The sequence below is a fragment of the Aquarana catesbeiana genome, linkage group LG02 (genome assembly GCF_042186555.1).
Source record: "Aquarana catesbeiana isolate 2022-GZ linkage group LG02, ASM4218655v1, whole genome shotgun sequence".
NCBI lineage: Eukaryota > Metazoa > Chordata > Amphibia > Anura > Ranidae > Aquarana > Aquarana catesbeiana.
The window spans coordinates 800,115,691-800,259,869 of NC_133325.1; the positions used below are offsets into that span (position 1 = coordinate 800,115,691).

Below are 144,179 nucleotides of genomic sequence, written 5' to 3' on the forward strand. Positions count from 1 at the left end.
ACAAAGTAGCAATTACAAAATACAGTTTAAATGTTCCTAAAATCATAGAATAGGATATATATAACATATACAGTTGCTTATTTGTTGGATCACATATGGACTCCAGAAGAGGGGTCCTGCAGATGATATGATCACCAAAAAATCCCAACATGTTTCGGAAAAGCGGGGGGGATAGGGATAAACGTATTCATTTCCTTCCTAAGGGGTTAAATGGAAGCAAACTGTTATATGTGTAATAAGGAAAAAGGGTTGTATTTCAGTATAATGAAACATACAATAAAGGGTATATATATATATATATATATATTTACTTAACATAGTGAATTATGTGTGAACATAGCAGAGCATATCAGAACATGGGATAGAAATGATACACAGAATTTTAATATCCATTATGGAATAATATACAAGCCACATTGAAGAGCGACGGAGCCTCAGGTCTCAAAGAATGTTTGAATAGCAGTATTGTGCCAGAGACATGGAGTTCAGCCAGTTACATGGCTGGGACATGGTTAAATACTGAATGACAGCCCTAGGCTGGGACGTTCCCAGACTACGCTTCGGAGTATGCCGTGGTGTATATGGCCTCCACCATCAAGCAGCAAATCAAATCTCACAAGGAACAGCCATGAAGTCGGGGGACCACCAATCTAGCATAAAACAATGATAAACTAAAAATGGTATCAATAAATGTATGTTCCTTCTAAAACTGGTGATGAGTCCTTCATGTATATCAGTTGCAGTCAAAATTAGAAAAAAATTAGAAAAAAAAACAAAAATATATATAGTAATACCCATATATACTCGAGTGTAAGCCGACCCGAATATAAGCCGAGGCACCTAATTTTACCACAAAAAACTGGGAAAACTTATTGACTCGAGTATAAGCCTAGGGTGAGAAATGCACAGCTACTGTAAGTGGAAAAGAGGGTCAACAATGCCCATTTGCAGCCTCACTGTGCCCATTTGCAGCCATAGGTCCCCCGAACTTCAAACTCGGTAGTTAAGGGTTCCTAGATGCCCCCTAGCTACAGCCAAAATTTGGGGTCTCTGGACCCAAAGAGTCCCGAAATGACATTGCTGCAGATGCTCACAGTTGACCGAATTTGGGGCCCCGTATCTTGGGGCCACTTGGTGCTAGGAACCCCAATTTGATGTGAAAACCCAGTGGAACTAGCACTACAACATATCCAAAGCTGGTGTTCCTAGCACCAAGTGACCCCGAGATACAGGGCCCCAAAGTCAGCTCAGAAAATGTCAAGCACTTTTCTGCAGCAGAGAATGACATTTTCCGAACCGACTTTGGGGCCCCGTATCTCGGGACCACTTGGTGCTAGGAACTCATGAAGGATTAAGCTTTGGATATGTTGTAGTGCTAGTTCCACTGGGTTTTCACATCAAATTGGGGTTCCTTGCACCAAGTGGCCCCGAGATACTGGGCCCCAAAGTCGACTCAGAAAATGTCAAGCACTTTTCTGCAGCAGAGAATGACATTTTCCGAACCAACTTTGGGGCCCTGTATCTCGGGAACACTTGGTGCTAGGAACCCATGAAGGATTAAGCTTTGGATATGTTGTAGTTCTAGTTCCATTGGGTTTACACACCAAATTTGGGGTTCCTAGCACCAAGTGGCCCCGAGATACGGGGCCCCAAATTCGGTTCGGAAAATGTCATTCTCTGCTGCAGAAAAGTGATTGACTCGAGTATAAGCCGAGGGGGCATTTTCAGCACAAACAAAATGTGCTGAAAAACCCGTCTTATACTCGAATATATACGGTATATCAATAAATCCCAAATTTGGCCGAATTGCAGCAAAGGGAATCGACTATAGAAAAGGTGGAGTGTATATTAAAGCTTAAGTAGAAGAATAAGAAGGTGTAAAGAAATAAAAACACTTTCCATGCAAAAGATATACATAATAAGACTCAAGTGCAACTTTTTAAACACTGAAAAAAAGTGATCACCTTGTTTAACAAGCTAAATGTGTGACTGAATCCTGGCTGTGCAGCAGAAAACTGTTGCATAAGGGGAGCATTTAAAGTGGAGGGCCACCCTGAAAAAAAAAAAAATTCACCAAAAATCCTAAAAAAAAATAAAAAAAAACATTTGAAAAAAAATTTTTAAACTTACCTAAACCCTTGTTGCTAGGCAGTCTTCCTAATCTGCCTCTTCCTATTTCGCAGCGTGTTCTGCTCTTCGGTGAGCGGCCCCGTTGCCTTCTGGGAACTGTGTGTGTTCCCAGAACACCACGGGGCCGTTCACAGAGCGCCGCGCCGTTCGCGCGTGCGCAGTAGGAAACTGGCAGTGAAGCCGTAAGGCTCCACTGCCTGTTTCCCTTACCTAGGATGGCGGTGCCGGGACCCGAGAGCCGAAGGACGGTTCGGCCTCGGGCGGCCAACATCGTGGGCACCCAGGACAGGTAAGTCTACTTATTTAAAGTCAGCAGCTACAGTGTTTGTTAGTCTTATAATTTTTTTTTTTTTTATGGCCGGAATCCCGCTTTAAGCCAGGATGGGTCAATAAAGATCCATTAATTAGTTTATTAGAGTAAGCTGGGGCCAGGTTGTTGTGGATTCATGAAGAAATCCATTTTATGTTTACTGGCAGAAATATGAGAGTTGCTTTGGCCTCAAAAAGTAGATGAACCATGATTATTGCAATTATTGGACTGTTGCCCTTTTGGAGACCTTTAGAACAAAACTGATGTTCTCATGTTTTTCCAAGGTGTTCTACTACATCAACTATTGAAGACTTTTACAAGCATGTAGTGTGAGAAAGACTCGCTGGAACAATGGTCGCTCTCGTCACAAAACAAGGAGATATTTACATGGCTTTAGTGGGTAAACAAAAGCGTCACATACTGTACAGCCATAGGAAAGGTTATACAGACTGTTATCACCTAGAATACACTTGTGTCCAACAAAACCTATTGTGTTCGAGTGAGGAACTGTTTAAATAGCTAACAAAACTCATTGTGTAGATTTTAGGAATTATGGACACAGCTAAACAATCTAAACATCCATTGAAACTAAGTCCATTCCAACACCTGGTGTTATAAACATGTGAATGGTTATGCAAGTCAGAAATATTTTAAAATACCTACATGTTATTATAAGACACAGTGGCGGCTGGTGAAGTTGTAGGATGGGGGGGCGCCAGGCCCCGCCCTTCCTTTTTGACCCCTCCCACTTGGTGAAAATGGGCATGGTTTCAGCGAAATAGTGGGTGTGGCTCTAAGGTGGTGTGGTTCGTGTCTGAGTTGAACGAGGGATGGAGGGAGAGGGAGAGAGGGATGGAGGGACAGCAGGCCCAGATCCTACACAACAATAGAAATATGTGTATTCTAGAAAGTTTAACAATCAGCAGATAAAGATACTCCAAACACCTGGTGTTAGCACTTCAATCATCCCGCCACCATGGTTGTTATGGTGTCAGGATGATTGAAGCGCATTATTTCTATTATTACATTGTAATATAAAATGAAATCATTCAACTCACCATAATGCAGAATCAGTGGGAGCCCAGAGCGTGTCACCTGCCACGTCGCCTGCCACCAGATGCCATCAGGTGTCCCCAGCGGAGTCCCTCCTTACATCAGCTGTCCCCAGCGGAGTCACTCCTTACATCAGGTGTCCCCAGCAGAGTCCCTCCTTACATCAGCTGTCCCCAGCGGAGTCACTCCTTACATCAGGTGTCCCCAGCAGAGTCCCTCCTTACATCAGGTGTCCCCAGCAGAGTCCCTCCTTACATCAGGTGTCCCCAGTGGAGTCCCTCCTTACATGCAGCCTGTGTCACATAAAATGCAGCCTGTGTCACCACCAAATTGCAGCAGCATGTGTCACCACAAAATTACAGCAGCACGTGTCACCACCAAATTGCAGCAGCATGTGTCACCAAATTGCAGCAGCATATGTCACCAAATTGCAGCAGTATGTGTCACCAAATTGCAGTAGTGTCACCAAATTGCAGTAGTATGTGTCCCCAAATTGCAGCAGTGTCACCAAATTGCAGCAGTATGTGTCCCCAAATTGCAGCAGTGTCACCAAATTGCAGCAGTATGTGTCCCCAAATTGCAGCAGTGTCACCAAATTGCAGCGGTGTGTGTCACCGCCAAACCCCCCTTCCCCCAATACTTACCTTGCTATGTGTCCTGTGGAGAGCTCCGTTCTTCTCATACTTCCTGTTTCCTCTCTCTCTCTCTCTCTCTCTCAAGAGAGAGAGAGAGAAACAGGAAGTGACATCATACTCAGATGTCAATCAAACCGCCCGGCGATAGTAATAGATACTAGCACCGGGCGGAAGCTACTCGGCGCTTCACAAAGCGCCGCAAGGCGGGCTAGACGCCTGCAAATGCAGCGCCACGTCTTCAATCTCCTGATTGCATAGACGTGGCGCTTCCCATAAGTTCACTGTGTCCCGCGTCTCACTGTGTCCCGCGTCCGAACACAGTGCACTTAAGGACCGTTTTTTGTACCTTTTTTTTTAAAGGGCCAGGGACAATTAAATTCATTAGTGTTCAAAGCTATCAGACAATCATCAAGGAGTTGCTGTGGGCCATCCCAGACGACGAAGATGTCATCTATGTACCTGTGCCACATAACAACGTGGCACAGGTACATAGAGAGACCCTCATCACTGAAGATGGCCCTTTCCCATTCCCCCAGGTACAAGTTGGCGTAGCCAGGGGCACAGCAAGTGCCCCTGGCTACGGCCTGCACCTGGAGGAAAATTTGACCGTCGAAGGAAAAAACGTTGTGTTTAAGTATGTTCTCCAGGGACAGGACGATGAAATCATTGAAAGATTCTTTGTGATGGTTCTTTTGGGATAACACTCTACGGACACAAGAAAGCCCTCTAGAATGTGGGATTGAACAGTAGAGGGCCTCTACATCTATTGTTGCGAGGATGCAATTTTCTGGCAGTTGTACACCCTCTCAATGACCTGCAGAAGATGTATGGTATCACGGACATAGGAGAGCAATGTTAAAACAAATGGTCTTATGTGCTCATCTATGAGTTTAGAAAGATTTTCAGTAATAGAACCGTTCCCAGAGAGTATAGGTCTCCCTGGAGGATTGGTGGCATTCTTATGAATAGTTGGTAAAGAGTAGAACGTTGCTACTCTAGGATATGGGGTGGAATGAAGTTCCATGTCTGTTTCGAAATGACCTTATTGTGAAAGGCATCATCGACAAACTAGTACAATTTTTTTTTTAAAACCTCAACAATTCCAGACTCACTGGATGATACCAGTCACGATTACTTAAAATCTTGGAGCACATCAGACTATATTGGTCGTTGTCTATAAGGGCAACGTTGCCTCCCTTGTCCGAAGGTTTTATGGTGATATCATAGTTATTTGATAAGTTTTTCAATGCCGTCTTTTCATTTTTGGTAAGATTCCCTGAGCTGCAAGGCCAGGAATCCAAAGACTTTATTTCTTGACCTGTCATTTTAAGAAATGTGGCTATACCATGGTTGGTACTAGGAGCAGGATATAAAGATGAGGATTTTTTCAGTGAGGATTTGGAAATGGTACCAGTGATGTTAGTGGATGTATCATCTCCTTGTTTTAGAAGGGAGTCTAAATCGATAAAATCGATCAGGTCTTTCTACTCATTCTCATCCAACAAGGAGTTTGGATTATCCAAAGCTTGTCTCTCACTAAATGTGCGACAGTCCTCATATTCAGGTTTATCTTTTTCAAACATGTTCGGAAGTAATAATTTTCGAGTGAATAAGTGAAGATCTTTAATTGCCACGAATTTGTCCAACCCGTTGGTTGGACAAAACGAGAGTCCTTTCGAAAGGACCGAAATTTTATCTTGGGTGAGAGGGTGAGAAGAAAGGTTAATGATGTTTAATCCAGAAGACAAAATTGGTGATTTTAGGGTGGTGTTGGAACCAGGGGAACAGGAAAGTTCCCCTGGTTTTTTGGGAAAAATATTGTGGGGATTTTGGGGGTGACAAAAACAGGAGTGTTTTCTGCGGTGGCTGCTGGGGCAGAATCCATTGGTGTTGGAGCTTCTGCCCCTAGACCCACCGCAGAGGAAGTGCGAGAATTCTGTTTAGGTGCACGCTTATTAGTAGAAGATATGGGAGGGTTGTCGCCATCTCGGCGTCTTTTAGGCCGTCTAGTATGTTTGGAATGTTTGGAGGATGGGTGTGATGTAATGGATGATGCAGAAGAGGTATCTGACATCTCCATTTGTGCATAGTTTGATACAAGATTATGTTGAAAGCTTCTATTGTGACTTTTTTAAATCCATTTATATGCCCTCCCCTCAGATAAGGCCTATCTCTCAAAAATGTATTCTCTTTCTTGGCAAGGATATATTTATTATAGAGTTCTATATGAATTCTTAATTTCTCATTCAATCCCTGAAAGGATGAATGGCTTTGTAAAGGTTTAATTTGAGAAAATATTTTATCTATATTGGTATCTATATCAACTAGGCGTTTTTGAATTTGAAGCCTCTTCATACCTGTAGAGCAAGATTTGAAATTCTTTTCCCAGGCCATTTTGAATGCAGGATCAATAAGAGGGAAAAATGTGGACACGGAGCCCTAAAGGATTTAGATCATCTTTGATATATTCTTGGAATGTTTTGAAATGCCAATGTAAACGTGACTTCTTCTCAAGCCATTTGGTCAAACCCGAGAACGAGAAACTCAGTTCTGATTCACGGGATTCATTTTAGCCAAATTCTTTTTGACGTTTGGATATATATGCATCCCAAGCAGGGGCGGACTGACCAGTCGGGCACTCGGGAACCGCCCAAGGGCCCGAGGCCATTAGGGGCCCGGACTCAGCCACTTGAAGCGGCTGCAATAATGCAGATAATGACACTGCTAACGGCGTGCTGCTCCCGCCGGCCCCTCCTTCCCGTCAGTCCCAGGTGCTTGTACTGTATGCATCGTGACATCACCTGGGAGGGACATATAGAGAGAAGGGGCCGGCGTTAGCAGTATTATTATCGGCATCGGGTGACTCGGTGAGTGAAGCTGAGACACCAGGGCAGTCATCGGGGGGCCCCCAACATGACCACAGAAAGGCCCATGATACTCTCCTGGTCCCCCCCACCCCCACAGTGTCTCCCTGTGTGTGTGTGCTCTCCCTCCAGTGTCCCCCTGTGTGTGTGTGCACTCCCTCCAGTGTCCCCCTGTGTGTGCGCTCTCCCTCCAGTGTCCCCCTGTGTGTGCTCTTCCTCCAGTGTCCCCCTGTATGTGTGTGCTCTCCCTCCAGTGTCCCCCTGTGTGTGCTCTACCTCCAGTGTCCCCCTGTGTGTGTGCTCTCCCTCCAGTGTCCCCCTGTGTGTGTGCTCTCCCTCCAGTGTCCCCCTGTGTGTGTGCTCTCCCTCCAGTGTCCCCCTGTATGTGTGTGCTCTCCCTCCAGTGTCCCCCTGTGTGTGCTCTACCTCCAGTGTCCCCCTGTGTGTGTGCTCTCCCTCCAGTGTCCCCCTGTGTGTGTGCTCTCCCTCCAGTGTCCCCCTGTATGTGTGTGCTCTCCCTCCAGTGTCCCCCTGTATGTGTGTGCTCTCCCTCCAGTGTCCCCCTGTATGTGTGTGCTCTCCCTCCAGTGTCCCCCTGTATGTGTGTGCTCTCCCTCCAGTGTCCCCCTGTGTGTGTGTGCTCTCCCTCCAGTGTCCCCCTGTGTGTGCTCTACCTCCAGTGTCCCCCTGTGTGTGTGCTCTCCCTCCAGTGTCCCCCTGTGTGTGTGCTCTCCCTCCAGTGTCCCCCTGTGTGTGTGCTCTCCCTCCAGTGTCCCCCTGTGTGTGTGTGCTCTCCCTCCAGTGTCCCCCTGTATGTGTGTGCTCTCCCTCCAGTGTCCCCCTGTATGTGTGTGCTCTCCCTCCAGTGTCCCCCTGTATGTGTGTGCTCTCCCTCCAGTGTCCCCCTGTGTGTGTGCTCTCCCTCCAGTGTCCCCCTGTGTGTGTGCTCTCCCTCCAGTGTCCCCCTGTATGTGTGTGCTCTCCCTCCAGTGTCCCCCTGTATGTGTGTGCTCTACCTCCAGTGTCCCCCTGTGTGTGTGCTCTCCCTCCAGTGTCCCCCTGTGTGTGTGCTCTCCCTCCAGTGTCCCCCTGTGTGTGTGCTCTCCCTCCAATTCCCCCTGTGTGAGTGCTCTCCCTCCAGTGTCCCCCTGTGTGTGTGCTCTCCCTCCAGTGTCCCCCTGTGTGTGTGCTCTCCCTCCAGTGTCCCCCTGTGTGTGTGCTCTCCCTCCAGTGTCCCCCTGTATGTGTGTGCTCTCCCTCCAGTGTCCCCCTGTGTGTGCTCTCCCTCCAGTGTCCCCCTGTGTGTGTGCTCTCCCTCCAGTGTCCCCCTGTGTGTGTGCTCTCCCTCCAGTGTCCCCCTGTGTGTGCTCTCCCTCCAGTGTCCCCCTGTGTGTGTGCTCTCCCTCCAGTGTCCCCCTGTGTGTGTGCTCTCCCTCCAGTGTCCCCCTGTATGTGTGTGCTCTCCCTCCAGTGTCCCCCTGTGTGTGCTCTCCCTCCAGTGTCCCCCTGTGTGTGCGCTCTCCCTCCAGTGTCCCCCTGTATGTGTGTGCTCTCCCTCCAGTGTCCCCCTGTGTGTGCTCTCCCTCCAGTGTCCCCCTGTGTGTGTGCTCTCCCTCCAGTGTCCCCCTGTGTGTGTGTGCTCTCCCTCCAGTGTCCCCCTGTATGTGTGTGCTCTCCCTCCAGTGTCCCCCTGTATGTGTGTGCTCTACCTCCAGTGTCCCCCTGTGTGTGTGTGCTCTCCCTCCAGTGTCCCCCTGTATGTGTGTGCTCTCCCTCCAGTGTCCCCCTGTATGTGTGTGCTCTCCCTCCAGTGTCCCCCTGTGTGTGCTCTCCCTCCAGTGTCCCCCTGTGTGTGCTCTCCCTCCAGTGTCCCCCTGTATGTGTGTGCTCTCCCTCCAGTGTCCCCCTGTATATGTGTGCTCTACCTCCAGTGTCCCCCTGTGTGTGCTCTCCCTCCAGTGTCCCCCTGTGTGTGCTCTCCCTCCAATGTCCCCCTGTGTGTGCTCTCCCTCCAGTGTCCCCCTGTGTTTGCTCTCCCTCCAGTGTCCCCCTGTGTGTGCTATCCCTCCAATGTCCCCCTGTGTGCTCTCCCTCCAGTGTCCCCCTGTGTGTGTGCTCTCCCTCCAGTGTCCCCCTATGTGTGTGCTCTCCCTCCAGTGTCCCCCTGTGTGTGCTATCCCTCCAATGTCCCCCTGTGTGCTCTCCCTCCAGTGTCCCCCTGTGTGTGTGCTCTCCCTCCAGTGTTCCCCTGTGTGTGTGCTCTCCCTCCAGTGTCCCCCTGTGTGTGCTCTCCCTCCAGTGTCCCCCTGTGTGTGCTCTCCCTCCAGTGTCCCCCTGTGTGTTCTCTCCCTCCAGTGTCCCCCTGTGTGTGCTCTCCCTCCAGTGTTCCCCTGTGTCTGTGCTCTCCCTCCAGTGTCCCCCTATGTGTGTGTGCTTCCCCCCCAGTGTCCCCCATTGTGCTCTCCCCCCTCCATTGTCCCCCATTTTGCTCTCCCCCCTCCAGTATCCCCCATTGTGTTTTCCCCCCTCCAGTGTTCCCCATTGTGCTCTCCCTCCCCAGTGTCCCCCTGTGTGCTTCCCCCCCCTCCAGTGTCCCCTATTGTGCTCTCCCTCCCCCTGTGTCTCCCTGTGCAGGTGTGGCTTGAGTGTGGGGACACAGGGGGCCCCATGATCTTCTATTGCCCGGGGGCCCCCATGAGTTGTCAGTCCGCCCCTGATCCCAAGACTGACTTAGGAGTTCTGCCATGTTTTAAACAACACAAGGAGGTGAGGGACAACAGGGAGTACCTGATCCCCCACCCCAGATTTCACCTGTCAGATCCAGGAGGTACAGGACAACAGAGGATACCTGATCCCCCAGATTTCACTTTTATAAAGGCATCAGGCTGCCTCAGGGAACTATGACGCCTTTATTTACAGCTTCTACCCTTCCTGTAGCATTGTCAGTTTTAAGGATAAAGATGTGCTGCCTGATTTTTATGCAGAGCTAAAGTTCTATTTAACTGTTCCATGCAGCGAGAAAAAAAATAGACAGCTAAATGTTGTTCTACTGACAACATTTTGTGATGTCTCCCAATAAGACAGAATAACCATACAGGATAAGGTAATAAGGGACTAAAGAAATCTAAACCCTCCAAGCCAGTTGGGGTGTAGCCAGCAAAGCCTTTCTAAAACAAAAGGTTTTCACGTGTCTCATCCAAACACATATCCCAATTTAAGAGGATTACTCCTCATTTCAGGACAGTTGTCCAGAGGTTGGTAGGGGTTCCTTGAGCAATGAGTAATTTCTGCCCCACAGATAAGTAACCACTTACACCAATGATCTTCCCATTCTTCCAATAACATCCTTCAGTCTGACCACCAATGTAAGGAACATTCTTCCCACTGACCACCAATGTAAGGAACATTCTTCCCACTGATCACCAATGTAAGGGACATTCTTCCCACTGATCACCAATGTAAGGAACATTCTTCCCACTGATCACCAATGTAAGGAACATTCTTTCCACTGATCACCAATGTAAGGAACATTCTTCCCACTGATCACCAATGTAAGGAACATTCTTCTCACTGATCACCAATGTAAGGGTCATTCTTCCCACTGATCACCAATGTAAGGAACATTCTTCTCACTGATCACCAATGTAAGGAACATTCTTCTCACTGATCACCAATGTAAGGAACATTCTTCCCACTGATCACCAATGTAAGGAACATTCTTCCCACTGATCACCAATGTAAGGAACATTCTTCCCACTGACCATCAATGTAAGGAACGTTCTAACCACTGATCACCAATGTAAGGAACATTCTTCTCACTGACCACCAATGTAAGGAACATTCTTCTCACTGATCACCAATGTAAGGAACATTCTTCTCACTGATCACCAATGTAAGGGACATTCTTCTCACTGATCACCAATGTAAGGAACATTCTTCTCACTGATCACCAATGTAAGGAACATTCTTCTCACTGATCACCAATGTAAGGGACATTCTGGGCGGGAGTTAGGCATCCCGGTAGGTGCAGACATTGAGCTTGCGATAGTCCACACAGATCCGCAAGCTACTGTCTTTTTTACGTTCTAAGGCAACAAGGGCGGCCCATGGGGTGCGACTCTCTAAGATTATCGCACTCTGCAACATGTTACAGATCAAGTCCTTGACCTCTTGGCACAGGGCCGGGGGAAGATATCGGGAACACTCCCGGATGAACTGAACCTCCACCGTGTGAATTGGGAGGTCTATTGCCTCAGTGCATCCAATCAGGACTAGTTGCAAAGACCAGGAGGTGTTTATGTATTAGTTCGGTGTATCGGTGGTCAGTGAGAAGAATGTTCCTTACATTGGTGATCAGTGGGAAGAATGTTTCTTACATTGGTGATCAGTGAAAAGAATGTTCCTTACATTGGTGATCAGTGAGAAGAATGTTTCTTACATTGGTGATCAGTGAAAAGAATGTTCCTTACATTGGTGGTCAGTGGGAAGAATGTTTCTTACATTGGTGGTCAGTGGGAAGAATGTTCCTTACATTGGTGAACAGTGAGAAGAATGTTCCTTACATTGGTGATCAGTGGGAAGAATGCTCCTTACATTGGTGATCAGTGAGAAGAATGTTCCTTACATTGGTGATCAGTGAGAAGAATGTTCCTTACATTGGTGATCAGTGAGAAGAATGTTCCTTACATTGGTGATCAGTGAGAAGAATGTTCCTTACATTGGTGGTCAGTGAGAAGAATGTTCCTTACATTGGTGATCAGTGGGAAGAATGTTCCTTACATTGGTGATCGGTGGGAAGAATGTCCCTTACATTGGTGGTCGGTGGGAAGAATGTTCCTTACACTGGTGGTCGGTGGGAAGAATGTTCCTTACATTAGTGGTCAGTGAGAAGAATGTTCCTTACATTGGTGATCAGTGGGAAGAATGCTCCCTACATTAGTGGTCAGTGAGAAGAATGTCCCTTACTTTGGTGATCAGTGAGAAGAACGTTCCTTACATTGGTGATCAGTGGGAAAAATGTGCCTTACATTGGTGATCAGTGGGAAGAATGTTCCTTACATTGGTGATCAGTGAGAAGAATGTTCCTTACATTGGTGATCAGTGAGAAGAATGTTCCTTACATTGGTGATCAGTGGGAAGAATGTCCCTTACATTGGTGATCAGTGAGAAGAATGTTCCTTACATTGGTGATCAGTGGGAAGAATGTCCCTTACATTGGTGATCAGTGAGAAGAATGTTCCTTACATTGGTGATCAGTGAGAAGAATGTTCCTTACATTGGTGATCAGTGAGAAGAATGTTCCTTACATTGGTGATCAGTGAGAAGAATGCTCCTTACATTGGTGATCAGTGGGAAGAATGTTCCTTACATTGGTGATCAGTGGGAAGAATGTTCCTTACATTGGTGGTCAGTGGCAAGAATGTCCCTTACTTTGGTGATCAGTGAGAAGAATGCTCCCTACATTGGTGATCAGTGGGAAGAATGCTCTTTACATTGGTGGTCAGTGAGAAGAATGTCCCTTACATTGGTGATCAGTGAGAAGAATGTCCCTTACATTGGTGATCAGTGAGAAGAATGTTCCTTACATTGGTGATCAGTGGGAAAAATGTTCCTTACATTGGTGATCAGTGGGAAGAATGTCCCTTACATTGGTGATCAGTGGGAAGAATGTTCCTTACATTGGTGATCAGTGAGAAGAATGTTCCTTACATTGGTGATCAGTGAGAAGAATGTTCCTTACATTGGTGATCAGTGAGAAGAATGCTCCTTACTTTGGTGATCAGTGAGAAGAATGTTCCTTACATTGGTGATCAGTGAGAAGAATGCTCCTTACATTGGTGATCAGTGAGAAGAATGTTCCTTACATTGGTGATCAGTGGGAAGAATGTCCCTTACATTGGTGATCAGTGGGAAGAATGTCCCTTACATTGGTGATCAGTGGGAAGAATGTTCCTTACATTGGTGATCAGTGAGAAGAATGTTCCTTACATTGGTGATCAGTGGGAAGAATGTTCCTTACATTGGTGATCAGTGGGAAGAATGTTCCTTACATTGGTGATCAGTGAGAAGAATGTTCCTTACATTGGTGATCAGTGGGAAGAATGTTCCTTACATTGGTGATCAGTGGGAAGAATGTTCCTTACATTGGTGATCAGTGAGAAGAATGTTCTTTACTTTGGTGATCAGTGAGAAGAATGTTCCTTACATTGGTGGTCAGTGAGAAGAATGCTCCTTACAGCATATGTGCGTAGAGAAGCAGAGTGCTGGGGGAATATCTGGGGTGTAGAGGAGTCAGAGTACTGGGGGGATATCTGGGGTGTAGAGAGGTCAGAGTGCTGGGGGGATATCTGGGGTGTAGAGGGGTCAGAGTGCTGGGGGGATATCTGGGGTGTAGAGGGGTCAGAGTTCTGGGGGGTATCTGGGGTGTAGAGGGGTCAGAGTGCTGGGGGGATATCTTGGGTGTAGAGGGGTCAGAGTGCTGGGGGGATATCTTGGGTGTAGAGGGGTCAGAGTGCTGGGGGGATATCTGGGGTGTAGAGGGGTCAGAGTGCTGGGGGGATATCTGGGGTGTAGAGGGGCCAGAGTGCTGGGGGGATATCTGGGGTGTAGAGAGGTCAGAGTGCTGGGGGGATATCTGGGATGTAGAGGGGTCAGAGTGCTGGGGGGATATCTGGGATGTAAAGGGGTCAGAGTGCTGGGGGGATATCTGGGGTGTAGAGGGGTCAGAGTGCAGGGGGGGGGGGGATATCTGGGATGTAGAGGGGTCAGAGTGCTGGGGGGATATCTGGGGTGTAGAGGAGTCAGAGTGCTGGGGGGATATCTGGGGTGTAGAGGGGTCAGAGTGCTGGGGGGATATCTGGGGTGTAGAGGGGTCAGAGTGCTGGGGGGATATCTGGGGTGTAGAGGGGTCAGAGTTCTGGGGGGGGGGTATCTGGGGTGTAGAGGGGTTAGAGTTCTGGGGGGTATCTGGGGTGTAGAGGGGTCAGAGTGCTGGGGGGATATCTTGGGTGTAGAGGGGTCAGAGTGCTGGGGGGGGGATATCTGGGGTGTAGAGGGGTCAGAGTGCTGGGGGGATATCTGGGGTGTAGAGGGGTCAGAGTGCTGGGGGGATATCTGGGGTGTAGAGGGGTCAGAGTGCTGGGAGGATATCTGGGATGTAGAGGGGTCAGAGTGCTGGGGGGATATCTGGGGTGTAGAGGGGCCAGAGTGCTGGGGGGATATCTGGGGTGTAGAGAGGTCAGAGTGCTGGGGGGATATCTGGGATGTAGAGGGGTCAGAGTGCTGGGGGGATATCTGGGGTGTAGAGGGGTCAGAGTGCAGGGGGGATATCTGGGGTGCAGAGGGGTCAGAGTGCAGGGGGGGATATCTGGGATGTAGAGGGGTCAGAGTGCTGGGGGGATATCTGGGGTGTAGAGGAGTCAGAGTGCTGGGGGGATATCTGGGGTGTAGAGGGGTCAGAGTGCTGGGGGGGGGGATATCTGGGGTGTAGAGGGGTCAGAGTGCTGGGGGGATATCTGGGGTGTAGAGGGGTCAGAGTGCTGGGGGGATATCTGGGGTGTAGAGGGGTCAGAGTGCTGGGAGGATATCTGGGATGTAGAGGGGTCAGAGTGCTGGGGGGATATCTGGGGTGTAGAGGGGCCAGAGTGCTGGGGGGATATCTGGGGTGTAGAGAGGTCAGAGTGCTGGGGGGATATCTGGGATGTAGAGGGGTCAGAGTGCTGGGGGGATATCTGGGGTGTAGAGGGGTCAGAGTGCAGGGGGGATATCTGGGGTGCAGAGGGGTCAGAGTGCAGGGGGGGATATCTGGGATGTAGAGGGGTCAGAGTGCTGGGGGGATATCTGGGGTGTAGAGGAGTCAGAGTGCTGGGGGGATATCTGGGGTGTAGAGGGGTCAGAGTGCTGGGGGGATATCTGGGGTGTAGAGGGGTCAGAGTGCTGGGGGGATATCTGGGGTGTAGAGGGGTCAGAGTGCTGGGGGGATATCTGGGGTGTAGAGGGGTCAGAGTGCTGGGGGGATATCTGGGGTGTAGAGGGGTCAGAGTGCTGGGGGGATATCTGGGGTGTAGAGGGGTCAGAGTGCTGGGGGGATATCTGGGGTGTAGAGGGGTCAGAGTGCTGGGGGGATATCTGGGGTGTAGAGGGGTCAGAGTGCTGGGGGGATATCTGGGGTGTAGAGGGGTCAGAGTGCTGGGGGGATATCTGGGGTGTAGAGGGGTCAGAGTGCTGGGGGGCATCATTCTAGCAGATTCTTCAGTTTCTTTGCTGTACAGAATGATTGTTCATGTAATTAATGTGGAGCTCCACCCAAAAGGGGAAGCTCCGCTTGTCTGCCTCCTACCTACTTGATGTCTGTTTACTAGGCATTGTCTCCATTGTAGGGGCCCCAGAGCATTACTTTGCCCAGGGGCCCATGATGCTATAAAGACGGCCCTGCATATGGGTGTGGACTGGCCAAACCGCATTCCCGCTCCTCATTGCAGAAGCTGGCGGCATCATTTCAAGGTAACGCCTCGCTGTGTTGTGTATCTTTGGGACTTTCTGAAGACGCGGTTCTCATTGACCTCGACCTCTGCCTGTTCTCTTCTCTGCTTGCCAACACACCGCGCTACGCTCTGCTCTCATCTACCTTAGATGTAAATTATATATAAAATACAATTCTGAATATTTGGAACAGAAATACGCTGCAATAAAAGTTTCCTCCAGGCAAACGTTAAAATAGAACCGTAAAAAACTCACATGTGCGTAAAAACACATTGCAATTTCCCACGTATGTGCATTCAACGGCTGAGCTGCTAATTACGTGGGGAACCTGGACTGCCTGAGGGCTTTGTAAATATCACACTAAATGGTGTAATGGCAATGTTGGCTGCATGTTCGCTTAAACACACTTCAGGGTAATTAGAGGCTTAAAGTGTCACTAAACCCACATCATAAGAAAACGATAAATGGTGTATTAAATGCCGTTCATGCTCACTCAGTCACTATGAGATTTGTTTTCTGTATTCTGCAAATAAAACCTGGATGATCTTGCTGCTCTCTATCTCCACCTTCTGTCCATGTCCCCAATTCAGCTAGGGATTTTGCAGAGCAGTGTTGGCAGCTCTGCACATGCTCAGTTTGCAGTGAGTTTCTCTGCTGAGCATTTCCTCCCTATCACATCTGAGCAGCCCATGTGACTATAGAGTCACACATGTGGGCGTATACATAGTGGTAAATGACAGCCCACTCCCTCCTCCTCCTCCTTCTCCATGCCCACTAAACAGCTAAACACAATGAGGGTGAGATAATACATGTAGATTGATGGAGGCTTCACCCCCCCCCTGTTATTCTAAGACACAGGCTGGAGGGGTGAGACACAGCCTGTGACATGTTATTGCTAAAAAATAATAAAGATTTGATTTCAAATATCTATTTGTATGACAATTTGAAACAGTTTATTCATATTATTTATTTTTACTCTGTATCCCAATGTTGTTCTTTATTTTGAACTTGTGACCAGCAGAAGCTCCTCCTGCTTATGTTTCCCTGCAGACAGGCTGGGAGAGAGCCGGGTCATGTGACAGCTGGATATCGATTAGGAAAAAGGTACTTGGATATTTTTTTTCAATTAAAATAATTACAGTGCCGCCATCCATATACAGAAAAAAAGAAATTCCCCTCACATTTGGGACTTTAAGGGCTCTAAGGAATGTACAAAACACAAAAATGTACACAAAGAGTATTTTCTTAGTATCAAAAATTTCTTAAAATATTAAAAAAAAGTTGCATCAATACAATACATGAAAACATGGATAAATGGTCAAACGCCACGAACAAGAAAAATTCCACTCAGTAGAAATAATGGAGATTGATACAGAAAACCATATTTACTACTAAATAAATATAAATATAAATATAAATACTCAACCATTTATTGGAATATATTCCAGGTGCCTTCCATCCCCTCCCCCTCCATTGTTTCAATCACGTGTGACTCCTTGCAAGCCCCCTGGTGTTGGCACCCGTCTGGAGGGGTGAGAATTGACCAATGAGGACCCCTGAATTAGTGTTTTTACCTAGGAATCTCTGGCTATGTGGCACTTTTTTTGGAATCCATTTTAAGTGGTAACTATATTAACAGACCATTTTTTTATACATAGATGCTAATGCGTTGTAAAGTGTTGGAATATTAAAATCTTTTCTTTGATGCATTTCACTAGAATACAAACCCCCTGAAGAAGACCGCATCATTGGTCGAAACGCGTCGGGGTATTCGTGTGGATGTTTATTAAGTTTTAATATCTGAAATGTACTGTATTTTCCATGTCCAGATATAACATTTTTTGAGACATGCCTGTAACCAGAGTACATATTCTTCTGCAATTGACGATCAGTCTGTATGTCACTGTTTGTATTAATAAATGATTTTAATATACTTTTACTATACGATCTATATATTATTATGCCGCTAAAAAGCCCCCCTGGGGAATTTTCTGGTCCTTTCTTTACAATTTACTGGGGTGTGCGGCTAACTCCAATCCATGTGTGTTTCCTCCATTGTGATACAGAAAACCATACGCCAACACGTTTCGGAAATCTTTAGAGCTCCTTCTTCAGGGAAGGTTTTTAACAATCTTGGTAAATGTAATCTATGAAACAGAACATATAGTAGAGCATTCATTACCAATCATTGGTGACATAGCATGTTGGAAACAGGGAGAGAAGAAGAGTGAAGGAAAAATGACGCATGACAGCAACTACTCACAATGCCTGAGCGGAAGCGCAAAATGCATGGCCAACCAATGGCAAAAACAATGTTTGTAGTAAATCCAACCAGGGTAAAAACAGATATGCAGAAGGATAAAATGTCCGGTAGCCAAGAAGACCTTTTATCTTATGGAATTTCCATAGGATTGGGCACACTGAATGATGCTGCTTAGGGGTTCTGTCCCTTATCTTACTCCCACATTACAGATACACCGAATGGAACAGAATCTTATATTTTTATAATTGTGTCAAGATGGCTGCCCAAATCCTACGGGATTTCAGCATCCAAAAAAAAAAAAAAAAGCCGTCCTCCCCAAGATGGCTGCCTGGAGCCCATAGCAGGGGACAATTTGTCTTCAGTTCGCTCCTACCAGCCTAAAGAAACAGCACAGTCCCCAGCCGCCTATAGTGCAGGGCCTCTGAATGGGGAATATGTTCTAGAATGTGCTTGTTCCCACATTGTGATAGTGTGAATGTGGACAAAACTCATAACACATATACAGTACGTGCTTCACAAGATTGCAAGTAGCACGCTGTAGGCATGCTATGAGTAAGGCTTCATCTGAAACGCGCTAGTGTGTTCCTGTTGTAGCCTGCCTTGTAGCCAATATAGAATCGTTGGAATGGATGTTACTGAGTAGCCGGCTTCATTATATTGCGCGGTTGCGTGACGTTGTACCCAAGTGAAATTTTGATCATATTTTTCCCCACAAATAGAGCTTTCTGTTGGTGGTATTCGATCACCTCTGCGGTTTTTATTTTTTGCGCTATAAAGAAAAAAAGAGTGACAATTTTGAAAAAAAAAAAAACACAATATTTTTTACTTTTTGCTATAATAAATATCCCAATTAAAAAAAAAAAAAAAAGACGTTTTTTTTCGTCAGTTTAGGCCGATATGTATTCTTCTACATATTTTTGGTAAAAAAAAAAAAAAAAAATCGTAATAAGCGTATATTGATTGGATTGCCCAAAGTTATAGCGTCTAAAAAAAAGTTATCGATTTATGGCATTTTTATTATTATTATTTTTTTTTTACTAGTAATGGCGGCGATCTGCCATTTTTATCGGGAGTGCGACATTGCGCGGACACATCGGACACTTTTGACACTATTTTGGGACCATTGACATTTATACAGCGATCATAAAAAATGCACTGTGTAAATGTCACTGGCAATCAAGGGGTTAACTGTGTTACCTAGGGGGTGATTCTAACTGTGGGGGGAGGGGACTGACGAGGGGAGGAGACTGATCGGTGTTCCCATATACCAGGAACACACGATCGGTCTTCTCTCCCCTGACAGGACGTGGATCTGTGTGTGTACACACACACACAGATCCACGTTCCTGCTCTGTGACGAGCCATCGCAGGTGCCCGGCGGACAACGCGGCCGCCGGACACGCACATCGGCTCCCGAGTGATGTGACGGGTGCGCGCACCCCCTACAATGCCGGGAAGCCGAGGACTTCATATGACGGCCACCCGGAGGGACAGAGTGTTCCTGCGGCCGTCATATTACAATGGCTGGGATGGGAAGTGGTTAAACGCATTTACATGCCAGTACATGCGTTTTTTATGCGGCAACACTGAAGAAATGACACTTGTCTACAATGTAAAGTAGTGAGTGTACAGCTTGTATAACAGTGTAAATTTGCTGTCCCCTCAAAATAACTCAACACACAGCCATTAATGTCTAAACCGCTGGCAACAAAAGCGAGTACACCCCTAAGTGAAAATGTCCAAATTGGGCCCAATTTGCCATTTTCCCTCCCCGGTGTCATGTGACTCGTTAGTGTTACAAGGTCTCAGGTGTGAATGGGGAGCAGGTGTGTTAAATTTGGTGTTATCGCTCTCACTCTCTCATACTGGTCACTGGAAGTTCAACATGGCACCTCATGGCAAAGAACTCTCTGAGGATCTGAAAAAAGAATTGTTTCTCTACATAAAGATGGCCTAGGCTATAAGAAGATTGCCAAGACCCTGAAACTGAGCTGCAGCACGGTGGCCAAGACCATACAGAGGTATAACAGGACAGGTTCCACTCAGAACAGGCCTCGCCATGGTCCACCAAAGAAGTTGAGGTCACGTGCTCAGCGTCATATCCAGAGGTTGTCTTTGGGAAATAGACGTATGAGTGCTGCCAGTATTGCTGCAGAGGTTGAAGGGGTGGGGGGTCAGCCTGTCAGTGCTCAGACCATACGCCGCACACTGCATCAAATTGGTCTGCGTGGCTGTCATCCCAGAAGGAAGCCTCTTCTAAAGATGATGACAAGAAAGTCCGCAAACAGTTTGCTGAAGACAAGCAGACTAAGGACATGGATTACTGGGACCATGTCCTGTGGTCTGATGAGACCAAGATAAACTTATTTGGTTCAGATGGTGTCAGGCGTGTGTGGGGGCAACCAGGTGAAGAGTACAAAGACAAGTGTGTCTTGTCTACAGTCAAGCATGGTGGTGGGAGTGTCATGGTCTGGGGGTGCATGAGTGCTGCTGGCACTGGGGAGCTACAGTTCATTGAGGGAACCATGAATGCCAACATGTACTGTGACATACTGAAGCAGAGCATGATCCCCTCCCTTCAGAGACTGGACCGCAGGGCAGTATTCCAACATGATAACCACCCCAAACACACCTCCAAGACGACCACTGCCTTCCTAAAGAAGCTGAGGGTAAAGGTGATGGACTGGCCAAGCATGTCTCCAGACCTAAACCCTATTGAGCATCTGTGGGACATCCTCAAATAGAAGGTGGAGGAGCGCAAGGTCTCTAACATCCACCAAAAATATTTACAAAAATGTGAGGGGTGTACTTACTTTTGTGAGATCCTGCAGATAAGAGTATTTTAATTAAGCCTGCATAGATGAGCCCCATGCCTATATCACCCTATGGATCAGTACAGGCGAACGTTAGGCAATGGGCGTGCAGCCCCCCCCATTAACAGCCCCCAACGGCGCCATCGCTCTGAGGGCGCGACTCTTCCCGCTGATCTACGGAGTGCCTTTTAGCAGCGCTGATTTAAACACGGCAGCTAAAACTAAACTCGCCGGACGTGTGCAAATACGGATCAGATTTATGGATCCAATTACAGTCCTGTGAGGGCTGTGTGAGCAGGAGCTGGCACCAGGATGCAGGCCGGGGCACCGCGCTCCCTCACTGAGAACTTCTGTCACACTTGACGAGCGGCGGCAATTTACTACCTGGCGTCTCTGCCTCAGGAGTTACGCTCATTACTTTAACTTTAAATAATGCCAGAGCAAACATCAGCAGCAGTGTGTGAAGGACGGCGGCCGACTGCGGAGAGATGGCACCGCAGGGTGGGGGGAGGGGGGCTGGAGAGAGACAGGCGAGCGGGCCCTGGGCGATCGGATCCAGCAGACCACACAGCCTGCTAGCAGCCCCTCCACCTCTCCATCGGCAAGATTTAATCCTTATATAACCAACATCATCTGTGGGGATTAAACGTTATACATTGTTTTTTTTTTTTAATTTTATTAAAGATACTTTTTATTTCAATTTTCAGGAATTTATAACACTTGTATTAGGAATATACAGGACTGTGCAAAAAATTTGGGTAGGTGTGAAGAAATGCTGTAAAGTAAGAATGTTTACAAAGGTATATATTTTAATCATTTATGTTGATCAATTTACAAAATGCAAAGAGAAAACAGAAGAAAAATCCAAATCAAATCAATATTTGGTGGGAACATCCTTTTGCTTCAAACCGGCATCAACACTTCACATTTTGTACACCTGCAAAAAGTCAGGAATTTTGTAGGATTGGTGTCAGGTGTATGTTTAACCAATTATACCAAGCAGATGCTAATGATCATCAATTTCATATGTAGGTTGAAACACAGTCCGTAACTGAAACAGTAACAGCTGTGAAGGAGGCTTAAAACTGGGTGAGGAACAGCCAAACTCTGCTACTAAGGTGAGGTTGTGGAAGACGGTTTCATGTCACAGGTCATACACCATCATCATGCATCAGCGAGGTCTCTACCAGGCAAAGATTTCAAAGCAGACTGGGGTTTCAAGATGTGTTGTTCAAGCTCTTTTGAAGAAGCACAAAGAAATGGGCAAGCTTCTGGATCGTAGATGCAGTGGTCAGGTAACGCCGAGGAGCGTAGATGCAGTGGTTGGGTAATGTTGAGGAGTGTAGACACAGTGGTTGGGTAACGTTGAGGTGTGTAGACACAGCGGTCGGGTAATGTTGAGGAGCGTAGATGCAGTGGTCGGGTAATGTTGAGGAGTGTAGACAGAGTGGCGGGTTACATGGAGGAGTGTAGATGCAGTGGTCGGGTAATGTTGGGGAGTGTAGACACAGTGGTTGGGTGACGTTGAGGAGCATAGACACAGTGGTCGGGTAACATTCAGGAGCGTAGACGCAGTGGTCGGGTAATGTTGGGGAGTGTAGATGCAGTGGTCGGGTTACGTTAAGGAGCATAAATGCAGTGGTTGGGTAACATTGAGGAGTGTAGACACAGTTGTCGGGTAATGTTGAGGAGCGTAGATGCAGTGGTCAGGTAATGCGGAGGAGCGTAGACACAGTGGTTGGGTAACGTTCAGGAGTGTGGACGCAGTGGTTGGGTAATGTTGAGAAGTGCAGACGCAGTGGTCCAGTAACGTTGAGGAGCGTAGATGCAGTGGTTGGGTAACGTTGAGGAGCGTACACACAGTGATTGGGTAACGTTGAGGAGCGTAGATGCAATGGTCAGGTAACATTGAGAAGTGTAGACGCAGTGGTTGGGTAACGTTGAGAAGCATAGATGCAGTGGTAGGGAAACGTTGAGGAGCGTAGAACCAGTGGTCAGGTAACATTGAGGAGCATAGACCCAGTGGTCGGATAATGTTGAGGAGCATAAACGCAGTGGTCAGGGAACGTTGAGGAGCGTAGACCCAGTGGTTGGGTAACATTGAGGAGCATAGACCCAGTGGTCGGGTAACATTAAGGAGCGTAGATGCAGTGATCAGGGAACATTGAGGAGCCTAGACGCAGTGGTTGGGGAACAATGAGGAGTGCATATACAGTGGTCGGGTAACGTTGAGGAGCATAAACCCAGTGGTCGGGTAACAGTGACAAGCGTAGACACTGTGGTCAGGGAATGTTGAGGAGAGTAGACGCAGTGGTCGTCCAAGGAAACTTAATGCAGCAAATGAAAGACACATCATGCTTACTTCCCTTCCACATCAGAAGATGTCCAGGAGAGCCATCAGCACAGAACTGGAGGAAACCAGTGAGACCCAGGTACACCCATCTACTGTATGGAGAAGTCTGGCTAGAAGTTTTCTTCATGGAAGAATTGCAGCCAAAAAGCCTCTGACGTGGAAACAAGGCTAAGAGCCTCAAAACATAGGAACTGGGTGCAGAAAAATGGCAGCAGGTGCTCTGGAATGATGAGTCAAAATGTGAAATATTTGGCTGTAGCAGGAGGCAGTTTGTTGGGGGAAGGGCTGGAGAGCGCTACAATAATGAATGCCTGCCAACTGTGAAGCATGTTGGAGGTTCCTTGCAAGTTTGGGGCTGCATTTCTGCAAATGGAGTTGGAGATTTGGTCAGGATCAATGGTGTCCTCAATGCTGAGAAATACAGGCAGATACCTCCACATCATGCCATACCATCAGGGAGGTATGTGATTGGCCCCAAATGTATTCTGTAGCAGGATAACAACCCCAAACATACAGCCAATGTCATTAAGAACTATCTGCAGTGTAAAGAAGAGCAAGGAGTTCTGGAAGTGATGGTTTGGCCCCCACAGAGCCCTGATCTCACTATCATGGAGTCTGTCTGGGATGACATGAAGAGACAGAAGGATTTGAGGCAGCCGACATCCGCAGAAGACCTGTGCTTACTTCTCCAAGATGTACATAGAACAACCTACCTGCTGAGTTCCTTCAACAATTCCTGTCTGGTGTCAGCTCTGAGCCTGAGCACTGAGTAAGAGGGTCTAAGGGACCATACTAGAGGCCTGAGTCTGAGGCCTAAGCAGGAGTGAGCCCAGAGGCTGAGCATCATTTATTTTTATGTTTTCAGTGATGGCGGAAACCTCTGCAGGGTTGCTTTGTCTTTTAAATTAAAATTCGGCCATCAATCCCTGAAAATGCACTTTCTGGTTGGCATGACAAGCTTTACACCACTGAGCTGACTTTCCCAATATTACACCCTGTAAAAGTACCATTGATAACATCACTTCTGAACTGTGCATCACTTATTAACTGACCTCGGCTTCACTTACTACTGACCTCTGACCTTCTGCGTCACTTACTACTGACCCCTGACCTCTGCTTCACTTACTACTGACCTCTGACCTTCTGCTTCACTTACTACTGACCCCTGACCTCTGCGTCACTTACTACTGACCCCTGACCTCTGCGTCACTTATTACTGACCCCTGATCTTCTGCATCACTTACTACTGACCCCTGATCTTCTTCATCACTTACTACTGACCCCTGACCTTCTGCTTCACTTACTACTGACCCCTGACCTCTGCGTCACTTACTACTGACCCCTGACCTCTGCGTCACTTATTACTGATCCCTGATCTTCTGCATCACTTACTACTGACCCCTGACTTCTGAGTCACTTACCACTGACCCCTGACCTCTGCGTCACTTACTACTGACCCCTGACCTCTGCGTCACTTACTACTGACCCCTGATCTTCTGCATCACTTACTACTGACCTCTGATCTTCTGCATCACTTACTAGTGACCTCTGAACTTTGCATCATTTACTACTGACCTCTGATCTTCTGCGTCACTTACTAGTGACCTCTGAACTTTGCATCATTTACTACTGACCTCTGATCTTCTGCGTCACTTACTAGTGACCTCTGAACTCTGCATCATTTACTACTGACCCCTGATCTTCTGCATCACTTACTACTGACCCCTGATCTTCTGCATCACTTACTACTGACCCCTGACTTCTGAGTCACTTACTAATGACCCCTGACCTCTGCGTCACTTACCACTGACCCCTGACCTCTGCGTCACTTATTACTGACCCCTGAACTCTGCTTCACTTACTACCGATCCCTGATCTTCTGCATCACTTACTACTGAACCCTGATCTTCTGCGTCACTTACTACTGACCCCTGATCTTCTGCGTCACTTACTACTGACCCCTGACCTCTGCATCACTTACTACTGACCCCTGACCTCTGCTTCACTTGCTACTGATCCCTGATCTTCTACATCACTTACTACTGACCCCTGACTCCTGCGTCACTTACTACTGACCCCTGACCTCTGCATCACTTACTACTGACCCCTGACCTCTGCTTCACTTACTACTGTCCCCTGACCTCTGCTTCACTTACTACTGTTCCCTGACCTCTGCTTCACTTACTACTGTCCCCTGAACTGGTTTTGATGCATTTCCTTTAAATTCAAAGGAAAAGGCATCCAGCCTTGGGGCCCATTCATACTAAAGCATTCCACTGTGGTGCATGCACATCTGTTCATGTGCGTTACTGCATGTAATATCAAGTGTTGTGTTAGGGCGGCCAATGCACCACAACGGATGACAAAAGTATGTGTGTTGTGTGTTGAGCACCAAAGTTATTATGTATAGGAGCACTGACACTATGTATCAATTATGTAACAATATCTAAGGAAAAAAAAGAATATTTTTTCATTTTGTGTACAGATAGTAGAGTGTTCAGCACTTTCTGCCCAAGGTGGGGGTGGGGTGGGAGGAAAGCCTTGGTTTAGATATACTTCTTGTTAGGCTCAATGACACTATTGCCCCAATAGCCATTGCCTGGTGTCACTGGGGGGGGGACCAATCAAAGTTTTGCTATGGGGTCCCATGAATTATAGTTATGCCCCTGCAAGATCACACAGGATTGAGCTGGGAGGGGGAGGGGTCATCCTGCTCAATTCTGTGTGATCTTCCCTTTATCCTTCGGTTTTGTACAACTCCACAAAACATGTTGGCGCTACATATCTGACCGCAGAAATTCCAGCTAATGACAGCACCGTGGCGTCTCCCTGCGCTCCCATCCATCATCCGGTAATCAGCCTCCTCCGCTAATTAACTTCCCAATGACAAGACACATGATGAGTTTATTCCCAGAGCTGATCTGCATTTTGCAGAAGAGACGATTGTTAGTCACATTTTGGAGTCTCGCTATCGGAGGGCGATTATCCCATTATAGGAGACCTCCGCAGGAAATAAAATCGCTATCGGAGGGCGATTATCCCATTATAGGAGACCTCCGCAGGAAATAAAATCGCTATCGGAGGACGATTATCCCATTATAGGAGACCTCCGCAGGAAATAAAATCGCTATCGGAGGACGATTATCCCATTATAGGAGACCTCCGCAGGAAATAAAATCGCTATCGGAGGACGATTATCCCATTATAGGAGACCTCCGCAGGAAATAAAATCGCTATCGGAGGGCGATTATCCCATTATAGGAGACCTCCGCAGGAAATAAAATCGCTATCGGAGGACGATTATCCCATTATAGGAGACCTCCGCAGGAAATAAAATCGCTATCGGAGGACGATTATCCCATTATAGGAGACCTCCGCAGGAAATAAAATCGCTATCGGAGGGCGATTATCCCATTATAGGAGACCTCCGCAGGAAATAAAATCGCTATCGGAGGACGATTATCCCATTATAGGAGACCTCCGCAGGAAATAAAATCGCTATCGGAGGGCGATTATCCCATTACAGGAGACCTCCGCAGGAAATAAAATCGCTATCGGAGGGCGATTATCCCATTACAGGAGACCTCCGCAGGAAATAAAATCGCTATCGGAGGGCGATTATCCCATTATAGGAGACCTCCGCAGGAAATAAAATCGCTATCGGAGGACGATTATCCCATTATAGGAGAGCTCCGCAGGAAATAAAATCGCTATCGGAGGACGATTATCCCATTATAGGAGAGCTCCGCAGGAAATAAAATCGCTATCGGAGGACGATTATCCCATTATAGGAGACCTCCGCAGGAAATAAAATCGCTATCGGAGGACGATTATCCCATTATAGGAGAGCTCCGCAGGAAATAAAATCGCTATCGGAGGACGATTATCCCATTATAGGAGACCTCCGCAGGAAATAAAATCGCTATCGGAGGACGATTATCCCATTATAGGAGAGCTCCGCAGGAAATAAAATCGCTATCGGAGGACGATTATCCCATTATAGGAGAGCTCCGCAGGAAATAAAATCGCTATCGGAGGACGATTATCCCATTATAGGAGACCTCCACAGGAAATAAAATCGATATCGCAAGTTAATGTGCGCTGCGTTAAAGCAGCGGATTTATTTCGAATGGGCTGCCAACACCCCAGAAGAGGTAAAAAAATGATGGAGGTGCATTACCACACACTGTGGTGTGCTGCAACACGTGTTGTTTGACCGCAAGGGTCCGATTTGGACCTAATCGTTTTTAAGAGATTTTTTCCTTTAATTGTTTTATCTCTCTTATTTTTTTTAAAAATTTGTATAAAAATATTTCTTTATAAATAATCCACAATTCCACAATCTGAATAACATACCGTACAAAAATGGAAAGTCAAACTTTAACCACTTGCCTACCGGGCACTTGCACCCCCGTCCTGCCCAGGCGCCATTTTTCAGCTTTCAGCGCTGTCGCACTTTGAATGAGAATTGCGCGGTCATGCTACACTGTACCCAGAATTAAATTAGAGCTTTCTTTTGGTGGTATTTAATCACTGCTGGTTTTTTATTTTTTACTAAAAAAGAAAAAAAAAAAGAAAAAAACAGACCCAAAAATGTGAAAAAAAAAAAATTTCTACTTAGTTTCTGTCAGTAAACTTTGTAATTAAGTAAATTTTCTCCTTCACTGGTGTGCGCTGATGAGGCGACACTGATTGGCATTGATAGGCTGAACTGGTGGGCACTGATAAGGTGGCACTTATGGGCACTGATGAGACGGCACTTATGGGCACTGATTAGGTGGCACTGATATGCCGCACTTATGGGCAGTGATAGGTGGCACTGATATGTGGTACTGATGAGCACTGATAGATGGCACTGATGGGCACTGTTAGGTGGCACCGATGGGCACTAATAGGTGGCACTGATTGGCACTGATAGGCGGCACTGGTGGGCAATGATAGGCAACATGGATAGGCGGTACTGATGGGCATTGATGGGTGACACTGATGGGCATCGATGGACAGCAGTGATGGGCATTGATGGGCAGCACTGATAGGCAGAACTGATAGCCAGCACTGACTGGCATCACTAATGGGCACTGATTGGTGGCACTTATGAGCAGTGGTGGGCACTGATTGCTGGCACTGGTGGGCACTGATTGCTGGCATTGGTGGGCACTCATCGCTGGCACTGATTTGTGGCACTGGTGTCGCTATTGTAATCAGGGCACCGATGATCAGTGCCCTGATTACATGTATAGATGTCCCCCTGTGAGGAGATGCCGCCGATGGGCTCTCCTCTCCTCACACTCTGTCAGTGAGGTGAGGAGCGCCAATTACCGGCATCTCCGTGTTTACATGTGACCGGCTGTGATTGGACACAGCCGATCCCATGGTTTAAGAGCCGCGGACATGGCTCTTTACAGAGATCGGGGTCACGCAGTGAAATAGCAACGCGGCGTGGCCATGATTGCCGCGCTGCGAGCCCCCCGCGGGCACACGAGAGCGGCCGTTCTGGGACGCCGTCATATGACGGCGTCCCAGAACGAGAACCTCACCGCCCCGCGGTCATTTGACGGTGGGCGGGCGGCAACTAGTTAAAAGTTACATAAGTACAATGTGAAGAACATATCACCACAATCCACATTGCCGATAGGCCATGCTCCCTGAGGAGACAACTTGCCTCTTATGTTTCAGAGGTAAACAATCATAATCTGTTATAATTTTGTTCTATTAACCACAATCCTGATCGTTTATCTCCAAAACGAAGAACTGGAAGACAGACGGCAAAATCTAACCGCCTCAGTACGTCCTTCTATGTTATATCAACACAGCTGAACGGGACTCAGAGTACGCTCCCCACACTGAGGAATCTGCATCTCCCCCCTCAAGTAGTGGAAGATTTTCCATCCCACAAAAACGTGGAAGAACGCAGTCCAGGCCCCTCAATTCCAAAATCCCCCCCCCCCCAAAAAAAAAAAAAGGCAGGGGAAGCAAAAAAAACCAAAAAAACAAGAGATGAAAGGAGGAAGAGAGAAAAGAAGGGGAAGGGAAAGGACTCGGCACTCTCAAACCTAGCCAGCGACAGTCCGATAGTCAACACTTTAAAAAAACATAACGGTTACCTGATTTGAGTAACAGAGGAGGTGCAGCACTAGAATGATTGCTCTCGTTCTAACGATCGCGGCGATACCTCACATGTGTGATTTGAACACCGTTTACAATAGCGGGCGCGACTTACGCATGTGTCTTCTTTGGTGCGCGAGCACGCGGGGACAGGGGGAGCTTTAAAAAAAAAAAAATTCTTTTTTTAGTTTTTTTTTTTATTACTATGTTAACACTGGCCCTTTAAAAAAAATTTCTGATCACTTTTATTGCTGCCACAAAGATTGTAAACATCCCACGTGACAGTAATAGGTGGTGACAGGTACCCTTTATGGAGGGATCGGGGGGTCTAAAGGATCTCAAACCCCTCCTCTGCGCTTCAATGTCTTTAAAACTCCAATATCGCCGTTTTTTAATCCTTTGGTTTTTTTTACAAAAAACATCACTTCTGGCTTACTACATCAGAGACCCGATCAAAATCGATTCCGGTTTTATTCAGGTCTCTGGCCAGCCGGCGGATGTGCCAGCAGGTTGCTCGGGCCTCCTGGTGGGGATGGAAGACCTGGGCAGAGCGGCGGAGGGCGGCGGGAGGGGGGGTGTCCCCTCTGGCTGCTTTTGATAACGGCCGAGCGGCTAATAAGCCATATCACAAGAAAGCCGACCGTCCGTTCTAAAAAACGGGGTGATGCCTCAAGCACCAGGCATCACCCCAGTACAAGCAGTTCCTCAAAATGATGTACAGGTACGTGATTTTGTGGGAAGTTCTGTCAGAAACCATGAAATCAAACCGTACAGTTAAATCACACTTGTTTAATAATAAAAGTAAAAAGAACAAACGTAGTCAAAACATAGCCAAAGTTCAGTAACCGGAACGGATAGTCAGACAAGCCAGAAGTCAGGGATCAATGTAGTGGAACAGCAAGCAGGATCTAGAGCCAGAAGGGATGTCAGCAAAGCAAGTCTTGAACAGGATCTCAGGAGATGGTTTTTGTGATGTTGACCAAGGCGAAGGCAGAGATCACCTGGGCTGAACGGCTTAAGTAGGCAGGACTGAAGAGCAGGATAACATCAACAGCTGAGTAACTGTGGAGAGATAGGAGCTGGCAATTACCCGACAGCTGAGCGGCCAGCTCAGAGAAGGAATGGCTGAGCCCAGCCCTGACAAATGTTTAAATAAAAAAAAACATCTAAGTGCCTTATTCCTAATGGATATGCAGCTGTCACATGACCCGGCTCTCTCCCAGCCTGTCTGCAGGGAAACATAAGTAGGAGGAGCTTCCAGTCCTCTGCTGCTGGTCACATGTTCAAAAAAAAAAACGGCCTTTGGAATACAGAGTAAAAATAAATAATTAACATCAATAAACTGTTTTAAATTGTCATACAAATATATATTTGAAATCAAAATGTTATTATTTTTTGGTAATAACATGGTGTGGTCGGATTTCTGCCAGTCACTGGCTGTGTCACTCTTCTCCAGCCTGTGTCTTGGAATAAGAGGGAAGTGAAGCCTCCATTAATCTACAGGTAATAAAAAAAAGGTCTTTTTACCCCTATGAGGATGTCGTGTTTGACGAAACGCGCTGGGTCCAGCTCCTTTAAGTGTTCTGTACTTTTAAATACATTTGTTTTTGATGGTTTTTGTGCGACTGCTTGGTATGTTTTCACATATGTGCCTGAGCTGAGAGAGGCGGGCTATCCAAGAAGAAGTCCATTCCTACCAGAATTCAGGGGATTTGAGAGATCCAACTATATGAGACACCTGAGCGATTTTGCTTTCCTAGGAGATGTCTGTTATTTACCACTGTGTACACGCCCCACATGTGTGACTCTATAGTCACATGGGCTGCTCAGATGTCATAGGGAGGAAAAGCTCAGCAGAGAAACTCAGGTGATAACTGAGCATGTGCAGAACTGCCAACACTGCTCTGCAAAATCACCAACTGAATTGGGGACACGGACAGAAGGGGGAGATAGAGAGCAGCAGGATCAACCAGGTTTTTTGCAGAACACAGAAAAGGAATCTCATAGTGACTGAGTGAGTATTAGACATGTGCAATTCGTTTCGTTCCCGAATTCATTTTTTAACAAGTTTTGACAAATTCAGAAATATCAGAATTCGGAAATTCAAAAATTCGGAAATTCGAAAACCCAAAAATTCAAAAATCTGAAATAATAATTAATAATAACTTAACTATTACTAACTACTAAATTATAGGTATTGGAATTTCCTTTCAAATTTGGCTGTTATAGAACGTAACGAATACGAATTTATCTGAAGTTACAAATTATGCAAAATAGCCAATGCCATATCTAAACAAATGGAACGTAACAAATTAATAATAATAGATAACAATAATAATAATGATAAAAACGTTATATTATTATTATTTATTATTAACTTGTTCCGTTCCACTTGTTTAGATACGGCATTCGTTATTTTGCATAATTCATAACTTTGGATAAATTCGTATTCGTTACGTTCACTAACAGCCAAATTTGAAAGGAATCGAGTACTCCGTGTTTCTCTTAAATCAGGTTCCCCAGAGCATCCCTTATGTCAGAGTCCCCAGAGTTCTCCCTTACATCAGAGTCCGCAAAGTCCCCCTTTACACTTAAGGGAACTCTGCGGATTCAGATGTAAAGGGGGATTCTTGTGATTAAAGCGGGATTCCGGCCAGCTAAAAAAAAAATTTAAAGTCAGCAGCTACAAACACTGTAGCTGCTGACTTTAAATAAGTACTTACCTGTCCTGGGTGCCCGCGATGTCAGCCGCCCGAGGCTGACCCGTCCCTCGGCTCTCGGGTCCCGACACCGCCATCCTAGGTAAGGGAAACAGGCAGTGGAGCCTTGCGGCTTCACTGCCAGTTTCCTACTGCGCACGCACAAGCTGCGCGGCGATCTGTGAATGGCCCCGTGGTGTTCTGGGAACACACACAGTTCCCAGAAGACAACGGGGCCGCTCACCGAGGAGCAGCACACGCCGCGGAATAGGAAGAGGCAGATTAGGAAGACTGCCTAGCAACAAGGGTTTAGGTAAGTATAAAATTTTTTTTTTTTTCCAAATGTTTTTTTTTTAATTTTTTTAGGAATTTTGGTGGCATTTTTTTTTTACGGGTGGCCCTCCGCTTTAACTTCATATGATTAGAAATGTTATTTAATAGTAAAATATATGTATAATTTATACTATTAAAATAAATTGCTGTGTGCCGCTAAAGTGTTCGGGTTTGACTTGAAGAAAAGGTGGCAACCCTAGGCGCAACAAGGACCATAGGGTTGGGCAGGAAAGCACTAGACGGGGTCGGCAACCTTGGCCCTCCAGACATTTTGAAACTACAAGTCCCATAAAACATTGCAAGACCCTGACAATCACAGGCACGACTCCTAGAGGCAGAGGCATGATGGGATTTGTAGTTTCCAAGGTTGCCTACCCCTGCAGAATCCTGGATATCCTCCAGCCAGGAAATGAGGGCGGGGCTCTATCTGACTTGCTGCAGCTTCTAATGCACATTGCGAGAAGCTCACAGTGTGCGGTGAAATCAGAGGAAGCCGTTTCAGTCCAGGAGAGGAGCCGGTACAACTGAAGGATGGAGGTCAGATTTGGGAACATATCCTGTACTTTCCCTTCTTTATTTCCCTAGCTCTCCCCCCCCCCCCCCCCCCCCCCATATGGGACATAACGGAGAGAAAAATTCTCTGAATTATATGTAATGATTTCGATGAATCCGAGACGGATCCAATATTGTCAGAGTACACATGTTACCCTTTTCCCTGCCAGGCAGGCACTGACGGAAGCTGTCACGTTCTTCTCCAAAGCCTGAGCCGACGCCAACGTCTCCTCCAGACAAATTCACAAAACAACGTAACCCTTCAGTGCCCGGCGGGTATTATGTGACCACGATAAGTGGGCTTAGGAGTCTTTAAATCGTTTTTTTTAAAAAGAAAAAATGTGGTATTTCAGCCGGTGATCGCTGTCACATGACAATGATCAAAAGCTTGAAGTCCAGCCCCCTTTTGTACTAAGATATCCTCGCTGCCATAAATTGCTCTTCCTGTAACCCACTGTGGCTCATCACGTGATCAAATGCCTTGGCACGGTCACATGACCCCTGCTGAAGCCAGTGTGACCTCTGCTCCTCCTATTCAATACTGATCAATGCCCAGGCGATCGGTCACATGATCAGCTGCATTGGGAATCGGGAGGAGCGTTTTCTCCAGCCAGGGTAGAATTATTGGGGCTGCTGCTAATGTTGATGTGACCAAAAGAAAAGAGACGACGTGGAAGGGTTCAATTATTTGATGAGTGGTGCCCTTTAAAGGTTTAAAGGGTAACTCCATTTTAATTGAATAATAAGCTGTTTAAAAAGGAGAAGCCAAGCAAGTTATTAAATGCAGCCAAAAATTCTTTCCGTGCAACAGCAAAACAGACAAAACCTTGGATACAATCTGGGCCAATATACACGATCACTGGATTTATTGGTGTTGGCCTCCTGACACCTTGTGGCGAATTGCTGGAACTACAGGAAGATGAATATTACCTAAATGTTAAAGCGGAGTTCCACCCAATTTTGAGAGGTGGTCTTAAACGAAAGACCACCTCTCCACCCCTCGTTTTTGGATATTTCATTTTTTTTTTCTTACTTTCTCTTGTACCTTTTTTGGAAATACCAAGAGTACTTCCGATCCAGCCAGGGCGCAGCCGAGGACGTCACATCCTCTTCTGCGGCGAGCCCCCCATTGTCTTCTGGGACATGTGTGTGTCCCAGAAGACAAGCTGGCCATTCACAAAGCATCGCGCTACTTGCGCATGCGCAGTCGGAAACCGGGAGTGAAGCCGCAAAGTTCCACTGCCGGTTTCCCTTAGTTGGAATGGCAGAGCCTGCACCCGATCCGATGGATGGATGGACAGATTGGCCTGGGGGGGCCGACATCGCGGGCTCCCTAGACAGGTGAGTGTCCTTATTAAAAGTCAGCAGCTACAGTGTTTGCAGCTGCTGACTTAAAAATTTTTTTTTCGGCTGGAACACCGCTTTAACAGCAGAAGACAGCCAAACCTTCATTAAAAAAATTATAAACGATAAATGGGGACATTTGCCAGTGGTTTGTGTCTCTGCCCCTCCCACAATGGTGACAATTACTTACAGTGGTTTGTGTCTCTGCCCCTCCCACAAAGGGGAGATTTCCTGCAGTAGTTTGTGTCTCTGCCCCTCCCACAATGGGGAGATTTCCTGCAGTAGTTTGTGTCTCTGCCCCTCCCACAATGATAAGATTTCCCTTAGTAGTTTGTGTCTCTGCCCCTCCCACAATGATAAGATTTCCCTTAGTAGGTTGTGTCTCTGCCCCTCCCACAATGGGGAGATTTCCCTGCAGTAGTTTGTAACTCTGCCCCTCCCACAATGGTGAGACTTCCTGTAGTAGTTTGTGTCTCTACCCCTCCCACAATGGGGAGATTTCCTGCAGTAGTTTGTATCTCTGCCCCTCCCTCAATGGTGAGACTTCCTGCAGTAGTTTGCGTCTCTGCCCCTCCCACAATGGAGAGATTTCCTGCAGTAGTTTGTGTCTCTGCCCCTCCCACAATGGTGAGATTTCCCCCAGTAGTTTGTGTCTCTGCCCCTCCCACAATGGTGAGATTTCCCCCAGTAGTTTGTGTCTCTGCCCCTCCCACAATGGTGAGATTTCCCCCAGTAGTTTGTGTCTCTGCCCCTCCCACAAAGATGAGATTTCCCCCAGTAGTGTGTGTCTCTGCTCCTCCCACAAATATGAGATTTCCCCCAGTAGTTTGTGTCTCTGCCCCTCCTACAATGGTGAGACTTCCTGCAGTAGTTTGTGTCTCTGCCCCTCCCACAATGGGGGGATTTTCCTGCAATAGCTTGTTTCTCTGCCCCTCACACAAAATTAAATTTCCCTTCAGTAGTTTGTGTCTCTGCCCCTCCCACAATGATACGATTTCCCCCAATAGTTTGTGTCTCTGCCCCTCCCACAATGGGGGATTTCCTGTAGTAGTTTGTGTCTCTGCCCCTCCCACAATGGTGAGGTTTCCCTGCAGTAGTTTGTGTCTCTGCCCCTCCGACAATGGGGGGATTTTCCTGCAATAGCTTGTTTCTCTGCCCCTCACACAAAATGAAATTTCCCTGCAGTAGTTTGTGTCTCTTCCCCACCCACAAAATGACATTTCCCTGCACTAAATTGTGTCTCTGCCCCTCCCACAATGATGAGATTTCCCTGCAGTAGTTTATGTCTCTGCCCCTCCCACAATGGGTTATTCCTGCAGTAGTTTGTGTCTCTGCCCCTCCCACAATGGGGGATTTCCTGCAGTAGTTTGTGTCTCTGCCCCTCCCACAATGGGGGATTTCCTGCAGCAATTTGTGTCTCTGCCCCTCCCACAATGGTGAGATTTCCCTGCAGTAGTTTGTGTCTCCGCCCCTCCCTCAATGGTGAGATTTCTCTGCAGTAGTTTGTGTCTCTGCCCCTCCCACAATGGGGAGATTTCCCTGCAGTAGTTTGTGTCTCTGCCCCTCCCACAATGGTGAGATTTCTCTGCAGTAGTTTGTGTCTCTGCCCCTGCCACAATGGTGAGGTTTCCTGCAGTAGTTTGTGTCTCTGCCCCTCCCACAATGGTGAGATTTCCTGCAGTAGTTTGTGTCTCTACCCCTCCCACAATGGGGAGATTTCCTGCAGTAGTTTGAGTCTCGGCCCCTCCCACAATGTGGAGATTTCTTTCAGTAGTCTGTGTCTCTGCCCCTCCCACAATGGTGAGGTTTCCTGCAGTAGTTTGTGTCTCTGCCCCTCCCACAATGGTGAGATTTCCTGCAGTAGTTTGTGTCTCTACCCCTCCCACAATGGGGAGATTTCCTGCAGTAGTTTGAGTCTCGGCCCCTCCCACAATGTGGAGATTTCTTTCAGTAGTCTGTGTCTCTGCCCCTCCCACAATGGGGAGATTTCCTGCAGTAGTTTGTGTCTCTGCCCCTCCCACAATGGGGAGATTTTCTGCAGTAGTTTGTGTCTCTACCCCTCCCACAATGGGGAGATTTCCTGCAGTAGTCTGTGTCTCTGCCCCTCCCACAATGGTGAGATTTCTTGCAGTAGTTTGTGTCTCTACCCCTCCTACAATGGGGAGATTTCCCTGCAGTAGTTTGTGTCTCTGCCCCTCCCACAATGGGGAGATTTCCCTGCAGTAGTTTGTGTCTCTGCCCCTCCCGCAATGAGGAGATTTCCTGCAGTAGTTTGTGTCTCTGCCCCTCCCACAATGGGGATATTTCCTGCAGTAGTCTGTGTCTCTGCCCCTCCCACAATGGGGAGATTTCCTGCAGTAGTTTGTGTCTCTGCCCCTCCCACAATGGGGAGATTTCTTGCAGTAGTTTGTGTCTCTGCCCCTCCCACAATGGTGAGATTTCTCTGCAGTAGTTTGTGTCTCTGCCCTCCCACAATGGGGAGATTTCCCTGCAGTAGTCTGTGTCTCTGCCCCTCCCACAATGGTGAGATTTCCCTGCAGTAGTTTGTGTCTCTGTCCCTCCCACAATGGTGAGATTTCTCTGCAGTAGTTTGTGTCTCTGCCCCTCCCACAATGGGGAGATTTCCCTGCAGTAGTTTGTGTCTCTGCCCCTCCCACAATGGGGAGATTTCCCTGCAGTAGTCTGTGTCTCTGCCTCTCCCACAATAGGGAGATTTCCCTGCAGTAGTTTGTGTCCCTGCCCCTCCCACAATGGGGAGATTTCTCTGCAGTAGTTTGTGTCTCTGCCCCTCCCACAATGGGGAGATTTCCTGCAGTAGTCTGTGTCTCTGCCCCTCCCACAATGGGGAGATTTCCCTGCAGTAGTTTGTGTCTCTGCCCCTCCCACAATGGGGAGATTTCTCTGCAGTAGTTTGTGTCTCTGCCCCTCCCACAATGATGTGATTTTCTGCATCTGGATCATTATCTCCAATGAACTAAAACCAGTGGATTATTCTGACAGCCAGGCAACTAGCATTTTAATAAGAATATTTCAGCAATGGTAGCCTCAGGTTAAAAAAAAAATATTTTTCAAGTGGTTTCAAAAGATTGAGTTTTTTAACCACTTCCTGTAATAGGACACACCTGAACGCCCTCGGGTTTCAGTGGTTATGGTCAGGATAATGTCTGCAGCTGCAGCCATGCTCTATAATGCCAAAACCATCTCTATGGCTTGAGAAAGGAGCTTGGACACTTTAAAACGCGTAGCCACTCCCCTTGGCTGCTGGTCCCCTCAGACGACTCGTCACTTTCGGGTTTGTGTGCTCTCCAGGGTGGTTTTGTTACATCTGGGTCTGGCTTCCTGGCTCTCCGGTGTTCTGTGACTGCACCAGTGTTCTGTCCTGCAAGTCTCCATCACGAGGCCGGTCAGCATCACAGGCATCGTTTATGAGATGAGCGATGCTTCATGTTATATAAATGAGTTGCCATTTGTCTTTTTTTTAAACAAAATCACTGATCTGCTACACTTAGTTGGCGCCCCCTGCTGTCCTTTCCATAATGTAAAAGTGATCCGATCGGCTATACAGCCACCCGATCATTTTTAGAGGAGGAAGAAGAGGTCCTCTTCCCAGGCTCTCCTGTTCCACTGGGGATGGTTGGTCAGGTCGGCACCCCAGAGAGATGAAGGAGGAACTTCCGTTTCCTGAGCACCCCTGTGGTGTATGAAACTGGAAGCAACGAGGATTTAGTCACTTACGGTTTTGGTTTATTTGTTTTTACGCTGTTACCGGTTTGTACAACATCTGATCAAACTGATCTCTGTTTGAGCAGATGCTATGAGGGCAGAGGAGAAAGAAAAGATCTCCCAATAAAGAGGACCTGTCACTGGACGTGATTACAAGGGATGTTATTCTTCCCTTGTGATAGCAATTAAGTTGATCAAAATTTGTTTAAAAATAAAATATTAAAATAAAATAAAAAATGTAAAGCTCCCCCTGTCCCTCTGTCTTCCACTGCACTGGTGGAGGTCTCTTTCTGCTCTGGTGGAGGTCTCCTTCTGCTCCAGGGGAGGTCTCCTCCTCTTTTGGTGGTTCCTTTCTGCTCTGGTGGAGATGTCTTTCTGCTCTGGTGGAGGTCTCTTTCTGTTCTGGTGGAGCTCTTCTTCTGCTCTGACGGAGGTCTCCTCTTCTTCTGGTGGAGGTCTCCTTCTGCTCTAGTGGAGATCTCTGTCTACTCTGGTGAAGATCTCCTTCTACTCTGGTGGAGGTCTCCTCTGCTGTTGGTGGAGGTCTCCTTCTACTCTGGTGGAGGTCGCCTGCTCTAGTGGAGGTCTTCTGCTCTGGGGGAGGTGTCCTGCTCTGGGGGAGGAAGTCTCCTTCTGCTCTGGGGGAGGAGGTCTCCTTCTGCTCTGGGGGAGGAGGTCTCCTTCTGCTCTGGGGATGGTCTCCTCCTGCTCTGGTGGGGGTCTCCTTCTGTTCTGGCGGAGGTCTCCTTTAGATCTTCTCTTGAGTTGGTGGAGGTCTTCCCCTTCCCTAATGCCCTAGCAGTGGTCTCTTCTTGCTGTGGTAGAGGTTTTCTCCTGCTTTGGTGAAGCTTTCTGGTTGCTCCTGGTGAATTGTCAGTTTCTATGTGAGAGCAGATCGCAGTCCCTCCCAGCACAAGGACTGGTCTGGGTTTGGCTTCTTCTCACTCTAACATAGCTTTCCTTCAGGTGTGCAGACACTCCTTGTGACACATTACTGTGCAATTCTGGAGATAGAGGGACTGAGTACTGCTGGAGGAATGAGTACTGAGCAGTATCTCTATCCAGATAATCCCTGAAGGAAGAAGTACTGAGTATTTTTTTTCATCCTGACAGTCTCTGGAAGGTATACTGATTATTGTCTACATCCTGAGAGCCCCAAAGGAAGGAGTACTGAAGCATTATCTCTAACCTAACAGTCCCTGGAGGAAGGAGCTCTGAGCATTATATACATCCTAACAGTCCCTGGAGGAAGAAGTACTGAGCACACAACTGTAGTCTAATCCTTCTTTTTGGATATACAGGGAAGAGGAATCATCCAGCATGGCCGGTATTGGGAAAATTATCTTCAGGATGTGAGTTCACCTCAGTCTGTGTATTATATTGTGTTTATATTCTGTGCATTGTATTGTGTGTGTGTCTATTGTATGTATTATACGTGTATGTATTGTGTATACTGTGCATATCATTTTGTCTGGATAATCGCCCTGCACCCTCTGCTTACATTTACTGATTTCATACACAGGGTTCCTACACAATCTGACAGTAAGATGTAACTGATGTTAATAGTTCACTATCTGGTCCAGGGACAGTTTCCAGGGTTCTCTCTCCCTGGGCTCGGAGTCTAGGACTGTAACCTCCATTGCTTTAAGACTCTTAAAAGACTTCATGCCGAACCTCCTATAATCACCGTCATGGGGAATGTAGACAATGCAGCAAGGGCAGTTCAACCAGAAACGTCCAATTCCAAACCAAGAACTGACATTTACGTGTGTATTCATTATTGTTGAGTTAAACCTCCAGACAATCTCTTCTGTCTCTAATGGTGAGATAACTGTGCTGAGGTCCAAGGTCTGTACACTTGCTGTGCCCCTTACAAGGGATTCCCACCATCCCTGTGCTGAGGTCCAAGGTCTGTACACCTGCTGTGCCCCTTACAAGGGATTCCCACCATCCCTGTGCTGAGTTCCCAGGTCTGTACACCTGCTGTGCCCATTATGAGGGGTTCCCACCATCCCTGTGCTGAGTTCCCTGGTCTGTACACCTGCTGTGCCCATTATGAGGGGTTCCCACCATCCCTGTGCTGAGTTCCCTGGTCTGTACACCTGCTGTGCCCATTATGAGGGGTTCTCACCATCCCTGTGCTGAGTTCCCGGGTCTGTACACCTGCTGTGCCCATTATGAGGGGTTCCCACCATCCCTGTGCTGAGTTCCCTGGTCTGTACACCTGCTGTGCCCATTATGAGGGGTTCCCACCATCCCTGTGCTGAGTTCCCAGGTCTGTACACCTGCTGTGCCCATTATGAGGGGTTCCCACCATCCCTGTGCTGAGGGCTCTATAACTGATTGGCCCTTCTGATGGCAGCAGGTTGAATTAACACAGCGAGGAAGGGGCCAGATGTCATTATACTGTGACATACAATAATCCACATTCTATCAATCCATACACAGAGTGATAGTTATAAACACTATTACTCCTCTATTATACAATCAATAAGAATTATTAGTGTATAGTACATAGCCCTTCCATCATAAGGGGTTCCCACTATCCCTGGGTTCCTGGGTCTGTACACCAAATATGTTCATCATAAGGGGGCTCAATAGCAATTTTCATTCTATCCAAAACTATGTAGAGATTTCATCGTCTCAGTTCATTTACTTAAAGAAACCCTGTCACTTTGCTAATTCAGTTCATGGTGACTACAATGTCTGCAGAGAGCCCACCCCCCTGGTCAGTAGTAGTCACCGAGCTGAGGCCCCTCTCTCTGGAGTCCTCACTAATTAAATGAGGCTTCCTGGTATATGGAAGCCCATGGCTTTCCCCATGTGACAATGTCGGGTCTGAACAGCCAATGGCCAGGTTGGGAGTGCTGAGGGGGCGTGCCTGGGTGAGTATACATGCCTGGAGGTGGGGTATCTGCAGACAATATCACTTTGCCCATAATAGGGTAAGGAAACAACATAACTGTAACAACTGTATAAGATATCAGCCACACAGGGAGAGCATAGTTTTCAGAGCTGATTTAGCTGACGCGTTTCACGCCCACATCTAAACACATTAAAAAACGCTGTATCTTAAAATTCATCTAGGGTAGGACTAGACCGCGGCTCAATAGATTCCTTTTGTATACATCTAAAGTCAGGGGAGGGTTGGGAGTTCCTAATATTGCCCACTTTTACAAGGCAGCCCAGATCGCTCCCTTTGTCCAACTACACGCGGGCAATTCGGCTCCCCTATGGACCCCTATAGACGTCTTGGGTGTCGACCCAATTCCTCTCTCTTCGAAATCCATTGATTCCTCCTGTGTAACTGTCCTAAGTCTCTAAACCCTATTCTGGCACACACCCTCTCAGTCTGGGATTCCATTAAATACTCTGATATCCCCCCACCTCCCCCTTTTGCCACTGCTGAACTGTCCTTTGTTTCCACCTGGGTTGGAGAACCCCCCAAGTTTTCAATGGTGGAAGCACAAGGGTCTCACTACAGTTCGCTCTTTGCTCACGGACAGAGGAGTCTGCTTGTTGCAATACTTACGGGACTCCTATGAGATTATCAAATGGGAAAGTTTTCAATATATACAAATTCGCCACTTTATGGAGTGTCTTATGAAACATCATGAACACCCCTTATTGTCCACTGCCTTTGAGACCAGATGTCAAACCAATTCTACTAAGCAGGGTCTGATCTCCTTGTTATATTCCTCCAATATCGAACAATACGGGGCCGCAAACCCCTATGTATTGCGACGAAAGGACAAAAGACTTTAGTTCTGCTCCACAACTAGGCGACTAGAAAAAAAGACGTGGGAGGCCTTGTTTACATCTTCTCGTAATGTTCTGGCTCTTGAAATATTCTTTCAAAGTTATGTCTCCTTGGTACCTTACCCCAGCTAGGATCGCGAAAAGGTGTACCATCATACCCGTCCAACTGCTTTCGAGGCTGCCCTGATTTGGGCGATATGAAACATATAAGGTGGACCCTTGCCAAGGTCCAGAGGTTGTGGATTAGGATATACAAATTGGTTCGATACGGTCCTCCATGTGAATTTACGGAGAGAGACCCATGGGAGACGCTCTTACATAAACCTATCGCAGACGACACCCGTCGGGAGCGCACTCTAATTACTCACATTCTTATGGCAACGAAGCAAACTTTAGCGCATTCTTGGAAAGCACCGGTTCTTAGCTTTGAAGAGCTTTTGAAGAGTTCAAAAACCGGGTTCACGGTACGCTTATCAATGAAAGAATGACGGCGATTCTGGAGGACAAGCATGACAAATTTCAACAGATTTGGCAGCCCTGGATAGACCACTTTCCGCCTTCTCAAAGGACCTCTCGATTCTTAGAACTGTAAAGGTTCCATGTGGTACAGCCTAAAAACCCCTGGGGTGCCCATTTCCCCCCACTATTTCTTTCTCTTTTTTTCTCCCTGCTTCCTGCTTTTATGTGCTTCCTCCCCAATTTGTGGAGCTCCTGTAAGCCCAAGATGAATGTAGTACAGGCCGTGGCCGTCTTATATTTAAAAAAATAAAAAAAAAATTGAGTGTGCCTTTCCTTTTATATCCTTCACTCATGTCACAAAAACACTAGGACATTTATGGTCCGACGCATGATATTGATTCGATTGCCTGGATGTTGCCTTTTTCTGTTGGTAATTCTCGCAAAACAAACATTCTTTATGTCTTTAGATGTTCTACTTACTCTCATAAATTGATGTTCCACAACCCGTTCCTACCCAGTGGCAGCCGGTAGTAATTTTCCTTGGGGGGGGGGGGGGCGGCTAACAGTGACAGCCCCGGTTGGGTCTGGAGCACTTACCCCACCTATGGTGGGCATCGCTTCTCCTGGGTTTCACCGGCGGCTTCCCTTTCTCAGCTGTGGTGTGCAACGGCTTTCCCTTCCCCTGCTCTCCACGGGCATCACGGCGGCTTCCATTTCCTCCCTCCTCCTTGGCGGCCAGTTTGGACTCTTCTCTTTGTGGCCAATCGGAAAAAGGGTCTCAGACCTGCTTCTGATTGGCCGGGTTGAGGATCAGTGTTTCAATAGCGAATATTCATTCACTGTTGTAACACCTGGGTGGGCTCATGCCGCAATGCTCTGCGTCACAAGTCCACCCTATTTTGAAGCCTATTAGAGCCTATGGCTCTAATCGGGTGCTTAAAAAAACACCCCCCCGCCGCTGTAATTCACACGCTCCGCGTCCTGAAAGGGGCCGGACACATGAATAAAGGGTGGCCGCGGCAGCCGTGGATAGATTCATTCATAGCATGAGCTCTATCTATTCATTAGACATGTGCAATTTGTTTCGTCCCGCATTCGTTTTTTAACAAATTTCGACAAATTCGTAAAGTTGGAAATATCCAAATTCATGAAAACCCATTTAACAAATTTTTCCGAATATTCTAATATTCCGAATTTACGAATTTGCTAATTTCGTATTTAAGAATTTTCGAATTTTCAAATTTCCAGATTTTTAATTTTCGAAAATTCAAAAATCCGAAAATTCGGATATTTGGAAATTCAAACATTCAAAAATTCAACAATCCGGAAATCCAAAAAATTATAAATTTGAAAATCCGGAAATTCATAAATTCGAAATTCGTAAATTCAAAATTCAAAGTTTGAAAATTTGAAAATCCTAATATAAACGAAAATTGAAAAAAAGGTCTGAAAATTCGAAAATCTGAAATAACTAACTAATAATAACTTTTACTAATTATTAAATTTTAGGTATTTGAGTTTCCTTTCAAATTTGGCTGTTAGTGAACATAATGAATACGAATTTATCCGAAGTTATGAATTTTCCAAAATAAAGAATAATGTATCTAAATTAATAGAACGTAATAATGAATATATAATAATAAATAACAATAATAATAAAAACTTTTTATTATTATTATTATTACTAATTTGTTCCGTTCCATGTGTTTAGATGCGACATTCGTTATTTTTTTATTTTGGATAATTCATAACTTCGGATAAATTTGTATTTGTTACGCTCAATAACAGCCAAATTTGAAAGGAAATTCCAATACCTATAATTTAATAGTTAATTATTGTTAGTTAGTAATTATTTAGAATTTCTGGATTTCAGATTTTGGAATTTTCGAATTCCCAAAATTTCGAATTTCCGGATTTCGGATTTTTGAATTTCGAATTCACGAATTTTTGAATTTCCAGATTTTGAATTTACGAATTTTGAACATAACAAATGACCCGAAAAATTGAAAAAAAAAAACCGCACAAATGAAATGAAAACGAACACAATTTTCGGCAGTGCGCATGTCTACATTCATATAGGGGGTGGTGTGGATAGAGGAGGCGGAGATTCTAAAGGACGGACCACCACTGTTCCTACCTCTCTTGTTCTACCGGAAAATTTCAATAAAATTTCAGTAAAAAAAAAATATTTTTTGCGAATCGGCACTGTGTCGCTTTAACTGACAATTGCGCGGTCGTGCAACGCTGTACACACAAACAAAATTGATGTCCTTTTTTTCCCCCACAAATAGAGCTTTCTTTTGGTGGTATTTGATCACCTCTGCGGTTTTTATTTTTTGGCGCTTTAAACAAAAAAAGCGCAACAATTTTGAAGAAAAAAAAAACCAATATTTTTAACTTTTTGCTATAATAAATATCCAAAAAAACCCCCAAAAACAAATTTCTTCATCAGTTTTGGCTGATATGTAAATATTTTTGGTTAAAAAAATCGCAATAAATGTATAATGAGTGGTTTGCGCAAAAGTTATCGCGTCTACAAAAGAAGAAAGTTATCGCGTCTACTTTTTTAGTAGTAATGGTGGTGATCAGTGATTTTTAGTGGGACTGCGACATTTCGGCGGACAGATCGGACACTTTTGACACATTTTTGGGACCAGTGATATTTATACAGCGATCAGTGCTATAAAAATGCAGCGATTACTGTATAAATGTCACTGCCGGGGGAAAGGGTTAACACTAGGGGGCGATCAAGGGGTTAAGTGTGTTCCCTGGGAGGTGATTCTAACTGTGGGGGGGGGACTGACTGGAGGAGGAGACAGATCGCTGTTCCTGATCACTAGGCTCTCTCTCTACTCCCCTGACAGAACAGGGATTTGGCAACGCTGTACCCAAACAACATTCATATAATTTTTTCCCCACAAATAGAGCTTTCTTTTGGTGGCATTTGATCACCTCTGAGGTTTTTATTTTTTTGCAATATAAATTAAAAAAAAATACAGAAAAAAAACAAAAAACAAATAAACAACTCTTTTTTTACTCTGCTATAAAACATATCCATTAAAAAAATGTAAAGTATCATTTTATTTATACATTTAGGCTACAATGTATTCTGTTACTTTTCTTTGATAAAAAAAAATCCCAATAAGCGTATGTGTAAGACTGAGCGCAGGTCAGCCTGTATTTGTAGGAGGAGTCAGGCTGCATAAAGCCTGCCCTCCTTTGCCTCCTTTTCCTTGTGGTCGTTGGCTCTCACGTGACGTCATTTCCGTCGCGTCTCTTCGGTCACTTCCGGGTTGCGGGTGCTGTGAGGAAGATGAACGGACGCTTGTTCCCCCTGCCTCGTTTCTGGCCCGGCTTACCCGCTTACCGTGGGGCTACGGAGGTCTTCTCGTAATCCTGTGACCACGTCCTGTCGTGACGAAACGACGTAGGGAGGAGGAGCCATGTCCTGACGTCACCGCTACACGTCTAGTCCCGGAAGACACGGGCTGTTTTTGGAGCCGGCCGGCTTGTTCTTTTACGCTGACATTTATCTACTTACCTATCGGTGAAGGGGACTCTGTGACGTGATGGTATCTAGTGCCTGCCTGTGAGATCCCGGGCTGGGGTTACAGCCGTCTGCTTAGTGTGGTCCCCTGTAATAAGGGACCAACTACATCTGGTAAGCGGCAGCATTTATTTTCTCTGAAGGTGGAGGAATTTTTCACCTGTCACTTGGGAAGAAAACCTTTTTCAATTTGTTGTTTTTATGGACTTTTTTTGGACTCTAGCTGTTCAACTCACTTTATTTATTAATAATTAATTTGCTAACACGTTGAGGGTATTGGTTTACTTAATATTACTTTGACATCATTCATGTTAGATTCATGTGTGGTGTTCAAATTTATATCACACTTTATCAGCGCAACTTTTTTTCTTTTTATTTTGACCCAGTCGTGTGTCATTTCCGCTCAGTTCTTGGTTGCTATTGTCATCATTTTGTTGGGTACCGTTCATATGTTTTTGTCCTCACGGTTGAGTTGGTCGGCATGGGCAGCAGCAATTCTTCTTCTCATCCGGGTTACATTCTTCATATCTCGGTTTCTGTTTCATAAATTTACACCTTACCATGTACTGCAGCACCCGGACACGTTTTTCAGGTTGCAAATTCCGGTTATGCAGGTCACGTCTCAAGCAGCGGATATTGGGGACTTCGCTTCTCCTCCTTCTCCAGCTCCTGGGTCGGAGCACGGTTAACTCACCCTCTCTCAGAACCTGGACTGTCCCAAGGCTTCATATTTTCACATAAGATAGCCTCTACTCTTTGACCTGATGGCAGTATTTTAACGCAGTGGATTGCTTTCCCGGCTTCGGCTCGATAAGCCCAGATATTAGGTTACTGTTCCCCTGCGCGTTGAGCACGAGTGCAGAGCAGCTTACCCGGCGAATTGTGGTTTCTTCCCTGTCCCAAATACACACTACCTTTAATTTCCTAGCCACGTCCGTCCAGGAGTGGCAATAGTATGGATCTATTGGTAAATCAGACTATTGCAGCTCCAGCAGCTTCTACTGGCTCAGGGGCTTTAGTGAAATACGGAACCTTCTCGGTGCCTAGGCCGGTACCAGTAGGCCCAGGTCTCGGACGCAGATGCTGGCGTCACGCCTTCTCTTCGTGTTTCCAGCTTTTGTGATGAATTGGGTCTCTATTTGGCTGACGCAGCAGCAGCCTTGATTGTAAGTTTTTATTTTGAATACCAGGAAGGCGCATGACACTGCTTGGCAGTGGCGTCGCTAGGGGGTGGCTTTTGGGGCTATAGCCCCGAATCTGGGGCCCATAGCCCCGAGTCTCTGCAGGGGTCCCCAAGGGGAGGGGAGGCTCTCTGGGGACCCTGATGTAAGTGGGGTGCTCTCTGGGGACCCTGATGTAAGTGGGGGGCTCTCTGGGGACCCTAATGTAAGTGGCGGGCTCTCTGGGGACCCTAATGTAAGTGGCGGGCTCTCTGGGGACCCTAATGTAAGGGGGGGGCTCTCTGGGGACCCTAATGTAAGGGGGGCTCTCTGGGGATATATACACACACATATATATATATATATATCCCCGCCCAAGTGCTTGACTTTCTTTATCACGCTGCTATGGGCTCTAGCCCCAGATCTTTTGTAGACCTAGCAATGCCCCTGCTGCTTGGGATGTATTCCAGGCTTTCCGGTCAAGGTTTCCTAGTCCTGACGGTTAACATCCAGTTCCTATTTGCCTTTCTGTTTTTTTGCCTCTTCCAACTCATATCGGCCCACAGCACTATTGGGGCGTAGCTGGCTGAGACTCAGCATTTCATGGAAGACCCCAACAGGCCTTTTTTTAATTTTTCTGCACACTCTATTTAAGCCATCCTCGGGATCCTGAAGATTAGCCCTCCTGCTGTGCGCAGCAGACCTCCCATCGTGGGTCATATTCTTGTGATGTATCTGTCATGCTCTCGGGGTCTCCTTTTGCGTTGGTTACCAGCTTGGTGCTCAAGGCAGCGCTGTAGCTGGCCTTTTGTGGGTCCTGAGGCCAGGAGAGTGGCTCTTCTTGGCCCAGGGTCTTGCTTACTTTTGGCCAATCAACTGGTTTTGCACCCCGGCCTTTTCTGTTACACCTGCATGCTCGCAAGACGCTGCAATCGGGAGGCAGCACTGGCCCTTATTATTTGGTATTTGGGTAGCTTTTGAGATGCCAAAAGCGTTGGTCAATCTGGCAGATTGTACGTTAATTCAGTGTATAATAAATCTGGTTGTTAAGCTTACATCCTACTGGGTTATTTTTGCCCTCTTTTAGGCATACTGACCACGTGACCCAGGCACACTTCAGGTCTATGTTCTCTGTTGCTTTTTGTTCCTTTCCTACACTATCCACAGATTGACTCCGAGTACAAATATTGATTGGTTTGTGTGAAAGTTATTGCGTCTACAAACTATGGGATGTGTACTGGAATTTTCCATTTTTTTAATTTAATTTAATTTTTTTTAATACTAGTGATGGCGGGAGATCATTGACCTATAACGGGACTGTGATAGTGCAGCAGACAATCTGACACTAATAAACGCTGGGGAGGGGGGGGGGGGGACGACGACTGACTAACTGCCACTGACATTACAATGCACACTAATACGGTGATTAGGGATAATAATATGCACTGTCACTGTACTAATGATACTGGCTGGGAAGGGGTTAACATCAAGGGCGATGAAAGGGTTAAATGTGTGCCTAGCCAGTGTTTGTGTGTGTGTGTGCTGCTTCTACAAATTGATCTTTAAGTTTCTCATCCTTGCTTTGCAAGACGGTCTTGGATAGCATACCCGGCACCTATTCTGGAAGTTACACTTTTTGTAAAGCGAGACCCCCCCCCCCCCTCCAGGCCTTTTCTGACACTTTGTTCACATGCAATAATCAGTATTTGTTGCTAGCTAATTTTTTAGAACCCCCAAACATATTATATATATATATATATATATATATATATATATATATATATATATATATATATATATATATATATATATATATATATATTTGTAGTCAGAGTCTTCACTTGGAAATGCGATAGTTCTAACTACCAAGACCTGAGGTGTGCCTTGGCCTGGCTGGTCAGTATGCCTAAAAGAGGGCATGCCCTGAATAAATATGTATGAAATTTAAATGAAATGATGAAAATATGGGGGAACGGGTGGGTGGGAACCCGGAAATGATCCGACGAAGGATCTGATGGAGGAGGAGGTGGGATATATAGCCCTCAGACTCCTCCTACAAATGTAGGCTAGCCTGCGGCCAGCCTTCTACCTTGTAGTCAGAGTCTTCACTTGGAAATGCGATAGTTCTAACTACCAAGACCTGAGGGGTGCCTTGGCCTGGCTGGTCAGTATGCCTAAAAGAGGGCAAAAAGAGACACAAAGTAGGTGTGATGTGAAAGCTTCAATGAAGGGCCAGCAACAGCCATCCGTCACGGAAAACCTGGAAGACTACAAAGGGGGTTTATGTATGTAGCTGCTAAAACGGAGGATCTTCAGCGCCCCATGTAACTGATGATGAAGAAGGGACCCACTGTTTGGGACCTAATGAAAGTTACCTCCGATCCAGACGAATAACCAGAAAAGGGGTTTGGATTCAAGCCTGGTTCGGCAAGTAACCTGGACATGAGAACGACCTGTTGAGGTGAGAGGATGCATAGGGAGAGGGAAACAGAGCAGAGGAGGACAAATACTTAATCAGACACCGTAATTGTGGAACCGTAATGAACCACGAACCTCTGGCTCATCCATCTATACCAATGATAGGGAAGTTGTAAGCGTAGTAAGACAACTGCCTGTAGCACTAACTGGGAACTGAGCCAACGGTAGGCGACAGGAAGCCTGAAACACCATAAACCTGGTCGGTAACTGGTGGCCGTGCCAAAGAGAACATCCCTGACTTCCCTGAACACCCTTGACGGTTTGGAGAGGGTGAGCTGCAAAAAATGGACAGACTGACAGGAGTTGTAGGGGCCTGAATGGCTGGTCACCTGATGGACACTAGATAGCGTTGGCAGATGAGACTAAATTGCCGAGGCAATATGCCGCGAAAGCCGGAGACATGAACCTATGAAACCTTCCCACCCTTGGTAGAAGCCCTCGGAATACTCTGGATAAAGAACCATTGGCCAGATCCAACACCTGTGACCAGGCTTGCCCCCAGTTCTACATGCCACTGTAAAGAAATTCCAACCTCACTACTGCAGGCGTACTGAGAAGAGTGGGAGCCGCAGCTGACACCTCTGCGCAAGCCGAGCGGGCTATGATCCCCTCCAACCTGTCTAACAATTGTAGCATGGACGTAAGATCGCATTAAGTATCGCAGGAACTGGATTGAAGAATCATGCATAGCAACATGTGCTGCGCTGGTGGATGGAAGAGGTTGGGACGGAGTTCGGAATAACCACCTGAAATACTGCCCCCCCCCCCCCCCCAGCAGAGGCCGGGAAAGGGGTACACTAGAGCTGCACGATTCTGGCCAAAATGAGAATCACGATTTTTTTACTTAGAATAAAAAGATCACGATTCTCTCACGATTCTCGCGACATCATTTTTTTTTTAGGAGAGAGAGAGATTGATAGAGTGATTGATTGAGAGGTTCATTGAGAGCCTCTCCTCTCCTCTTAGGTGTCCCCCTTTTCTTTCAAGTGACCCCCCCCTTTTCCCTCTCAAGTATCCCCCTATTATCCTTTCAGGTACCCCTACTTATCTCAGGCGTCCCCCTTTTCCCGCTCTCTCTCTCTCTAGTGATCTCCCTCTCCCTGTTAGGTGCCCCCAATCCCAGGATGCCCCCCTTCTATATTAGGTGTCCCCCTTGCACTCTCTCAGGTGTCCCCCCCCTGTCTCTTCCTCTGTCAGGTGTCACCTCACCTGCTGCTGGATCTTGCTGTCCTGTCATCACCCAGTGTGTTGTGGCCCCGGTGGGACACACCTGGCACAGCAGGCAGAGCACCCCAAGCAGAGAGACGCCCATCCGGGGGGGTCTGGGCGGTGCCGGTCAGGGCTCCGGTCTGGGGGGGGGGGGGCTGTACGGCCCGCTCCTGCTTTCCGCCATGTTTCCTGCTGACATCACACGCAACGTCCCCTACCTACCAACAACGGGGGGCGGGGCTGTCACTCTGACATACTTACTGACCAATCACATTCTTCTGCTGAGTGACGTCAGCACGCTGGCTCCGACGGCTTCCCCTCCGCTCCAACACAGGGACAACATCGATCAGTGTGCGACGGCGCTGGCTTTTCAGCTCGATCGCCAGAATCGCACAAATCCGGAGTTGCGATCGTGGCGGGCGGAGAATCGCGATAACGATTCTATCCGCGATTAATCGTGCAGCACTAGGGTACACCAGTGATAAAACTCAGCTGTGAGTTTGGTATGGTCCCCCCCCCACCCTTAATGCTGGGGTGCTACCATGCACTGAAACCCCCATGCGGTGGTGGAGGGATGAATGTGAATTGGCCGCTTCCGAAACGCACAACATGCCCTGATCTAAGGAAACACAAAACTAGAGAAACGAGAACAGACAACCAACCCACGAAAACAACACCACCCCTTTGTATCTAACAAATATGAGGATGTAGGTGCAGAAATGACAAGACCAACAGCGCGTGAATGTGAACCGAATGATGACATGCCCCTGGTGTATGCAGTGAGCGAGCCCGAGCAACCTGCAGCGCCAAGACAGGTAATTAAAAACGAATACTCAGGGCTGATGTACCCACAGACCGTGGTGGGTAGTAGTAAAGGTGTAATGGTGAACGTGCATGTATGACGTATGTTATATGGGCGAGAAGATTGTGGGGCGACAATCAATTAAAAACAAAACCTCCTTATTACTGCCTTCCAGTTAGTGGATACGTGGCGCTTTAAATTTCCCCACACACGGTCCTACTCCTGTTTTTCATCTACCCACAACTCTATGTCACGTATTGATTTAATTTTAGTATCCCAAAAGCTCACACCACGACTACTAAATACACACTTTGGCCCCAGAGTACTCTCTGATCACAGTCCTTATTGGATTACCCTTAGTGTACCCATTGACAAACCTACATACACATGGCGCTTGAACCCTTTCTGGCTTTCATTGTTATCAGACGACAATGGACTCCCAAATGCTTGGAAGACGTACTTTGCAGAGAATGATCAGACCGCCTCTCCAGTAGCGGTCTGGGATTTCTTCAAATTATACGCACGTACATCCCTAATTTCTCGCATTAATAAAATTAAGGCAGATTCTGCAGGAGCCCTTGACAGAGCGATAGAGGAGCTATCCTCTACGGAAAGGGAATATACGAATAACCCATCCCCGGACAAAGCGCACCAACTCAAATTGCAGACTAGAGTGGCAACTCAACTACAGTTTGAGAAAACCAGACAAAAACTATTTTTCGCTAAACAGAAATTTTTTGAACATGGGGAGAAGGCTGGTAGATTGTTGGCGTATTTGGTACACAATGAAGACAGACCCCCCTGTGGTCATTTCCCTACATGGACCTACAGGCCAACAAATTACGGACCCTCCTAGTGTAACCTCAATGTTCAAAGAATTTTTCTCGTACTTATATACATCAACAGTACCTGATGATTCCGTCACAATGGACTCATTCCTTAGAGACCTCACCTTCCCCAAGCTGACGAAGGAACAGGTTGATCTTTTGGAAGCACCATTTACAATAGACGAAATAACGACTGCTATTGCCAGCTTTGCCAGGTCTAAGGCCCCAGGATCTGATGGTCTTCCTATAGAATTTTATTCCCACTTTGGCGAGATACTTATCCCTAAACTCCTAACATTATATAACCACTTGTTAGAGACTCAGACACTACCACCTTCCATGAGGGAAGCAACCATAATTCTTATACCCAAACCGGGGAAGGACCCTGGATACCCGGAATCCTATCGTCCCATTTCCCTATTACAAGCAGATATTAAATTTTTAGCCAAGGTCTTATCTAATCGCCTTAATCAAGTCATATTATCCCTCATACACCCCGACCAAGCAGGGTTTATGCCTGGTCGCAACACCTCCTTCCATTTAAGAAAAGTATATATTAATTTGCAGGCTACACATATGGAGGTGGGCTCCCGGGTAGTGGTGACCCTTGATACGGCAAAAGCGTTCGATTCGGTGGAGTGGAGATATCTCTGGAGATGCTTGGAGGGATATGGCTTTGGGCCCCTTTTTATTAAGTGGGTCCAATTACTGTATAGGGCTCCCGCGGCTAGGGTGGTGGCGAATGGCTGGCCGTCCTCGATGTTTGACCTCAGTAGAGGCACGAGGCAGGGCTGCCCACTCTCCCCACTTTTGTACGCCCTGGCTGCGGAACCCCTAGCCATGTCCATTCGAGCCGACCCAGAGATCAGGGGGCTCACAATGGCAACCTTAACCAAAAAAAACAGTATGTACGCGGACGACACACTGTTGTACTTAGCTGATTCGGGCCCCTCCCTCCGCACAGCACTGCAAAAGATTGAACACTTTGGGACCTTTTCTGGGCTTAAAATTAATTGGGGAAAATCCCAAATTTTGCCATTGGATAGCTTTCCACCTACTGAATTTCAAGCTAGATTACTGCTACGGCGAGTCGACACTATTAAGTACCTGGGAATCCATATCTCCAGAATACCAGCAGATTATATCTCCCTCAATATTGAACCCCTATTCTCCCTCGTCAAATCTAAGATACGTGCCTGGTCCCGGTTACTCCTCGGAATCTGGGGCCGTATTAATCTAATTAATATGGTTCTTCTCCCCAAAATCTTATAAATACTTTGGCACTCCCTGGTCTACTTACCTTTGAAACACTTTAAGGTTCTTGAAGCCCTTTTTAAACCCTTCGTATGGGGAACAAATAGACATAAACTTGCATGGGAGTCTCTCAAAAATCCCACGGACCTGGGAGGCACAGCCCTCCCCGACTTTAACCTGTATTATGCCGCGTCCCAACTTTCCCAATTATACCATCTGGACAAAACGGACAGAAATAGATTCCACACTCTAATGTGTCCGGCTTGGGCTCAGTGCACCCAGGACCCGATATATGCCATAGCGGGGGGGCCTTGGTTGCGCGGAACCTGAGGGAGACAGAAAATCTCTCATATACCATTATAGACGTATCTGGGGCTTGGCATCTGCCAGGTTGGCAATACCTCAACATAATGACTACACTCCATTATGGCACAATAAACGTCTTTCGGAGTTCCTCCGTATACAAAACGCAGAGATGTGGGCCACGCGGGGAATATATTATTTACATCATCTGCTGTCTGACGGTACCATTAAAATCTTTAACGCACTCCGAGAGGAATTTACACTTTATAACCATATGTATTTCAGATTCCTTCAGATACGCCATGCGCTTCAAACCCAATTTCCACAATCCCTTCCCCAACCCACTCCTAATCCCATTATGGCAATTATTAAAAGTACAGACCCTCGAAAGCTGACTTCAACTTTTTACAACATGCTTTCTACACCTGCTGCTACTAAACTTGCATATGCTTTGAAGCCTCGTTGGGAGCAGGGGGTAGGCCCGATGGAGGATGGGGAGGCACTGGAGACCTGCAGGGCAGTGTCACCTAAGCTATCTGACAGACTCTCACAGATATACATACTTCACCGGGCATATCTCACACCCCTTAGGGTGGCTAGATATAAAAGAGGATATCCTACCGGGTGCCCGATGTGCAGACAGGAGGTGGGCACGTTCTTCCATCTCATCTGGTCTTGCCCCAAAATACAGGGTCTGTGGTCACAAGTTATAACATTTTTACATGACACCATGGGCTCCCCGGTGTCACTGGATCCGAAAATGTGTATACTTGGGATATTTCCTGACAATATTGACAAATTCACCAAAATATTCCTTCATGAAACCCTGTTTTCAGTTAGAAAAGTTGTTGCTAAAAAATGGATGAGACCGTTACCCCCTACCTTCACGGATTGGAAGGTGGATGTTAACAGTGCTCTACCTTATAAGAATTGTATCTATATCAACCGTAATTGTCCCGCTAAATATAATAAAATATGGGACCGATGGCTCCAGGAATCAGAAACCTGCACTTAAACACAATATGTCACCCTGGAATTGATAATTGGATACCTGACAATAGATAACATCCTTGAATGTGTTGGGATATACGCTGTATTACTGCAATTTACATCTGACCAACTAATAGTCAAACATATATATCAGTATGAAATGTAAAACTCTGCATATGATGACCAAGATGTATGTACCTGCTACGACTCTAACATGTTTGAACAAACTACTCAATAAAAAACTTTGTTTTGGAAAAAAACAAAAAAAAAAACGAAACCTCAGCCCGTAAGGGTCCGTAAACGTGACAGACCCTAGATGTGAGCCCTAGCTAACAGAAATGCTACCAATGAAATGCTACGACAGAACAACAGAGGCAGATAAAACAATCCTACAGTGCTAGTGTACCCACAGGCCGTGGTGGGTAGGCGTACAAGTGTAATGAAAGGAGCGTGCATCGTATGACGTATGTTATACAGGCGAGAAGATTATGGGACGACTATCCATTAAAAGACGGAACCTCAGCCCGTATAGGTCCGTAGACGTGACAGACCCTGGATGTGAGCACTAGCTAACAGAGATGCCACGAACGAAATGCTATGAATGAAATGTGACAGAAAAAACAGCGACAGGTAGCAAAACTGAAACCATCGGGGCTAGTGTACCCACAGACCGTGGTGGGAAGGCGTACAAGTGTGATGAAATGAGCGTGCATCGTATGACGTATGGTATACGGGCGAGAAGATCGCGGGACGACAAATCAATTGACAACGAAAACCTCAGCCCGTATGGATCCGTAGGCGTGACAGATCCTAGCTGTGAGCACTAGCTAACAGAAATGCTACGACAGGGAAATGCTACGAATGGAAATTGCTATGACAGGAAAAACTATGACAGAAAGCTATGAACGAAAAGCTATGATGACAGAAGTTCTACGAACGAAAAGTTATGACGACAGAAGTGCTACGAACGAAAAGTTATGACGACAGAAGTGCTACGAACGAAAAGCTATGACGACAGAAGTGCTATGAACGAAAAGCTATGACGACAGAAGTGCTATGACAGGAAAATGCTACGAATGAAATGCTTATGACAAGAAAATGCTACCGACAGGAGAATGAGGAAAAGCTACCATCGAGATGTTACGAATGAAAATCTACGATGGAAAAGCTACGAATGAAATGAACTAAATGCTGCGACAGGAGTGCTGCGAACAATGACAGATGCTGATTATATTGTGGAAATCCAGCTAGAGAACTGAGCAAGAACTGGAATTAACGTCCGTCACACAGCACACCATGCAGTGATGGATTTTTTATTTTAACCGAGTCATCCTTCAGCAACGACGGCAAATTTTTAATATTGTCCCCCCTCCCCCCATCAATCCATTTTGTGTTGAACGAATTTCTGGATCAGGCTGGCCTTTGTGAAGTGACATTAAACGGTGCTTGAAAAACAGTCAGCGAGGGGAGAGAGAGCTACAAGGAAAGTTTGTTCCCAATGTGTAAGTAGAAAGTATTGAATGGTTGTAGTTCTATTTAAGCTTCTGTGAATGTGCTGAGCAAATGCCAGGAGCTTCTCCCGAGACAGCGCCCTGAAACCGAGGGGATCAAAAGGCGGCTCGTAAACTGGTGGCATCTGCAAAGTGATAGCCGGGGCCCGACCGGACACACAAGCAACATTAACCCTCTCATTGCGTGGTGAGCAGAGTAACGTAGCTCCCCAAGACCCCAACGGGCTGTCGTCCCCCCCCCCTGGGAATGGGTTACCACCCCCCTGCCAGCATGGCCTGTGTATGGTTGCAGCAACATGGTTGGATGTAGTGAGATCTACACTTCTCATATGGGAGGGGTGACGACATGCAGACACCCCCCCCCTTTCCCCGGCGTGAGCACAGGAGAAAACCGGCGAGCGCACCCTCGAAATTCCGGATAGAGCATGAAAGTGGACAGGCAGTATCGGGAAAAGTGGGCGGACGTCCCCCTCATGGATCTGTGCAGGGAGAGAGAAGCAGGCGGGCGGCCGAACACCCCCTTCCACCCTCCTGGCGTGAGCACCGAGGATAACCATAGGGTGATAAGAAGATGGGTGGGCGGCCGGTCTCCCGGGGGGTGCCCGGCGTGAGCGCCGAGAGAGGAACCGCCGTCACCACTTTTGCAGCCGACCGTCAGCAAGGACCCGGAAGTGACGTGTCGGCAAAACCCGGAAATGATCCGATGCAGGATCTGATGGAGGAGGAGGAGGGATATTATTATTACTATTATATACACACACACATATATACACAGCCTACTGCTGTCACATGGGATGTTTACATTCAATGAAACAAGAAAAGCCGCTCCAGGTGAGGTGAGCGAGTCTCTGGTTAATCCCCCCACACACACACACAGTAGTCTAGGTGAGTCTAGGTGCATGCCAAGCTCGCATGCTGTGCAACATAAAGAAATGATTCCGGATGGCTGCACTTGCAGAAATCCTTTCATTACCAATGACTAAGCGCTAACATTTGCACGAAACGCGTCTACCTCTTTGTCCCCTGCTCCATCATTTGCGCGAAACGCGTCTACCTCTTTGTCCCCTGCTCCATCATTTGCGCGAAACGCGTCTACTTCTTTGTCCCCTGCTCCATCATTTGCGCGAAACGCGTCTACCTCTTTGTCCCCTGCTCCATCATTTGCGCGAAACGCGTCTACCTCTTTGTCCCCCCTGCTCCATCTGTCAACCACTTTTCACATGAAGCTTCAAAGCTTCAATAAAAGGATTTTTGGAAGTGCAGCCATCCGGAATCACATTTCCGGATGTTTACATTCCTTGTGACAGCAATAAAAGTGATCAGATTTTTTTCTTTTTAAACACTTCCCATCCCACGTATAGACATACCAAGGCCAGAAGGTGGCTCTGCCATCCTGGGCGGCCATAATATGACGTCCTGGGCCTCCCGGTGGTCTTGGGGGCGCGCACGCGCGCTGCCGCCGGCACACGCAGGCTCCCTCCGCGTCACCCGGGAGCCAATGCACGTGCCTGGCGGCCACGATGGCCTCCGGCCACCCGTGATTGTTGGTTACAGGACAGGAACGTGGATCTGTGTGTGTAAACACACAGATCCACGTCCTGTCAGGCGAGAGAAAACCGATCGTGTGTTCCTTGTATATAGGGACACTGATCGGTCACCTCCCCCAGTCAGTCCCCTTCCCCCACAGTTAGAATCACCTCCTAGGTAACACACTTAACTCCTTGATTGCCCCCCTAGTGTTAACCCCTTCCCTGCCAGTGAAATTTACACAGTAATCAGTGCATTTTTATAGGACTGATCGTTGTATAATTGTCAGTGGTCCCAAAATAGTGTCAAAAGTGTACGATGTGTCCTCCGCAATATCACAGTCCTGACAAAAATCGCAGATCGCCGCCATTACTAGTAAAAAAATAAATAAATAAATAATAATAAAAATGCCATAAATCAATAACCTATTTTGTAGACGCTATAACTTTTGCGCAAACCAATCAATAGACACTTATTGCGATTTTTTTTTTTTTTTTTACCAAAAATATGTAGAAGAAATACACATCGGTCTAAACTGAGGAAGAATTTTTTTTTTTCTTTTTAAATTGGGATATTTATTATAACAAAAAGTAAAAAATAGTGTTTTTTTTCCAAAAGTGTCGCTCTGTTTTTGTTTATAGCACAAAAAATAAAAACCGCAGAGGTGATCAAATAGCACCAAAAGAAAGCTCTTTTTGTAGGGGAAAAAAAAAAATGATCAAAATTTCATATATATAGGTACAGTGTTGCATGACTGCGCAATTGTCATTCAAAATGTTACAGCGCTGAAAGCTGAAAATTGGCCTGGGCAGGAAGGACGTGAAAATGCCCAGTATTGAAGTGGTTAAAAGGGGCAGCGTAAAAAAAAAAATAAAATAAGAGAAAAAAAATAAAAAATTTAAAGAGCCCCCCCCCCCTCCCTGTCCCCGCGTGCTCACGAACCAAAGAAAACGCATACGTAAGTCACGCCTACAAATGTAAACAGTGTTTCAAATGGCACATGTGAGGTATCGCCGTGATCGTCAGAGTATCAGAAATATTTTTAGCACTAGACCTCCTCTGTAACTGTAAATTGGTAACCATTTAAAAAATTTTAAGGCATCGCCTATGGAGATTTTTAAGTACCGTAGTTTGTCGCCATTCCACGAGTGTGCGCAATTTTTATTTTTTAATCTTTTGCTTTTAAAGGTAAAAGAGAGATTTTACATTTTGTAGATTTTTACATTTTAAAGCGTGACATGTTAGGTATCTATTTACTCGGCGTTACATCATCTTTCACATTATGCAAAAAAATTAAGCTAACATTACTTTTTTTTCTTTTTTTTGTTTATTGAAGTGTATTTTTTCCCAAAAAATTGCATTTGAAAGACCACTGCGCAAATATCGTGTGACAATAAATATTGCAATGACTGCCATCTTAATCTCCAGAGTCTTTGCTAAAAAATATTTACATATATATGTATATATGTATATATCTATCTATGTATATATCTATGTATATATCTATGTATATATCTATGTATATATCTATATATGTATGTATCTATCTATCTATCTATCTATCTATCTATCTATCTATCTATCTATCTATCTATCTATCTATCTATCTATCTATCTATATATATATATACTAATTTTCTAGCAAAAATACTGATTTTAACCTGTAAGCAACAAATGTCAGAAATAGGCCCGATGTTCAAGTGGTTAAGACACCAAATCCCTCCTCTGCACTTAGGGCCGGTTCACACCACATGCAGTCCAGTGCGTTTTTTTTTCTGCATCAAAAACGCATAGAAAGTAGGTTATATGGTTTTCAATGGCATAGTTTACACCAGTGCTTGCAGTTCCAGTGCGTTCCAGTTCCAGAAAAAAAAGTAGAACATGCTGCATTTTTCCTGCACTGGACTGTACTGGAACGCTGTAAAAAGCATAAAAAACCCACAGGAACGCACCGGAACACCCATGTTCTTATTTACGGTTAAGGAAAAAAAGGGGGGGGGGGGGGAATGCACTGGACTGCATCAAAACGCACCAGAAATGTATCAAAAACGCACTGGAACGCATCTAAAACACGCATGCAAAAAAGCATCTGGAGCGCATCCAGACTGCGTTTCTATGGTGTGAACTGGCACTTAAAAAGCATTCAAAACGCCAAGATCTGTTTTTCCAAACGCTTTTGATTTTTAAAAATGACGCCGATTACATCCAGGTAACCCGGAAGTGCTATGAGGTCACACATTTCTGGGTTACTATATCATGGAGCCGAACAAAGCCAATCAGGTCTTTCCTGCGCTCTATGATCAGCAGGGAGGAAGCGCCAGCTGGTCGATCGAGATTCCCCAGTGGGATGGGAGATCCCGATAAAGCCCCGGAAGGCGGCAGGAGCAGGGGGGACACCCCCCTCCTGTTGCTTGTAAAAGCAATCCAGCAGCTAGTTTGCCGCTAGGATCACTTTCTTTATAGGAATGCCGACCGTTGGCTCGAAAAATAACGGTCCCGGAATGATGCCTGCAGCTGCAGATCATCCTAATATAACCATTTGAAGTTTAGCGACTTACCAGTGCGTCGCTTGGGGGCAAGCGGATAATATTGCCTACAATTAAGTTCAGCCTTTTGGTTTGGCCCTCCGCCACAGTCCCAGTTTCTCATGTGGCCCCCTTGTGAAAACGAATTGCCCACCAAGGCCCTGCAGCCTTACCCTCTTGTTGGACAATGAAGACAGTTTCTTGTCGCGCAGCTTGAAAGTGTATTTTTAACTCTCAACGCTCTCTCCTCCTATCAGCATGCTTCTTGTACTGCAGCACACTTGACTAACTCCTTGTGCTGCTTCTCCCTCTCCCAGTCTGAGCTTTCCCGTACAGGGACTGCGATGGCTGAACCAGGCCACCTCCAGGTAATTACGCCGCTTGTACTGAAAAATACGTTAGTGATGTGATAACGATGCCAACATAATCGCAGAGCTGCGTTCATTTGTTTTATATCTGCCTATAGTGCGGCTTTAACAAACACGTGTCTGTGTGTAGCTGAGCTCAGAGCTATGGCTGACCTTCAATAGAATATAATATATATGAAAACGCTCGTTATACCTCTTCCCAGCAAGAACATTGACACATTTAGAATGTTTGACTGCAACACAGAAATAACTTTATAGTCACTTTTATATGAGCAATGTAGCAATTTCCTTCTGTATATACTGTATAGATACATAGTTACATTGTTACATAGTAGGTGAGGATGAAAAAAGACACAAGTCCATCAAGTCCAACCTATGTGTGTGATTATGTGTCAGTATTACATTATATATCCCTGTATGTTGCGGTCATTCAGGTGATTATCTAATAGTTTTTTGAAACTATCGATGCTCCCCGCTGAGACCACCGCCTGTGGAAGGGAATTCCACATCCCTGTGCTGAGTTCCCAGGTCTGAACACCTGCTGTGCCCAATATGAGGGGTTGTCACCATCCCTGTGCTGAGTTCCCGGGTCTTTACACCCGCTGTGCCCATTATGAGGGTTTCCCACCATCCCTGTGCTGAGTTCCTGGGTCTGTACACCCGCTGTGCCCATTATGAGGGGTTCCCACCATCCCTGTGCTGAGTTCCCGGGTCTGTACACCTGCTGTGCCCATTATGAAGGGTTCCCACCATCCCTGTGCTGAGTTCCCGGGTCTGTACATCTGCTGTGCCCATTATGAGGGGTTCCCACCATCCCTGTGCTGAGTTCCCGGGTCTGTACACCTGCTGTGCCCATTATGAGGGGTTCCCACCATCCCTGTGCTGAGTTCCCAGGTCTGTACACCTGCTGTGCCCATTATGAGGGGTTAATTTTGTTTATTGAAAAATCTTACAAATAACAACTTATATACAATAAAACCATAATAAATAAATAAAACATATTTACAAAATAATTGAATATGATTATACAAAACAAGAACATTATAAACGGTACAAACCAAATTGCGCACAACACAATCCCTACGGGAGGGCCAGACTAAGGAACATCACCGTCACCATGCATGTAGCCTTTTATCAAAAATAGATTTGATCTTGAAAATCTGGGGGAGTGAATCAAGAATACAAAGAAAAGCCGCACACCCCGAGATCAACAGGCAGCAGCTACAGAGTCCTGATATTCCTCCACGCCCTTATCCAGGCCTCCTGCTGCCACCTGCCTTTCTCAAGACCCTGAATCTTCCCAACCTCACCCAGAATGTCCTGCACCACCACTTCGGCAGGGAGGATTTTACTCCGTAAGGATACCTGACACCGTGCACTCCACGTGAAATAACGGACTACTAGACTAACTAAAAAAAGTGTTTCCAAATCATAATCCCGACGAGTCTGAAATGCCCCATACACCCACTCTGCATAACTCATATGGGGGAGGAAGGGTATACTCAGAGCCCTCCCCACCCTCTTGTACACCTCTATATTAAAAGGGTATTGAAGTAGAAAGTGATCCATGGACTCCACCACTCCTCCACACTCCACTCTCGGGCAGCCCCGATCACTCATTGAAAGAAACTTCAAGTTGCCCTTCACATATAGTTTCCATGAAAGGCAAGCCAAGTCTGATCCCTAAACTTCATTGGGATTCTCTCTAAATTAATCAATCGCAAACCCACCACCAAAACCAGGCTTGGGCAATCCCTCAAGGCCAGTGGCTCGCAAAAAGCTCATGATCCGCTTCTCAAGAAGTTTCCTTGGAAGAGATCTGACTTCTCCTGTTACCTGCCACTGCCGAAGCATTTTCAAACACGGGGCAACATAAGCCGGGAGCTGTTCATGCTTGACGCTCAGGCTTTTCACTGGCCCACCATTTTCCCAGTCTCGCAGAAAGGGCCTAAACCAGGACTGGAAAATACCAACCCACCCAGGCGGTCTCTCTGCCAACATGTTACCAAGATTGTACTTCACAAACATCAGAGAGAAAAAGACTACAGGGTTGACCATCCCTAGACCACCCTCCCGCCTAGGAAGGCAAGTCACATTCCTTTTGACAAGGTTTATTCTGTTCCCCCATAACAGCTGGAAAAAACAACTATAGATCCTGGTATAGAGAGAAACTGGCAAAATGCAAACAAAACTGACATACAGAAATATCGGAATCAGGTAAGTCTTGATCAGATCAACCTTTTCCCTCAAGGAAAGCTGCAAACCTTTCCAGCTTGCCACCTTGGCATCGGCATTCTCCAGCCTGTTCACCCAATTTGCATGACCATAGTCACCTGGGCCGAATTCAATGCCTGAGAGGTTCCCATCATCCCTGTGCTGAGTTCCCGGGTCTGTACACCCGCTGTGCCCATTATGAGGGGTTCCCACCATCCCTGTGCTGGGTTCCCAGGTCTGTACACCTGCTGTGCCCATTATGAGGGGTTCCCACCATCCCTGTGCTGAGTTCCCGGGTCTGTACACCCGCTGTGCCCATTATGAGGGGTTCCCACCATCCCTGTGCTGAGTTCCCGGGTCTGTACACCCGCTGTGCCCATTATGAGGGGTTCCCACCATCCCTGTGCTGAGTTCCCGGGTCTGTACACCCGCTGTTCCCATTATGAGGGGTTCCCACCATCCCTGTGCTGAGTTCCCGGGTCTGTACACCCGCTGTGCACATTATGAGGGGTTCCCACCATCCCTGTGCTGAGTTCCCGGGTCTGTACACCCGCTGTGCCCATTATGAGGGGTTCCCACCATCCCTGTGCTGAGTTCCCGGGTCTGTACACCCGCTGTGCACATTATGAGGGGTTCCCACCATCCCTGTGCTGAGTTCCCGGGTCTGTACACCTGCTGTGCCCATTATGAGGAGTTCCCACCATCCCTGTGCTGAGTTCCCGGGTCTGTACACCCGCTGTGCCCATTATGAGGGGTTCCCACCATCCCTGTGTTTAGGGCTCTATAACTGATTGGCCCTTCTGATGGCAGAAGGCTGAATGAACACCATGGGGAACAGAGATCATTATACTGTGATATACAATTTTTCCCAAAGCTACATTATATCAATCCATACACAGTGATACATTATTACTCCTCTATTATACATTCAATAATAATGATTAGTGTATAGTACATAGCCCTTCCATCATTACAGATTGATTCCTGTGAATTACTTTTTTTAAATAAATATTTATTAAGGTTTTTAACAGATTTGCAAAACAATATCAGAAAAGAGAGAAGGTTTACACAAAAGCGTACACAGGAGAAAGAACAAAGAAATTCCCATGAAAAATGATACCGCAGACCATCTAATAATGAGGATTCAATGATTTGATAGATATAAAGTTTGTAGAGGAGTTTATTTACACTGAAATGCCGACAATCAGTGTCATTATTAATGTTATATACACAGCAGATCACTGGATACACTGCAGATCACTGGATACATTACAGATCAATGGATACATCACAGATCACTGGATACATCAAAGATCACTGGATACATCAAAGATCACTGGATACACTGCAGATCACTGGATACATTGCAGATCACTGGATACACTGCAGATCACTGGATACATTACAGATCACTGGATACATGACAGATCACTGGATACATTGCAGATCACTGGATACATCACAGATCACTGGATACATCACATATCACTGGATACACTGCAGATCACTGGATACACTGCAGATCACTGGATACATCACATATCACTGGATACACTGCAGATCACTGGATACATTGCAGATCACTGGATACATCAAAGATCACTGGATACACTGCAGATCACTGGATACATGACAGATCACTGGATACATGACAGATCACTGGATACATTGCAGATCACTGGATACATCACAGATCACTGGATACACTGCAGATCACTGGATACATCACATATCACTGGATACACTGCAGATCACTGGATACATTGCAGATCACTGGATACATCACATATCACTGGATACATTACAGATCACTGGATACACTGCAGATCACTGGATACATTACATATCACTGGATACATTACAGATCACTGGATACATGACAGATCACTGGATACATTGCAGATCACTGGATACATGACAGATCACTGGATACATTGCAGATCACTGGATACATCACAGATCACTGGATACACTGCAGATCACTGGATACATCAAAGATCACTGGATACACTGCAGATCACTGGATACATAGCAGATCACTGGATACACTGCAGATCACTGGATACATTACAGATCACTGGATACATCACAGATCACTGGATACATGACAGATCACTGGATACATGACAGATCACTGGATACACTGCAGATCACTGGATACATGACAGATCACTGGATACATCACAGATCACTGGATACATTACAGATCACTGGATACATCACAGATCACTGGATACACTGCAGATCACTGGATACATGACAGATCACTGGATACATGACAGATCACTGGATACATTGCAGATCACTGGATACATCACAGATCACTGGATACACTGCAGATCACTGGATACATCACATATCACTGGATACACTGCAGATCACTGGATACATTGCAGATCACTGGATACATCACATATCACTGGATACACTGCAGATCACTGGATACATTACATATCACTGGATACATTACAGATCACTGGATACATGACAGATCACTGGATACATTGCAGATCACTGGATACATGACAGATCACTGGATACATTGCAGATCACTGGATACATCACAGATCACTGGATACACTGCAGATCACTGGATACATCAAAGATCACTGGATACACTGCAGATCACTGGATACATAGCAGATCACTGGATACACTGCAGATCACTGGATACATTACAGATCACTGGATACATCACAGATCACTGGATACACTGCAGATCACTGGATACATGACAGATCACTGGATACATCACAGATCACTGGATACATTACAGATCACTGGATACATCACAGATCACTGGATACACTGCAGATCACTGGATACATGACAGATCACTGGATACATCACAGATCACTGGATACATTACAGATCACTGGATACATCACAGATCACTGGATACATGACAGATCACTGGATACACTGCAGATCACTGGATACACTGCAGATCACTGGATACATAGCAGATCACTGGATACATCACAGATCACTGGATACATTACAGATCACTGGATACACTGCAGATCACTGGATACATTACAGATCACTGGATACATCACAGATCACTGGATATATTACATATCACTGGATACATTACATATCACCGGATACATTACAGATCACTGGATACATTACAGATCACTGGATACATCACAGATCACCGGATACATTGCAGATCACTGGATACATCACAGATCACTGGATATATTACATATCACTGGATACATTACATATCACCGGATACATTACAGATCACTGGATACATTACAGATCACTGGATACATCACAGATCACTGGATACACTGCAGATCACTGGATATATTACAGATCAATGGATACATAGCAGATCACTGGATACATAGCAGATCACTGGATACATTACAGATCACTGGATACATTGCAGATCACTGGATACACTGCAGATCACTGGATACATTACAGATCACTGGATACACTGCAGATCACTGGATACATTACAGATCACTGGATACACTGCAGATCACTGGATATATTACATATCACTGGATACATTGCAGATCACTGGATACACTGCAGATCACTGGATACATTACAGATCACTGGATACACTGCAGATCACTGGATATATTACATATCACTGGATACATCACAGATCACTGGATACACAGCAGATCACTGGATACATCGCAGATCACTGGATACATTACAGATCACTGGATACACAGCAGATCACTGGATACATTACAGATCACTGGATACATTACATATCACTGGATACACTGCAGATCACTGGATACATCACAGATCACTGGATACACTGCAGATCACTGGATACATTACAGATCACTGGATACACTGCAGATCACTGGATACATTACAGATCACTGGATACACTGCAGATCACTGGATACATCACAGATCACTGGATACACTGCAGATCACTGGATACATTACAGATCACTGGATACATTACATATCACTGGATACATTACAGATCACTGGATACATTACAGATCACTGGATACACTGCAGATCACTGGATACACTGCAGATCACTGGATACATTACATATCACTGGATACATCACAGATCACTGGATACATCACAGATCACTGGATACACTGCAGATCACTGGATACATTACATATCACTGGATACATCACAGATCACTGGATACATAGCAGATCACTGGATACATTACATATCACTGGATACACTGCAGATCACTGGATACATGACAGATCACTGGATACATGACAGATCACTGGATACATTACAGATCACTGGATACATCACAGATCACTGGATACATGACAGATCACTGGATACATTACATATCACTGGATACATTACAGATCACTGGATACATCACAGATCACTGGATACATCACATATCACTGGATACACTGCAGATCAATGGATACATCACAGATCACTGGATACATTACATATCACTGGATACACTGAAGATCACTGTATACATACTTATTTTCAGCCCACTTTTTTCTGGTCACGTGGGAAAGCCAGGCGCAGTGATGTCATCTATAGGCTCCCATGTCCCAGTCATTATCAGCGCCTTCTCTTCTCCCCTGCAGGCAGCGCTGGCTGACACAAGAGATCACATGACCAGACCTGAGCTGGATGAAAATAGTTAAGTATTTATTTATAAGCTTTCCACTTTAAGTCGGAGCAATCTCTGCCAGCCATCAGTTTATAGGGCTCAGGATGTCAGGAGAGATCTTCATCAGTTTATAAGGATCATGGTGTCAGGAGAGATCTTCATCAGTTTATAAGGATCAGGATGTCAGGAGAGATCTCCATCAGTTTATAAGGCTCAGGATGTCAGGAGAGACCTCCATCAGTTTATAAGACTCAGGATGTTGTCAGGAGAGACCTCCCATCATTAAATAGGGCTTATGGTGTTAAGTATATAGTTAAGAAAATAGTTAAGAAAATAGTTAAGTATTTATTTATAAGCTTTCTTACATAGGGGAGTGAGCATAGATGTTAGGAGGGGGAAGGGGACAGTTTTAAAGCAAGATAGTTGTATAGCCGGAATTCCACTTTAAGTCGGAGCAATCTCTGCCAGCCAAAAGCCCTGCTGTGACTTGTAGTTCCTCGTGGTGACCTCACCTGCCTGGTGACCTGTGGTTGGTGTTGTGTTTTCCTCGGTGACGGGTGCCAGGCGGATCCCTTGTGTACATATGGGTGGAGATTTATGGTTTATATAGGGTGGAAGCTCCACAAAGAGGAGAGCTTTGTAAAGTGTATCTGGCAGCTTCGATAAGATATAGCTGGGCAGAAAAGTAATCACATAGTAAATGAGAAGGTCGAATGAACTATTTTACCTAAAAGGTGCCACCAACCGCAGAGTCAGTATAAGATTCTACTGCAGTAAGTGTAATCATCATTACCTGAATGACATTTAGTTTTCTAAAACATCCTTCTATTAACTGTTTTATCTGTCTTTGTTCCATCTCAGTGCTGCTGCATCCTCTTCCTGCTTTCTTGCAGCCTCTTTGCAGCTACTTCCAGTCTACATTCACCCCGGCGATGGCTGCATGGCATTTCTTAGGCCCCTTTCACACTTGTGTGACTTGTCCTGCGACTTGGGACTGCAAAGTCCCATGACAAGTCGTACCCCATGATTTCCAATGAGTAACATTCATACCTGTGCGACTTCAAAGTAGTCCCTGTACTACTTTGGTCCGACTTTGATGCGAATTGAGGTACATAGACCTTATGTTTACACAGGCATTCCCTGAAATCTAAGCAAAATCGCAGCACAATCGCACAAATTTTAAGTCACGGCATTGTGACAAGGGGCTTAGGGTGGGAAAGTCTTGTCTCTGCTGGGAAAATTAATCTAAACTGAGTCAGGGAGTGCCTAGCTAAAGATTGTATCAACTAGCACCAAACAGGAGGGGGAACAGGAGAACATACTAAGAGCACAAAAATAGACAGGGTGCTATGCAGCACAATATTACCATTGTGTGTCCGGAGAGACCTCCATCAGTTTATAAGGCTCATGGTGTCAGGAGAGACCTCCATCAGTTTATAAAGATCATGGTGTCAGGAGAGACCTCCATCAGTTTATAAGGGTCAGAATGTCAGGAGAGACCTCCATCAGTTTATAAGGCTCATGGTGTCAGGAGAGACCTCCATCAGTTAATAAAGCTCAGGGTGTCAGGAGAGACCTCCATCAGTTTATAAGGCTCATGGTGTCAGGAGAGACCTCCATCAGTTAATAAAGCTCAGGGTGTCAGGAGAGACCTCCATCAGTTTATAAGGGTCAGGGTGTCAGGAGAGACCTCCATCAGTTTATAAGGGTCAGGGTGTCAGGAGAGACCTCCATCAGTTTATAAGGGTCAGGGTGTCAGGAGAGACCTCCATCAGTTTATAAGGGTCAGGGTGTCAGGAGAGACCTCCATCAGTTAATAAAGCTCAGGGTGTCAGGAGAGACCTCCATCAGTTTATAAGGGTCAGGGTGTCAGGAGAGACCTCCATCAGTTTATAAGGGTCAGGGTGTCAGGAGAGACCTCCATCAGTTTATAAGGGTCAGGGTGTCAGGAGAGACCTCCATCAGTTTATAAGGGTCAGGGTGTCAGGAGAGACCTCCATCAGTTTATAAGGATCATGGTGTCAGGCGAGACCTCCGTCAGTTTATAAGGATCAGGGTGTCAGGAGAGACCTCCATCAGTTTATAAGACTCAGGGTGTCAGGAGAGACCTCTATCAGTTTATAAGGATCAGGGTGTCAGGAGAGACCTCTATCAGTTTATAAGGATCAGCATAGGTGTGCGCAGCCTATTGCATTAGGGTGTGCACCCTAAAGCTCAAACACACATGCATGTGTCTGTATCTACCTATATATGACCCTGGCAAATTGATCTCTCTGCCGGTACAGTGAAAGAGAAGAGCATAGACACTTCTCTTATGACAGAGCCAGTAAGAGGTAAATCTTTCACATGTTCCTGCTAATACACAGAGCGATAATACTAATGCACATGGGGTGATTAGGGTGTGCCTGGGCACACCCGGCACACCCTGTGCGCACGCCTATGAGGATCAGGGTGTCAGGAGAGACCTCTATCAGTTTATAAGGATCAGGGTGTCAGGAGAGACCTCCATCAGTTAATAAGGCTTATGGTGTCAGTAGAAACCTCCGTCAGTTTATAAAGCAGGGGCGTAGATAAGGGGGGGAGCCAGGATTGTTCAATACCCCCCCCCCCCCCAGAGCATCCTGCCAAAATTCCCAGACAGTGTCCCTGCTGTTTAGCCTCAGCATCAGCACAGTAGAAGAAATTAGAGTTTCGGAGACAGTCTATTGACTGGAATGGTACCAGCTGATTGGAGAAAAGCCAATGTAGCACCAATATTTAAAAAGGGCCCAAAAAACATCCCTGGGAATTACAGACCAGTTAGCCTAACATCAATAGTATGTAAACTCTTGGAGGGGATGATAAGGGACTATATACAAGATTTTAGTAATAAGAATGATATCATTAGCAGTAGTCAGCATGGATTCATGAAGAATCGTTCTTGCCAAACCAATCTATTAACCTTCTATGAGGAGGTGAGTTGCCATCTAGATAAAGGAAGGCCCGTAGACGTGGTGTATCTGGATTTTGCGAAAGCATTTGACACAGTTCCCCATAAACGTTTACTGTACAAAATAAGGTGCGTTGGCATGGACCATAGGGTGAGTACATGGATTGAAAACTGGCTACAAGGGCGAGTTCAGAGGGTGGTGATAAATGGGGAGTACTCAGAATGGTCAGGGGTGGGTAGTGGGGTTCCCCAGGGTTCTGTGCTGGGACCAATCCTATTTAATTTGTTCATAAACGACCTGGAGGATGGGATAAACAGTTCAATCTCTGTATTTGCAGACGATACTAAGCTAAGCAGGGCAATAACTTCTCAGCAGGATGTGGAAATCTTGCAAAAAGACCTGAACAAATTAATGGGGTGGGCGACTACATGGCAAATGAGGTTCAATGTAGAAAAATGTAAAATAATGCATTTGGGTGGCAAAAATATGAATGCAATCTATAGACTGGGGGGAGAACCTCTGGGGGAATCTAGGATGGAAAAGGACTGGGGGTCCTAGTGGATGATAGGCTCAGCAATGGCATGCAATGCCAAGCTGCTGCTAATAAAGCAAACAGAATATTGGCATTAAAAGGGGGATCAACTCCAGAGATAAAACGATAATTCTCCCGCTCTACAAGACTCTGGTCCGGCCGCACCTGGAGTATGCTGTCCAGTTCTGGGCACCAGTCCTCAGGAAGGATGTACTGGAAATGGAGCGAGTACAAAGAAGGGCAACAAAGCTAATAAAGGGTCTGGAGGATCTTAGTTATGAGGAAAGGTTGCGAGCACTGAACTTATTCTCTCTGGAGAAGAGACGCTTGAGAGGGGATATGATTTCAATTTACAAATACTGTACTGGTGACCCCACAATAGGGATAAAACTTTTTCGCAGAAGAGAGTTTAATAAGACTCGTGGCCACTCTTTACAATTAGAAGAAAAGAGGTTTAACCTTAAACTACGTAGAGGGTTCTTTACTGTAAGAGCGGCAAGGATGTGGAATTCCCTTCCACAGGCGGTGGTCTCAGCGGGGAGCATTGATAGCTTCAAGAAACTATTAGATAATCACCTGAATGACCGCAACATGCAGGGATATGTAATGTAATACTGACACATAATCACACACATAGGTTGGACTTGATGGACTTGTGTCTTTTTTCAACCTCACCTACTATGTAACTATGGAGTGCAGCAGCCATCCCCAATTTTATTGTGCCCCATCCCCTCAGTTTAATAAGAGGTCCCCCTGAAAAGTATGACATGCTGGGAGGTTAATTGGATCCTGTCTAAATTGTCCCTAGTATGTATGAATGTGTGTTAGGGACCTTAGATTGTGAGCTCCTTGAGGGTAGGGACTGATGTGAATGTACAATGTATATGTAAAGCGCTGTGTAAATTGACGGCGCTATATAAGTACCTGAAATAAATAAAAAATAATAAAATTACTGCGAGGCATCATATGACACAGGTGAATGGAGACTGGGGATACGCAGAAGTTTGCCTACTTCTGCGCCCTGCTGAATCTGAGGTCTGGTAAGAGGGGAGGCATCAATTTTCTGTTTTGGGAAGGAGGAATTGAGAATTCCAGCCTGGGGGAGTTTCTTTAGGTGGGGAGTTAAGGAAAGGGGGGGGGTGGGTTTGCTTTTGGAGAAGGGGGAGTTTCTTGTAGAGAAGTTTACAGGGGGTGGTTAATGGCAGGGATTTGCTTCTGGGAGGATGAAGGGAGATTTTCTTCATAATTAGGAATTTTTGCTTTGGGGGGGTTCGGTTTAGAGACAGGGGGTTTAGTTTTTGGGGGGATATTTGAGGGAGGGAGATATTGGGAATCTTTGCTTTGGGATGGAGGGTTCTTAGGAGGGAGATGGGGATTTTTTTTCCTTTTTAAAAGAGATGTTTTTTTTTTCCTAATTATACTTACCTAGGTAGATGGAGCATTGATCCAATATAGCATCTGTCCCCAGCTGTTTCTAAGACTAACAACAGAGCGATCAAAGACCACTGATCACTCAGTTCTCAGCCTTCAGTGAGCAAAAAGTGGTGACTGTCAGTCCCTGGCTCTACCCCCCCCCCCCCCCCCCCCCCAAGCTCACTGGAATGCCAGGCTGTGGAGGGGGAAGGAGCGGCTGGCTCAGGGTCTCTGCAGCTCACCGGAAGGCTGAGCAAGCTGCTGGTCCAGGCATCTGGGTGAATCCTGACTTTAAAGTTAGGATCTTTCCACAGCCTGGACCTGCTGAGCGATGTCAGCTGACAGCGGGCTATAGCTGGCTGTCGGCTAAAAATGAGTCACAGAAGTGCAGAACGAACTGCGCTCCTCCAAATGGTATGCCGTCCCTTCAGAGCGCATGCACCGGTGACATCAGCGGCTGCTTTCCATGTGAATAATCTCTTAAAAACACCACAAGTTTAGGAGATATTCACTGTACCTACAGATAAGCGTTATTATAGGCTTACTTGTAGGTACAAGTTCAAAAGCTGGGTTTGCTATAGTTTAAGACTGAATAAAAGAAAGCATGTTGACCAGGTGCAAAGGGCGCCATCCTGTGGTAGGCAGTGCACAATATATATATATTTTTTTTTCATCTCTTAAAACGTTTCATAAAATTTCTTAGGACACAGTTTTTTAAGGTTTTCTTTTTTTTTTGTCTTATATCTTTATAAGGTTTGAATAAATCACTGAATGTACTGCCCACCACAATATGTTGCCCCTTGCACCTGCTCAACTTGCACAGTAAGGTTAGCTCAAATCCAGTCTTGGGTCTCGTTCATACATCCTACATGCATTGGCGTCCGCAGAACTTTTTTCAGGGGGGGGGGCATCACTTTAGGGTCACCCATGCACCCCCCTTTTTCGACAATGTCATTATCACATTATCATGGTCAGAGACTGCAGACTTAGTACAGTCCCTAGGATAAGTAATAGATAATGACCAGCAGGCCCTCTTACCAGACCCAGCAAAACTACAGCAGTGATCCCTCCGGCTGGACGATCGATCGCTCTGGGTTCCCCCGGGGGGGGGGGGACTCTGGTCAGTAGTGTAGCATGTACCCTGGTAGTGGCTCAGTCTTTCTGTCTCTGGTGGCGCTGGGCAGCGTGTCTCTCTCTCTCTGACTTCCGCCCAGCACCCTCCTCCTTCTTTGTCCTGTAGCACTCTCTCCCTCAGTTTTTTTCCAGGCTAAAGTCTCTCAATCTCTCTCTTGATCGAGCTGTAGCCTCCTCCCTGTGGAAAATGGGGCCGCCAATCTTTGGGACTACATGTCCCATGATCCTCTCCTAGTCTCCTTTTGATTGGCCCTCAGTTATGGCCAATAGGGAAAGAACGGAGGGGGCAGGAAGCTGGGCGGAGAACTCTGTGAGAGCTGCCCTCTCTTCTCCCTGACAGGAGAAAGGGGGGGGGGGGGGGGTCGGGCGAAACCTCTGATAGCCCGCAGCTCGCCTTTCTCCTGTCACAGTGCTGCTGAGTTCTCTGCTGGACTGAGCAGGGAAAAGAGGCGGAAGTCACACTACACTGATGGGGGGGCATGACAGCACCTTGATGGTGTCACCCCACTGGCGGGTGGCACCCAGTTGCGGGCTGCCCGCACCCCGATAGAGACGCAACTGTGCTAAATTTACGATCCGATCCCTGATTCTAGGGGGGGGCGCTTGCCTCCCCTTGCCCCTACCTGCGGACGTCCATGCCTACATGACCATGGTGCAGCAAGTATACTGCAAATACTGTACCTGCACCCAGGATCTCAGATGTTCTAATATCTGCTCAGCCTAAATGATGACTTTAAGTTTGAAAGACCTGAACCCCCCCCCAGGAAAAAAAAATATTTACGGCCCTGCTATAAAGCTCAGGGTGTCAAGAGAGACCTCCATCAGTTTACAAAGCTCAGTTTCTAGGCTCCTCCTCTGATCAAAGTATTAGTTATGGGCAAGGCTTTTTTTTCTCAGAGAATTGGTGCAGGACCTCCCACTTTCTGAGCCACCCCTTTTCTCCACCCCCCTACCCACCTCCGAGCACCGTTCCTTGGTTCAATCCCTTACCCACCTCCCAGTACTGCCCTTTTAGACAATACAGAACCAAGTATCAATTTGTAGTGCTAAGTAATCCGTAAGAAATTTGGTAATTATAACAAGAAAAGCAGTAAAGTAGATCCCCTGCAGCCAGTAACAATAGAGCCCCCACCTGCAACAATAGACCACCCTACCAAAACCCCCCCCCCCCAGCAACAATAGACTCCCAGCAGCAACAGTAGATCTCCCCACAGCCAGAAACAATAGATTCTCCAGCAGCCAGAAACAATAGACCCCCTCCCTCAACAGTAGATCTCTCCCAGCAACAACTGACCCCCCCCAGCAATATAAGACCCACCCCAAGCAAGAGTAGGTCTCCCACCAGCAACAATAGACTTCCTCAGAAACAATAGACCCCACATGCCAAAATAGATCCCCTCCAGCTAGAATAGATCCCCTAGCAGTGAGCATCAATAGACCCTGCAGCACACCCCAGCACCACTTGCAGTCAGTGGTGAAGGTACCGGAACTGCGTTCCCCCCGTGTTCCCGCTGAAAAAAAAGACCTATTATTATTATTATTGTTATGGGGGGAATGAGTAACAATGATACAATACAATGTATGGTCTTGTTTGTAAGGTTTGTTGTCAGTCACTCGGCACAGAGCACACCGTCATGTGGTGGTGACATGGGTAAGGTAAGGTTTAGTTGCTCAGCAATATGCGGGTGTAATGTTCAGATCAGGTTTTTCCTGTCCGGTGTGTGCGGCTTCTGTCACAGATTCTCTTTTCTGAAGAATCAATCAGGGAATGTTGAAGAGGAGGCTCCCTCCGGCACTCTGCACACCCTGCGGCTATCTACACCTGTGCCACTGTCTACCGCCGCAGTGCTGCGACACCCCGCCCCGTGTTTGTCTCTGCAATCTGGAATTTCATGAACCTATAAAGAATTTGGCCGTGCAAAAAAAGTAAATGTCACACAAGGAATAGGGTGAGGCCCTGCATGTGACTGCTGCTACATGGGATGGTTCTCATATCTCCAACCATCATAGATCATCAGAAGTGTAGACCAGTGGTCTCCAAACTGCGGCCTTGGGGCCAGATGCGGCCCTTTGTTTCCTTTTATCAGGCCCTTGGGGCACTATTTTATTCACTGACAGCAATGAAGGGTACAGTTCCTCCTAAAGACACCAATGAAGGGTACAGTTCCTCCTAAAGACACCAATGATGGGGCACTATTCCTCCTAATGACACCAATGATGGGGTACTATTCCTCCCAATGACACCAATGATGGGGCACTATTCCTCCCAATGACACCAATGACGGGACACTATTCCTCCCAATGACACCAATGATGGGGCACTATTCCTCCCACTGATACCAATGATGCGACACTATTCCTCCCACTGACACCAATTATGGGACACTATTCCTCCAAATGACACCAATGATGGGGCACTATTCCTCCCAATGACACCAATGACGGGACACTATTCCTCCCAATGACACCAATGATGGGGCACTATTCCTCCCACTGATACCAATGATGGGACACTATTCCTCCCACTGACACCAATGATGGGACACTATTCCTCCCAATGACACCAATGATGGGGCACTATTCCTCCCAATGGCACCAATGATGGGACACTATTCATCCCAATGACACCAATGATGGGGCACTATTCCTCCCAATGACACCAATGATGGGACACTATTCCTCCCAATGACACCAATGATGGGACACTATTCCTCCCAATGACACCAATGATGGAGCACTATTCCTCCCACTGACACCAATGATGGGACACTATTCCTCCCACTGACACCAATGATGGGACACTATTCCTCCCAATGACACCAATGATGGGACACTATTCCTCCCACTGACACCAATGATGGGACACTATTCCTCCCAATGACACCAATGATGGGACACTATTCCTCCCAATGACACCAATGATGGGGCACTATTCCACCCAATGACACTAATGATGGGGCACTATTCCTCCCACTGATACCAATGATGGGGCACTATTCCCCCACTGACACCAATGATGGGGCACTATTCCCCCACTGACACCAATGATGGGGCACTATTCCTCCTACTGACACCAATGATGGGGCACTATTCCTCCTACTGACACCAATGATGGGGCACTATTCCTCCTACTGACACCAATGATGGGGCACTATTCCTCCTACTGACACCAATGATGGGGCACTATTCCACCCGATGACACCAATGATGGGGCACTGGGGCTCAGAAGGAAGGGGGGGGGCAGATGTGGCCCTTCAGGATTTCTTGCACCAGGGCCTTGAAGGTTCTAGTTATGCCTCTGAAGCAACATGCAGTAAATTGCACAACCTTGGGGTTGCAATGCCACTCCCCCTCCGGGCGCTGTGGCTTTATGAATGAAGACGTAATGATGGAAGCTATAGTACAACTACAATGAATGGGGCATTGGCTGTACTTATCCTTTAAATTTACCTTCACCCCCAAGAGAATTTATCCCGCTCCCACATACATTTACATACGAATGTATGAGTCAGGGGTGCCTACATATGAAAACGTTGATTCCGCTACACGTTACATACCAGATTAGTAATTCTAGGCTCATTATTCATCGTTATCTCTAAACTGACGACCTGTAGGGGATTTTATAGTGTCACCTATGGAAAATATAGGGTACTGAACCTTGTCGTCATTTCAGGGGTGCACACAATTTTAAGGCTTAACATGTTGGGTATCTATTTACTCGGTGCACCCCCATATTTTATATCTTACCTTCCAGCAACTGGATCCACTGATAAACCTTGCAGGGGCATGCTAGCGATAAGCACTCAGGGCGCACGTTGGTGGGGTTTGGTTACCTTTTGTTTCTGAGGTTGGGTGGCTGGTTCCAAGCAAGGTACTTTCTGGTTTGGCAAGCCGGGCAATGGTCCCGGTGGGTTGTGGACCTGTTGATAGCTGCAGGCCTGTGTCTTTTTATTTCTTATTTTCCTTGATCAGGGCGTTTTTCCCGGGTCTGTTCATTATGTTCGGGTGCTGTTGTCACGTCGGCCTTGGTGCCGGCCTTCGTTTGAGCTTGAAGTATCAGGAGACCTGGTTTATTCTTCTCGAAGGAGAGCAGATATTTTACAGTGATAGACATTCAGAGTCATATTGGTCGGTATGTTTTGGCTGGGGCGTTCCAAGACGAACTAGGTGGGTTGTCGGATGTGCGTGTTGCGATTGGTGTGAGTGGTTCTTATGTTTGTCCAGTTCGGGCTGTGGCCTGATCGTTGTAGTAGGGTATGGCCCTCTTTGGATGAATTGTCAATTTTGGGGCTTTGTGCACCTGGGTTTGCTACCCATTTCTATTTTTTGGGGGCTGTTTATGATGTGGGGCTATGAGGTTTTTGAGTGCGGGGGGTGTTCCAGGGCATCGACTGATGGGTGCTCTAGGGTTTTTCATGGTATGTTCACCCTCACTTGTGGCTTATTATGTCCCTGCCATGTTGGGCTTGTATGTTTGGGTTTTACAATTTTTTTCTCTTCTTTATGCATCCCTGGGGTGATTGGTCAAGGTTTCCTTATTCCTGCGTAGGGTGTGTGGGGTTCAGTTGCTTGACCTACCTGATGGCAACAGGGCGTTCCTGGCAGGAGGATACATTGTGATTGCTTGGGTACCTGCCGTGGATGTAGGAGGATGCTTCCAAGGTTTATTGTTATGCTCGATTGGTTTGGGCCCCATATGTGTGGTTGGTACACGTTGGGGGTAAGGCTGGGGGTAAGGCTGTGAAATTTTCAGATCTTTGCATGAGCTTATTCAGTACATTAAATTTAATTTTGCAACTTTGCATTTTATCCAAGGATGACGTTTGCTGTTTGTTATGGGGGTTTGTACTTTATGGGTGGTCACCGGTGGGCCTAAACAGGGCTCAGATTCTGGTCCGTGGAGAGGTGTCCCGGTTTGTAGTCCGGACTGGGGGTTTGTTGGGTCGTGCAGCATCGGGTGTTGTACATTGAATTGTGGGGGTAACTGTGTGGGGATGGGTTTTGTACTTGCATGCTGCGGGTATTGAACGGTGGTGTTTGGTTGTGTAGGCCAGTCTTTGGTGGGTCCTGCGGGTGTGGTGGACCGCACAAACATAAGGTGTCATGTTTGTGCGGTGGTGGCGGGGTACAAGGTCCTGGTAGGTTAATATGGGGCAAACATATACCTGGTAGGGACCCATCTGAGGTACGGCTCCCACTATTTTGGTACGTTGGTATCTGTGACTGGTTGCCTCTGAGTCGGTGCTGTGGCGGCTGGAGGCCTAATTAAGTTGGACGCAGATAGTTTCTTCTGTGATGCCTACCAGGACCTTTGAGGTTCCAGTAAAACTGAGTTTTAATGTGTTATTTACCTGTTATGTATACAGTTTGTTAATAAAAGGCCGCTATGGCCATTTAACTCCTTCTCATCTTTAATACCCTAGTCATGTACGTTTTATGGAGAGGGGGCTGCACTGAGGGGACACAATGGTGGAGGATAACAAAGATTTCTACTAGGAGTGGAATATTGTTAATTTGGAGGGCGGCAGTATGTACAGGGAGAGAGGCAGTATGTGTAGGGAAGGGGGCAGTGTGTACAGGGAGGGGGCAGTATGTGTAGGGAGGGGGGCAGTGTGTACAGGGATGGGGCAGTATGTACAGGGAGAGGGGCAGTATGTGTAGGGAGGGGGGCAGTGTGTACAGGGAGGGGGCAGTATGTGTAGGGAGGGGGGGCAGTATGTGTAGGGAGGGGGGCAGTGTGTACAGGGAGGGGGCAGTATGTGTAGGGAGGGGGGGCAGTATGTGTAGGGGGGGGGCAGTATGTGTAGGGAGGGGGGGGCAGTATGTGTAGGGAGGGGGGCAGTGTGTACAGGGAGGGGGCAGTATGTGTAGGGAGGGGGGCAGTATGTGTAGGGAGGGGGCAGCGTGTACAGCGAGGGGGCAGTATGTGTAGGGAGGGGGCAGTATGTGTAGGGAGGGGGGCAGTATGTGTAAGGAGGTGGGCAATGTGTACAGGGAGGGGCAGTGTGTACAGGGAGGGGGGCAGTCTGTACAGGGAGGGGGCAGTATGTACAGGGAGGGGGGCAGTGTGTACAGGGAGGGGGCAGTATGTGCAGGGAGGGGGTATTATGTGTAGGGAGGGGGTATTATGTGCAGGGAGGGGGTATTATGTGCAGGGAGGGGGTATTATGTGTAGGGAGGGGGTATTATGTGTAGGGAGGGGGTATTATGTGCAGGGAGGGGGTATTATGTTTAGGGAGGGGGTATTATGTGCAGGGAGGGGGTATTATGTGTAGGGAGGGGTATTATGTGTAGGGAGGGGGTATTATGTGTAGGGAGGGGGTATTATGTGCAGGGTGGGGGTTTTATGTGTAGGGAGGGGGTATTATTTGCAGGGAGGGGGTATTATGTGTAGGGAGGGGGTATTATGTGTAGGGAGGGGGTATTATGTGCAGGGAGGGGGTATTATGTGTAGGGAGGGGGTATTATGTGCAGGGAGGGGGTATTATGTGCAGGGAGGGGGTATTATGTGCAGGGAGGGGGTATTATGTGTAGGGAGGGGGTATTATGTGTAGGGAGGGGGTATTATGTGTAGGGAGGGGGTATTATGTGTAGGGAGGGAGTATTATGTGCAGGGAGGGGGCAGTATATGCATATGAAATTGAATTTGGAATACTTCCCAGATGATGTTTATTTGTTGTTTCTAATTAGGCTATTAAAGAGGAAGTAAAGCCTCTGAAAAAAAAATACACCCTGCAAGACAAAGGCATAATGAGCTACAGTACCTTGCAAAAGTATTCACCCCCTTGAATTTTTACCTATTTTGTTACATTACAGCCTTTAGTTCAATGTTTTTTTAATCTGAATTATATGTGATGGATCAGAACACAATAGTCTAAGTTGGTGAAGTAAAATTAGAAAAACATATACATAAAACTAGTGGCGTTGCTAGGGGGTGGCTTTTGGGGCTATAGCCCCGAATCTGGGGCCCATAGCTCCGAGTCTTTGCAGGGGTCCTCAAGGGGAGGGGAGGCTCTCTGAGGACCCTGATGTAAGTGGGGGGCTCTCTGGGGATATACACACACACGTATATTACTGTACATGTGTATGCCTGCCCAAGCGTATGAGTTTCTTTACTATGCTGCTATGGGCTCTAGCCCCAGATCTTTTGTAGACCTAGCAACACTCCTGCATAAAACTATTTTTCAGAAATAAAAAACTGATAATTGGCATGTGCGTATGTATTCACCCCTTTTGTTATGAAGCCCATAAAAAGCTCTGGTGCAACCAATTACCTTCAGAAGTCCCATAATTAGTGAAATGATGTCCACCTGTGTGCAATCTAAGTGTCACATGATCTGTCATTACATAGACACACCTTTGTGAAAGGCCCCAGAGGCTGCAACACCTAACCAAGAGGCACCACTAACCAAACACTGCCATGAAGACCAAGGAACTCTCCAAACAAATAAGGGACAATGTTGTTGAGAAGTACAAGTCAGGGTTAGGTTATAAAAAAATATCCAAATCTTTGATGATCCCTAGGAGCTCCATCAAATCTATCATAACCAAATGGAAAGAACATGGCACAACAGCAAAACCTGCCAAGAGACGGCCGCACACCAAAACTCACAGACCGGGCAAGAAGGGCATTAATCAGAGAGGAGCACAGAGACCTAAGGTAACCCTGGAGGAGCTGCAGAGTTCCACAGCAGAGACTGGAGTATCTGTACATAGGACCACAATAAGCCGTACGTTCCATAGAGTTGGGCTTTATGGCAGAGTGGCCAGAAGAAAGACATTACTTTCAGCAAAAAACAAAATGGCACGTTTTAAGTTTGCTAAAAGGCATGTGGGAGACTCCCAAAATGTATGGAGGAAGGTGCTCTGGTCTGATGAGACTAAAATTGAACTTTTTGGCCATCAAAGAAAACGATATGTCTGGTGCAAACCCAACACATCACATCACCCAAAGAGCACCATCCCCACTGTGAAACATGGTGGTGGCAGCATCATGCTGTGGGGATGTTTTTCAGCAGTCGGGACTGGGAAACTGGTCAGAGTTGAGGGAAAGGTGGATGGTGCTAAATACAGGGATATTCTGGAGCAAAACCTGTAGCACTCTGTGTGTAATTTGAGGCTAGGACGGAGGTTCACCTTCTAACAGGACAATGACTCCAAACACACTGCTAAAGCAATGAGTGGTTTAAGGGGAAACATGTAAATGTGTTGGAATGGCCTAGTCAAAGCCCAGACCTCAATCCAATAGAAATTCTGTGGTCAGACTTAAAGATTGCTGTTCACAAGGGCAAACCATCCAACCTGAAGGAGCTGGAGCAATTTTGCAAGGAGGAATGGGCAAAAATCCCAGTGGTAAGATGTGACAAGTTCATAGAGACTTATCCAAAGTGACTTGGAGCTGTGATTGCCGCAAAAGGCGGCTCTACAAAGTATTGACTTTAGGGGGGTGAATAGTTATGCACATTGACTTCTTCGGTTATTTTGTCCTATTTGTTGTTTGCTTCACAATAAAAAAAAAAAAAATATCTTCAAAGTTGTGGGCGTGTTCTGTAAATAAAGTGATGCAAATCCTCAAACAATCCATGTTAATTCCAGGTTGTGAGGCAACAAAACACAAAAAATGCCAAGGGGGGGGAATACTTTTGCAAGGCACTGTAGTATGCATAGCATACTAGCTCATTATGAATTACTTACCTGAGATCAAACCCCCCGCATCGGCCCTAGTTCGCCTCCTTTGACACCGCCATCTATCCCGGAGTGACTTCTGGGTATCGCGGCTCCGGCGCTGTGATTGGCCGGAGCCGCGATGATGTCACTCCCGCGCATGCATGCTGGCGCCGCCACTAACGGCACGATCGCCGTTAGAAACGGCATGCTCAGTGCGCCTGCGGCTGATGTCTACGGTCTGTCTGCAAATATCTCCTAAATTTTACCTGGTATCGGTGGGGGGGTTTATGTACTCGTATTATGAGGGGTTACACCTAATGTTTGTCCTTCTTCTGAGTATGTGAATATATTCCATAGCTGCCATGTCTTGGAATATCTTTCCTGTCTATTTTGGTTTGTTAGGATAAGGTCTTCCATTTTGTTAATCTCTTCTTTTTTTTTAAACCATAAATCTATAGATGGCGGGTGTGATGACCTCCAGTTGAGTGGGATGCATGCTTTGGCTGCGTCTAGCAAGTGACGTACCACCAATTTTTTTTTAAACTCGTGCGGGGGTGTCAGTTGCATGTAGGAGGAAGTATGCTGGATCATCCGGGACTGTACGGTCTGTGAATTTTTGTATTATTATTCGACGTACTTCTCCCCAGAAATTTTGGATTCGTGGGCAAGACCAGAAGATGTGGATCAAGGTCCCTTTATCTTGTTGGCAACGCCAGCATAGATCTGATGTTGTCGGGAAAATTTTGTTAAGTACGGATGGGGCTCTGTACCCACGTGTGAGAGTTTTATAGTTGGTCTCCTGTATTTTTCGCGCAGATAGATGACTTGTGTGTGAATGTCAAAATATGTTGTTTCTTAGCTTTGGTAAAGTGGCAGTTTAGGTCTCTTTCCCATTTGCCAAGGCATGGGATTTGGCAATCTTCTGGTGGTGCTATTAGTGAGGGATAGTGTATGCAGGATTGTTCCCGTCTCTGTACATATCTCTTCCAGAGTCGTGAGGGGCTGGTCTGTATTGTTGGGGGGGGTCATTGTACTAAGAAAATGGTGTAGTTGTAAGGCTCTCAAGAAGTCTAGTCTGTATTGGCCTGTCAAGTCTGAAAGTTCTGCTGGTGTTTTCCAGCGTCCTGTGGTACTGAAATGTGATGCTTGGTGTAAGCCTCATTCATTCGGAGCGCGGAATTTCATGTCTCTCATGCCCGGGGTGAATCGTGGATTGCCTAGAATTGGGCGGAGAGGTGAGTTGCGGGAGGACAAGGAGGCCCGAGATAACAGGTGGGCACGCAGTCTGATGGTACAGCCAGGGGTGTAACTACCACCATAGCGACCCATGCAGGCGCTATGGGGCCCGCAGCCGAGTGGGGCCCGGTGAGGATAAGAGCACCGCCGGCACAGTCTCCCAGCCAGGGGAAGAGAGAGGAAAGGAAGAGGCGAGCTGTCCGTATCAGCAGAGAGCTGAATTGCCCGATGTAAGAGCTTTCATTAGAACTTCCAGTGTTCCCGGGGCTCACGTCACATAGCTCCACCTTTTGGCCCGGTGCCTTTGATAGACAGAACGCCGATCCAATGCGGGACATGTGATGTCATCAAAGGCGTCGGGCCAAGAGGTGGGGCTATGTGACGATGAGCCCCGGGAAGACAGGAAATTTAAATGAAAGCTATTACAGCGGGCAATCCCGCTCTCTGCTGATCCGGGTGGCTTGCCTCTTCCTCTGCATAGGTGGGGCTGTATGGGGCACAGGCAGACCAGGCTGTATTGGGCACAGGTCACGCTGTATGGGGCACAGATCACGCTGTATGGGGCACAGGTCACGCTGTATGGGGCACAGGTCACGTTGTATGGGGCACAGATCACGCTGTATGGGGCACAGGTCACGCTGTATGGGGCACAGGTCACGCTGTTTGGGGCACAGATCACGCTGTATGGGGCACAGGTCACGCTGTATGGGGCACAGGTCACGCTGTTTGGGGCACAGATCACGCTGTATGGGGCACAGGTCACACTGTATTGGGCACAGGTCACGCTGTATTGGGCACAGGTCACGCTGTATTGGGCACAGGTCACACTGTATGGGGCACAGGTCACGCTGTATGGGGCACAGGTCACGCTGTATGGGGCACAGGTCACGCTGTTTGGGGCACAGATCACGCTGTATGGGGCACATGTCACACTGTATTGGGCACAGGTCACGCTGTATTGGGCACAGGTCACGCTGTATTGGGCACAGGTCACGCTATATGTGGCACAGGTCACGCTGCATTGACACTAGGGCAGCTGTGGGGGGGGGCTGTTTGCAGGGGGGCCCCATACAACATTTTGCTATGGGGCCCTGCTATTTCTAGTTACGCCCCTGGGTACAGCCTATCAGTGGTTGTCATTTAATGTCAGATGGCAAGTCTACATGACACCATGGCGCCCTGCGTAAAGGGAATTCACTTTGAGCTTGTTCTATCTGTGTCCAGAGTTTGGTATCTCTTTGTCGACACCAGTCAATGAGTCTACTTAAGTGTACCGCGTAGTAATAGGTATGAACGTTGCTAGGCCTCCGTGTTGTTTTGGGAGTGATAGTATTTTTTTGTGTATTATAGGTTTTTTTCCCAGCCCAGAGGAATGTTATAAATGCTGAGTTCACTTGTTTAAAAAAAGTTGCGGGTATGTGTATTGGGAGAGCCTGTAGTAGATAGAGGAACTTTGGTAATATTGTCATTCTGAGTATGTTACAGCGGCCGAACCAAAAGTGGAGCCCGCTGTCCCATTGGCTGAGTAGTCTTTGGACTTCTTTTAGGAGGGAGTGGGAAATTGAGTTTGAATAATTGGGAGATTTTTGGTGGGATATGTGTTCCTAGGTATTTCAGGGCTGTGTTCGTCCATTTTAAGTTAAAACTGGCTTTGAGATTGTTAAGTTGTGAAGGGGGGGCGGGGGGGATTCCCACTCCCATTGCTTCTGATTTGGTGAAGTTTATTTTTAGGTTGGAGAGTTTCCCATAAGTCTCAAATTCGCTCATTAAATCGGGGAGGGAGATGGTTGGATTTGTTATTGAGAACAGCATATGATCTGCATATGCGGATACTTTATATTGTGTGTTGTCGATTTCTATTCCCGCTATGTCTGGATTTGATCGGATATGGCATAGGAATGGCTCTAAAGATAACGCCAAGAGTCGGGGAGAAGAGTGGGCAGCCCTGTCTAGTCCCGTTAGTAATCGGAAATGGGTCTGAGACTACTCCGTTTGCTCTGACTCTAGCTGTCGGGTTTGAGTATGCTGCTGTAATCCAATTAAGCATTTTGTTACCTATACCTATGTGTTGTAAAGTTGCGAACATGAATTGCCAACTCACTCGGTCGAACTCTTTTTCAGCGTCTGGACCTATAAATACGCTCGGTGTTTTGCTGTTGTTGGCTATGTGAAGCAGGTTTAGGACCTTAATGGTGTTATCCCTAGCCTCTCTGGTCAGGACAAATCCAACTTGATCCAAGTGGATTAGGTATGGAAGGTGTTGCCGTAGTCTGGAGGCAATGATTTTTGTGAAAAGTTTTAAATCTGTGTTTAACAGGGAGATGGGGCGGTAGCTCCCGCATTGTGTAGGGTCTTTTCCGTCTTTTGGTATTAGGGTCCATTCACACTGGGGCGGGGGCGTTGTCGGCGGTAAAGCGCCGCTATTGTAAGCGGCGCTTTACCGTCGGTATAGGGCTGCTAGCGGGGCGGTTTTACCCCCCTTCTAGCGGCCGAGAAAGAGTTAAAACCACCGCAAAGCGCCTCTGCAGAGGCGCTTTGCCGGCGGTATAGCCGCGCCGTCCCATTGATTTCAATGGGCAGGAGCAGTAAAGGAGCGGTATACACTCCGCTCCTTCACCGCTCCGAAGATGCTGCTGGCAGGACTTTTTTTACCGTCCTGCCAGCGCATCGCTCCAGTGTGAGAGCCCTCGGGGCTTTCATAGTGGAATGAAAGCAGCGGCTGTTTCAGGTCGGTTTGCAGGCGCTATTATTAGCGCAATAGCGCCTGCAAACCGTCCCAGTGTGAAAGGGCTCTTACAGATATCTGTGCTTGTAATGTGGAGTTATGTAAGTTTGCTCCTGTACTGAGGTCGTTGAATAAAGACATGTGCACAGCCAAAAAATTCGTTCATTTTCGTTTCATTAGTTTATTGTTTTTTTCGTTTTTCGGGTCATTCGTTATGATCGCGATTCGTAAATTTGTTCATTCGTAAATTCGTAAATGCGTTCATTCGTACATTCGTACATTCATAAATTCGAACATTCGTTCATTCGTACATTCGTTCATTCATACCTTTGTACATTTTTACATTTGTACATTCGTAAATTCGTAAAATCGTACATTTGTATATTAGAAAATTTGGAAATTTGTAAATTCTAAGTTTGAAAATCCAAAAACCCAAAAATTCAAAAATCTGAAATAGTAACTAACTATTAAATTATTGGTATTGTAATTTCCTTTCAAATTTGACTGTCAGTGAACGTAACAAATACGAATTTATCCGAAGTTACGAATTATCCAAAACGAATGCTGCATCTAAACAAATGGAACGGAACAAATTAATAATAAATAATAATAATAAAACGTTGTTATTATTATTATTGTTATTTATTATTATTAATTCATTACGTTCCATTCTGTTTTTTCGGATCATTCATAACTTCGGATAAATTTGTACGTGTTACGTTCACTACAATCCAAATTTAAAAGGAAATTACAATACCTATATTTTAAAAGTTACTAGTAATTACTAATAGTTAAGTTATTATTAGTTAACTATTATTTCAGATTTCCGAATTTTGGAATTTACAAATTTACGAATTCACTAATTTACTAATGTACGAATGTACGAATGCCCAAATTTATGAATGTCCGATTTTATCGAATTTACGAATATTCGGGAAAAATTTGTTAAACGGGTTTTCGGTAATTCGGATATTCCCGAATTAACGAATTTGTCAAAATTCGTTAAAAAAAAACGAAATCGGAACGAAACGAATTGCACATGCCTATAAAATAATCACATGATTGCCTAGGGAGGGGAGTAGGGTTTTGCAGTATGTGATGGTAAGACCGTCTGGCCCTGGCGCTTTGCCTGTCTTAGTGTTGCCTATTGCAAGTTGAAGTTCTGATAATGTGATCGGTTCTTCTAGTAGGTCTTGAACTTCGGTCGTTAAAGTTGGCAAATGAGAAGCAGTTAAGTATTCTGATGTTGAGTTATAGAATGATCTGAACTCCTGTTAAATATGTTGGGGCAAGGAGAGTTTCTTGCCTCTGGAGGAGTTTAATTACGGTATATAAGATGTCAGTTTTGTGTTCGTAGGGTCTGAGCTAACAGTCTCCCACATTTGTTTCCCGATTCATATATTTTCTTCCAGCAAATTTGAAGTGCTGCTTTGGCCTTATAATGTAAGAGATCTGTAATCTGTTTGCGGGTAATGTCTAGTTCTGTGCCTATACTCTCGGCAGTGGCGTCTCCAGCTTTCATATTTAGGGGGGGCACATGGGGGGACAGGGACAAAAGTAGGGGGGCAACTATAAAATGCAGATAGATATATATCTATATATCTATCTATATATATAGATATATAGATATATAAAGATATATTAATATATACTGGGGCCCTTTACTACGACCCCACAAAGGCCCTTTCACATGTTCTGCAGTGAGCTCCCTTCCTACTGTATTGGGGCCCCCCAGGGTGGCAGAAAACAAGATCTATATGTCACCAGCATACCAAGAAAATATAAGGATCCAAAGCAGTGGGAGAACTATCAGGGTTGCAAAGGTTGTCTTGCCACCGGGCCCTGGTGTTCTGCCACTGTGGGGTTTCCCAGCCCCTTCTTGCTGTCCTGCCCCTGCTATTGACAGCGCTGGTCTGGCTTCTCTTGGAATTTACAGGCTGGTTCTCCTGTCCTAAGGACGGGAGAAATCAGTCTGTTTTTTCAGTAACTGAGAGTCCTGGTGGAGTCCTTCCTGCAACCTGCTCTTCTCCCTGCCAATGAGGATGCAGGGGAAGGAGCAGATCGGGGGGCCGTGGTTGTGTGAGCGCTCGCATTATGCAGAGGGAGGAGGGAGGAATCACCCGCAGGAGCTGACTGGGGACTCTCCCTCTTAGACATTGATTTTTTGTAAAAAAAAAAAAAAAATTTTTTTTTTATGGGGGGGGGGCACATGGTGGGGCACAGCATAATGTTGGGGGGTCAGGGCCCCCTCTGGCACCCCCTAGGGACGCCATTGACTCGCGGATGGGGTCTGCTTATGTTTCGTCTCTAATGTTTGTAGTTTGTGAAGCAATGAGTTCAGTTGTGTTGTCTTTTGTCGTTTGGGTCGGGAGCCATGTTTGATAAATATACCCCTGATCACAGCTTTGTGTGCTTCCCACACGACCCCTGGTTCGCTGTCAGGTGTGGAGTTAGAGGAAAAATACTGTTCCAACTCCTTCACTACATCTGCTAAGACCTCTGGGTCTTGGAGTAAGCTTTCATTTAAGCGCCATGGTGGCCATGGTGGTCTCTGTGTTTTATAGATATCTCTTAGTGCGTACCGTAGGGTTATCGGGGCATGGTCCGACCAAGTCATTGATTCTATTGTGGTGGCTTTGATTGCTTGTAAGTGTCTGTGGGGGATCAAGAAGTAATCAATATGCGAGTATGTCTGGTGAGGCCTTGAGTAGAATGTATAATCACGTTCCCCGGGATGAAAGAGGCGCCACGCGTCTATCAGTTGTGCGGTGTGTAATGATGTGGAGATTCTTTTGCGCATGTCTCGTGAGGTCGAGGACAGTCCAGCGGATGTGTCCTCTTTTGGCGTCAGGGGGATGTTGAAGTCTCCTCCAACAATGAGTTGTCCCTCTGCATATTGCGTGAGTTGTTCTAAGTGGCGCTTCAAAAATGTGTCTTGGTGGGCATTTGGAGCGTAGAAGTTTGCGAAAGTCACTTTCACATCTCCAATTTGCCCTTTCAGGAATAAGTATCGTCCTTCTTTGTCAGTCTTTGTGTCTGTCTGTGTCCATGGTATCCTAGCTGAGATTAGGATGGAGACCCCTCTAGATTTTGCTTCGGAGTATGTAGAATGATATACCGTGGGGTAATATCTGTTTTTGAGTACTGGTAGAGGGTTTCCTCTAAAATGAGTTTCCTGTAGAAGGACAATATCTGTCTTCATGCGGCGCATGTCATGGAGCATCATTCTCCTTTTTTTTCTGGCGTATTCATCCCTTTCGTATTTAGTGAGGTTATATGTAGTTCGTCCATGTTCGTGAGTTTAAAGTTAAATAATTAGGGGGAAGAAAATAGGTTGGATATTAAGGAAGGTAGAGTGAAGAATTAAGCAGTTCAACAAGTAGAACTAGGGGAGAGGGAAAAGTTTAAAAGGTAAGGAACTTTCCCAAAGGTGAAAAATTCCTAAGGAAAGTGCTAATATAGCTGTGTTCAGCTAAGACGCTCTCCAGTTCTCATTGGAAATTGAGCGCAGTCCTAAGCGGGTTAGTGGATAGACAGAGCCGTGAAGCGAGCTCCACGGTCCCTCCATCCACCCCCGGCAGTTGTATCTATGATGCCTGAAACTAGAATGCAATCAAAACATGCGAAAATAAGCAGGTTTTAATTATAAAACATGTCACGTATGATAAGGCGATTAGTGGCATAAAACATTAAACAATGTAAAGGGTAATACTTTGGAACAAGAGTAAACTGGCTTTCCAATAGTTTGTTGTGCCCCAAACCAAATTCTTATGCATGTAACATAATCTCCCCCAGTTCCCATCAAGGCAGAAGATACTGGTTCATAGAACTTACTATATTTATGTTCCCATAGGCGGGTCCTAGCACTGTGGGAGAACTTGTAGCTTAAATGATCTATAATAAAACATCACCTACAACATTGTTCTTGAAGTTTGATGGTGGAGAGCAAAGGTTGGGATATTTTTCAAGATCAAGCCCCATGCACAAATAAGTCGTTGTGTGCTGGTAAGGAGCTTAAGTTCATCCCCCCCTCTCCCATAATCTCCCGGTGATCCCCCTCCAGACCCCGTCCTGTCACGGGGTTTTCCAGGTATGGAAAGGTGTAGCTACCGGCCGCTCGCTTGAGGTAGGAGTAAAGATCTGTGTCAGTTGCCTGATAAATGTTCCTTATGACAGTTAAGGTTCCTCCCCTTTTATGTGTCCCTGGAAGTTCACAGAGTTTGTCTTCATTGTACACCAGGGGGAGCAACTGCTGAGTATGACCCCTAAGTCTTCCTGTTTTTCAATGGCGGTGTACCTGTGTGCAGCTTCATTCCCTATTAATAGCATAGGGAAAGTAAAGGTAGTCTCTCCTCTGGGTCCCCTAGTTCGGTACCGTGGATACCCCGTAAACAGGTCGAGGCCGTCGTTCAATTGCTTCGGCAGTCTTGCTGCACCTCAGATGACTGTCACTCGTCAGGAGGTGAGGGACCTCATTTATTTATTAATCTTTGGATGATGTTAGTGTACCAATGTGGGGGACGGGGGGGCTCCCGAAGGTGGTAGAAACTGAGAGATCACCCCAGAAACTCCAGCTCAGATATTATCTGTCTCTGGATGGGACACTGAGGGCAGGCTAAAATAGGGGCACAATCAGGTCAGGGTTTATGGCATGTAGTCTACTCACGTTGTTCCTCTCCCGGCTCCGCTCGGGATCTCCTTCTGTTTCTCTGTGAGCGCGGTTGGGCCGGTCCTCTGTAAGTGGAAAGGCCAGATCTGCCGGCGGTGCGAGGTAGTAGTTGAAGCCAGTCTGGAATCGAAATCTGGTCTGTGTCCAGGAATCGGAATAGCCCAGGGAGGTCTGCTGGGGCTTGCAGTGTGAAGGAGTTCCCGTCTCTCCTGAACGTTACCGCGAACGGATATCCCCATCTGTATGTAAAGCCTTTCTGTTTCGCCAGATCCAGTACAGGTTTAAACATTGCTCTACGCTTCAGTGTAGCCCTGGATAGATCAGGCAGGATTGTAATGTGTGCGCCATCTAGTCGAACACCTCCTTGCTCCCAGGCTCTACGAAGTATGGCATCCTTCTGTGGGTATCGTGATAGCCTGCAGACCACATCTCTTGGCCTTCCTGGATCCGCCGATCTGGGCCCCAGTGCTCTGTGTGAGCGATCTATGTCTACGGAGCCTGTGGGGTCATCTAGTATAGTACGGAAGTTCTCTTGTACCGTTTCTCCCAGGGATTCGGCCTCTATAGTCTCCGGCAGGCCTCGGAGCCTCAGATTGTTGTGGCTCTGGTCTTCCACGTCTTCCACGTCTTCCAGATGGAGCTGGAGGGCAATAACGGTGTCTCTATGGTGGTCGCGGGAATGTTTCAGCTCTGACACTCGATGCTCCAATGTTGTGAAGGAGGCCTCTCCTGTGGATACTCTATCTGCCAAGGCGGTCACATCTTCTCTCACCTCCTGGATGTCACGGCGGTGAGTTTCCTCCAGCTGCAGCATAAGTGCCTCTATGTCGGTTCTCGTAGGGAGGGCTTGTATAAGTGCCCTTATGTCTTGTTCTGCTTGAGACTGCTTGGATGATTCCATTGCGGGATGTGGTGTCCTCGGGGAACCAGGGGAACGTTTCAGTGTGGCGGGATATGTGTGCCACTCGTCTCCTTCTTGGGCCTCTGAACAGGCTCCACGTGGGCTGCCGCGCGGTGCTGCTGCTCTAACTCCGGTGGAGTTCCTCTGCTTGTATCTGAAATAGCGGTGTAAATCACCGGCGGGTAGGCTGGTACGGTTCTCCCTGGATGTAGCTCGTGTCCTGTATTTCTTGGATGATTGCATTCCGGTTATTTATGCCTGTTTTTGCCGTGGATAGAAGGCCAAGACCGGGAGCTCTAGAAAAATGCAGCCTCACTCAGCCATGTCTAGGCCACGCCCCCTGTAGACTTCTTTTGAGCGAACAGCAGTCCTGGTGGTATTTCACATGCCAAGAAAAATTATGTGTGTATAAATAGAATGAAGTCTAGGATGCATATCTATGTTTCTTTTACAGGTACCTTCAAGGCGGCTGTCTGTGCTGTCTGTGTGTAAATACTGGTAGAGATAGGGATCCATAGATAGGAATTGTGTGAGATTGTATGTGGTTATTATCTTTGTACATACGCTTTTGTTAAATACTTTTATGCTAAGTTTGCACACAACACTTCAGTTGGGGAAAGTTAGAAGGACTGTTTCCTGGTTAGGGGAAAGGTTTTTCCCACAACTGGGGACAGTTGTGATTTAAGGGGGGGGGGGGTGTATATGTAGCGCCCACCTGTTTAGGTGAGTGCTATAATAGAAGTTAGGAGTAAACATAGGCCAAAAATGCCAGTATTTCACCCTGCGGTGTATATTGGTGGGTTAGATTGGCATGGGAGTTTTACTAGAGTAGAGGAGGGTGTGACCCCTTTGCACTCTGCTTGGACAGTTTCCTCTATTTTCTCGGGTTTGGCCTGGAAGATAATAGGAATACAAGTTTGGAGTGACAGGCAGATCTGGAAGACCCCTCTGGGCCAATCATTAATTTGTTTGGGCGGAGGCGGGACTTGCCATGCCAGATAGCTAGATAGCTATAGATAGAAGCTTCACTAACCGGGGTTTCGTTTATTCAGGATTCAAAGTTGTTTTTTTCATCACTCAGAAAAGATGCATCACCTTATGAGAATTCATGCAAGATGGAAGTTTACTAATAGGTGCTTCCTATAATCTGGATTCAATGTTGTGTATCTTCATCACTTTAACCACTGGAAGTTATTCAGAGTGCCTTTCCAGTGCAGTGCCACATGTCACATGGAAACCGCAATAAAGATGTACATAGTTTAACCGTTCAATGACTGTCTGTGTGTCATACCTGGTTGGGGAAAAAAAGGGTAATGGAAAGCGCTTCAAGCTAGAACGAACTTTTAGCCGCTCCTACGGGAGTAGGGCGCTACACAGATGACAGCAGGTAATAGGAAGAGCAAGAGCCAGATCCCACACCTTGCAGAGGATGCACAGAGTCCTGTATCCCCAGCCAGGGATGCACAGAGTCCTGTATCCCCAGCCAGGGATGCACAGAGTCATGTATCCCCAGCCAGGTATGCACAGAGTCATGTATGCCCAGCCAGGGATGCACAGAGTCCTGTATTCCCAGCCAGGGATGCACAGAGTCCTGTATCCCCAGCCAGGGATGCACAGAGTCCTATATCCCCAGCCAGGGATGCACAGAGTCCTGTATTCCCAGCCAGGGATGCACAGAGTCCTGTATCCCCAGCCAGGGATGCACAGAGTCCTGTATCTCCAGCCAGGGATGCACAGAGTCATGTATGCCCAGCCAGGGATACACAGAGTCCTGTATCCAGGGATGCACAGAGTCCTGTATCCCCAGCCAAGGATGCACAGAGTCCTGTATCCCCAGCCAGGGATGCACAGAGTCCTGTATCCAGGGATGCACAGAGTCCTGTATTCCCAGCCAGGGATGCACAGAGTCCTGTATCCAGGGATGCACAGAGTCCTGTATGCCCAGCCAGGGATTCACAGAGTCCTATATCCCCAGCCAGGGATGCACAGAGTCCTATATCCCCAGCCAGGGATACACAGAGTCCTGTATCCCCAGCCAGGGATGCACAGAGTCATGTATCCCTAGCCAGGGATGCACAGAGTCCTGTATTCCCAGCCAGGGATGCACAGAGTCCTGTATCCAGGGATGCACAGAGTCCTGTATTCCCAGCCAGGGATGCACAGAGTCCTGTATCCCCAGCCAGGGATTCACAGAGTCCTGTATTCCCAGCCAGGGATGCACAGAGTCCTGTATTCCCAGCCAGGGATGCACAGAGTCCTATATCCCCAGCCAGGGATGCACAGAGTCCTATATCCCCAGCCAGGGATACACAGAGTCCTATATCCTCAGCCAGGGATGCACAGAGTCCTGTATCCCCAGCCAGGGATGCACAGAGTCATGTATGCCCAGCCAGGGATGCACAGAGTCCTGTATTCCCAGCCAGGGATGCACAGAGTCCTGTATCCAGGGATGCACAGAGTCCTGTATTCCCAGCCAGGGATGCACAGAGTCCTGTATGCCCAGCCAGGGATGCACAGAGTCCTGTATTCCCAGCCAGGGATGCACAGAGTCCTGTATCCAGGGATGCACAGAGTCCTGTATGCCCAGCCAGGGATTCACAGAGTCCTGTATTCCCAGCCAGGGATGCACAGAGTCCTGTATGCCCAGCCAGGGATGCACAGAGTCCTATATCCCCAGCCAGGGATGCACAGAGTCCTGTATCCCCAGCCAGGGATGCACAGAGTCCTATATCCCCAGCCAGGGATGCACAGAGTCCTATATCCCCAGCCAGGGATGCACAGAGTCATGTATGCCCAGCCAGGGATGCACAGAGTCCTGTACCCCCAGCCAGGGATGCACAGAGTCCTGTATCCCCAGCCAGGGATGCACAGAGTCCTGTATCTCCAGCCAGGGATGCACAGAGTCCTGTATCTCCAGCCAGGGATGCACAGAGTCCTGTATATCCAGCCAGGGATGCACAGAGTCCTGTATTCCCAGCCAGGGATGCACAGAGTCCTGTATCCCCAGCCAGGGATGCACAGAGTCCTGTATCCCCAGCCAGGGATGCACAGAGTCCTGTATCCCCAGCCAGGGATGCACAGAGTCCTGTACCCCCAGCCAGGGATGCACAGAGTCCTGTATCCCCAGCCAGGGATGCACAGAGTCCTGTATCTCCAGCCAGGGATGCACAGAGTCCTGTATCTCCAGCCAGGGATGCACAGAGTCCTGTATTCCCAGCCAGGGATGCACAGAGTCCTGTACCCCCAGCCAGGGATGCACAGAGTCCTGTACCCCCAGCCAGGGATGCACAGAGTCCTGTATCCCCAGCCAGGGATGCACAGAGTCCTGTATCCCCAGCCAGGGATGCACAGAGTCATGTATCCCCAGCCAGGTATGCACAGAGTCATGTATGCCCAGCCAGGGATGCACAGAGTCCTGTATTCCCAGCCAGGGATGCACAGAGTCCTGTATCCCCAGCCAGGGATGCACAGAGTCCTATATCCCCAGCCAGGGATGCACAGAGTCCTGTATTCCCAGCCAGGGATGCACAGAGTCCTGTATCCCCAGCCAGGGATGCACAGAGTCCTGTATCTCCAGCCAGGGATGCACAGAGTCATGTATGCCCAGCCAGGGATACACAGAGTCCTGTATCCAGGGATGCACAGAGTCCTGTATCCCCAGCCAAGGATGCACAGAGTCCTGTATCCCCAGCCAGGGATGCACAGAGTCCTGTATCCAGGGATGCACAGAGTCCTGTATTCCCAGCCAGGGATGCACAGAGTCCTGTATCCAGGGATGCACAGAGTCCTGTATTCCCAGCCAGGGATGCACAGAGTCCTGTATGCCCAGCCAGGGATTCACAGAGTCCTATATCCCCAGCCAGGGATGCACAGAGTCCTATATCCCCAGCCAGGGATACACAGAGTCCTGTATCCCCAGCCAGGGATGCACAGAGTCATGTATCCCTAGCCAGGGATGCACAGAGTCCTGTATTCCCAGCCAGGGATGCACAGAGTCCTGTATCCAGGGATGCACAGAGTCCTGTATTCCCAGCCAGGGATGCACAGAGTCCTGTATGCCCAGCCAGGGATTCACAGAGTCCTGTATTCCCAGCCAGGGATGCACAGAGTCCTGTATTCCCAGCCAGGGATGCACAGAGTCCTATATCCCCAGCCAGGGATGCACAGAGTCCTATATCCCCAGCCAGGGATACACAGAGTCCTATATCCTCAGCCAGGGATGCACAGAGTCCTGTATCCCCAGCCAGGGATGCACAGAGTCATGTATGCCCAGCCAGGGATGCACAGAGTCCTGTATTCCCAGCCAGGGATGCACAGAGTCCTGTATCCAGGGATGCACAGAGTCCTGTATTCCCAGCCAGGGATGCACAGAGTCCTGTATGCCCAGCCAGGGATTCACAGAGTCCTGTATTCCCAGCCAGGGATGCACAGAGTCCTGTATCCCCAGCCAGGGATGCACAGAGTCCTATATCCCCAGCCAGGGATGCACAGAGTCCTATATCCCCAGCCAGGGATACACAGAGTCCTATATCCCCAGCCAGGGATGCACAGAGTCCTATATCCCCAGCCAGGGATGCACAGAGTCCTATATCCCCAGCCAGGGATGCACATGGTCCTGCTCCTCTCTTTTCCTGTATCTCTATCCTATTCTATTTACTGTGGCACCATCTTGTGGCCAAAAATAGAAAGTATATTGGGCACATCTGTGCTCCTACCCTAAAGGTGTACTATTTACGTACTGTATGTTCTGTATATATAATATATATATGCTCTATATAAAGGACTGTAATAAATAAATAACTTTCTAAAGCCAAAGCATAACAGAAGCTGTTTGTTGTCAGACTGTCTCTATCTTAGAGTCTGTGGGGTTGGAGGATCATTTATCTGCATATTTTTAGATTAAGGATTTTTAAGAAGAATTTTACCCCCTTCCCCTGCCTCTCCAACTCCCATCCCACTTACCTGGTTCACTGGGTTCTCTGAAAAAAAAAAAAAATACTGTGATCCAAAATCTTCCTATTCTTTAACCCTTTGTCAGAAACCATGAATCAGACAGAGACAGAAGTACAGCTAATCACACTTGTTTAATAATAATGAAAAGGTAAACAGAGTAAGCGTAGTCAATACCAATCACAGAAGAAGAAAATGCCATTTTTGGAGGAGTTCTGGAGGTGTACACTGACACTTTACTTATCAGGAAAAAATAAATCAGATGACAGGTCCACTTTAACATAATTCTCTACCGTGTCCAGGAACACCCGGAGCTCCCCATGCCTTCTGCAGTCAGAGATTTCAATAAAAGACTCTGCTTTTCCACTGCCGTTTACCATACCGGGGAACTTGCCGGTGTCTTGTCAAATACAGTCCCCTATCATATAGTGTCCGCCCTGTACTGCGCAGGCGCAGTACGGAGGACAAACGAGACGCCGAAAGTCTCCGAAGTTTAACAGCTGATCATCAGCTGTACACGGCGCCTGCGCTTTTATTCTCACCCTATGTCCAGGTTCATTCCCTACTATCCAAGTGGACATAGAGTGAGAATAAATAGTTGCCGAGCGCAGCGAGGCCGTGCCCGAAGCGTGGCGAGCGAAGCGAGCCCGCGAGGGGCCCTCTTACACTGCCATCGCTAAGAAGTGCCGAAGCGAGGTGTACAGCTGATGGTCAGCTGATCAACTTCGGACACTTTCGGCATCTCCTTCTGCTCCGTACTGCGCAAGCGCTGCGCCTGCGCAGTACGGAGCGGACACTATCCGATAGGAGGACAGTATATGTCAGAACACCGGAACTCTCCCGGCATTGTTGGCTTTTACCAGCTGGGCTTGTTCTTCAGCTTTTCCTGTTGAAAAGGAAATGTAAATGTAAACATTCTGTGCCTGTACCACTGCCTAGCATTTGTTTACATCTCCCCCTAGCCTTGAATGTCTCTACTGGGTGGTGGTGCAGGTGTAGAATGACCCTGGACTGTATAAAAGACTCCACCAGGTGGTGGTGCAGGCATAGAATGATCTTGGACTATAGGGATGAGCCGAACACCCCCCTGTTCAGTTCGCACCAGAACATGCGAACAGGAAAAAAGTTCGTTCGAACATGCGAACACCGTTAAAGTCTATGGGACACGAAACATGAATAATCAAAAGTGCTAATTTTAAAGGCTAATATGCAAGTTATTGTCATAAAAAGTGTTTGAGGACCTGGGTCCTGCCCCAGGGGACATGGATCAATGCAAAAAAAAGTTTTAAAAACGGACGTTTTTTCAGGAGCAGTGATTTTAATAATACTTAAAGTCAAACAATAAAAGTGTAATATCCCTTTAAATTTCGTACCTGGGGGGTGTCTATAGTATGCCTGTAAAGGGGCGCATGTTTCCTGTGTTTAGAACAGTCTGACAGCAAAATGACATTTTGAAGGAAAAAACTCATTTAAAACTACCCGCGGCTATTGCATTGCCGACAATACACATAGAAGTTCATTGATAAAAACGGCATGGGAATTCCCCAAAGGGGAACCCCGAACCAAAATAAAAAAAAAAAAATGACGTGGGAGTCCCCCTAAATTCCATACCAGGCCCTTCAGGTCTGGTATGGATATTAAGGGGAACCCCGGCCAAAATTAAAAAAAAAAAATGACGTGGGGTTCCCCCTAAATTCCATACCAGACCCTTCAGGTCTGGTATGCATTTTAAGGGGAACCCCGCGCCAAAAAAAAAAAAAAAAACGGCGTGGGGTCCCCCCAAAGATCCATACCAGACCCTTATCCGAGCACGCAACCTGGCAGGCCGCAGGAAAAGAGGGGGGGACGAGAGTGCGGCCCCCCTCCCTCCTGAACCGTACCAGGCCACATGCCCTCAACATTGGGAGGGTGCTTTGGGGTAGCCCCCTAAAACACCTTGTCCCCATGTTGATGAGGACAAGGGCCTCATCCCCACAACCCTGGCCGGTGGTTGTGGGGGTCTGCGGGCGGGGGGCTTATCGGAATCTGGAAGCCCCCTTTAACAAGGGGACCCCCAGATCCCGGCCCCCCCCGTGTGAAATGGTAAGGGGGTACAAAAGTACCCCTACCATTTCACTAAAAAACTGTCAAAAATGATAAAAATGACAAGAGACAGTTTTTGACAATTCCTTTATTTAAATACTTCTTCTTTCTTCTATCTTCCTTCATCTTCTGGTTCTTCTGGTTCTTCTGGCTCTTCTGGTTCTTCCTCCGGCATTCTCGTCCAGCATCTCCTCCGCGGCGTCTTCTATCTTCTTCTCCTCGGGCCGCTCCGCACCCATGGCATGGGGGGAGGCTCCCGCTCTTCTCTTCTTCTTCATCTTCTTCTCTTCTTCCTTCTTTTCTTCTTCTCTTCTTCATTTTCTTCTCCGGGCCGCTCCGCATCCATGCTGGCATGGAGGGAGGCTCCCGCTGTGTGACGGCGCTCCTCGTCTGACAGTTCTTAAATAACGGGGGGCGGGGCCACCCGGTGACCCCGCCCCCCCCTCTGACGCACGGGACATGATGGGACTTCCCTGTGGCATTCCCCGTGACGTCACAGGGAAGTCCCGTCAAGTCACCGTGCGTCAGAGGGGGGCGGGGTCACCGGGTGGCCCCGCCCCCCGTTATTTAAGAACTGTCAGACGAGGAGCGCCATCACACAGCGGGAGCCTCCCTCCATGCTAGCATGTGTGAGGAGCGGCCCGGAGAAGAAAATGAAGAAGAGAAGAAAAGAAGAAGAGAAGAAGAGCGGGAGCCTCCCCCCCATGCCATGGGTGCGGAGCGGCCCGAGGAGAAGAAGATAGAAGACGCCGCGGAGGAGATGCTGGACGAGAACGCCGGAAGAAGAGCCAGAAGAACCAGAAGAACCAGAAGATGAAGGAAGATAGAAGAAAGAAGAAGTATTTAAATAAAGGAATTGTCAAAAACTGTCTCTTGTCATTTTTAACATTTTTGACAGTTTTTTAGTGAAATGGTAGGGGTACTTTTGTACCCCCTTACCATTTCACACAGGGGGGGGGCCGGGATCTGGGGGTTCCCTTGTTAAAGGGGGCTTCCAGATTCTGATAAGCCCCCCGCCCGCAGACCCCCACAACCACCGGCCAGGGTTGTGGGGATGAGGCCCTTGTCCTCATCAACATGGGGACAAGGTGTTTTGGGGGGCTACCCCAAAGCACCCTCCCAATGTTGAGGGCATGTGGCCTGGTACGGTTCAGGAGGGGGGGGGGCCGCACTCTCGTCCCCCCCTCTTTTCCTGCGGCCTGCCAGGTTGCGTGCTCGGATAAGGGTCTGGTATGGATTTTTGGGGGGACCCCACGCCGTTATTTTTTTTTTTTTTTGGCGCGGGGTTCCCCTTAAAATCCATACCAGACCTGAAGGGTCTGGTATGGAATTTAGGGGGAACCCCACGTCATTTTTTTTTTTAAATTTTGGCCGGGGTTCCCCTTAATATCCATATCAGACCTGAAGGGCCTGGTATGGAATTTAGGGGGACTCCCACGTCATTTTTTTTTTTAATTTTGGTTCGGGGTTCCCTTTTGGGGAATTCCCATGCCGTTTTTATCAATGAACTTCTATGTGTATTGTCGGCAATGCAATAGCCGCGGGTAGTTTTAAATGAGTTTTTTCCTTCAAAATGTCATTTTGCTGTCAGACTATTCTAAACACAGGAAACATGCGCCCCTTTACAGGCATACTATAGACACCCCCCAGGTACGAAATTTAAAGGGATATTACACTTTTATTGTTTGACTTTAAGCATTATTAAAATCACTGCTCCTGAAAAAACGTCCGTTTTTAAAACTTTTTTTTGCATTGATCCATGTCCCCTGGGGCAGGACCTGGGTCCCCAAACACTTTTTATGACAATAACTTGCATATTAGCCTTAAAAATGAGCACTTTTGATTTCTCCCATAGACTTTTAAAGGGTGTTCCGCGGCATTCGAATTTGCCGCGAACACCCCAAATTGTTCGCTGTTCGGCGAACTTGCGAACAGCCAATGTTCGAGTTGAACATGAGTTCGACTCGAACTCGAAGCTCATCCCTATTGGACTATATGAATGACTCTACCAGGTGGCGGTACAGTTGTAAAATTACATTTGGACTGTATAAATGACTCCACCAGATGGTGGTGCAGGCGTAGAATGATCTTGGACTATATGAATGACTCTACCAGGTGGCGGTGCAGGAGTAGAATGATCTTGGACTATATGAATGACTCTACAAGGTGGCGGTGCAGGAGTAGAAAGATCTTGGACTATATGAATGATTCCACCAGGTGGCTTGTATGCGTTTAAAGTATGAATGACTCCTCCAGGTGACGGTGCAGGCGTAGAATGACCTTGGACTGTATGAATGACTCCACCAGGTAGCGGTGCAGGAGTAGAATGATCTTGGGCTATATGAATGATTCCACCAATTGGCATGTATGCATTTAAAGACCTTGGACTATATGAATGACTCCACCAGGTGGTGGTGCAGGCGTAGAATGACCTTGGACTATATGAATGACTCCACCAGGTATCGGTGCAGGCGTAGAATGACTTTGGACTGTATGAACGACTCCACCATGTGGCGGTGCAGGGGTAGAATGACCTCTGACTGTATAAATGTCTCCACCAGGTTGCGGTAAAGGTGTAGTGTTACCTCAAACTGTATAAATTACTCCATCAGGTGGCGGTGCAGGGGTAAAATGACCTTGGACTGTATAAATAACTCCACCAGGTAGTGATGCAGGCGTAGAATGACCTTGGACTGTATGAATTACTCCACCAGGTGATGGTGCAGGGGTAGAATGATCTTGGACTATATTAATGACTCCACCAAGTGGTGCTGCAGGTGTAGGATGATCTTGCACTATATGAATGACTCCGCCGGATGGCGGTGCATGTGTTGAATGACCTTGGACTGTATGAATGACACCACCAAGTGGTGGTGCAGGGGTAAGATGACCTCGGACTCTATAAATGTCTCCGCCAGGTAGCGGTGCAGGCGTAGAATGACTTTAAACTGTATGAATGACTTCATCAGGTGGCGGTGCCAGGGTAAAATGACCTCGGACTCTATAAATGTCTCCACCAGGTAGCGGTGCAGGAGTAGAATGACCTTGGACTGTATGAATGACTCCACCAGGTGATGGTGCAGGTGTAGAATGATCTTGCACTATATGAATAACTCCACCGGATGGCGGTGCATGCGTTGAATGACCTTGGACTATATAAATGACTCCACCAGGTAGCGGTGCAGGCATAGAATGATTTTGGACTGTATGAATGACTTCATCAGGTGGCGGTGCAGGTGTAGAATGACCTTAGACTGTATGAATGACTTCATCAGGTGGCGGTGCAGGTGTAGAATGACCTTGGACTGTATGAATGACTTCATCAGGTGGCGGTGCAGGTGTAGAATGACCTTAGACTGTATGAATGACTTCATCAGGTGCCGGTGCAGGTGTAGAATGACCTTAGACTGTATGAATGACTTCATCAGGTGGTGGTGCAGGCGTAGAATGACCTCTATCAAGTGGTGCAGGCATAGAATGTGTGTTTAGCTTTGCATCGTGTTTGATCTCAGCACTGACTGATTTATATAATTGGAAGCCGTATAATTTCCCAGCATCCTCTGGAGCACCATCAGTGTGACTCATAGGACATCACATAAGGTTGCTGAATTGTGTGACAATGGCTTTGAGGTGTCAGTTTGAATGTTTGAGTGATGTGAAACCCTCCCCCTCCCGGACACACACAGATCATTAATTCTACTCTCTTCATCTGCAGAATGATTGGGATCATCATCCTCCTGGTGGGAGCCATTGCTCTAATCATCGGTCTCAGCGTAGCAGGTGAGTGATCAGTACATGTCTGTGTGATCTTCAGCTTAGCCAAAAACTTTACTCTGCCTCATTCCATGCTTCACTGGCTGCATGCTTGTTCCATGTCGGGTACTTATGAAGTCATAGAAAAAGAATGGGGGGGGACACCCCCACAGCTTGCACCATCAGAATCAAGGACAGCAACTCCTGTATTTTTCCCCTAAAGGACGCATGTCAACATCCAGCCAGTGCAGGTCCAAGCACCGAGATACACCCACTCTATCTGTGACCAGCGCCGCCAAGAGGGGGGTACAGGGAGTATACCCACACCGGGCCTGGCAGGGGCTAGTTGCTGTAGCTTCACCATGGACAGCAGCTCTGCCTTAGGCTTGGTTATCATGTATCTGTGTTAGGCATGTGCGGTGAATGATGTGCATTCCCGACACCCACAGAAATAAGCTGCTCTTTAGCAGATATGCAGGACTGCCATTGCCCATTTTTTCTCTCGGGTAGAGAAGCCCGCTTAAATGCATGAGCTGCTGTACACTCAGCATGCCGAAACGCGGCAAAATGCTCGCACATAGTGTGAACCAAGCCTTAGAGCAAATGCTCCATTTTCTGCCTGACACCTGCCTGGTTCTCTGGGCAGTGCATGCGCGGCAGATCCTGTGAGGTGGCGGTACAGGGTAGAAGTAGTGGTGGAAAAGCCAGAGACATCCCAGTCCATTATGTGACCTTCCTGGAGCTCACATGTGCCAAGGGTCATCCATGACGCCATACAATAAAGGGACTGAGAGCTCTCACCACTGGCACACTGCTGAGCCTGATCTCCAAAAGGAGGCGTGGGGGGGGGAGGGCTGGCAGGTAGGCTGTACGGGGCCCTATGATTTCTAATGGTGGCCCTGCTGGTGACAATTGTCACTGAGACAGCAAGTGATGGGACATCTAAAAATTTTACAGTTGTCACTCAGGACAAATATTCCATTGAGGACTGTCTAAGACTGGAGTCCCCTCACTTTCCGTTGCATCTCCAAGACAGGAAATGAAGGGAACTCTCATCAGCAGGAAGAAAAAAAATATCAGGATGACTACAGCCAACTTTTCTGGTCTCTGGCTTCCATGCCCCGACTGCATCAAGGCTCCCCCCAACCTGGCTTATATCCGGGAACTACACTTCTGCTGCAATTCCTTTAAAATAGATAAAGTGACTTGTGCTCTGTGTGTGCTCAACTCCATTCCACTTGTGTCACCACCAGTATCCCCTCCAGGTACCCAACTCCCCCATGGTTATTCGCCCCCTGAACATACACTATATTACCAAAAGTATTGGGACACCCGCCTTTACACACACATGAGCTTTAATGGCATCCCAGTCTTAGTCCGTAGGGTTCAATATTGAGTTGGCCCACCCTTTACAGCTATAACAGCTTCAACTCTTCTGGGAAGGCTGTCCACAAGGTTTAGGAGTGTGTCTATGGGAATGTTTGACCATTCTTCCAGAAGCCCATTTGTGAGGTCAGGCACTGATGTTGGGCAAGAAGGCCTGGCTCGCAGTCTGTGCTCTAATTCATCCCAAAGGTGTTCTATCAGGTCACCACAGGAGAGGCAGAGGACAGGTATCACCATGGGAGAGGCAGAGGGAAGGAATCACCATGGGAGAGGCAGAGGACAGGAATCACCACGAGAGAAGCAGAGGACAGGGATCACCACGGGAGAGGCAGAGGACAGGGTTCACCAGGAGAGAGGCAGAAGACAGGGATCACTGCTGGAGAGGCAGAGGACAGGCATCACTGCTGGAGAGGCAGAGGACAGGCATCACTGCTGGAGAGGCAGAGGACAGGGAATTATCACTGATGAGTCAAAGGACAAGGATTACTGCTGGAGAGGGAGAAAATGAGGATCACCGCTAGAGAGACAGAAGAAAGAAATCTCCGCTGGAGAGTCAGAGGACAGAGATCACACCTGGAGAGTCAAAGGACTGGGATCACGGCTGGAGGGGAAGAGGACTGGGATCACGGCTGGAGAGGCAGAGGACAGGGATCATGGCTGGAGAGGGAGAGGACATGATCACGGCTGGAGAGTCAGAGGACAGGGATCACACCTGGAGAGTCAGAGGACTTTGATCACGGCTGGAGGGGAAGAGGACTGGGATCACGGCTGGAGAGTCAGAGGACTTTGATCACAGCTGGAGAGGGAGAGTATAGGAAATAATGTTGGAGAGGCAGAGGACAGGGATCATGGCTGGAGAGGCAGAGGACTTCAATCACAGCTGGAGAGGAAGAGGACTGGGATCACAGCTGGAGAGGCAGAGAATATGGATCACAGCTGGAGAGGGAGAGGATAGGAATCAATGCTGGAGAGGCAGAGGCCTGGCTGGAGATGGAGAGAATAGGAATGTGTTGCTATTCTGACCTGTAAAATTCCCTGGTCAGAATGGCAGTGTAGATGCACTATTCTGATATACCCTGTGCAGATCGTGACTGTGTGTAAAAGAAAGTGATTTCAGCTCCGTATAGTTGCTTCCCCCCCAAGCCCCCTGACCACCCCCCTCCACCCTGGATGCTCTGCCCGGCCACTGAGCTCCTTTTACATCCCAGCACTGTCCACAGCTCCTCCTCTCCACACTACACAGAGCTGAAATCACATTCTTTTACATACAGCCACGATCTGCACAAGGTGTATCAGACTACTGCAGCTACACTGCTGTGCCGAGCACCCCCTCCCCCCATGGCCTGCAGCAAACTGATGACATCATCTTAGCCCAGGCAAATTCATTCATTCATTCATTCATTCAAGTTGGAGCATTTCTGAAAAATAATCCTGTCACTGTATAGTATGCAATGTCAGGGATTTTTGTGTAAGGACATTGACAGGTCCAGAATATATTTTAGCACTTTAAGATTACAGAGGCTGAACTCCCTTCTCTCTTTCTCTCCCTCCAGGTAACAGCTCCACCAATGCTGTGATTACTACGAACGCGGTTGGACAAATCAACAACAATGTAGTTCTGGGCTGCACTTTCACTCCGGACACAAAGCAGTCCAGCGATGTCTTGTGGGAGAAAGTGGGCCTGACTGGTACTGTCTACAAATATGTGAAAGGAAAGATCTCCTTGACGGACCAGAACATCGTCTTCAAGGGTCGGACCTCGCTCTTCCCCAACGAACTGACAAATGGGAACGGCTCTCTTTTGCTTAGCAACGTTCAGCTGAGTGATATCGGGACCTACAAGTGCACCATCACTAATTCTCAGGGTACAGGATCGAACACGCTGTACCTCAACGTGGGAGGTGAGGCCATCAGGACAAAAATGTGGGAGGGGAGGGAAAGGACGAGGAAGCTAGGACTACTGGGGGAAGATGAAAAGGAGAGGTAATGGAGAAATATGAGAGCAACTGGGAAAAGGGGGAGACAATCAGGGGAGGTGAGACCATGGGGGCAAAAGAGGAGGAGGCAATTGGGGAGGTTGAGACTGTCAGGGAGAAAAAGAAGAGATAGTCAGGGAAGGTGAGACAACATGCACAAAAGAGGGGAGGAAACCCGGGAGGTAAGGTCACCAGGCAAAAAGAAGGGAGGCAACAGGGGACAGAAAGTCTACCTGAACGAAAAAGGGGATTTATCTGTGAGAAGCAAGGCTACCAGGGCAAAGGGGGAGAAAACCAGGCAAGTGAGACCACCTAGATAAAAGGAGAGGTTAAACAGCAGAGGTGAGATGACTGGTGGAAAAAGAGAGGAGGTACCAGGGTGGATGAGACAACTAGGGCTAAAGGGGTGGGTGGGGGGGAGTGCAACCGCCAGGGAAAAAAAGAGGGTGTAACTGTGGGAGTTGAGGCTACTGGAGCAAAAGGGGGGAGGAACCCAGGGAAGTAATAGCACTGGGACAAAAGAAAGGAGGTGAGGCCACCATGATAAGAAGGGGGTAGTTAGAAGACGTGAGACCGTTGGGACAAAAAATGGGGGAAACCAGGGCGGATGAGGTCATCCGTGAAAAAGTGGGGGGTGGGGGGGGTCAACAAGGGTGATGAGACTATGAGGGAAAAGGAGAGGAGGTAACCCATAAGTAAGGTGACCAGGGCAAAAGAAGGGAGCCAACTGGGGGTGGAAAGGCCACCTGGACAAAAATGGGGATAAAACTGTGGAAAGTGAGGCCACCGGAACAAAAGGGGGGGGGGGGCAGGGAAAGTGAGAGCACTGAAACAAAAGAAGAAAGTTGATATCACCAAGATAAAAAAGAGGGGGGGTAATCAGAGAAAGTGAGGCCACACAGCAAAAAAGGGGAGGTACCAGGGAAGATGAGACTACTAGAACAAAAGAGGGAAGCAACCCAAGAGGTAAGACCCCCAGAGAAAAAGAGGGGAGGCAACTGGGTGTGGGAAGACCACAAGGACAAAAAAGGGGATGCAACTATGGGAGGGCAAAACTGGGAAAGAAACCAAAATAAATGAGACCACAGGGATAAAAGTGGGGTGGTGAGACCTCCAGGATAAAAGGGGGGGGGGGTAATCAGAAGAGGAGAGAGCACTGGAGCAAAAAAGAGAAAATACCAAGATGGATGAGACCACCAGGGATATGCAGGGGAAATAAGGATGGAAGTGAGATCATGAGGACAAAAGATAGGAGGCAAACAGGAGATAAGACTACCAGGACAAAAAAAGGAGATGCAACTGTGGGAGGTGATTTTACTGGGGCAAAAGGGTGGAGGAAACCGGTGTAAGGGTAATCTCTGGGGCAAAAGAGTGGAGGTGAGACCACCTGGATAAAAGAGGGGGGTAATCAGGAGAGGTGAGATCACTGGGCAAAAAGAGGAGGTAACAAGGTGGATGAGACCATTATATAACTTTAGAAGATATTGGAGATTCATGTTGACTAGGTCCCTGACCAGCTAGATCGGTCAGTAGGTTCTCCTATCTGCAAATATAATGTGTGTGTACCTCCTGCTTACAGCGTTCTCCCCCATCACGGTGACTAACACCACCCCGACCACCATACACTGCGAGTCTCCCAGCTGGTACCCCGAACCAAGCGTCACCTGGTGGAACTCCACGTCCGCAGACCTTACGCCCCAAGCAAACCTCACCAACTCATCCAGTACCAGAATCGTCCCGGGTCTCAGCGTAATGATGCAGGTGATTACGGACCTCAAAGGTGCCGTAGTGGACACGCAGTACACCTGCATCATACAGAATGGTTTGGCCAAGGCTCAGGGCATCGCCAAGTTCACAGGTGGGTATCCTCACCCTCCATCATTTTGAGAGGTGGTGTGTAAAGCAAACCTGTACTGAGAGACTATGCAGGCTACCATTGCCGAGCTTTCCTACTAGATATGTTTGTTTAGTTTCGTATGAATCAAAGTTCGGACAAAATTTTTTGTTAGTTGGAGATTCAAATGTATCCGAATTTCAGAATTACAATAGTAACAAATTGAAACGGATTTGAAATAACTAAACAAAATTTCGTCTGAAATCCGAATCAAATTAGAAAAAAATTGAATTTAAAAACAAATTTGAAACATAAACTTATTACTGACTATTGCTGATTTCTTTCAACAACTATGTGCATTAGAGTTAGAATATAAAATAATATAAAATAAAAGGATAGAATGGAATAGAAAATAAAGGTATAGAATAGACAGGAATAGAAGAGAAAAAGTAAAATAGATTTATCTAGAATAGATTAGAATAAATATATATGATTCGAAATTGAAAATTTGAAAATAATAGATTAGGATAAAACAGAATAGAAATGAATAAAGTAAAACCGAACAGAACAGAAAATAAAAGAATAGAATAAAAATAGAATAGAAAATAAAGGAATAGAAAATAATAGTAGAAAATTAAAAGAATAGAGTACCGTATTTTCCGGTGTATTGGCGGCTGGGGGTATAAGACGACCCCCTCATTTTCCAGCTAAAAGGTTGGTAACATACTGTATACCACATACATACGGTATATCGCGCTGAGCCAATCACAGCGAGCGATGCATTCTATTAATAAATACAAAGCCTGCTCAGATTGGCTCAGAGAGGCGCGGGCTGATGATGTCAAAACCTCTGCCAATCCGAGCAGGCTTTGTATTCATTAATAGAATACATCGCTCGCCGTGATTGGCTCAGCGCGGTATACTGTATGTAGCCAAAGCTACATACAGTATTACTGCACATCCAGCGGGCGGACATTTATACCAGAGTATAAGACGAACCCTGATTTTTGGGGTATTTTTTTTAAGTATAAAAGGTCGTCTTATACTAAATATAAATAATGGAATAGTAAAAAATAAAAGAATAGAATAGGAATGAGTAGAACTGAATAGAATAGAAAATAATGGAATAATAGAAAATAAAAGAATAGAATAAAATATATTATAAAAGAATAGAATAAAAAAAAATTTAATAGTGTGGAATATAAAATAATAGAATAGCAAAAAAAAAGAATAGATTGGCATAAAAAAATAGAATAGAATGAAAAGAATAGAGCAAATTTACGAAATTTGATTTTAGAAAAGAATAGAATAAAACAATAGAATAGAATGGAACAGAAAAGAATATAGTAAAACAAAACAGAATAGAATAGAAAAGAAAATAAAGAATAGAATAAAATAAAATAGAAAAGAATAGACTGGAAAAAAAAGTAATAGTGTGGAATATACAATAATAGAACAACATAAAAAACAATAGATTGGCATAGAAAAAAATAGAATAGAATGAAAAGAATAGAGCAAATTTACGAAATTTGATTTTCCAAAAGAATATAATAGAATGGAACAGAAAAGAATATAGTAAAAAAAAAAAACAGAATAGAATAGAATAGCAAATAAAGAATAAAATAGAATAGAAAAGAATACAATAGTAGAAAATAAAGGAATAGATAAGGAAAGGATAAAGTAAAACTGAACAGAAAAGAATAAAATAGAATAGAAAATAATAGAAGAAAATAGAAAAGAATAGAAAAAAATAGAATAGTATAAAAAATAAAATAGAATAGAACAGCATAGAAAAGAATAGAAAACAATATACAAGAATAAAAAGAATATAGCCATCGTCTGAAACTTGGGTTTAAAACTGCATAGAATAAAACAGAATAGAGTAGAATGAAATAGAAAATAATAGCGTGAAACAATATATAATAAAATAGAATAGAAAAGAATAGAACATAATATCTAATTAAAGAATAGAGTAAAAAAGAATAGCAACAAATAGAAAAAAATAGAATAGATGAGAATAAAGTAGAATATTACCGTCTTCGCAAATAAAACAGAACCAGCTATTCTTTACAATGAATTTGGCTCAAATCGATATTTTATTTTATAAAGAAAATGAAACAAATGTTTTGTTGTGAATGCAGCGAAACAAAATTAGTAACTTAACAAATCAATCTGAAACATAACAAATGTTTTCGGTTCTGCACACGTCTACTTCCTACTGAGAATGATTTTGGTACTTTCTGCGTTCAACATTCCATTTTGAAATGGGTGTGCTATCTCTTTAAGAGCAAACAAAATAAAAGTTGAAACAAATGTATAACATCCTGGACACTCGTTCAGCATAAGCCCCAATTCCCCTTCATAAAATGTCCTCAGGGATATCCGGACCCATAAACAGCACCATAAATATGGAGGGGTACGGAGGCAGTAGAGAGTGTAATACCGCTAGGAAATGTTTATCTATAAATGCAGACAGATACTCACATCATGACAGAGAGACAACCACTGGTAGTGCCACCACACCCGGCCGACAGCCGTGATGACGTTGCCTGCTAGCTCCACCCAATGCGTTTTGTCATAACAGACGTCATTAGAGGACCGTATACTGTACCTACTGAAAGCAAAAACTTGAGAAAGTGGAAGCTGTAATGTCAAGGTTTCATTTATATATATATAGTATAGCGGCGGTGTAACTATGGAAAAATCTGATTAATGGGCTGGCAGCTTCCATGGCCTCCTTAGGTCTTGATGGGGATGAGTGAGACTGAAATTGAGGCATCACACCCTAATATTTTAGTCCAAATACAAGTTCATTTCAAAGATAGATTAACTAAGCCAACATGTTTCAGGGTCTCCACCCCCTTTATGAGGGCTAAAAGGTAACAACACACTTTTATACAGGCAGTAAAAACAGTTGGCTGAGTTGTGCATTTACTGCTCTCAACCACCCAACTGAATTTTAACATTATAACTTTGTCTTTGCCTTTTTAACATTATAACTATGCCACTATGCTTTGCCTTTTAACCCAGGCTGCAGAGATTGACAGACGGCACCACCGGGGTCACACCAAAACCATGAACCAAACACTTGCCTTGCAATTGCAGGGTCCTGCACAGTAAAAAAAAAAAAAAGTACAAGAAACATGCTAAAAAAAAAACCCCATAAAAATAAGGGTGTCAGGAGGCGGCAGTAGTCCCTGCTACACCTACCGGTGGTAGGCTTGCCGCGAGTGTAAGAGACACCCAAAAGATAATAAATAAATAAAAGAATATTTTATTCACATCAATGTGATTCCAAAAATGACAATACCAGCAAGGGCCTTAAAAAGACAAAACAAAAGGATTTTATAATGATATAGCAAAATGATGATAATCGTACCCATAATAAAATGAATAACCATAAAAAATTAAGAAGAATAAAAATATTAACAATAATTGTATATACATAAAATTGAATTTATAATGGTATATTATTATATATAAAATAAAAGTATAATAAATAATAATACTGGTCATCTGGAATGCAAAAATCCAAAAATTAATAAAATATTGGTAACCTATATGAAATGTGTATCAAGCTAAATTTAAAGTTGACTACATATTCTTATGAACTTGATAATTGTCATATAATGAAAAATTTTGATAAGGTAATTGAGATATATTATTATTATTATTATTATTATTATTATTATTATTATTATTTAATATTATATTGAATTATACATTTAGATTATTATTATTATTTTATATTATATTATTATTATATATTATTATAATTATATCTTATTCTAATAATTATATCTTATTCTAATAATAATATTTTATATATATAGATATATATCTATATCTATATAGATATAGATATATCTATATAGATATACATATAGATAGATATCTATCTATCTATGAAGAATAAAACAATGTGGCGCTAAACAACGTGATGTTCGTTATCGGGCAGAACCCACCAGAATGGTCATCCGGAGGTCACGATGCACAATATTATTGAAACACGACTCCACTTGGTTTAGTGTAAGCCAAAAAAATAAAAAATTGGCAAAACCTAAATGTGTCTGTGAGGTAGGTGTCAACCTGTACAAAACAAACTTCTATCCGTGCATAAAATAAAACCCAATAGTCAAAAAACCATTGGGAACAAAAATTTGCACACCTCAAAAAAATGTGCAAAAAATTACAACACGGATAATACCTTTATATAGTGTACACTCGTGTAAAGGATGTTATTGTCATAACTACAATAAGTGTAAAAGGAGAAAATAATGTGTAATATATTCCCAAGCAAATCAATGGGTGAAACAAAGTCCAACAAATGTTCTTAAAACATATATCGGGTGCTAGTCAGGAGATAACTTAGATGTCTTCAATAGGATAAATCACATCAATCTCCCATGGCTAAGATGGACTGTAGGATGGTATGGCACACGGATTTCAAATAGTTGTATGGAAAGGTTAAAATACCCTTACCGGAATAGTTGGACTCACTAGCCAAGGGCTGAGAGTCAGACAAGCTTGTGATGAGGTCATGTAGGGATGGTTATCCCGGAGAAGATGCATACGGCACTGCTTCCAGACTTGATGAGGGATTGCAGTAATTACTCACCGATCAACCCAATCTAGATCTCACTGCCTTAGGATCTCCATGGTGCAGGACTATATGGTGGTTGGTGAATCCAATTGCAAATCATCACAGAAGGGATGTATCCCTCAAACAGAAAAATGGAAAAAATACCTCCACATAGTGTGAATCCACTTCCAGAAAACGTTTAATAAAAGTTTGTAATAAAATTCTCTGACTCCCAAAACAAACAGGGACCAGATACAAGCTGATAGTAAAAAAGCGCTTATATGAATCGTGGCTAAACAGGCATATCGAACCCGACGCGTTTCGTCCACATGGACTTCAACTGGGGTATATGTATATACATCATGTATATCAAATCCTATTGAAGACATCTAAGTTATCTCCTGACTAGCACCTGATATATGTTTTAAGAACATTTGTTGGACTTTGTTTCACCCATTGATTTGCTTGGGAATATATTACACGTTATTTTCTCCTTTTACACTTATTGTAGTTATGACACTAACATCCTTTACACGAGTGTATACTATATAAAGGTATTATCCGTGTTGTCATTTTTTTGCACATTTTTTTGAGGTGTGCACATTTTTTTCCCAATGGTTTTTTGACTATTGGGTTTTATTTTATGCACGGATAGAAGTTTGTTTTGTATAGGTTGACACCTACCTCACAGACACATTTAGGTTTTGACAATTTTTTATTTTTTTGGCTTACACTCAACCAAGTGCAGTCATGTTTTAATAAAACTTTATTGTGCATCGTGACCTCCGGATGACCATTCTGGTGGGTTCTGCCCGATAACGAACATCACGTTGTTTAGCGCCACATTGTTTTATTTTTCATTTGTTTACAATTAGTCTAGTTGTTATGTTGGCTGCTTCACTTAAGTTGGCGCAGTATTACTTTTTAATATTCATCTATCTATCTATATCTATATAATATATCTCTATCTATATATAATATGATAGTACTATAATATAAAATATACTATTATAATGATAGAATATAATATATTTATATTATTCTATTATTTTAGATTATATTATATTACTATTACTATTTCATATTATATTATAATATATTTATATTATTCTATTATTTTAGATTATATTATATTACTATTACTATTTCATATTAGATTAGATTATATTTTTACCATTATATTCTATTATTATATATTCTATTTTTTTATTATTATTATTATATTATTATTATATAATATAATATATAATAAAAATAATAATAGAATATAATCATATATAATCATATAATATAATCTAATAGAATATAAAATAATAATATTAATACAATAGAATAGAATATAAAATAATAGAATAATAGATCATATTATATTATATTATTATATATTATATTATATTATTATATATTATATGATATTATATGATAATATATTCTTTAGCGGCCTATAGGACCCAACAGTTGTATCGGCTCCTTTCCTGCACTAAAATGGCTTACTCTGATTTCACTGCACACTGTGAGATTCTCACAATGTGCATTAGAAGCTGCAGCAAGTCAGATAGAGTCCCGCCTCATTTCCTGGCTAGAGGACATCAGGCACCATCTAGCCCTTTCCTCCCCAGCCTGACTGTCCCTGGCCCCAATCCATACATCCTGCCTAGGAACGCCCACTCATCCAGACTGATATGTACTGATGAAGGCAATTTTGATATTTGCATAACTCCTCCCAAGAGCCAGCCCACTGCTTGGACCAGGACTGAGGGATCTGGAGAGGAGTACTGAGGCATCACTGCTGGGATGTTATCATGAAGATATGTACAGCACCCTGCTGGCCCCTCCCACCAGCCATGATCTGCCTGCATTGCATAGGGAAGCAAAGAGACCAGTGATGACATCACTTGTTCTATTATAAGGGGTGTAATGGAAATGGAAAGATTTTATTTAAAAATATCATTATCATGTTAATGATGGGGGAGGAGGGAAGACAAAATCTAAGCAGATTAAACTTCAGCTTTCTGATGGTAACATTTTGTGTTTTCCTCCTACAGTTACAGGTCTGAAGACGGACGCCCGCCTGGACCTGATTGGCTCAGCCGCCATCTTGTCTCCGTCTGTTTTCCTGTTGTGTCTTCTCGCTGTACTCGCCTATCCAGCCGCTCTTTGACCTCTGATTTCCCCGGTTGGTACATCCTGGGTGTAGTCCTTGGTATACATATTAGAAGGGTGAGGGCGGGATGAGATGGTGGGCACCGAGCCATCAGTGAGACTACTTTCCACTTTTCTGACCACTTGACAAAATACATAAGGTGTCTATGTGACTGTAGAGGAATCACAAGACACTCTGCAGGTCAGGCAACATACGACAGACAGTACTTTGCCTTCATAGCCTATTTGTTTTTTTTTTGCTTTTCTTATGCAAAAACAATCATGTCATACACGGTTTGCCCCGGTCAGCGCTCTGTGCATATACAGCCCAGTTTGCATATATACAGGGCTGCCATCGGGGGGGGGGCAGCCCATACAGATGTAGGGGGCCCTGGTGTTCAGAGGGACCACCCAGGCCCCAACCAAAAAGACAGAGTTGTTGCTGCTGTAGTAACTAGAAATTGCTAAAGCAAGGTGGCCTCAGTGTGAGCACTCAAAGGGATGACTCTTTCCTAGATTGGGATGTCTCTTTGCTGAATATATGGGGCGCTCCCTTTGCTGCATATATGGGGCACTCTCTTTGCTGAATATATGGGGCACTCTCTTTGATGTCTCTTTGCTCAATATGTGGGGATGTCTCTTTGCTGGATTGGGATGTCTCTTTGCTCAATATGTGGGGATGTCTTTTTGCTGGATTGGGATGTCTTTTTGCTGAATATGTGGAGATGTCTCTTTGCTGAATATATGGGGCACTCTCTTTGCTGGATTGAGATGTCTCTTTGCTCAATATGTGGGGATGTCTCTTTGCTGGATTGGGATGTCTCTTTGCTCAATATGTGGGGATGTCTCTTTGCTGGATTGGGATGTCTCTTTGCTGAATATATGGGGCCACCTCTTTGCTGGATTGAGATGTCTCTTTGCTCAATATGTGGGGATGTCTCTTTGCTGGATTGGGATGTCTCTTTGCTGGATTGGGATGTCTCTTTGCTGAATATATGGGGCCACCTCTTTGCTGGATTGAGATGTCTCTTTGCTCAATATGTGGAGATGTCTCTTTGCTGAATATATGGGGCCATCTCTTTGCTGGATTGAGATGTCTCTTTGCTCAATATGTGGGGATGTCTCTTTGCTGGATTGAGATGTCTCTTTGCTCAATATGTGGCCATGTCTCTTTGCTGAAGATATGGGGCCATCTCTTTGCTGGATTGAGATGTCTCTTTGCTCAATATATGGGGATGTCTCTTTGCTGGATTGAGTTTACTTTCATATATTAACCACTTTAAGACCGGGCCTATTTTTTAAATCTAAAAATCAATTTTTTTTTTGCTAGAAAATTACTTGGAAACCCCAAACATTATATATATTTTTTTTCTAACACCCTAGAGAGTAATATGGCGGTCGTCACAATACTTTCTGTCACACCATATTTGCACGGCGGTCTTACAAGCGCACTTTTTTTTGGAAAAAATTCACTTTTTTGAATTAAAAAATAAGACAACAGTAAAGTTAGCCCAATTTTTGTTTATATTGTGAAAGATGATGTTACGGCGAGTAAATTGATACCCAACGTGTAACGCTTCAAAGTTTCGCCCGCTCGTGGAATGGCGACAAACTTTTACCCTTAAAAATCTCCATAGGTGACGTTTAAAAAATTCTACAGGTTGCATGTTTTTGAGCTACAGAGGAGGTTTAGAGTTATAATTATTTCTCTCGCTCTAACGATCGCGGCGATACCTCATGTGTGTGGTTTTAACACCGTTTTCGTATGCGGCCGCTACTCACGTGTGCGTTTGCTTCTGCGCGCTAACTCGGCGGGACAGGGCGCGTTTAAAACATTTTTTTTTTCTTATTTATTTTACCTTTTTATTTTTTATTTTTACACTGTTCTTTTAAAAAAAAAATTGCGTCACTTTTATTCCTATTACAAGGTATGTAAACACCCCTTGTAATAGAAAAAAGCGTGACAGGTCCTCTTAAATATGAGATCTGGGGTCAAAAAGGCCTCAGATCTCATATTTACACTAAAATGATCATCATATTGTTTGTAATAGAATTATCCACTTATGATCGTCAGCGCCATCTAGTGGCCATAATGCGTTATTTTTCTGAAATACATGAAAAAAAAAAAAAACACACATTATGGCCACTAGATGACGCTGGCGATCATGGGAAATTATATCACCAAAAAATACGCAGTGCCAATTTAAGATCACCTCCGGTGAGAAAACTCCAAAGATATAGTACAGTGAGCGTTGTCACCCTAAGACAGGAAGTGTGCTACTGGTAGGATAACCAGACGAAAGCAAAAGAAAAAAGCCTGAAAAAAGCAAATATATGTGGCCTCCACATCTAGGGACAGGAAAGCTGCGATATATTACATTTTTGTTTTTTTTAGTTAGTCTGGTTAAACTCCAGCCAAAGCATTATTTAGATTGATTATTCTCTCTGTAGGAGGTGGTACATTTGGCCATTGGTCTGAGCATCACACAACCTAAAAACTGAAGAAATGGTGGCACTATATCTTTTATATTTTCCCGTTTATAAATGATGAAATATGTTAATTTATTTCTCTTTCAGAAATGATAATTCATGCAATATGGGGACCCCGATGAACGGACAGGAGCTGGACTCTCTCTGCTTCTTTGGAGGCTCTTTCAGGGTCTGATGAACCTTTTTGCTGGACTTGAACATTTGTAATAATATCTGACCCGGCTTTGCCAGGGTGGACAATGCTATGACTACTGACTCTTTAAACCCCTTGCTGGAGACTTTACCAACGTGTTTTTACACCAGCAATGCTCAGTCAATGTGTTAGTTAAGAGTCTTGCCTTTGGCCATTATTGTCTCCTTGGAGTAACGCCAGGAAGTAAAGACATTTTCCATAATATGTTTTTTTTTGGACTCTGTTGTAAATCATAGAATTCCTGAAGATGCAAGGAAATGGCCTCTATGTTCATGGAACTTGCAGAACACCACAGAGCCTACTGTACCTAAAGTTGACCTTGTGGCGCTCTCCTGCCATCTTGGAACTCCTTTTCGTACCTACAAAGATCGTAACAGAATGTCCAGGAACTTCTTAGTGGTTTTTTACCTTCTTTCCTCTTTTAAAGGCCTACAAATGTTTTATGCATCTGTCTATAATGGAGAAGAACCTCACTAATAATTACTTATGTTAAACAGGCCACATAACATAAGCCCAGAGCAACTTCTAGAAACAATTAACTGACTTCTCTTGGTAATGAAAGCACTTTCTAAGAGTCCACATCTCATTTTTAAGAGTATCACTAGCACACCAGATTTCTCTTTAATTTTATATGAAGTCACCAGTATAAGCAATGTTGGAGGTTCCCCTTCCCCTTCCCCTGGGACCCCCTGGGTCCCCTTCATCAAGAACACTATATGGCCCCAAAGCATTGAACTTTCCTATTTTCTATAAATTTGGATTAAGGACCATTTTAGTGTGTTGGTGATATGCAATCTGTTATATAAGGTTAGCAGCACCCGCCCCCCTGACCACTACAGCACCCTCAATGCCGAAACAAAGTTACATGGAGCTACGTGGTGAGCATGTACTAGGGGGGGGGGGGGCAGGGTGTGTAGCGACAATAATTCACACAGCTGGGTGCAACATAAATATATTGAGGTAATGTAATGAAAATTCAAAACAAACCCGGAGGGAAAGTTACCCAGCTTGGTGCACTCACGGTTTCCAAACAATGTGAAGAAGCAGATTCCAGCTGGAGGGGGAGCAAAATGCAGCCTGACCATCTCGTGCCCAATCGGGAAAGTGTGCAGAAGAGATGCGACCCTATGCTTTCCCTCCTCATCAGGAACCTTTCCATTTTGCTAGTACTGTCCCTCACAGGCGGGTTACCTGTCCCTACTTTACCAACTTGCCGAAAGTTTGCCAAACCTGGGAGACAGGGACTTAAAAAAGCTCTGCCTGTCCCAAAATGGTCGCTAAAGTCACATGGGCATCCAACTGAATCGCTTCCTCAGTGACCCAGAATATCATAGAGGAACCATGTTCCTCCTGACTTCATCTCCAACTGCAATGCCACTGCGGATAGCGCCACCTGCAGTGGAGAAGGTAGGCTGCACCTGCCTACAAGCAGTTTGGACACTTATTCTCATGTCTCTGCCAGACACGTGTGCATGAAATTGCAGTTTATTCCCAGACTGTGGCCGCTCTTCCTCCCCAGCGTTTTGTAGCTGAGCAGAAAATACTTCTTATAACTTTCAATATTTTGCTGCCCTGATTTACAATATTTCATTTCACGGAACAAAGTATACTTTTTAATTTGTATTATGTTTATTTTTCAAGATGTTATTTTTAAACCATATATGGATCATCATTTTTTTACATTTTTTGGTGTAAAGTAGACAGGATTTGGCAGATGTTAAGCTATCTTTGCTGGTTCAGTGGTTTGAGTTCTCCTTTCATTTTTGTTTTTGTGGCCCACAGGTGTAACTACCACCAAAAAAGTCTGCATGGTTGCTATGAGGCATGGAGCCGGGGAAGGGGGGATATCGGAGTAGAGTTTGTAGTGGACAGGGTCAGCCATTTAATAAAATAATTTACAAGCACTGCAAAGCCCACACTCTAGTCAATGGCATCCCCTATATGTTGTTCTCGGCATTACAAGTATGGGCTAAGTGTGGGGGAGGTGCAATGTGGTGCAGCAACAATAAGCATTCCAGTTGCAGAGAACAGAACTTGCATTGAGGTTAAAGCTCAGCAATTCACAAGCCTGGCGGGAGGCACCCGACTCTGAATGCTCACTGGATGCAACAGCCATGTGTAGCAAAACAGGTCTCAGATGTGCGAACAGCATCTGTCTTGAGGGGAAGAATGTGGCCTGGCCCAAATGAGGAGGTCCCAAGAAGGCGTATCCCTATTCTTTCTCTGCTCCCTGTCAGAAGGGGGATCTGTCCCTACACTACCCACACATGAAATGCGTGCCAAGCTTGGTAGCCTGGACCTTAAAAAGGCTCTGTCTGACCCAAGATGGCTGCCAGAGTTACATGGGGCAGCAGCATCTAATTGTATAGCTACCCCAGTGACCCAGGAAACCATAAAGGAACCACGCTTCTCTTGAGTTCCCTTCCAACAGCAATGCCGCTGCGGTTGAACGCCATCTACAGTGGAGAAAATAGACTGCACCTGCCTACATATGGTCTACTGTTCTGCAGATTGTTTTGCCTGCCCAAATCGGCAAAGCTCATCCAACGCAATGGATGACTGCTCCACAGCACTTCCAAAAGGTAAAATCAACTTTATTGTTTAACACAAGCACAGACACTCCAACCAGAAGCCTCCCTCTAACATAGTTTGTCATCTTCTGGGGTTTAATTGTAAAGCAATCATAGTTGCTCTGTGATTAAGCCCCAGTAGGGAGGTGAAATTAGTTAGTGGGAGAATCCTGGATGGTGTGTCCGTTCTTGTGCTGAACAATAAAGTTTATTTTACCCTTTGAAAGTAGTGTGCCGCTTCAGAGCTTTGCTGAATTGTGGGTGGGAGGAATGGGACCCAGACAAGTGCCAGCTGGAGCTGAGGATTGCAGAGGTCTTAGGAGCAGCTTCATCTTTTGTGAGTAACAATGGGTGACTGGAGTGGTGGAACTTTCTTCTTCCTGGTGTTGGCACCTGTGAAAACTTTTTGCCCCTAATTTAATATTTATGGTGGACACATCTTTTCTTATAGCAGACTTAGCCCCCAAAATATGAAAAAAACATTGGCACAACCAACATAGTTTTATACATAGACCCCTTTATGTCTAATGGACACATTGTAGTGCAGTTCAAGGCTGTTCTAGTTGTAAATTGAGGGGAAGGGAGGGGATTGTGAGTGGTTATAAAAATGCAAGGAAGTAAATGGATATATGATCTCAATGCGATACACCCAATGGGGCTCAGTGTTGATCTGGATTTACAATTTTTTCTGTAAAGTGTTCATTTTTGTTGCTTTCTTCAGGTAAAGATTTCTTGAAACATCAAGATTTGATAAATCCTTTTTTTTTCTTTTATTTATTTTTTACTAGGATTATGTTAGGATATGGCTTTTTTTTAGAATTTTTATGTTACTCAGGGGTTCATTTTTTATATTAATCCAACATTTGGTTTGCCTAACCATTTAAAGTGACACTAAAAAATAAAAAATGTAATCAAATTCAAGTAAGTATTCTTTACTCCTCTTCAAACCTCTCAGCCTCCTCCGAATGTCTAAATTCTTTTTGTTTGCTGCTGTGATCTGACTTCCTGTTAGAGGGTGCCTACGTTCATTCTCAATGGTTCCACTGTATATTGAAATATAGCCACTCTCATGCTCACTCCTGAGATGGACTATAGCAGGAGTCTCCAAACTTTCTAAACAGGGGGCCAGTTTACTGTCCTTCAGACTTAAAGGGGGCCAGACTCTGGCCATTGGGAGTAGAAAGGGTCAAGATGTCGGTGGGAAAAAACAATGCCCTGTCTTTAGTGTCAGTGGGAGGAATTGTGCCCCATCGTTGGTGTCATTGGGATGAATTGTGCCGTTTCATTTGGGCCATTGGGCCAATTGTTGGTATCACTGGGAGGAATTGTGTCCCATCGTTGTGGTATTAGGGGGGGGATTGTGCCCTTTTACTGGTTTCCATTTGTGGGGGGGACTATGCCCCACTGTTGATATCAGTGGATGAAATGGTGCCCCAAGAACTGGATAAAAGCAAGCAAAGGGCTGATTCTGGCCCCCCGGGCCACAGCTTGGAGACCACTGGACTATTGGATGTCTAGTGTGCATAGAACAGTGTACATAACTGCAAATAATGTAACCTTCCAAACAAAGGAAAGTGAGGGGGAAAAGGAAGAAAAACAGTAAGAAACAATTTCATGAAAAATAGATTATAGGTCCATTAAAGGGGTTGTAAACCTTCTGTTTTTTTCACCTTAATGCATCCTATGCATTAGGGTGAAAAAACATCTGATAGTTACAGGCCCCCCAGCCCCCCGGTTTACTTACCTGAGCCCTTGAAAGTCCCGCATTGAGAACGTGCTGGCTTCTTGGCTCTTCTCGGCCCGGTCTTCCCGGCTCTTCATTGGATAGATTGATAGCAGCGCAGCCATTGGCTCGCGCTGCTGTCAATCAAATCCAAATGATGCGGCCGCCGTGGGGGCGGGACCGAGACATACACTCTGTGTCTATGGATGCAGAGTGTATGAGACGGGAGCACGCCCGCAAGGTAACCCCCTCGGGAGAGACATTCCCGAGGGGGTTATCTCTTGCGGGGAGGAGCCGAGAGCGCTGCCATGGGACCCCAGAACAGAAGGATCGGGGCCCCTCTGTGCAAAATGAGCTGCACAGTGGAGGTAAGTATGACATGTTTGTTATTTAAAAAAAATAAAAAATGAATATTTACAACCCCTTTAAGTGGTGGATGTCAGGGCTGAGAGGGTGGGCAGGAGGGACACGGTGGAGATTTGTGCTAGAAAGGGTGCTTTAGAGGGGGGGTGATTTGAACTAGGAGGGGGGATTTGTGTTAGAAGAGGGTATCGGAAGGGGAGGTGTTTGTGCTAGCACGGATGATTGGGGGGATTTGTGCTAGTAGGGGAAATTTGGGGTGGAGGATTAGTGCTTGGGGAGAGGTTTTGGGGGGATTTGTGTTGGGAGTGGGGGTTTGAGGGGGGGCAGAGGATTCATGCTCAGAGGAGAAATTTTGGGGGTAAAGAATTTGTTCTAGGAGGGGGAATTAGGGGAGGGAGAGGATTTTTGATAGGAGGAGGGATTTGGGGAGGGAAATGATTTGAGCTGGGGAGGGGGATGTGTACTGGAAGAGGGGGAGTTTTTGTTTGGGGAGAATTTTGCCTAGCAAAAGAAATTTGCTGGGGGTAAGTGTGAAGACTGGTGCTCAATTTTTTTTGGGGGGGGGGAGATTTTTGTTGACACATGCTAATACATTTTGGGGGTGGGAAGGGGCACCGTTTGGGAGCTTCGCCCTAGGCTCTGGATGACCTTGTACTGGCACTGGTGGAAGTGTATGGATTATTCTTGGAGAATAAGGATATCATTTAGTATTACTTTAAGGAAAGTATCTATGCAACTGTGATGGAGATTATGGTTCAAAACTGTTGCCAAATGAATTCTGTAATGTAACAAATTAATTTCATAATAAAGTAAGTTCCACCTCCATTTGTTCTGTACTGTGTATACTGTGTGTGCCGAAAAGTGATTCTTCTGCACCTCTCGCCTCCTATACTTGAATCCCGGAAGATTTCAATGTCTTCCTCTAGCAGTTTCCATACAAGAAGGTGCCAATCTATTATCAGGGAAATTACGGATCTGCTGAAATCGCTAAACATAATATATTAAAGTGATACTGAACACACACACTGTGTAATTTACATTGTTCCTTCTATTTCTGTATGTGGATGACGGCACTGTAATTATTTTAATAAAAAACATCTAAGCCCCTTTTTGCTAATCGATATACAGCTATCACATGACCCAGCTCTCTCCCAGCCTGTCTGCAGGGAAACAGCTTAGAGAAGCTGCCCCCCCTACAATCAGCACAAATAAAAACTCAAGTGTGTTTCTTTAGTGCTACGTTTGTGCTGTAAAGATTTACATTTGTGCTGCTTTTATTTTTAAGATATTAGCAATTGTTTTTTCCAGAATATGACATCACCTAGCCCCCCTACAACAGCTAAATGACACGAAACTGGTCTTGTTGGTTAGTCCTACATTTGTGCTGTTTGTGCTGCTAAAATTTTTTATTTGTGCTGTCATGGTTTTTAAGTTATAACATTTTTTTTTTCAAACCCCATTCACTTTGCCCCCCCTACAATCAGCACAAATAAAAACTCAGGTGCGTTTCTTTAGTGCTACATTTGTGCTGTTTTGTGCTGTTTAAATTTCCGTTCTATCTTTTATAATTTTTGCATTATTAATGATTTATTAAAGGTCACCAAAGGTCACTCAGCCCCCCTACAACACCCAAATGACACAAAACTGGTCTTTTTGGTTAGTCCTACATTTGTGCTGTTTGTGCTGCTAAAATTTTTTATTTGTGCTGTTATGGTTTTTAAGTTATAACATTTTTTTTTTCAAACCCCATTCACTTTGCCCCCCCCTACAATCAGCACAAATAAAAATGCAAGTGTGTTTCTTTAGTGCTACATATGTGCTGTTTTGTGCTGTTTAAATTTCTGTTCTGTCTTTTATAATTTTTGCATTATTAATGATTTATTAAAGGTCACCAAAGGTCACCCCCTACAACACCCAAATGGCACGAAACTGGTCTCATTGGATAGTGCTACGTTTGTGCTGTTGTGTGCTGTTTAAATTTCCGTTCTATCTTTTATCGTTTTTGCGTTCAGCTCAGCGAAGCTGGCCCCCCTACAATCAGCACAAATAAAAACTCAAGTGTGTTTCTTTAGTGCTACGTTTGTGCCGTTTTGTGCCGTAAAAATGAATTACTTATTAAATAATACTATTTTTTGGCAATAACATGGCGTACGCGGATTTCTGCTAGTCACAGGCTGTGTCACTCTCCTCCAGCCTGTGTCTTATGCCGCGTACACATGAGCGGACTTTACGGCAGACTTTGCTCGGCGGACTTTACGCTGGACTTTACGACGGACTTTCTGAATGAACGGACTTGCCTACACACAATCCACCAGAGTCCGTCGAATTCGTACGTGATGATGTACGACCGGACTAAAACAAGGAAATTCATAGCCAGTAGCCAATAGCTGCCCTAGCGTGGCTTTTCGTCCATCGAACTAGCATACAGACCAGCGGACTTTTCGACCGGACTCGAGTTTGACGGATAGATTTAAAACATGTTTCAAATCTAAGTCCGTCCAACTTTTGAGCAAACAAAGTCCGCTGGAGCCCACACACGATCGAGTTGTCCGACGAAATCCCGTCCGCCAGGCAAAGTCTGCTGTAAAGTTCGCTCATGTGTACGCGGCATTAGAATAAGAGGGAGGTGAAGCCTCCATCAATCTACATGTAATATCCTGCCTCCATTGTGTTTAGTTGGTTAGTGGGCATGGAGGAGGAGGAGGGAGGGAGTGGGCTGTCATTTACCACTGTGTATACACCCACATGTGTGACTCTATAGTCACATGGGCTGCTCAGATGTGATAGGAAGGAAATGCTCAGCATAGAAACTCACTGAAAACTGAGCATGTGCAGAGCTGCCACCACAGCTGCAAAATCACTATTTGCAGTGGAGACATGGACAGGAGGAGGAGAGAGAGAGCAGCAGGATCAACCAGGTTTTCTGCAGAATCCAGAAAAGGAATCTCATAGTGACTGAGTGAGTATGACCAGCATGGAATACACCATTTATAATTCGCTTTTTATGATGTGGGTTCAAAGACACTTTAAAGCTGAACTCCTCCACACAAAACCTCCTTATTAAAATCCACATTAAAAAACAATCCAGAGGTACTCACAAGAAAGCCCAGCACTAGGCATCTGACAGCTTACAAATGTGTAGAGCACTGCAACTGCACGCTTCCTGCTTGCATATGCAGCCTCCCCTCTCAACGTGCTGACGTCACAGTACTCAAGCCCGCATGTTTCGTCTACTCGGATGTCACCAGGAGCAGTCCATTTTAAAACTCAGAAATCAGATTCCTAGTGCAGGGCTTACTTGAGAGTATGGCTGGATTGTTTTAATGTGGATGATTTTAATAAAGACGTTGTTTTATGCTATGAGCCTTCACTCTCCTTGAACCTTCCCAAGCTGGACCTTCTTTTCTGAATGGAAGTGTATGGAAAAATTTAAAGAACCAGGGGATTCAGGGTGCTGTCTGACCATTTTAATTAAATAAATCTGGAGAGTGGGTTGAGCCGCTTGGGTACATCATGAAATGTGTGAAGCACAGGCCATGTTCTCCACGTTGGAAGTAAAGACTGATTCACATTCTATGTGTTTGCACTGTATGAGATACTCAAAGTTATTTTTGTGTATTAATTCATTTAATAGGTAGTTCTGTATGTTTTATATAAATTCTTTTAAAGTCTACCATCACAACCTATAAATCCTGTTTTGTGCAGAGTGAGACCAGGAAATTTCCTCCTTGGAAATTTTCTGTGGAACATATCATGTCCTTCCTCCACTTGGGTCAGAACCATTCCCCTGATTCTGCAGGACCTTACCACGGTTCTCTTCGCCCTTCAGAGGCCACCTTTCAAACTTACTAGGGATATTCCCTTGTCTGACCTCACAAGGTGGCCTTTCTAATTGTGATCTCCTCTGCATGGAGGGTCTCTTAGTTAGAAGCCATATCACGTAAAGAACCTTTTCTAGTTTTACACAAGGGCAAAGTTTTCTTGAGGCCTCTTTTCTCCCTGAGATGGTTTTCTCATTCCACCTTGATCAAAGGAAACTTCCCGCCCTCGTCCAGATGTGCCATTGGAGTTTATCGCTCAGCTATAGCCTCTTTACGTAATCAGATTCCCTCTTTGTGCCTAAAGTGGGTTCCTGCTGGGGACTTCCTGCTCAACCATTGATAGGTGGATTTAACATGTCATCATTCGAGCCTGTGTAGTGCTTCATGGGCTTTTCAGCATCAAGCATCTGATTCACAGATTTGCAAGATTGGTTCTCTGTTCACTCTTTTGTTCTATCAGTTGCCTGCTCTGAACCCAGTTTAGGGTGTAAGGTTAGGGTGACCAGACGTCCCTGGTTTCTGGGGAAGTCCCTGGATTGAGGACATTTTCCCTGAAGCCCGTCTGTTCTCAGATTTTTCCCCAGATTCAGGACCTATCCTGGGTGGGTGCACCGCAAGCTGGGACTGGGGGGGGGGGGTGTCCAGGGCCAGCCCTACCATGTATCCCGCTGGGCTGTCTCAGATGGGGAGGGAGGGGCGCCGCTGGATTATACAGAGCAGGGATCTCCCGCTTACCCGACTGTCAGACAAAGTCCCGCCTCCTGGGCCTGCTCCTACGATAGACAGCACACTGGTGACGTCTATCATAAGAGGCGGTACTTTGTCTGAGGACAGAGGCCATGCGGGGTAAACAGGAGATCCCTGCTCTGTATATTCCGTCTCCTCTCCTCGCTCGCTATGCACTGATCACAGGTAAGCCTGAGATGCTGGGCACTGAACAGGCTGAGCTGCTGGGCACTAAACAGGCTGCATTGATGGGCACTGAACAGGCTGAGCTGCTGGGAACTGAACAGACTGCATTGATGGGCACTGAACAGGCTGCATTGAGGGGCACTGAACAGGCTGAGCTGCAGGGTACTAAACAGGCTGAGCTGATGGGCACTGAACAGGCTGCATTGATGGGCACTGAACAGGCTGAGCTGCTGGGCACTGAACAGGCTGCATTGATAGGCACTGAACAGGCTGCATTGATGGGCACTGAATAGGCTGAGCTGATGGGCACTGAACAGGCTGAGCTTATGGGCACTGAACAGATTGCCTTGATGGGCACTGAACAGGCTGCATTGATGGGCACTGAACAGGCTACATTGAGGGGCACTTAACAGGCTGCATTGATGGGCACTGAACAGGCTGCATTGAGGGGCACTGAACAGGCTGCATTGAGGGGCACTGAACAGGCTGCATTGATAGGCACTGAATAGACTGGATTGATAGACACTGGTGAGGCTGCATTGATGGGCACTAATTAGACTGCATTGATGGGCACTGATCAGGCTGCATTGATGGACACTGGTGAGGCTGCATTGATGGGCACTGATCAGGCTGCATTGATGGACACCGGTAAGGCTTCATTGATGGACACTGGTGAGGCTGCATTGATGGACACTGGTGAGACTGCATTGCTGGACACCGGTGAGGCTGCACTGATGAGGCTGAGCTCATGGGCACTGATGAGGCTGCAGTGATGGGCACTGATGAGGCTGCATTGATCGGAATTGGTGAGGCTGCATTGATGGGCACTGATGAGGCTGAGCTGATGGGCACTGATCAGGCTGCATAGATGGACACCGGTAAGGCTTCATTGATGGACACTGGTGAGGCTGCACTGATGGGCACTGGATAGGGTGCACTGATGGGCACTATTGAGGCTGCATTGATGGGCACTGGATAGGGTGCACCGATGGGCACTATTGAGGCTGCATTGATGGGCACTGGTGAAGCTGAGCTGATTGGCACTGGTGAGGCTGCACTAATGGGCACTGGTAAGGCTGCATTGATGGGCACTGATCAGGCTGCATTGATGGGTACTGATCAGGCTGCATTGATGGACACTGGTGAGGCTGCATTGATGGACACCAGTGAGGCTGCACTGATTAGGCTGAGCTGATTGGCACTAATGAGGCTGCATTGATGTGCACTGGTGAGGCTGCATTGATGGGCATTTATCAGGCTGCATTGATGAGCACTAATAAAGCTGCGCTGATGAGCACTGGTGAGTATAATACACTCTTCAAATGTGCTTTCAAATGCATGGTTTTCCCTTTTATGAACTAGAAAATAATGACGTTATGCAGTTGGGCTGGTATAATATTGCTACGGGGCTGGTATGAAATGATTTCCAGAAATAACATATATATCATACAATCATTATATAAACACATACCACATACACTGCATCTATCATTTGAGGAAAATATGATTATAAAATAGTTTACAATTTGTAAAAAAATAAATATCTAGATATATAGATAGATATATATTTCCCCGGATTTAATTGTAAAAATCTGGTCTACAGGTTGCTTTTTGAGTTTGTCAAGTCTTTTGGCTCATCTGTTACTTGGGCCTGTTGACTTTATTTGCTGTGTTGCTCACCCCTCAGTTTGACTGCCTTTGGACGTCCCAATGTTTAATACTGAAGATCTTGTGTCCTGTGTTGTACGACATAGAAAATAGGATATTTGACTTGCCAGTAAAATCCGTTTTTTGGAGCACAGTACAGGACATGGTTCCCTCCCCCCTGTTCTTATGACCCCCCCTATTGCTTGCTACAAAAATGAAGCTAGGTTTTTGCTAGTGTCCAATCACTTAAAGGTAGTTGCATATAACTCATGGTTTAAGACTTTAGATCCCCTCTCCTGTACTGTACTCCATTTTTGCAAGTAGTACGTTAAAATTATTAAAAAAAAAATTAAAACTTAAAAATAAGGCAATAACTATCTCCCCCGTCCAAAAAAAAAATCAAACTACACATTGTAGGAAAGAAATTGGTCACCCACCAAACCATCTCACTGTCTCCCGATCTGTCACTCTCCTCCTCTGGTCTGTGTGTATCCATCCCCAATCAGGGCAGGTAATGCATTTTCAAAGATGCCCAATTATCGAATAATGTCACTGAGGGTGAGATAAATAAAAGTGAAAATTGTAAATGTGTCTTTAACTCAGTAAACGAGAGCCCAGAGGTGTCACTTCTGTTGGAGGCACCATCCTCTGTGGTGTGACCGTCACCCAACAGACTGCACAGGATGTGCTATAAATACTCTCACAGTTCTCATCGTTTCTCACCACCTGACAGTGTACAGTAATAACCAAACAAAGATGGTAAAAATGCTCTTAAGCCTGGTCATTCCAAGGTGTGCATGGTGGTAAATGGTGTATGGAAGGAATAGGTCCTGTAAAAAGCAAACACAGGTACACAAATGGTTAACTTGGCAGAAGAGTCGGAGCAGGAGAGAAGTTGCCATTGGTAACAATGAACTAATGGGAATTAATAGCAGCCGGTCATAAGGTGTTTTTACCTGGCGCAGGTGAAAGGTCCTCCTGTAGCGAGGAGGTCGGAGTTCTGGCTCCCTCCCTAGGAGTCGGTTCCACAAAGTACCTGGGATCAAACTCATGGTAAGGAGACCCCGTATACCTAGCTGAATGGTACGGGAGACCTGAAGGAGTTCATTTAGGGCAGGCATGAGTTCCGTGCTATGTGCATGGCGGGACCCCATTCTGTCACTGAGAGTGAGGTGGCAGAGTTACACTGGACTGGTGGAGAGGGCACAGGCTCAGCAATGTCCCTCCTAATTGCAATATACATCAGAGAAGAAGGTGTGTAGTGCATGGGACGGAAGGTTTCACAAAGGAACTCTGTACATTTAACTACTGCACATGATGTACAGCTCATCTCTAAGCCGAGGTAACGCCACAATGTTGATTTCACATGAATGTGGCCCCACCTGATTCCGGACATTGATGAGCGCGTACATCAGAGGAGAGGTACTCCCGCACGTGTGCAAGGGCAAGTAGGCCCCACCCACGACCCCACTGAAAAGGCAGTACTCCAGGGTCAACTAGCACAGTGGTCACCATAGTGACTGGGACTTAACCCTCGCAGACAATAAGGAAGTTCATAGCCAGTAGCCAATAGCTGCGCTTGCGTCCTTTTTTGTCCGACGGACTAGCATACAGATGAACGGATTTTTAGATCGGACTCGAGTCTGTCGGAAAGGTTTGAAACATGTTCTATTTCTAAAGTCCGACAGATTTTTCGACAGAAAAGGTCCATCAGACCAGTTTGATTGAAAAGTCCGGTCGTATGTACACGGCATAAGTTTACTCTACTCCTCAGTTTCAGTATCTAGGGGGGACTTGTGGTGCTTTACTTCTTGTAGGTACTTGAATATGCCCCTAAAAGGTGGCTTCAAGAAGCATAGTAGCTTATTAAGGTGGTAATGAACCCCAAACCCAAAAATGTAATATTTTGCAGCTTACCAATCATTAGATGTGGTGGCTGCATTAGTTTTCTTTTTCTTAGGCCCTCTTTTTTCACCTGGTGATCCAGCCAGTGACACACCTCCTGTATTAGAGCGCCCCCTATTCTGGATGAAGGAGAATAGGGAGAACATTTGGACGGCATCATTGTTAACCTGAAGGGAGGGGAGTGTTAGATGGACTTGTACATGAAGATACACTAACAAATGCAGTTACAGCAAACAGTTTTCCTTTTTCGATAAAGATTTTACGAGAATAAATAAAAGTTGATCATTGTGTAGCGGTTACCCCCCAAAAGTGACGCTGATTTGTCCGAGGTTTACTTCCAGCAGCTTTCACTCCTCTGGCTCAGTAAACAGTCTAGGGGTCGCCTCTTTTTTAATGTTTATTGCAGATCAACTTGCGGTGGGATACTCTAGAACATTGGTCATCAACCCTGTCCTCAGGGCCCACTAACAGGCCAGGTTTGCAAGATAACTGAAATACATCACAGGTGATATAATTTGCTGCTCAGTGATTGCAGTATTCTAGTCTGCATCTCCCCCAAGGTAATACATAAAACCTGGCCGGTTAGTGGGCCCTGAGGACAGGGTTGATGACCACTGCTCTAGAACACTAAACATGAATGTGAGGACACTATTCCCCTAGCAGCAGCTTCTTAACACAGTCCTCCAAGCATTAGGACATGAAGCGGGCAGCACTGGTGCACCATTAGCAATGTCCCAGGCCAATCAAGCTTTAAACTGACTGTGGCAAGGGTTAACAGCAGCACAGTCATTGAGATACTTTAGGCACTTAGGTCTGTACTCACAGCATCCCCAGGGCTTGGGTGTCTCCCTCAGGCTCAGACAGGCAGACCCCTCTGTAGAGCTCCCAGATAAGATCCTCGGTGGCACCCCTCTTTTGGCTCCCAAAGGACTTGTAGCAGGACAGGCTAAGCACAGCTGGGACCTCGATGAGCAAAACCCTCAGTAGGGCAGCCAGGAAGAGTGAAAGTTGCTGGAAGAGAACCTGGGACAAATCAGTGGCACTTTTGGGGGGTAACCGCTACACCATGATCAACTTTTATTTATTCTTGTAAAACCTTTATACCAAAAGGGAAAAAAACTGTTGTATCTGGCTGGGAACCTCCCCTCCTGGAAAAGAACCCTGCTCTCTGGTTCTCCAAACTATTTATGCACTCCCCAACCACCATCTGGGCACACCTTCCCATGGATTGGTTGGAGCTGCATAAATATTCCGGCTGCTTGTCTGACTCTTCCACCCACTATATTCTGGAAATCCCCAAAAAACAGGGGGAAGCAATCAAACTTGCAGCCTGTAGAGCCCAGTGCAGCCTAAAGCAATTACACTCTGTACACACGCTCGCATAGGAGAGTCCTGCTGCAGACCAATACTAGCTTCTATAACAATCAGAGTGATGCCTTACAAAAATAAAAGTGAAACTGTTTGTAGCTCTGTTGTTAAACAGTCCTACATGTTTCTCTCTTCAGGTTACTAAAGCACAGTCCACCTGAGTGCTAATCTGAAGGCTGAGCCCCCACAAGATGGGAGCATGGGACCATAGTATTGTTTCCCTGGCAGTGCCTCCACTCAGTTGGGCCATTGTTTAGTGCAAGTGGGACTTCCAATTAATATTGACCTTGTCCCCAGGCATAGGGGTGTGCACAGGGTGTGCCAGTTGTGCCTGCCCCCCCCCCCCCCGCAGTGCTACCGGCATCCCTCATCTCCCACCAACCACTGCAGACACACAGGGGGAATCTTCAGGATGGAGAGTGGGTGATAGGGGCGGTAAATATGTCATTTACTGGCCCCTTCCTTTTCTGATGGGTACCTATAACTCACTGTGTTCATTTACAACTGAAGAATTGTAAGCTGTGTTTGCTATGCTTCAGTTTATGAATGAACAGCAAGGCTGTGCAGAGCTCTTCGTGTTCATTCATTCTGTGCAGCTGGGGCTGCAGAAAGACACTGGGGAATGTTTTTCCTCAATCCCTTTCTCTGTCTCAAAAGTGATACTCCAGGGGTCTATTTAGACCCCTGATTTTTTAACCAAAGCCCCCCACCCCCCAAAAAGCATTGTGTAATAAAAAATGTTAAAAAAAATGCAACAGATAATAAAAAAAAAATTTAAATTAATTAAAAATGTAAACAATAATACAAAAAATGAAGGGCTCATTTACACGGGTTCTCTGTGTGTGTATGCATATTTATATATATCCATAGAGCTTTGCGTTGCACATCGTAATTCAATAGGCTGCACACGCTTATGTCCCCAGGCATAGCACTCAGTCTGTTGTATCTCAGTAAGGCAATCCAGTTCATGGACATTTGTTAAAGGTTTCTTGAAAAAACAATAGGATCAAAGGTGGGTGGAATACCCAAACAGTAGAACATCTTAAATCTGATCCAGTCCCCGGATGAAGCTTAGACATCTTCTTTATACAGCAGAGAGAAAAAGAATCCAATACAAAAGAGGTTCTTTGGTTTTCTCTGGATCATGTGGCTACTGCAACATCAGACCAGTGGAGGTTTCTAGTGTGGTTCCATTGTTCCAAGCAACATCTCTTCTGTAATTTTGGTGCTACCTTTTGTCTATATTAGCCTCAATAATACATAATTAAATATGAATTAATAAAATTGCCTAAAATAGCATGGGGTTGAATTCAAATGTCAGATACTGTATCTTGCTTTGGAGCCTCCTATACACCAGTTAATAACAGTTACTGTACTTCACATAAATTACTTTTCCGTTTTAGGTTTAGTTGCCATCTCAACAGGCCTGAAGTTTCTTCCTACCAACGTCAATTCAGGTGTTCAGTTCAGCCCTTGTATGGTAATGTGGTCTGCATTATTTTATGTCTTCTAGCTGTTTATGTTCTCACCCTGGGCCACTTTTGACCACAACAGTGCAAAGGAACATGTGGTCTGTTCAGAGCAGAGGCCAGCACTGGTAGCATCTCACAAGGACATTGGAGCTCCATTTTCTATGATGGCTTCGACGATGCTTCTCCTCTCTCTGCTGGCAGGTACCTTGGGTATAGATGGGGGTTGAGTCCTGCTTGTTCCAATTTTTCAACCGAAGAACGACAACATTTACAAAAATTTGAATTTATTTCTCCACCAAAACTTGACATTTGTAAAATTTTTAATTTATTTCTCCATCAAAATTTGACATTTCTAAAAATGTGAATCCCTTTCCCTTTTCCCCACCAAAACATGACATTTCTATATATTTTAATTTATTTCTTCATCAAAGTTTTACATTTCTAAAAACGTGAATCCCTTTCCCTTTTCCCCACCAAAACTTGACATTTCTAAAAAATGTAATTCATTTCGCCACCAAAACATGAAATTTCTAAATATTTTAATTTCTTTCCAAAATGTCCTCACCAAAACTTGCAATTTCTATAAAAATTTGAATTCCTTTCCCAATTCCCCCCTAGCAGAACTTAGCATTTCTAAACATTTAAATTCCTTTCCTGATTCCCCCCACCAAGACTTCACATTTCTAAATATTTTCATTTATTTCTTCACCATAACTTTACATTTCTAAAATTTTGAATTTATTTCTCCATCAAAGTTTGACATTTCTAAAAATGTGAATCCCTTTCCCTTTTACCCACCAAAACTTGACATTTCTAAAAATTTTAATTCATTTCTCCACCAAAACATGACATTTCTAAATATTTTAATTTCTTTCCAAAATGTCCTCACCAAAACTTGCAATTTCTATAAAAATTTGAATTCCTTTCCCAATTCCACCCAAAGGGAGAACTTGGCATTTCTAAACATTTAAATTCCTTTCCTGATTTCCTCACCAAAACTTGACATTTCTAAAAAAAATATTTTTTTTTCTCCACCAAAACTTGACATTTCTAAATTGTTTTATTTATTTCTCAATCAAAACTAGACATTTCTAAAACATGTGAATCCCTTTGCCTTTTCCCCACCAAAAATTGACATTTCTAAAAATTTTAATTTATTTCTCCACCAAAACTTGACATTTCTAAATATTTTACATACATGGTTACATAGTAGGTGAGGTTGAAAAAAGACACAAGTCTATCAGGTCCAATCTATGTGTGTGATTATGTGTCAGTATTACATTGTATATCCCTGTATATTGTGGTCATTCAGGTGCTTATCTAATAGTTTCTTGAAACTATTGATGCTCCCCTAATTTCTTTAGAAAGTCATCACCAAAACTTGCAATTTCTAAATATTAGAATTCTTTTCCCAATTTCACCCCAGCAGAACCTGGCATTTCTAAACATTTAAATTCCTTTCCTGATTTCATCACCAAAATTTGACATTTCATGTCTAAAAATTTGTTTTGGATAAAACAATTTGGTTTAGCGTTTTTGATGGCTGAGAGCTTTCTTCCCCATATCAGACCGATTTGATTCTGTCTTGGCTCTGTTGGAAAACATAATCTTCTATCTATAGGACTTTTTATATGTGTGCATCCTCTGCAAATTCCTAAATGTGAATCTTATGAATGAACAAAGAATGAAATAATATATTTCATAGTCGATCTGCCTGGACAGAAGCCCCGTTTCTATACAGTCAGAACTGATAGAAGTTTATGTCATTTCTGAAGCTGATGTGTCTTACGTCTTGGAAATCCTGTTGGCAAAGTTAAATCAAATTGAAACACACACACACACACATATATTATATATATATATATATATATTATATATATATATATATATATATATATATATATATATATATATATATATATATATATATATATATATATATATACACACAGTATATATCTTTTAGTAAAACTTTTAACAGAATTTTTTGGTGGTAGAATGTGTCTCACCCATTTTAGAAAAATGGAGAATGAATAATGAGTATAAAACGAAAACTAGCATCCCTTCTCTTCTTTTATGAAGAGAGCAAGGCAGATTATGAGTGTCTAGGACCCCCCAGACTTTGGATATAGTGGATAAAATATTACGAGAAATGGTAGAACTGCAATATCAAGCAAGTTGGGGTCATCTTTGTATTATTCAATGGGATCTGAATGCTTTTAACATGGATATGAAATGTTCAATATGCACTTTACGCGGTTCGTCATTTACTAATACGTCTGAATGTCCTGTTCACAATCTTGTTCTTTCATTGCTCTTCCCTTCGCTTGATCAGTTTTATATTGAATTTTTATTTATTGATCCATGTAGCTTTATTTTTCAGGGCTGGAATAGATGGAGGAGACTTTGCATTCTTATTTTGTCTGATTATTGTGTTTTGTTTCATTGGATGGATTTTCCAGATTCCAAAAAGTGTAGTTGAAGTTCTTTTGGCTAACTTAACTTAATAAATATGGAAGGTTTTGAGATGCTTTATGTCTTCAGACTTTTGTACCATTCTGAAAATGGTTCTGTATGGTTTCTCAAGTCTTTGACTAAAAAGATGGAGATTTCAAAAGGACTCTCATCCTCAACGAGGTGACAGGTTTAAGGAGACAAGAGTTGGATTTAACCACTCGCCCTGTGGAAGATTTACCCCCCTTCCTGACCGTTTTTCTTTTTTTTTTGCGATACGGCACTGCATTACTTTAACTGACAATTGCTCGTTCATGCAACTCTGTACCCAAATAAAAAATATATGTAAATTTTTCCCCACAAATAGAGCTCTCGCTTGGTGGTATTTGATCACCTCTGTGTTTTTTATTTTTTGCACTATAAACAAAAAATGGCCAACAATTTTGAAAAAAAAAAACAATATTTTTTTACTTTCTGCTATAAAACATATCCAATAGAAAAATTGAAAAAAAAAATATCAAATTTTGTCATAAATTTAGGCCAATATGTATTCCGCTACATATTTTTGTATTTTTTTTTTCCTTCTATTAAGCATATATTGAATGGTTTGCGTAAAAGTTATAGCATCTGCAAAATATGGCATATTTTTATTAATTTACTTATTTTTTTTACCAGTAATGGTGGCAATCAGCAACTTATAGCCAAACTGCGATATTGCGATGGATATTCTTTTTTTTTTTTTTTTTATTCTTTATTTATAATTTTTTTTAAATACAATAGCAAAAGACACCCACTGTTTAATAATATGTTTACAACAATTGTCATAAAAACAATACAATAATCCCCTACTAAACTTATTACCCTCCCCCCCCACCCGGTCCCCCCCCACCCCTACCCCCCCCTTCCTGCAGGTAGTTACAGTTAAGCTACGTCTAATAATATGGGGACGATGGAGGATTGGTACTGCTTAATCGGCTTCTCAGTTCCATGGAATAAGCATATCCATGCATCATCTACTACAGATTCCTTAGTTATTTCCTTAATCAATTGTATAATTTTCTTCCAGTATGCTTTAATAACCGGGCACTCTCACCAAATGTGGGCCATCGTACCTAAATTTGTACACCCCCTCCAGCATCTATCCGTTTTATCTGGGTAGAATTTACTAAGTCTGTCTGGCGTGGCATACCACTTTGCTAAGCATTTAAAATTGGTCTCCGAAGGCATAATATCGGACGAAGAACCGTGTAGCATTTTCAAAATCCTCTCCACTGTGAATTCACTGCATTGTGACCCCAACTCCCTTTCCCATTTCTTAATATATGGAGGTACAACCAGTTCTTCCTTCGAGGACAGGATTTTGTAGAGATGGGAGATACTGTTGCCCGGTTTATCTCTCTTGCATAGCTGCTCTAGCGCGCCTATACTCATCCTCTCCTCTAATTGATTTCGGAAGTTTCTTAATAAAGAGCGCTAACTGCTTGTACCTCCACGCATTGACCACCAATCGGTCTGTCTCTGCTTTCAAATCCAGATAGGGGCGTAATTTCCCCTCTTTAATAATATCTTTTAATTGCGTGCTACTATTTTCTATTCTGACACCAAATGACACCTTTGGCAATTTTTGGGGACCAGTGACACTAATACAGTAACATCAGGGTGATCAAAGGGTTTACTGTGTGTCTAGCTAGTGTTTTTCTACAATGTGTGAGGTGATTTTACTAGAGGAAGAGATGAAATGTATTACCTACTTTGCAGGGACACAAACTCCATCCCTTCCCCCGCACCAGAAATAGAAAACTTTTTTTTTTTACCTTAATCCAGTGCTTTTTAGTAGCTGTTTTCTGCGAACATTTATGATGTGTTTCTATGGTTTGTAGGAGGAGGGGATTGGTTGTTAAATACAAAAACCTGCAAAAAAGAAACAGGCACTTGCATTTTTTTTTGGTGTTCCCATTGAAGTCTATGGGGCCATACCCGCACTATGCTGCACCAAAAGAAGCGCCAACACCTTTTGATAAATCTCACTGGACCATCTGGTATTGATGTGAACAGGCACCATATAAAATAATGTGATTCAATTTTCGTGCATTGCAGTGAGACGGCAGAAGCAGGAGAAATCACATTGGTGTGAACAGGGCCTTAAGTTGTATTTTTTAAACATTTATATTCCATTGCTTCTCCTTGGAACTCTGTGCATGTATTAGTGAGTTTCAGAACCCTTTTCCCAATTGTATAAAACCTAAAAAAAGAGATCTACGGCATCATGAAATCTTGCATCTTTAATAGATCAGGGTAGCCAATAAAGGGGAAGACTCTTTCACACTGGAGGGGGGGATCCCAGACAGTTGAGCCATGGTTTTACCACTCTCTGATACTCACATACAGCTGCTCAGGGCTGTACACATGCCTGCAATGCTGTGCTTCATGGCCTTACAGATTATTGTAATGTAGATGGACAGAGGAGGGGGATAATGACCAAGAAGGGGGGCAAGTTAAAATGGGGCTGAGGGGCACTATGGGAGGGGAGAGGGGGGTCTATACTGATAGAGGGGGTGTGCACTGAGGGGAGTCTATACTTAGTGGGGGGGTCTTTACTGAGAGAGGGGGTCTGTACTTAGTGGGAGGGTCTATACTGAGAGAGGGGGATCTGTACTTAGTGGGGGGGTCTATACTGAGAGAGGGGGTCTGTACTTAGTGGGGGGGGTCTTTACTGAGTGAGGGGGTATGTACTTAGTGGGGGGTCTATACTGAGAGAGGGGGTCTGTACTTAATGGGGGGGCTATACTGAGAGAGGGGGTCTGTACTTAGTGGGGGGTCTATACTGAGAGAGGGGGTCTGTACTTAGTGGGGGGGTCTTTACTGAGAGAGGGGGTATGTACTTAGGGGGGTCTATACTGAGAGAGGGGGTATGTACTTAGTGGGGGAGTATATACTGAGAGAGAGAGAGAGAGTCTGTACTGAGAGAAGGGGTCTGTACTTAGTGGGGGGTCTATACTTAGTGGGGGGTCTTTACTGAGAGAAGGGGGTCTGTACTTAGTGGGGGGTTCTATACTGAGAGAGGGGGTCTGTACTTAAGGGGGGGTCTTTACTGAGAGAAGGGGGTCTGTACTTAGTGGGGGGTCTATACTGAGAGAGGGGGTCTGTACTTAGTGGGGGGGTCTTTACTGAGAGATGAGATGGGTCTGTACTGAAATTGGGGGTCTGTACTTAGTGGGGGGGTCTATACTGAGAGAGGGGGTCTGTAATTAGTGGGGGGTCTATACTGAGAGAGGGGGTCTGTACTTAGTGGGGGGGTCTTTACTGAGAGAGGGGGTCTGTACTTAGTGGGGGGGTCTGTACTGAGAGAGGGGGGCTGTACTTAGTGGGGGGTCTATACTGAGAGAGGGAGTCTGTACTTAGTGGGGGGGTCTGTACTGAGAGAGGGGGGTCTGTACTTAGTGGGGGGGTCTGTACTAAGAGAGGAGGGTCTGTACTTAATGGAGGCGGTTCTGTACTGAAGGGGGACTATAGTTGGTGGGGGGGACACCATGTTTTTCCACACTGGGTGACACCAATCTTAGTGACACTACTGATTTAAGCCAAATTGTTGAACACAGTTCAGACTTTGTTTTTGGTGAAGATTAGCTCCTAAGTGTTCTGGGGAACTTTTTGGATTGGATTGTTTTGTGAAGTGTCCTGTCCATTACTTTTGCTCGGTGTAATCTGATCAGTTCAGGTGCCATTTTTACTCATAAAGTATATAAGAACGGTGAATGTGTTTCCTCCCCCCAGGTGTCGGCACAGTGACGGTGGTCCAGAATCCTCCATCTCTTACCGTGGATGAGGGGGACATGGCTGAGATGTTCTGTGATATAAGAAATGTTGGGAAGATACAGATTACGCATCATTACTGGCATGTGAATTTACATATCCATCCTGTTTTCCTGACAAATGATTCAAGAACAATCGTCACACAGAATTCCCTCACCATCAAATCCGTCACAGCGGACGATGCCAAACTGTACATCTGCACAGTGAGGGGCAGGAAACAAAATCGATACTCAGGGAACGGGACACGTCTGTCAGTCAGAGGTGAGAGAAATATCAGACTATTATTATTATTATTATTATTATTCAGAATTTATATAGCACCAAAAGTTTGCTCAGTGCTTTACATTGTAAAGGGAGACAGTACAGTTACAATACAGTTCAATGCAGGAGGGTTAGGAGGGTCCTGCTTGTGAGAGATTACAATCTAGCTTTAATCACCTGCTGAAAATAAAAAAACAATTACCCCATTCTATACACCAGAGGAGCTTACACTCCAATGCCCTCACCCGTAACCCTCAGTGTCATTACTGTTATTATTTTCTGTAGTTTGGTACAACATGGTATTATAAAAGGACACAAAGAGCAATGTATACAATAATATTATAATTTAACAGATACAATACAAATGTAATAGATACAATAATATTATGATATAACAGATACAATACAAATGTAATAGACACAATAACAATAATAATACTCTGACCTCTCCTTCAGTCCCCATATCCAATCACTGGCTAAATCCTGCCGCCTTAACCTCCGCAACATCTCCAGAATTCGACCCTTCCTGACTAATGACACCACAAAGCAACTTATTCACTCCTTGATTATTTCCCGCCTCGACTACTGCAACTCTCTCCTTAATGGCCTACCCTTAAGCAGGCAATCCCCCCTTCAGTCTATTATGAATTCTTCTGCTAGACTAATACACCTCACTAACCAATCCATGACTGCTGCTCCTCTCTGCCAATCCCTTCACTGGCTTCCCCTACCCCACCGCGTAAAATTCAAAATGCTAATCATAACCTACAAGGCCATTCACAACATCGCCTCCATCTACATCACCAACCTTATCTGCAGATATCGCCCAAATCGCCCCCTCCGCTCCTCCCAGGACCTCCTGCTCTCTAGCTCCCTTGTTACCTCCTCCCATGCTCGCCTTCAGGACTTCTCCAGAGCCTTTCTCCCATCCTCTGGAACTCCCTGCCCCAGTATGTCCGATCAGCCCCTACCCTGTCCACCTTTAGGAGATCCCTGAAAACTCATTTATTCAGAGAAGCCTACCCCACACCCACCTAACAACGGTCCCCGAGCCACCCCCCCATCAAATCATTCTCTGCAGCTATTACCTTTTGTACCACCACCCCCTCCCTTTAGAATGTAAGCTCTATGAGCAGGGCCCTCCTGTACCTTCTGTATTGAACTGTAATTGTGTTGTCCCCCCTATACATTGTAAACGTTGCGTAAACTGTTGGCGCTATATAAATTGTGAATAATAATAATAATAATAATAATATTATTATATTACGGATAAAACACAAATGTAATAGATACAATAATATTATGATATAACAGATACAACACAAATGTAATAGACACAATAATATTATAATATAACAGATACAACACAAATGTAATAGATACTGTGGAGAGGCGACCCCAGGTCACGGTGTATATTACCACCTTCAGCCTGGTTTTTGCACAGACAGACATGATGATTGCACACCTGTGGGCTGGGTTTATATTGCCCTCAGGAAGACAGCTCAGGGCTCGCACTTGGGAACAGCTCCACAAGCAAGTGATTGACTGCTAAGATGAAGGGCGGTCTTAGCAACCAATCACCATCTTGCAACACCCGCCCTCCATCCAAGACATGCCATGCCTCCCTCTGATCTTCGGTCTGTGCAAGCTAAGTGAGGGAGGGGGCAAAGTTACAGGGAGTGAGGACACTAGTCTGAAAAGCTGAAAAGGAGGAAAGTGTGTGCTGACTGACTGAGGACATTAAAGTGGAGTTGTTGAGGGCTGTGATGTGGTGGGCTGAGGACCTCAGGGTGGGGGGGCTGAGCAGACTGTGATGTATGGGGGAGATGTGGATATTACAGTGGGGAGATGTGGACATTACAGTGGGGGAGATGTGGATATTACAGTGGGGAGATGTGGATATTACAGTGGGGGAGATGTGGATATTACAGTGGGGGGAGATGTGGATATTACAGTGGGGAGATGTGGATATTACAGTGGGGGAGGTGTGGATATTACAGTGGGGAGATGTGGATATTACAGTGGGGGAGATGTGGATATTACAGTGGGGAGATGTGGATATTACAGTGGGGGGATGACGTGGATATTACAGTGGGGGAGATGTGGATATTACAGTGGGGAGATGTGGACATTACAGTGGGGGAGATGTGGATATTACAGTGGGGAGATGTGGACATTACAGTGGGGGAGATGTGGATATTACAGTGGGGAGATGTGGACATTACATTGGGGGGGAGATGTGGACATTACAGTGGGGAGATGTGGATATTACAGTGGGGGAGATGTGGATATTACAGTGGAGGAGATGCGGATATTACAGTGAGGAGGTGTGGATATTACAGTGGGGAGATGTGGACATTACAGTGGGGGAGATGTGGATATTACAGTGGGGAGATGTGGATATTACAGTGGGGAGATGTGGACATTACAGTGGGGGGGAGATGTGGACATTACAGTGGGGAGATGTGGATATTACAGTGGGGAGATGTGGATATTACAGTGGGGGAGATGTGGATATTACAGTGGAGGAGATGCGGATATTACAGTGAGGAGGTGTGGATATTACAGTGGGGAGATGTGGACATTACAGTGGGGGGAGATGTGGACATTACAGTGGGGGAGATGTGAATATTACAGTGGGGGAGATGTGAATATTACAGTGGGGGAGATGTGGATATTACAGTGGGGGAGATGTGGATATTACAGTGGGGGAGATGTGGATATTACAGGGGGGGAGATGTGGGGGAGATGTGGATATTACAGTGGGGGGAGATGTGGACTGGGGATGAGCCGAACACCCCCCGGTTCGGTTCGCACCAGAACCTGCGAACGGACCGAAAATTTGCACGAACGTTAGAACCCCATTGACGTCTATGGGACTCGAACGTTCGAAATCAAAAGTGCTCATTTTAAAGGCTAATTTGCATGGTATTGTCCTAAAAAGGGTTTGGGGACCCGGGCCCTGGCCCAGGGGACATGTATCAATGCACAAAAAACTTTTAAAGACGTCAGTTTTTTCGGGAGCAGTGATTTTAATGATGCTTAAAGTAGGAAAAAAAAAAGTGAAATATTCCTTTAAATATCGTACCTGGGGGGTGTCTATAGTATGCCTGTAAAGTGGCGCGTGTTTCCCGTGCTTAGAACAGTCCCTGCACAAAATGACATTTTTAAAGGAAAAAAAGTCATTTAAAACTGCTTGCGGCTTTAATGTAATGTCCGGTCCCGGTAATATGGATGAAAATCAGTGTAACAAACGGAATGGGTACCCCCCCAGTCCATTACCAGGCCCTTTGGGTCTTGTAAGGGTATTAAGGGGAACCCTGCACCCAAATTAAAAAAAGGAAAGGCGTGGGGCCCCAGGCCCTATATACTCTGAACAGCAGTATACAGGCGGTGCAAACAAGACAGGGACTGTAGGTTTGTTGTTAAGTAGAATCTGTTTGTAATTTTGAACTGGTACATTTTTAACGTGTTTAGCTCCAGCCAAAAAATCTATTTTAAGCTTTTTGGAAAACATAGAGAAGGGTTATCACCCCTGTGACATTTGTTTTGCTGTCTGTGCTCCTCTTCAGAAGATTTCACCTCACTTTTTGTCCCAATGACAAATGTTTTTTGAAAATTTGGGTTTTTTTGTGAAACAAGGATTGGTGATAAAGCATCAGTGCAAAGGAGAAAAGTTTTTCCCATATTAACTCTTACAGGAGAGAATTTCCCTTCCTAGGGGTAGATTTAATTTTACTTCCTGTTGTCTCCTTCCGTTTGCAAGTACGAGTCGTTTGTAAATTTGATGTTTGAAAGTAGGGGCCTGCCCTATATACACCTATATTTGGGTCTTAGGTGTTGTTGTGGCCACAACACTGTAAGCCCTCACAGGGCCCTGCTGTGAAATATTAGATTGAGAATTGTAATTACATGCCCTTGTTGAACAGGGGCAGAAAAATTGGGGCTTTAGTGGTGGTGGTAGTGCCACAACACTGTAAGTCCTCACAGATACTCTTGGTGGGCGCAGAAACGGGCCCTGCTGTGAAATATTAGATCAAGAATTCTAATTACATGTCCCTGTTGAACAGGGGCTGAAAAATTGGGCCTTAGGCACTGGTGCTGGTGCCACAACACTGGAACCCCTCACAGATACTTTATTTGGAGTGCAGGAACTAGTCCTGCTGCAAAGAATTGCATCAAAAATTTTAATTACATGCCCCTGTTAAACATGGGCTGAAATATTGGGCCTTAGGCCCTGGTTGCGGGACTGGCGGCGTCTAGAACCAAAAATGTTCTTACAAGCTATCATCATGATCATTGAGGAGGAAGAGGATAATTACTCAGTATAACAGGATAGTCACTCAGCATCAGCATAGGCAGTCTTTGAAGGGATCTGACATTTCAAAAAAATTTATTCGGTTACATCAGCATCAGGTGCTTGGTAGCTGGTGGTGATCCAAGACTGATTCATTTTTATGAAGGTCAGTCGATCGACCGAGTCGGTGGACAGACGCACCCTGTGATCGGTTACAAAGCCTCCAGCAGCACTGAATGTGCGTTCCAAAAGAACGTTGGATGCAGGACAGGCCAGTAGCTCAATTGCATACTGTGCAAGCCCTGGCCAGTGATCCATCCTCAAGACCCAGTAACCCAGAGGATTTTCGGTGGGAAAGGTGTCCAAGTCAGATCTTGCCCCTAGGTATTCCTGCACCATGTAAAACAGATGCTGGCGATGGTTGCTGGAACTGATCATACCTTGAGGCTGCGGACTAAAAATTTGTCTGAATGCATTGGTCAGACGGCCGCCTTCTTCACCGCTCCTTCTTTGACTGACCGAAGCCTCAGCAACACGTTGTCCAGAAACAGGAGTTTGTAACCTCCCAGTCTCTGGGAACGGGTTGCACAGACCTTTCTGCAAGGCCTCCCAAGATGTTTCATCCTCTGCTCCCTCTGCGACGGCAAGATAAGGTCTGCAACCTTACCCTTGTAACGTGGATCAAGGAGGGTTGCCAGTCAGTATTGTTCCTTCTCCTTGATACGACGAATACGAGGATCCTTCTGCAGGCTTTGCAGGATCAGGGAGGCCATGCAGAGTAGGTTTG

The 144,179-nt window shown here is 45.5% G+C and overlaps 1 protein-coding gene and 1 long non-coding RNA gene across 2 annotated transcripts; both read left to right on the forward strand.

Annotated features, from left to right (window-relative positions):
• The first annotated feature begins 15,309 nt into the window (after positions 1-15,309).
• On the forward strand, positions 15,310-17,357 carry LOC141130147 (uncharacterized). Its single transcript, XR_012242008.1, has 4 exons — positions 15,310-15,494; positions 16,524-16,577; positions 16,922-17,096; positions 17,192-17,357. It is a non-coding gene; the product is annotated as an uncharacterized lncRNA (long non-coding RNA).
• Positions 17,358-38,608: 21,251 nt separating this feature from the next.
• Positions 38,609-120,592, forward strand: VTCN1 (V-set domain containing T cell activation inhibitor 1). Its single transcript, XM_073617530.1, has 6 exons — positions 38,609-39,010; positions 102,146-102,210; positions 105,123-105,470; positions 107,125-107,403; positions 114,007-114,137; positions 116,681-120,592. The coding sequence occupies exons 1-5, from the start codon at positions 38,979-38,981 to the stop codon at positions 114,120-114,122; spliced, it is 840 nt and encodes a 279-aa protein (XP_073473631.1). The 5' UTR covers positions 38,609-38,978; the 3' UTR covers positions 114,123-114,137; positions 116,681-120,592.
• The last annotated feature ends 23,587 nt before the right edge of the window (positions 120,593-144,179 follow it).

Coding starts and splice junctions, on each gene's coding strand:
- VTCN1 (XM_073617530.1), top strand. CDS start 38,979: ATGGCCGGTATTGGGAAAATTATCTTCAGGAT. Junction 39,011..102,145: donor GGGAAAATTATCTTCAGGAT/GTGAGTTCACCT, acceptor CTTCATCTGCAG/AATGATTGGGATCATCATCC. Junction 107,404..114,006: donor GGGCATCGCCAAGTTCACAG/GTGGGTATCCTC, acceptor TTCCTCCTACAG/TTACAGGTCTGAAGACGGAC.